Source organism: Mercenaria mercenaria, chromosome 15, assembly GCF_021730395.1.
Source record: "Mercenaria mercenaria strain notata chromosome 15, MADL_Memer_1, whole genome shotgun sequence".
In the NCBI taxonomy this organism is placed as follows: Eukaryota; Metazoa; Mollusca; class Bivalvia; order Venerida; family Veneridae; genus Mercenaria; species Mercenaria mercenaria.
Window position 1 is genome coordinate 6,192,624 of NC_069375.1, and position 144,179 is coordinate 6,336,802.

The 144,179-nt window shown below is 33.4% G+C and overlaps 4 protein-coding genes across 6 annotated transcripts; all 4 read right to left on the minus strand.

Annotated features, from left to right (window-relative positions):
* Nucleotides 1-1,454: 1,454 nt before the first annotated feature.
* On the minus strand, nt 1,455-17,207 carry LOC123540031 (integumentary mucin A.1-like). Its single transcript, XM_053524444.1, has 16 exons — nt 17,117-17,207; nt 14,864-14,902; nt 14,081-14,166; nt 13,435-13,509; nt 11,910-12,051; nt 11,456-11,553; nt 8,881-8,955; nt 8,167-8,284; nt 7,559-7,588; nt 6,842-6,886; nt 5,330-5,383; nt 4,822-4,866; nt 3,639-3,686; nt 2,969-3,260; nt 2,599-2,734; nt 1,455-1,702 (listed from the first exon to the last, which is right to left on the minus strand). The coding sequence occupies exons 1-15, from the start codon at nt 17,136-17,138 to the stop codon at nt 2,695-2,697; spliced, it is 1,209 nt and encodes a 402-aa protein (XP_053380419.1). The 5' UTR covers nt 17,139-17,207; the 3' UTR covers nt 1,455-1,702; nt 2,599-2,694.
* Nucleotides 17,208-30,223: 13,016 nt separating this feature from the next.
* Nucleotides 30,224-38,898, minus strand: LOC123539783 (semaphorin-5B-like). The gene is made up of 7 exons (XM_045324587.2): nt 38,683-38,898; nt 37,794-38,066; nt 34,057-34,227; nt 33,734-33,775; nt 31,618-31,767; nt 30,974-31,144; nt 30,224-30,408 (listed from the first exon to the last, which is right to left on the minus strand). Exons 1-7 carry the CDS (start codon nt 38,828-38,830, stop codon nt 30,242-30,244), a joined length of 1,122 nt encoding a protein of 373 aa, XP_045180522.2. The 5' UTR covers nt 38,831-38,898; the 3' UTR covers nt 30,224-30,241.
* A 4,306-nt stretch (nt 38,899-43,204) lies between these two features.
* On the minus strand, nt 43,205-62,375 carry LOC123558989 (mucin-2-like). Of its 2 annotated transcripts, XM_053524445.1 has the most exons (14): nt 62,314-62,375; nt 59,535-59,573; nt 57,784-57,869; nt 56,878-56,952; nt 55,708-55,849; nt 55,242-55,339; nt 52,908-52,982; nt 52,081-52,198; nt 51,503-51,532; nt 50,931-50,975; nt 49,670-49,714; nt 49,134-49,178; nt 46,907-46,954; nt 43,205-46,613 (listed from the first exon to the last, which is right to left on the minus strand). In XM_053524445.1, the coding sequence occupies exons 1-14, from the start codon at nt 62,333-62,335 to the stop codon at nt 43,276-43,278; spliced, it is 4,206 nt and encodes a 1,401-aa protein (XP_053380420.1). In that variant the 5' UTR covers nt 62,336-62,375; the 3' UTR covers nt 43,205-43,275. The 2 variants fall into 2 exon arrangements, with proteins under 2 accessions (XP_053380420.1, XP_053380421.1); XM_053524446.1 differs by lacking the exon at nt 49,134-49,178.
* A 9,596-nt stretch (nt 62,376-71,971) lies between these two features.
* Nucleotides 71,972-104,156, minus strand: LOC123543847 (MAM and LDL-receptor class A domain-containing protein 1-like). Of its 2 annotated transcripts, XM_053524447.1 has the most exons (15): nt 104,019-104,156; nt 102,985-103,082; nt 98,610-98,684; nt 93,241-93,358; nt 92,976-93,005; nt 92,668-92,718; nt 92,411-92,470; nt 91,427-91,483; nt 90,205-90,273; nt 89,444-89,506; nt 75,845-75,991; nt 75,085-75,248; nt 74,566-74,764; nt 73,866-73,907; nt 71,972-72,056 (listed from the first exon to the last, which is right to left on the minus strand). In XM_053524447.1, the coding sequence occupies exons 1-15, from the start codon at nt 104,047-104,049 to the stop codon at nt 72,052-72,054; spliced, it is 1,209 nt and encodes a 402-aa protein (XP_053380422.1). In that variant the 5' UTR covers nt 104,050-104,156; the 3' UTR covers nt 71,972-72,051. The 2 variants fall into 2 exon arrangements, with proteins under 2 accessions (XP_053380422.1, XP_053380423.1); XM_053524448.1 differs by lacking the exons at nt 90,205-90,273; nt 91,427-91,483.
* Between the last annotated feature and the right edge of the window lie 40,023 nt (nt 104,157-144,179).

Sequence of the window (144,179 nt, forward strand, 5' to 3'; positions counted from 1 at the left end):
TTTCAACGACATAAAGTGATTAGCCGAACAAAATATTCCAGTAGTTTACAAATCATAATATTATAGCTATCAAAATTTTACGCCAACATTGCACACAAACATAAAAAAAATACAAAAAGACAAGAAAATAAACTATACATTGTTTGAACAGAATCGAGATTATCGGTGTATATATCGTTTAAATAATCATTGAATAAAGTATTTACTTGTTATCAGATCTTTTCCGACCTAAGATGTTATTGAAAATAACACTTCACAGCAGTTACTACTTAATACTTGAATTATGATTTACTGAATATTAGAAATATTCCATTATGCAACGCTTTTCAATTGTGGGGAGGTTTTTATATTAGCATATGGCCAGCAGAATGACGTATCAAGCTAGAATGTAGTGATGTAAAGTGAAAAGAATTTGTTTGGTTAGAATCGAAGTAATAAATATGTTTCAATAATAAAATATGGGCAGTCGTTGGGATGCAAATATTAACACATGACGTCAAAACTAACGCAATTAGTCAAAGCACTGAATATTTTTACGTATGCTAAAGGAGTTAAATACAGGCTTTTGTATACTTTAGTGCAAAAAAAAACAAGGAAGAATATCCAACAGGGAAAGCCACGTTCAAAAAATGCAGCCTCCCCAAAGACAAACACGAACAACCCTCGCACACAACACAAAAAATGAAACACAAAAGGACAAAACAAACAAATATAGGGACACATGCCGTGTTTCGGAAAATTCGAAGGAATATAATTTAAAAAAAAAAAGGTTTTTAAAGGTTTTGTTACAATAGCAATTTAAAATCACTTCTGCGGGAAGGTATATCAAAACTCGCTTTTTATGGGGATGTGGTTTACAAACTTTGTAAGATTTTGGGTCATGGCAATTTTCCAATTGTATTTAGTAAAGTAATTAAACGTTTTATGAAAAAAAGGTTATGACCCAACTGTTTTGAGACACACCGCATGCTTGGTGTTCAACCCTTTTACAGTTGGACGCTACGCATTCCTCTTTGATTGTGTCTGACGGATCAGGTAGAGGACTTTATGATGATTAGTTCTTAAATCCCACCAAGACTGAGCTATTTTGATTTCCGTCTTCTGGCCTGTTCCGTGGGGCCCTTAATGGTGTTCCTCTTGTTGCTCTGTCTTCTACAAAGGCATTGAGTACATGCGTTTTAGGTTCTTAAGGATTGCATTTTTATATTATATCTACAAGGGCATCTTTGTGTTTTACATTACATACCTTCTGTTGCCTTTACGTATGTTAGGGTTTCACTTGGTGGGGATTACTTTTATTTACACCGTCTTGTGACTTTGGAACATGGTGGGGGTAAGAGTGAGGTAAGGTGCACCATAAACCGGTTTAAACTCCCCAGTGGTGGTTTTGCCACTGACCGTTCCAAGGACTTATCCAATATCGGTATATGGCTATAATCAGGTACAAGTAACAATTATAAAAGACACTGAGTCTTTAATACAATAGGATCATTGTTTATAAGTATGTAACAAACGTAATTACACAGGTTTGTACAAGGTGTCATCTGATGGATGCAGTGGGTTGTTACAGTTGTCTTTAATACAGCAAAATGTGCACTGGAAGTCGAGTCGCTGTTCGTCATTATCGCTCAGTTTTCGACATTTGTCGTTGTCCGAGGATCCTAGGAACCATTCACGGTAACAAGTGTCAAAATTACCACATCTGTGAAAGGAAGTGATAGTATTAGACTGCTAATAAGCCATAAGACGAGTTTATCACTATACACAACAGAACTACTATTTTCCTCATTAAATTCTTCATTGTCAAAAATTTAATCAACAGTCCTCTGTTTGAAACCTATCAGCTTCTCCTTTATCAGAAATCTCCTTAGACAAAAAAAAAAAAAAAAAAAAAAAACGCTACATTTTTTCTAAATTTTGTAAAGTTGTTATATGTTACAGTATTGTAATATAATATTGCCAATACAGTACTATATGGTAGGACCAACTTTTTAGAATCATGCGCATTTTCGTTTATGTGCTGTACGACTACAACATATGTCATTTTTGTTTCAACTTTTCATACAGTTTTATAGTGACGTCAACGGTACGTCATTAATTTTAACATGTGTTTGATTTTTTACCGATAAGCAAATGCATGTTATGACGATGACTGGAATATTGAATATCAATATTAAGGGTCCTAGCAGAATAGAAAGAATACAACAGTGTTAACAAATATATAAGAAGTAATGTAAGGAAACTAGTTTTTTGAATTATGATCAGGTACATAGAACCCAAGCTCTATGGCATTTTTCATTGCTGGCTTAAAGCGAAGCATAGCTCTGTGAACGTTACAAGAAAAACTATATGGATAAAGACAAATATAACATGTAGAGGCTGCTTGAAATACTTACAGAAAGTCGAAAATAGCAATGGAGCATGACTTTAATGTTAAATAGAATGACACACGGGATAATATAATAAATGATTATTATTATATTGAGGACTCCGAGGTTGTTCGATACGAAAGAATATGCTTACGTTTTTATTTTTCAGGTTTTAAACATTTAAAACTAAGATTGTAAAAATAAATCTAAACAAAGCAAAGAGACTTACGCTCTGTCGACTGATTTTGTCCCATCTTTGTGGTTTGTTATAGTATTAATGCAGTAGTTGTTTGGTGGAGGACATGGGGTAGGGGCATACAGCTTTTCACAGAGGAACTTTGGACCGGCACACACTGCACATGTAGCTGAAATAAACACATACGTTGTTGTTACATTCCCCACCGATATAGTTTTTCTAACACAACATTTAAATTGCTGTCGAAATTTGATCAGCCCAATTAATATATTGATATTATAGAAGATTCTTTAGGTGCATAAACTGCAATCAAGAAAAATAACAGACATGTTTTAAGTCATGCTAGTATACTTATCAAATTCTTCACACGTATAGTATTAGGACATTGACTGCTAAATCTCACTTGTGATTGGCGGTAATGTTTTCGGTGGAGGACTTGTTGAAGCTGCCAGTGTTGAAGTGGGTGTTGTTATTATTTTCGTTGTCGGTTGTGTTGTTGTTATTTTTGTTGTCGGTTGTGTTGCTGTTGTTTTCGTTGTCGGTTTGTGTTGTTATTCTCGTTGTCGGGTTTGTTGTTGTTATTTTCGTTGTAGGTTTTGTTGTTGTTGTTGTTGCATTTGTTGTAGGTTGTGTTGTTGGTGGACTAGGAGTAAATGTTGGCTGCTTTGTTGGTGGTTTCGTCGGAAGGCCAATGGCTTGAAAAAAGTTTTCATTTAATTTGTATCTTCATAGAAGAAGGAAAGTAAAAGATAATTTGTACACCATGACTGAGCAATTTATATCCCTTTTCAGCACAACATACTCCAAATTGATAGTTCAAAATGTAGCACGAAGTCTTAAATAAACTAAAGGATACAATCATCTTGATCACTACGATTTATAAGTATCTCCTTATCATGGTAATTGTTAAGATCAATGACAACCTAAAGATCTAGATAGAGAACATATGTTTGTATAATATCTTCAGATAGTTCTTACGCAATTCTAACGTTACTTTATGTTTTACGCGTATCACATATACTAAAACATACAGACGGCTTATAAGGAAGAAAATGTATAAAATGCCAGCTCACTTGTTTGAGAAGTGTTTACCGATGGTTTAGTTGGCGACAGAGTTGGTGCTGTAAAACATGAAAGATAGTTAGTCTATAGTAATTATAATTATAATATATTTGCATCCCTTGAACCATATTGCATTTTTCATTTTTGCAATAATACACCAAAAGTGAAAAGAAGTATATCATTAAGTCTTGGTCTAACGATAATTAAGTGAATCGTTTATTACTCAAGTCTAGCAATTTATGTTAAAATGAAAATTTTGGATGAAAATACAAACCGAGCTTTTTAAACAAATGTTATAATTAAGTTATAATACAGAAGGCAATGTACACTGGACGAGACATCGCGGTCGGTTATATCAGTTGGTTGTCTCGTTCAGTATATTTAAGTCACGGTACACGTTTAAGCAAAAATATCAATTCAGGCGGATAACACTGAATTCAACACACTCTTTTTATTGTTTTACTTGATAAAGGTTTCTCTTGCTGGATTGATTTTGCCTTTGTGACCAGTGTAAACTATGATCAGCCTGAACTTCAATGCTGTCTAGCATCCCTCGTTGCAGTTAATGGTACTGTCCAAATTGAAAGATGGACGAGTTCATTATAGAAATTTAGCAAGGTAAGTTTTAACGTTGCATTTCAACTGTGTTAATGCTATGTGACAACTGTCAAATGTTCCCGAATTTCGAACAAGTGCAAATTCTTCCCCATTTTCCCTCAAGTGTAAGAGGAGGATGACGTATGAATTCAGGCATTGTGTTTTTAAAACAGATTGAACTCTCCAGTATCTGAGGAGCTTATAAAAAGTACATATATAGAAGAAGTGAACTATTTAGTCTACAAAAGTTCAGGCACCCAAGGCAAATGATAGGCACGAGCAGAAGTTTTGTCTTAGAATCATAGCTCCAACGTTGATGCTAGATATACAAAGAAGGTGTATATTGTATCTGCTCAGATACTATTTACTACAATCGACGCTTATTTCAGAACTTGTGAAGTAAATACTTGTACCGTAAATGGGTCCGTTAATGCTTTTCAAACGTATAACCTACTTTGTGATAAGGCATTTACGAAACTATAATATAAATGGAAACTATAACAAATGTTTAATTATTATATTCAAATATCTTATAATTAAACGGAAAGTGTTAAGTCTGTTCAAAATATGAATAATAATGTATCGATCACTCCTTACGTGAGGTCGTTGGTGTAGGCATCGGTGGTCTCGTTGTTGGTCGTTCTAAAATAGAAAAGGGATAGAAAAAATCATGACTTATCTATACTAATTTTATCAAGTTTTGTTTAGCGTATGTATTCATATATTAGTACCATAGACACATTCAATTTTTGTAAACGTGATGAACATCTTATGATAAGACTGGTTATGGACGTACCCTTCAGTTTTAATATTCTTTACTATTTAAAATGATTATTACCTATGTTTATTACGTGAAGGTTGATCTTATTGTAAGGTTGACATGCCATACACGGGTTAAAACCTTGATTACCCTATGTTGATGGCTGCAATTAAAACTTCTAGTTAGATTTATATCTTTTTATATATATTTTTTTGATAACGTCTTTAAAAGAATACAGGTAGCCTAATTTCAACCAAGTGATATTTCTGATGCTACATTTATTGTGCTAATTGATGTTATACTTTTTTCTTCATAAATTAAAAATAGCCAAGTTTTCCACCTAACCTGTTGTTGTAATTGTAGTTGCTGTAGTTGTATCTACGGTCGTTGTTGTTTGTGCTGAAATAAGATGATAATTTAATCCAAACACTCCCGACAGGGTATTATGGTTAGCTTATATTGCAGACAGTTAAAGAATCATCGGATACAAATTACATATACAAGTTATTAGATTATTGAGAAAAGATTCAGGAGTTCTGTAGCGGAAATACTGCGTGACCCTTTTCGGCGTGCCGTATTAAGCACGATTTTATGACCTCGTATGACCTTATGCCGCCTGAATAATGTACCAATCGGATAGCTTTGTAAGGTATTCTCGGTATTTTCAGCCATAACGAGAGATTTTGTAAGAGTGGCGCTGATTGGAGGAAAGGCTGAAAAATGCTTCACTCTGAGTCATGTGTGACACCGAGTGAAATGACAACGCGTTCGTCATCTATCACCTCTATAAGTACATCACCATTGGGTTGTATGCGTACCACTTGAACAGGTGTGCATAACCAAATATTTATCTGCTCATCCGGACATATTTCTGTTTTGTTAAGTTTCTTTCCTTAAGTTTTGTTTTTACAAAAAGGTTATTTGTTTTATACAGTCATTAACTCTTACCCTGCATTACAGCAACAATTTCTTACCAGTGCAAATCATTACTAACTTGCAACAACATGTCCGATACTGTTAAATTTTATACTCTAAATTTTAAATCAATCTTTCCGGTGAAAACAGTACTGTACATATTCTGAATGATAGACAAATTTGATAATAAGCTGAAGTACGGTAAGGGTTCATGTTGCTTCCAACAATTCCAGAAATAAAGTATAGAACGTATTTCAATATTGTTTGCTTACTGTTAGACTCTACCATCTTTTAAGCACCAAAGGCTCAAAGTGTGCTTTTGTGATTGTTTGGTGTCCGTCGTGTGTCCGTCTCTCCAAAATTTCTAAACACAGTCTTCTTCAGAACTACTGTCCTCATTAATATAAAACTTCACAAAGGCCCCTTTCAACATTGCCAACTTATTTAAAGTACAGGTTTCTGCCCATATATAACTTGCGCTTTGAATAGTTACATCACGCCGACCATCTTTTTTCTAGATATTTCTTGTTTAGGCTCGCAATATTTTTTCGCGAAAGAACGGAAGCATATTTTTCGATGTAAATCTAATAATCTTTTTTATTACATACACTTAAACACTGATAACTACGACATAAATTTGTTATTAAAGATAATAGGTAAAGGTGGATTTCTCGGAAGCACAGAGCACCACAAATTATAATAATTAAGCTCGAGTTAAATTAAAAATAGCGTCATTACAGAACACTTTTAAATTCGACGATATACATGAAACTGACGTCACAAATGACGCCTTACACCCGACAGGTAATTTGAACGTCAGCATGTAAATACATTGCTAAATTCCAGTTGTTTCTTTATCATTTACTAAAGAAAAATCTTAAAATATATTGCCTTTAATGTCTAATAATAATAATAATAATAATACTGCAGCAAAGTTCGAACCTTTTGTTGTGTTGGTTGTTGGTGCAGATGTTGTTGTAGGACGCGCTGAAATACATATATACATGTATTAATAAATTAAGCGAATGTATTATGACTTGTCAAATGGATGTTTACACTTAAATATCCCGTTGAATGAAAACAACTATTTAAGCAAACTAATTTTCGTTCCAACAAGTAACTACATGATGAGGAGCGTTTTTCATAAGAACAAAAAGAATAAAAATGAGAACTGCATTTCATGAAAAGTTAAGCAACCAGATACACCATTTTTATTATTATCATTCGATTTATTATTTATTCAGAAAAGATATTATATTCAATTATTAAAATTATAATGTCAAGAAGTTGCAAAATGATGTCAGTCTTTGCGGTTTCCTGAATAAAATACATTGATCTTACACAATAATTAACAGTTTAAGGTAAAAATTTCTAACGGAAAGCTTTATGCTCTCTTTCTTGTATTGATTATATGTCATCTACAATTGCACTTTAATGCTCACATTTATTATGTTGGCATTGAATTTGTATTGATTTTATGATATATAGTCTATTTTACTACAATACATTCTATCTATTTAAATTTGACTGTGTTTTAAATTTGTTGGCAATTTGACTGATGTTAATACATCATTCTTTCAGGCCATCGGGAGTTTGTTACTTCCTGTAGAGGCTAATCAAGTATACTCGTAAATACTGCTCAGAGTGAAATATATTTACCAATTCCAGTTGGACATTCAAAGTCCATTGCTGAAAAAGAGAGTAGTTTAGTTACATTAACTTGAGAAAAAGGACCTTTACTTAAGAAGGGCGAACTTTGGTGTACAATGTTTATGACACTCTTACAGTAACAACAATAATATACTACTTAAGGACAATAACTTAAAGAGCTTTAATAAGATACATTCGAGTACACATGCACTTGAATAATTCATATTTGGGTTTTATCAATGGTGCTGTGTAAGCGACAGCACATAACCCTTATGTTATATTACCATGGAACTAGTTAGAAAAGTATGTTGTATTTTTATGTAACTATCTTTCAACTTCTGTTTAGCTTATTATTATTTTCAAAGTAATGTCAACACTTTTTTCTTCATTTCCTGTGTCACTACTTGTTTAATTTCGTAAAATATTCTCGAACCCATATGGATAGGTCGAAAAAAGAAATTTGAAAATTAACAGATAAGCATGGTTGGAAACATTACATGGTTTATTTAAAACATGTTAATTCAGAAAAGAGACTTTTACAGAAAACATTGTGTTATTTTACTTTTTTTATAAAAAGAACAAACTTCGTGAAATGCCCTTTTGTAATATAGTTTTACCAATGGCGGTTTTGTTGACTTTTCTGTTGTATGGACTGGTGTTACAAAGAGTTGTGTCACAACATTTCACGTTTACATCCTTCTGGTTTTCATTCAGATTGAGAAATGTGTCGCATTGCTGGGGGAAAATAATTAGAATTATTATTATTATTACTATATTTTTTCATTATTATTTTTTTTCACCATCATAATTATCATTATTATTACTTGTTATTATTACTGCTATTATTATTATTAATATAATTATTATTATCATTATTATTATTATTAGTAGTAGTAGTAGTAGTATTAAGACCATTCTTGACGGGGAACCTTGACATTTAGTAGAAAAGTGAAGACATTTAAGCCGTCAGCTATGGTAAGAACTATGGTGCCCGGGATCTTGTTCTACAAAATGATATATGGGTTCAATTTGAAATAACGTATGCAGAAGTAATATACCTTCCTCATTGAGCATCTGAAATCTCTGAAGCAGTGTTGAAGTTCTCAGCATGTAATGGTCGTGCAATGTCAGTAGGTCAAAAACTGTTTTACTTATTGCTTTTATTAAGGCATGTGACTGGTGAGCTACTAGCCTACTATATAGGTGGGAATGATATATATTAGCGTTACAGCCTATCCTTCCACGGCCATTTCCAGCAGAATTCAAGAATATTACCATCATAGTGGACATAACTAATTATAGCATTACGTAAAAGGAAATGAAAAAATTACCGCTCTTTTATATTTACAGCCAAGTGCATATGCATCTGGGTGATTCGATCTAGGATTACGGGTTACTGAACATGCCTGCACAAAAGTGAATATTATTAAAACATTTAAATTGGTAAACATTTGCTATAGCTAAAAGTCATTTGGTTACCTCGTCTAATATGATTTATTATGGAATTTCCGTACCTAAAAATGGCATTTGCCCTTCCAAGTATATATACTAATTTCTGCACAAGTGTGATTCTAACAAGACAAGCAAATAATCTACATACATGTAGAGCAAATCTATCTCGGGTTATTCTTCAATAAACCACTCGCGTGCAATGACGTCATCCGATCAAAGTGAGTAGCGCGGTCATCAAAAGTAGTTACCGTTTTTTTTTCTAACACTGTTGATACTACTATGTCGTATCAGAATCAAAATAATAAGTTCCCAAGTGTGATTTATCGTAGAATAACCCGAGCTTTTCGTTCTTATACGAAACAATAGATCCATCAGGCCTACGGCCTACGTGATATATTCTTACGCATATTCTACGATAAACCACATTTCGGAACTTATTATTTCTTAAGTAGCATCATTCAAAGCACTTTATGCAACTAAGCAAAATAATAGCAGACTAAGTTTGATTGAACCTGTCCAAGTAGGGGATTTCAATGTACAAAGCCCCTAACACTCTTTTGACCATTTATAATGTATTTTTATTAGAATGAATTAAAATGAACTTCATGGTTCCGAAGAACATGAAATAATTACAACACTGAATCCAGGTATGGGGCTACTCTAAACAAGTTTGGTACACTTCAATCTGTAATACAAATAATTCTCCCGTCCGGGAACAGAAATCCTATTTTATTTCTTTTTTCATTACTATATCGTCACGTCAACGCAACAAAGTCATAACTTATATTAAATTTATAATAAGATACGACTTTGTTGCGTTGAGGTGACGATAGTGTTACAATATGTGTGTGTTTCTATTAAAGCCGATGCTAGCGGGCCCGAGGGGTGTTATTTATTTCATAGCCTCCCATTACAGACCCAATTAAACTAAGTTTGCTATTATTTAATGAAGAGGTTCTGTTCTAAGTTTTCAAATGAACTTCTTTTTTATATAAACTACTTCTCAGTGTAGATTTAGGCGTTTGAATGTTTACAAAACATGTACATAGATATTTTTACAAATTTAAGATGAAAGCAGAAGTGTCAATATGATTAAAATAAAGCAAACATTTCTTGATAAGCATGTTTGTCATGAAATTATAACCAACTTTACATCTTCAAACAAATTAAACAAAGAAGGTTTTGAACGTGAGGGAAGACTAGCGTGGGTTTTAGTTACCAGGCACCTTCCTAGAACCTCAAATTGAAAATATTTGTGTTATGGTAACAGTGGACTTAATCCACGATTGAAACTAATTTGCACCGCAAGTGTGATTAAAGTTTTGTATTTCTTTAAATAAGGCAACAAATTACTCGTTGCTGTTCCACTTTTTAAAACTGTACTTAAATTCTTTTTTTTTTTCGATACGATTCGACGAAATAAACACAAGTTGGTTAATCTAGAAGTAACTTGCTCACAAACTTATATATGTCACTGTTCATACGTAATTATGTTTACATATGCTTCGTCTTTAATGATCAAATGTTTTTGAAGCTTTCGTGAATGAATTAGAAACCAGAGAAAAACTTACACAAAGTATGTAAATTAAATGCAAAATGAAAAAGATATTGGACGGATTCATGGTTCGAACTACCAAAACTAACCCTGCTGCACCATCAAGCCAACTATTGAACTTGCTTCCTATATCTTTTGTTTTAAAAGAGAGTGCCAAGTACTGATTGTTTATTTACATCTTGCTAAAAATAAAAACGCAACAATACTGTGCAGTACTTATAACTATATGTATCGCACAGTAATAAGACGCTTTAGAATGTAAACAAACAAACAATAGCATAAATTTAAGTCAATACACTACGTTACGACGCAAAACAGTGATTCATCGTTGGTCGAGGGGTAACGTTATTCGTGTTATACTCTTTCGTTGAGAGTTCGAATCCCAGATCCGTAAAATATTTTTAAAACTGTATTTTTTTTTTCAGTACGATTCAACACGATCTGGTTAATCTAGCACTAACTTGTTCACTAACTTATATATGTTTTACTATTTACACGTATTTAGGTTAAATACACTTGGTCTTTAATATGATGTTATGTTTTTGAAGCTTTCGTGAATGAATTAGAAACCAGAGAAAAACAACCTTACACAAAGTATGTAAATCAAATGCAAAATAAAAAATATTGCACAGATGCAAGGTTCGAACCATCTAAACCATCACTACAAAATGATTACACATCCATCCACTCAACCTACTGCACCATCAAAACAACTTTTGAAATTATCTGCTATATATTTTGTTTTAAAGGAGAGTGTTACTGACTTTTTATTTAATGTTGCTAAATATAAAAACGCCATAACACTGTGCGATATTTTTTATAGTTGACAGAAATGACGCCATTTTGTGTGTACTTTATATTTTACCTCTGTTTTGTGTAATACATGAAACAGAACTTACATATAACTTCAGGTCGCAATCAATTGTGTTAATACAAGGTGGTCCGCCTTCGTATACTTCGTCACAACTAAAGCATTGTGTGTTGTTATTTTGAGGATCTGGAAAATTACAGTTATTTTAGACTTTGTTATGAAAGAAAAGTAGAACAACATCATTTACCTGAATATTACTACTCAAGTTCGTTTCTTTTCAATACGAGAATGTGCGAAACCATTGTTTCAGTAATAAACATTTTAACCTTTTGATAAGGTTTAAAATTCTACAGCTTGACTAACATTATACAGGTAGTTGTAAAGCGAACATATTTAAACACTTAACAGCTGAATTTGTCTTCATTAAACCTATTTCACAAATTTAGCAAATTAGAAAGAAGTAATTTTCATAAGAGAAGAAAATAGTTTGCAAAAGACAGTGCAGAAAATATATTTCACTTCATCAAAATATAGCAAAATACGTTTATATCCACATCCTTCTGCATTGCAACTATCTTCGTAACAACACTGGGAGCACAATGTAAGATCTTCTCCGGTCACCCTCTTTCTTCGAGAATTACCATCGCCATATGCTTTCTTGTTGCAGAATTCCAATTGGCAATACTAAAATCGAGTAGGTACTAAATAAATTGATTTTGTTGACAACAGATAGCCTGGTTTTTAACAAAGTCAAAGTACTAAACATGTATTAGGTTTCATTGTGAGAAAGTGTATATGTAGGGACAGGGGTGGGGGAGCCTGCGTTCTCTATGAACGTGACTGTACATATGGTATCTTTGTCCTAGTAGTAAAGCATGTATCAAACTAAACCTGAGAGCATATTCATCATACCTATTTCTTATAATGATCTCGTAGATCAACGTTCATTGTAAGGTACACAATTATGTTGAACAATTGAGGTTCCATTAAATGATATAAAATTCTGTTTCGCTGTTACCAACATCAATATGTATGCGCCATACAAGGATAAAATATTGAAACTGCAATACTGTATTCATGCAAACAGACAATAAGTTAGGGTTTTCTATGAATTATCAACGACTCAGTAATAGTAAGTAATGGAATGGTAAATGTTTATATATTCGTAAGTCTTAAAATCACTGTTCAGTCAACGTTTATAAATAATTAATATATATATTACAAATTTAATCAATCCAATCTTCATTAAAACATCTAATGTCACACTTTTAATTCACAAGTCATAGCAAAAATAAGGGATATTATGAACACTGTCTTTTTAAAGCAACTATTCTATCTTTTTCTATTTTGTTTTCTCCGCACAATCACATTCATGGTGATATATATTATATGTACAATTATATATATAATTTTACATTGTTACATAAAAATAGATGATATTAACATGTTTAACATCATATTATTTGTTACAATGTTCATTGTGTTCATTATACAATAGTCCACATGTAAGAGAAAATAGGGACAGCAGGAACAGCGTCTGCCACCCTAAAACGAAACTATTGTAGTGTAGGTGTAGCAGTGAAATAAGTTATTGTCTGCGCGGAGTTACAAGGATAAAACAAACTAATAAACACAGTCTGTAACAAAACGACGGGGAGAGTTAACCTGCTCAAACATTCATGCATAATCTCCATCCGTTTATGGAAGATAAAAAATCCTTTTCCAAATTTGTGTAGTGATGAAAAACAAGAATCGTATTAGAAATATTCATACGAAATGCTGAAATTATGTGTTGATGTTAGTTGGCCGTGGACAACGGACGACGTTCAAAGTACTAGTGACGCACTTGTAAACATGTGCAACATTAAACGCATATTCCATTTAACACTACGTTAAAATTAACTCACTTTTCTTCCATTTCGCTCTACAGTTTCCACCCAGACATAAAATGGAATTAAATCATAAATAAAATATAAAAGGGTCTTGTGCCATGCCATTTCATATAGTATACATAATGAAAGTCTATGTAAAGAAAATATAACCATTTAAACACATAATTCCGGTTACCTTCATTTTTTTACATCCGGTATTGTAAAGCGGTTCATAAGTTGTAGTGGACAAAACTTTGTCAATGTAGCAAACCTGAAAATATATAGAGCATACACGATGTTATGTTCTATACCAATTAGTTATTTGCACAAGCAAAATCAATTTTACGAGAGTCTGTTACAAGATCTGACTAACCGCACCGATATTTGTATATATTTACATTGCTACTGCAGTCGCAACGATAACGAATCCCCAAAATGAATTTACATTACTATGACGTCACGCGAAACGGATCATTCAGGTATCCCGCCGTTCGATTGGCTACAAGTATCTGTACACGTCACGTTGTCATACGAGATACGTGCATTTTAACGGAAGTTGCATAAATTTAAAGAAAAACGAAATTGTTGATGTAAGATATCAATTGCGGTTAAACAATTTCTGAATGTACTACATTCTACTTGGGCCTCACACAGAAAGTATACGTTGAGGCCGAAGGCTTCATACACTTTAAACGCGCTAATATAGTAGACACACTGTATATCCGGGGGAGAGGTGGGCAGGAGAAAGGAAATGTACATTAGATAAAAATTTCCACATGATAATGTATCCAATGGCGCTTTAAGATAAGATATAAATGTAATATGTACAATATGATATTTACCTCGTCTTCCTTGCATATAAGGACATCCTTACAGTTACCTAGGTCCGCAATGTTTTGGCAATTAAGACACGTGATGCATTCGGCAACTGAAACAACAAAAACAAACATGCTTTGATATGTTACTTAGATATAATTTCTGTATGTCATACATTGTGAGTTTGGGTAAATATAGTGTAAAATAAATCGGTTTTGTTTAATAATTCTAACGGTGTATATCTTCTAGCGACTATATATATATATATAACCATTTTGGCCTAGTCTGAGGACATACCTAAAGTGGGAATGTCAGTGACCCAATACCTTTTATAGGTTTTTATCTCCATCTGTCTTAAGTTAAAAGATCTAAAGATTTATCTATATACAAACGTTCCTTTTTGGTTGAACAGTTTTATAGTCATCGATCTCACATCAAAGTGTAGCAAGTTGATATGTCCAAAAATAATCCGAATTGTTAAACGGACTAAACACCTACATTACTGATAGAAAGTTGAAAAAAATGAGTCAAGCAGCTTCTACTATTAAAATGAATAAAGCCCACAATATACCACAAAGTGGAATATCTCTTCCCAGTGATAGCAAGTTTCATTCAGTTGTAAGCGTTAATTATAGGATGATACGGTGAGAAACTATATGAAAATTATATGAATAATTCCTAACCAAACATATATGCTGTGGTATATATGAAAATAAATATTGAAAGAATAACATTGAACAATTCTCAAATTGATATAATATCTTTTTCTTACATTATAGTTTAGTAACTATTGAAAAACTTTATACTACCTTTTGCGGAGAACAAAATAAATCCAAGTATGAAATATCCTGAAACAGAAAGATGAAATTTGTAAAAATAAGAAATTGACCTGGAAATTATTATATTGTTTATTCGAGAGGTATTCTGTTTTTCAATAAGAAATATTTTGTAGAATGTTTGTTTAAGGTGGATGATGAATATCAAACATTACACAAGGTATTAGTCTAGATTTTGGTTTATATATGGTAACTTTTCAAAATGATTAACTCTAGTATGTTTTTGTTGACGACTCAGTTTGAAGCTATGAAAGAAATACTATTGACAATTGTATATATCTATCATGGAGTTTTCCAACAAGACCCTTTATAGTCAATATAATATTTTGAATTTTTTGAAAACGAATCATATGCTTTAAATAAATACTGACATAATATTGGAAAATCACTGCTCTTAAAATAAGAAGTCGTGAAAATGACACTGGGAACACTTGTTTGCCGCTTAAACATCCGCTTTGTACTATGCGTATCATAAGGCATACAAACACTAAATACCACTGCCTCGGTAGCCTAGTGGTACAGCGTCCGCTTTGAGTGCGGGAGGTCGTGGGTTCGATCCCCGGCCGCGTCACAAAGACGTGAAAAATGGTACTAGTAGCTTCCTCGCTTGGCGCTCAGCATTAAGAGGATTGTACTAGGACTGGTCAGCCTCGTGTCAGTATAATGTGACTGGGTGGGGTATCATGCCACGTGTCTACGGCGTGATATTCCAGTGAGACAGCAATATAAAGTTGGGCATTGTGCTCACTGCTACAAGTAGACACCGTCGTTTATATGACTGAAAAAATGATGAAAAAGACGTTAAACCCGAACAAACTCACTCACAAACACTAAATAGAAACATGACGCGAAACAAATGGTAGTCGCATAATGGCGGATACAAATAGTCCTCAGATTGTTTGCTATGTAGAGCTATTTTCCTTCTTTTCTTTGCATTTTTTTGCTCATTTGTTTTAGCTAAAATCACATGACAGATCTATGCTTGACATGTAGGTAGCATTTTCATAATGAAATAACAACATGACAGAATTTTTCATGGAAACTTATATCATACACCACCACTATAATTTGGGGTCTACTTTTTAGCTGATTTTGCAGTTTGTGTGTTTGACTGAAATTATTTTTCTTGCTTCAAACATGACCCCCACTTTTCCTTTGATTTTTATTTAGCACTGACAATATTCCTCAAGAACATATAAGTTACAGACATTTAAAATGGGTCCTGATGTGTGCTGCGGCCATTGGAAATAGGTCCATTTTATATAGAATAAAGAACAACAACTATTTAGTGTGTTATAACCATAAACAGGGTACGGCTTTATTATACCGGATCATTACTTCCCATAAAAATCCAAATTTGGTACCCCCGTACGATATACACAGTGCAAAACAGGGATCAATTCGCAGGGAAGTGCGCCATACAAGTAAGATTGATCGATTAATGATAATTATTGAGTTCTCGCTGGAACCCGAACGTCAGTTGTCAGGACTGGTGTCATTTGACAGAATGGTTACAGAATCGTCTTGATACCAGGGATTCATATGTAGGTGCTAATTTAAAAACTAAATTGACTATTATTGTCCATTGTTAATTTCATAGATTCACATCTTGTTTTAAGAGCATTGATGGTAAAAAGCATTTTTGAAGCATGCTAAAATTATTACAAAATGCGCTTTATGATCGTCACTTATGCTCAATAAATGTTAAAAATCTAAAAATATTAGCTTAATTTAACCAGGGGTGGAGAAGGGTGGGTAGGTAGGTAGGGGTCCCTGACCCCAAGTGTTTTTGATACGTTCAGGTCGAGTAAAGCAATACATTTTAAGTAACATTTATTTAGTCCGATCACAGTTTTTGCTAAATACATTGTTTATATGCAAAACTGTACTATTTGCCAGCCTCACTTTGACCGGAGAGGATATTGCCGAGCCCCCGTACAAAGTATGCTCGTACTGTGAAAAAAAGGTGTCAGCCACGCGCCAGTGTTAGTAATAATTAGAGCTAGTTAACTATATTTGTCCCGGGCCTAACTGATAAAGAAATGTCAAAACATGACCTACATATATACAAAAGTGTATACTGAAATTGCTTGTTTGCCTTTGAATGATTTTGTCTTACCGATAATAGAATTTGTTCATAAGTATATGTCAGAAAAACTGAAAAATTAAGCGAAATAATAAACAGATAAAATTTAGCTGTGAATATAATTAAACAATTATATTTACCTAAATATAATGCCGGTTTCATCTCGATTTCGGTATAGCAGTGTGTGGCGATAAGGAAGTGTACTCATTGCTCTGTAGAGATAAGATTGTCATAATATTTCACACATAAAATTACACGAATTCTTATTGGCTGCTCAATTTTTATTGCATTTTCAACAATGTAGCGGTACTGATGAATAGTGTGCAGGTATTTGACCTGACATCTAAAGCCTGAGCTAAACACAATTTGATATCCTGCCTTGTTAGCTAGCACCTGTTCTAGAAAAGCCAATGTTGTCTTACTGTCGATACACTACTTACCTTTTTTTCTGATATAAAATGCTAAAACAAATATGTGAAAATAAATAACAATTATACCAATATTTTATAATGCGTGAAAGTTTCATTTTATTCAATTTAATAATCGCCGATTAACAACATCTTGAAAAACAACACTTATTTCAGCCATAAACATAAAAAGCTTAAAACCGCATTAACTACCAGATAATGACCTTAGAGCGCGTGGCGTCACGTTCCAGATTGTATAGTATAACTGTGTGCGGCGGGCATCAATCTTGTTTTTCAGTTAGAATTAAGTGTGCTCTATTCTGGAAGAAAACAACCTTACCATAGAAGTATAGAACGCAACCAAGCAAAATAACTGTGGACTCGGCTGTCCGTTCATGAAAAGAAATGAAATGTGCAACACCTCTCACGCCCTGTAGCTCAGGCTTAAGCGGAATTTTATTACAATAATAACTGAATGGAATCCATCATCACAAATTACCAGCCAAACATCGGAGACACGTTTTTACAATTCTATTTTGCGCACATAATGGTTCATCAAAATGTTTCTTTTACTTCAAGTGGTTTTGCACAATAAATTATCATGAGCCAGTGTCATGCCATTATTAGCATAAACATAAAGAGCAATGAAGGCAATGTACTATTATCTTGAGGCTATAAATGCGGACAGCGAGCTTCCGCGATATTCATGTACTTGGACGTAATGCAGTTCAGACTATCTTATAAGGACGGATTACACCAAACCGGAAGTGACTACTCAGTGTTACATGTTAAGTAGTCCAAAATGTAGTTCCATGCTATGGATGAAATCTGGTATAATGAGTGACATGAGGAGGTGACAGTTAAATTTTTGACTTATGTTTATTGCTTATAGTATTGAGAATAGATCTAGACCATTTTCATTGTAAATTTCTTGGAATAAGTTTTATTCTTTGCGAAAAATGTCTACCTACGCATAACTGCTAAACGGCTGTTTTCATGGGGGCATTTTTAGAGGGTGATGTTTCTCAGAACAGATTATTTTTCTTATATTCAACATAACATGTCAATATTTTTCTATTTTTGATAAGAAGACATGTTATACTAAATGACCATATATGGTTTTCATATCATTGAAATGCTCTAAAGTGCTGAAAATGAGGTCTGAATGTTTTGTTATTAATATGAAATAAATAAGGAATTGAATTGGTAGAATGTAACCTATAAGTTTTGCAGGGGAAAAAATTTAAACTTGTTTAGATGTGGCTGTAAACAGGCTAGTTTGGCCAGATTATGATAGAAGATGACAATTTCAGTGCAATTTAGCAGAGAAAAAGAAGAAAAACTAAAAATATTTCAAAATCACTGTCTTGGGTTTATTTTTTTCAAAAAATGCATATTTATTGACTAAATATTGGTATGTTTTAGGTGTCAGGGGTGAGTTTGGGTATATTTTACAGTAACAGTGTGTGATTTGAATGCAGTGTATGGTAAAACTTGATAAAATATGGCAAAAATAAGCTCAAGCAAGGAAAAGTGGTCAAAAATGATTACTGAAAAAGCCATAAAACCTTAAAAATTGATTGTATCAAACTGAAACTGGTATTTTTTTCATGCATTTAGGTTACTGGTACAATTTAAGTGAAAATAACACATTTTGAGTATGAAAAATGTTTCTTTAAGGACGGATTACACCAAACCGGAAGTGACTACTCAGTGTTACATGTGAAGTAGTCCAAAATGTAGTTCCATGCTATGGATGAAATCTGGTATAATGAGTGACATGAGGAGGTGACAGTTAAATTTTCGGCTTATGTTTATTGCTTATAGTATTGAGAATAGATCTAGACCATTTTCGTTGTAAATTTCTTGCAATAAGTTTTATTCTTTGCGGAAAATGTCTACCTACGCATAACTGCTAAACGGCTGTTTTCATGGGGGAATTTTTAGAGGGTGATGTTTTTCAGAACAGATTATTTTTCTTATATTCAACATAACATGTCAATATTTTTCTATTTTTGATAAGAAGACATGTTATACTAAATGACCATATATGGTTTTCATATCATTGAAATGCTCTAAAGTGCTGAAAATGAGGTCTGAATGTTTTGTTATTAATATGAAATAAATAATTAATTGAATTGGTAGAATGTAACCATAATCGTGTTTTTGTTCTGCCTGGAGAACATAATATGTGCATGCTTGTTTCACTGTCACCAGAGTTTATCATTAGATGCAGAATTAACGCATTGTTTCATACTCATAGATAGTAAATCGATTGGAATGGGTCATTGTCATAGTAAATAAAACGTTTATGCACTTTTTGCATTCAATTGACATAATTTGAAACTTAGAAAGAAATGCCAGAAACCCTCCGCATAAATTAATACATGTATGATTGGACGTGAGACTGAATCATCCGGTTAGCTATGACGTTATATTACCGTGCATTTTATTCGTCTTGAGTTTGTTTCAGATGAGTACCTGCACCATGGAAATATAGTAGATCTAATTTGTAAACTGTCGGCTCGCACATTTCCTATTTAACAGGAATGCATGATGGACACCAACAGTACAGATAGGTAAATGTCAATATTCTATATAGTGTCTACAATATTCATGTATGCAAAAGAAACGATGTCTGTAAGTAAGCAAAAGAAAGGATACCTCTGCATAGCTGAAAAGGTCAAGGGTCTGAATGAATCATGGTCATGACTGAAATATTAACAAATTTTTAAAAGTTGAATGACAATAACATATATTACTTCAGATTAATAAGTAGTATAGGCCTAATAATTATTTTTCATGGAATGTATGAATTGTTCAACTACATTTGTAGTTCAATTGTGCTGTAGGCCTTATTAAAGAAGTGAAGCTACATGAGTAGTTTCAAAATACATAAATTCACACTTGTCAAGATTCCATATAATGTTAATTTCCTTATACTGATAGTTTTGTTATACTGTACTTATTTCAGATGAAGATAATTGATCCAAAGAAACAATGGGACAGTGAATGCTATAATTACCAAGAAGAAGACTGCATTTTTATACAGGTAGGTGTCAGTGTTTTGAAAATAAATGTGACATTTAGCATGTACTAAACAAACTATAAGAATTGATTTTAGATTTATGTATTTCTCAAAATTGTTTTAATATAAAGTGTCAGCAATTGATGTTTAAAGAGAAAGCACAGTTAATTGTGAAAGTAAAACTTATGTATACATTGTATATATTGGTCTTTTATTGCAGTTACAGTATGATATGGTGAATAAAAACCCTCAGTGCATTTAGCTAGACCATGAACAGTAGACATTAAAAAGGTACAGGATAGTTGCTGCTTTTATTAAACTCTTTCATGTATATACTAATTATCAGTTCATATGAAACTTGGTTCACAACATCAGCATGAAGTGGACAGGGCTATCAAATTTGATTATTTGTTCTTTCAGTTAATATGCCATTTGATTATTTTTGAATTATTATATCACAGCAACATTGGTACTTTGTGTATTCAAACTCCTTCTGTAAATTCAATCAGATTCAAATGGATCCTGGTATACTTCATGGCCAGGCAGCAGACATACACATACTATAGTGAATTTTACATTTGGTGACCCATTTCTAAACTTATGGCTCTTTTTTTGTACTTTGAATTAAATATTACAGTTTCAAACAATTCAAAAGAAATAGTATACATTATCAGCAAGAAGTGATCATGTGCATAGTGTTAGTTGAAAATGAAGGTGTATGAAGACATATAGACAAATATATATCATCTGTTAAAATTCATAGGTTTTAGTCTTCATTATTTGTGTAGGGTATTGTTTTACCACTTCTTAATAAAATCATGACATTTTCTTAATAATATCTGTCAGACTGATATTGTTATAATTCTAAGATATAACATTTTAGATTTTGTATTCTAAAATTTGTAGTTTTTATGAAAAAATGAAACATGTAGGATTTATACTAAGTGTAAAAATGACTAAATTGTCTCATTTCAGATGCTCATCTAAAGGGCCACAAGTGTTTGAAGCATTGGTCAACAAAAAAACTATTTGATGGATCATACAGAATGTACAATCATATTTCCAGAATCAGTGAAATAAAAATATCAAGTATTAGGGAGATAGGAAAATATGCATCATTCATGAAGAACCTGCTTTAGATTAATTTGCAATTTATTTATTTTATTTATTTATTTGGGTTTAACGGCGCACCAACACAGTATAGGTTATATGGCGCCAAACAGGACTACAAATTTTGGTTCCACATCTCATTTACATCGAAATAAAAACACGAGGTATGGAATCAAAATTTGCATACCTGCTGGAACCACAGAGTTACTGCAAAACCAAGTGTTAAGACCCTATTAGTCGCCTCTTACGATCATGCAAGGGAAAGGCAGTGGTTCCAATTCTTTTCATACACAGACCGTCCCAGAACCACATTAATTTGCAAATATTTATACATTGAAATCTCACAATTGCTAATGGAAGTTAAGAAAGGTGTACTCTTCTGGAAACTATGTGTCCAGACAATACTGCAACAACATTGTTTCTTTTTTTCAACTTTCTGAGCATAATTCTGCATAATTCTACATAATTGTCTTAAAAATGTAACATGGTTACATGAATAATACAAAATGTGTAATCATATTTCCAGACACAAATTGGGAGAATCAGAGAAGAAATATCAAGAAAAAGAAATATCTGTCATGCATAAAGAACCCGCTTTATATCAATTTACAAAATACTCATAATTGTTCATGACATTATATATATGGAACATTAGAAACGCGCATTTTGGTTAATCATCTACTGGCACAATACGTTTTTTCAATTCACTTATCATAGTTCTACATAAACAATGTAACTTAATAATCTAGTCTTTGAAAAAGTATAAGTCTTACGTACTTGTTTCATAGAAAACGTTTCATGATGTTTCAATGTAAATGTGCTAAGTAATAGTTATAGTATGTGTGAGAGTGTGTTACCAGGATATATCAGAGCTAGGGGTACATCGAGGGTATTTTTCTCTGCACATATCGTCGAGGCCGGTAGGCACGATATGTGCAGAGAAAAATACCTAGATGTACCCCTAGCTCTGATATATCCTCGTAACACACGAGCATTACATATTGTAACTGTTTTATCGCATAGTTTTATCATTAAAATTTGTATTTTATTTTCATTTAAATTTGTTTATTATTATTTACACTTTTGATTCCCTTTCTGCGCCTCGCTGACTAAAAACACTAAAACTTCTGTTTTAGAAAATGTGTTCCCCAGATAAAAGTATCCAACAGATTTCTGCATTGGTTTTAAATCTTTGCATTTCATTGGCCAAACACATTGTGAAACTTGTTGTTTTGTTTGTAAAAAAAAAAAAAAGAAAACAAAAACAAAAATCCAAAGAAAAAGAAACATTTGAGAAATCTCAGAATTTCATGTATTTCTGAATTTGGCGATAACTATCGAGTCTTTGAAATATTCTAGTTTATTTATTATTTTACTTTATAAATGTAGGTGTTTGTGATAATTCTTTCTCTGTGAACTGTAAATTGGAGCTAAAATCATCTTTTGTTTGAAAGGAAAAAATTATACTCCCTCGATAGGGCCTCAGCTAGCTGGCCAGGTAAGAGAAAAAGTGTTGCGATATATATCGGAACAGTTTTACTGTGCTGATATATAGCACAACAGTTTCTTTCTAATGGAACTCTATAGAGATTTCTGTATTGATATATATCGTAACAGTTTTGTAAAATATCAGCACATATTTTGTAGTATTAATGTGTGTTACCATGTTTAACATACTGCAAGGATCAAAGGAAAATTGCCGCACTATGCGATAATGCTTTTTTTGTGGTGTAGAAAGTGAGATTCAAATAATGCTCATTGTCAGTAACTTTTCCATGATTGAGTGATTTTCAAATTACTTGGCACGTTATGAAATCTTATATTTCGAATATATATTTAAATGATAGTGAAGGTAACAATTAAGTAGTCAGAAACTAAACTTTTTCTGTCTGTAACTTTTTAGCTCACCTGAGAACGAAGTGCTCAAATGTGATCTTTTGTGATCCCCGTGTGTCCGTCGTCCGTCCGTTGTCAACAATTTGACTGTTAACACTGTAGAGGTCACAATTTTAGTCCAGTCTTAATGAAACTTAGTCAAAATGTTAATCTCAATAAAATCTTTGACGAGTTTGATATTGGGTCATCTGAGGTCAAAAACTAGGTCACCAGCTTGTTAACAATCTAGAGGCCACATTTATGACTATATCGTCATGCAACATTTCAGAATAATAATCCTGATGATCTTTAGGTCAGTTTTGAATCTGGGTTAGGTGAGGTCAAAAACTAGGTCATCAGGTCAAATCAAAGGAAAATCTTTTTAACACTCTAGAGGCCACATTTATGACTATATCTTCATGAAACTTGGTCAGAATATAAATCATGACGGTCTTTAGGTCAATGTCAAATCTGGGTCAGATAAAATCAAACACTAGGTCACCAGGTCAAATCAAAGGAAAAGCTAATTAACACTCTGGAGGCCACATTTATGACCTTGTCATAATGAACCTTTGTCAGAATATTAATCTTGATGATCTTTAGGTCAAGTAGTTCAAATCTGGGTCAGATGGGGTCAAAAACTAGGTCACCAGGTCAAATCAAAGGCAAAGCTTGATAACACCCTAGAGGCCACATTTTTACTGTATCTTCATGAAACTTGGTCAAAATGTTAATCTTGATGATCTTTAGGTCAAGTTTGAATCTTGGCCATGTGGAATATGACCTACTGAGTCAGACCTACTTGCCTTGAAATTTGGATGACATGTACAGTTTTGCACACCGATCTTAAAACTTACTTCAGTGACCATGAATGTGACCTACTGTACTACTTTCTTTAGGTGAGGTGAGCGATATAGGGCCTTCAAGGCCCTCTTGTTATGAATGTATTGCAGTTCACATAACGTGGCACAAATATTTATCATAACAAGATGACACGTATGTAAAATTCATGACTCGGACTTCTGGCTCTAGGTCAGTGTTATTTATAGAAACTCCCTTTAAACTAGATAAAAAAGAAACTAGCTTACTACGTTATGAAAATTTCAAAGCATACTTATTCCAAGATATATAATAAACTCCATTTATTTCTCCGGTGTCAAAGAACTGAACCCATACAGTTGCCATCAAATTCACATAAAACTCTGTTTACATCACCAACATGAAGGGGACATAAGCATTGCATCGGGACTTTTATACCTAATTATTGTTTTCTTGAGTTGTTGCCCATTTAGACCTGGAAATAATTCATCGCACTGTAAACTTAAGTCCTACAGTTTCCATCCAACTGAATTGTATACATCAACGGCATGAAGTGGATATGTACATGTTGCCTTGTACATTTTAGTTTCCTACAATTCTGTTCATTTCAATTAAAACTTGTTAAGCATCATGGACATTATGTAGACATGTGCATTTGTTTTGTGTTCAGTTGTTTTGGTTATGTCATTTTTACTAAATAACATTATTGAGCCGTCGGTATACTACATTATTGAATGAAACATTTTCTGTCGATACCATTCCACTTCCCTTTGCAACCTCCGTGAAGGAATATTGTCAAACTGTATCGACAGGGGGAAGTAACACTGTGTTGGAGTTTGGTTGCATTTGTAGCACAACTTTCTATGCATAATTGTATATTGATAATATATACTTTTATTTGTGTGGACATGCATGAATTTGTTATGCTGCAAAATAAAACAGCGTCATGAATTACTTAACTTGTTGTCTCTTTCATTCTTGTTATCATTAATAGCACTGTCATTCACAGAAGATGCTGTATACTAAACCTTTTGTTTGTAAATATGTTCTACCTAATTGTTCAAGTTGGCAGTGACTTGCGGAGAATAGGTTTGTACTGGTACAGTATCCAGGAACACTGGTTAGGTTAACTGCCCGCCGTTACATGACTGAAATACTGTTGAAAAACGCCATTAAACCCTAAACAAACAAACAGAAATGCCTAGTATTACAAGTTCACAAAGGGGAACACAGCTAGGCAGTAAGGCAAAAAGTACTTTCAGTTTCAGTTGTCGGTAGTTCTTATAACTGTTGCGATTTCGTGACTTCTCGACAGTACTTGTTTATGTAGAGGAACATCTAAACAATTAATGATATTGGTTCTACAGACTTATCCTGTCAGTGATATTGTTTTCAAAAATTTCTAAGATAAACCCGAAGGTCTTGGAATTTCGTCCAAATTAATGCATATGTTTTAGCAGCGGAGTGTCCTATATTCATCAAAGTTGCACCCAACTACTTTGGCATAATATTTTCTCAAAATTTGGAACGGAGGCCACCATTACGTAACTATATTTCAAATTTTTGCCGGGGGAGAACACCCTGACACCTACTCCCGATCGGAGCTATGCGTCTCGCTGGTGACACATTCGTTCTAAACTGGAGCCTCACCCCATCAAATAAAGATATTTCTGGATCCGGACCTGCCCTTAGGCATGACTAAGGCCTTTTAGGTCGTTGTCTAGTGTCCGAATTGCTTCACCTAACCTCAAGTATCGGAAACGCTATTTGCAATATATAGAATATATTTCATGTGAAGAAGCTATCCAACAGACCCGTAAGGTGAACTAAACTGTACGCAAAATGTTCAGATAGGCACTCCTTCATATAACTCGGACGAGGGGTCTAGCAAAGTTATACAACATTTTAGCTTATCAACGACGTTAGCGGAGATCTTAAAATCGATCTGTTGCCAGGCTTATGCAGTCGTGCTAAACCCCCTAAATGAAGGCCGTTATTGGCATAATAACATTTATCCTACCTTCATGCAAAATAAAGGCAAAAATCAAGGGGTCAGATAAATTTTGCTTTATCTGGTCAGTGACTAAATAAAGCTTGGCGGACTACTTTTTGGATTTTTTTTAAAACGACGCCATCTTGTTTTTGAGAATAACTGCTAAAAGACATATTTATGCAATTATTTTCATAAACGCGCTTTTATTAGGTATGTGAGACCATCACAAATGTATAGTGTATGCATACCGTACTTGCAATTACTACAAAAAGTTTTTATAACGGAAACGCTCGGAGAAACGGAAAGTGACTCATGTATAGCGTTTGTTCAGAATTTTAGCTTTCTACTCGTCAATCTAGGAATATATTGCATCTGTAATGGAGTGTTATTGAATAAAATCATCGAGGAAACGGTTTGCCTATTCGTTTTGTCAAGCGGCGATATGGCGTGTATATAAGTCTCGTCAATCGTTTGCTTGGTGAGGATGGGCAATCCGACATTCAACTGAACTTCGGACAAAACTTCACTTGGCAGCAAATTAAAATTATTCTTTAATGTTCAGCAGAACAGAGAAGTCAGACACAAAGCAGAACAAGGTTAGCCTTTGTTTTTCGGCTCTAATTTTATAATATTTTTATTTTAAAGACCTGTTTGTGTAATGGTAGGGCGTATTAATTTCTGTGCAAGACAGACTCAGATCTAGTTGGTGGTAAATTTTGAATTTTAATTAAAGAATGATTTTAGATCAGAAGGTAGGATAAATAGAACATTAGGTTACTGTCTTATAAATTTAAATTTATTAAGTTCGTCTACGAAAAAATAAAAGTCTCGGCAGAGCCTCGACTTTTATATTTTCTCCGACTCACTTAATAAATTTAAATTTATAAGACAGTAACCTAATATTCTCTATTTATTTGATATAGTAGAGCTCCATCAGGTTTGAATAGTATAAATGGCCGCGATATGTATTTTGTACAGTAAATTTCTGCGTACAGACTGGAGCTTTAAATGACTAGCTTTATATATATAGTCTGGTAGTCAAATTATTCAAAAGACGTAAAGGTCTTGAAAATAAGAATTTTTTACAAAGTTTGGAACGATAACTCTTTTATTAAATGTAACATACCGTTTGAAAAAAGTAAGATCGTTCAATGAAGCAGATGATTTAGATTTCATTCGAGGGTGTGGAATATTTTGATCAAACAAACAAACAAACAAACAAACAAGCTTTTAATTATTCTTGAAATTGTTTTTGACTGTACTATTGGAATAGTGATTTTGGATCTTTAACATCTGCCGAGAATGAACTCTTAAGGTAAATGTCGTGAAGAACTATCCTTTATTATATTTTGCGGGAATCGAACACGATTTCTCCGTGCAATTTACATATTTATAGGAACTAAAAAGTAGTCCGACATGTCAACAAAGGACGATGAAAACAATTGTTTAAAGCATTCTAAAGTATATTTTCAAACGTAAATCCTCAGCCTTTTAAAAACAATTAGAATAATTTAAAGGGTGGCAGGAACTAGATACATGTCTTGTCTGTCTATAAATACATTTTAAAAGGACTCCGTACGTATTTTGAAGCAGTCCTTGATTTTGAAAAAACGTGACCAATTTTGTTATTAAATTCGTTACCGTACGACTTATGAAAGAGTCGTAGTCGTAGTTTCACTATCTGATCGTATACTTCGTTCCAAGTCGAATCCATTGGTATATACTTTTTATAACTTTTGTTCAGTAACAAACCCGCAAATCTAAATTATTTAGACCCAATCTTTTTCCGATAGAATGAACCTTTAACCACAAAAATTGTTAGTAGAAATAGAGAAACGGGGTCATATAAAAGGGAAAGGAAGAATCATAGTGAAGACAGTCAAAGATAAGACAGGTTATTGAAATGCATATTCACAGTTTGCACTGCTCAGGGGTTTAGAGGAATGTAATATCAACTGGAAGAGTGATCGACTGGACTATACATCTAGGAAAAACTAGTTAATATAATATATTGTTGCTTTCTATATAAATCTGGTATTATAAAATAATATCTAGTGAGGGCTCATGCTACCCGTCATTAAGTGTTTTCGTTCGGTGCATTTTACTGAAGTTACAATTTAAAACTGTGCATTACGTAGGTAGGTTTGAGAGGAAATGGAATGGTTGTTTCTTGTGACGAGGGTGGCTTGACAAATGGATTGAATTCCATGTCCAGGTTCAACTATCACTTGACATTGTTTCTATTGTTTGACAACAGAAAGTGACATATTTACTGTTGTGTCATTTGTAGATAGACAACTCGAGACTGAATGTTTTGTTGGATGCAGTTCATATATATGCAAGATAGAGCAGAGACGCAAGCACGCACCCCTGCAGAATTCCAGAAGAGGCGGATAAGGGTTTTGACCTCATGCAAAGTTTGAAACTTTGTCATCTAACGTTAAAAGATAGGACGTAGAAAAACATGTTTTACACTTCTACATGAAACTGAGGCAGAACATTTCTTTTCCTGAATGTAAGCACAGTTTTATGTAGGAGATAATAACTTAACACTCTTCAAACCTATTATCTATGTGGCCCGTCATTTTGTTAAGACAAAGATTCTGACCAAGTCGCAATACAATTTGGCCGTTATTGGTATCTGTGGAGTGTTCAAAGCGGAACTGTTGAAGTCGGACGGGGAAGACGGACTGTGGACTGGGCGAACACACTATCTTATCTTGACTACTTTATTTCAGATGCATGACTTGTAATGTCGAAGAATATTTCAACAATGGGTAATGATGTTAGACCACAAATGTTTGGTAATATGTAGTAAAAAAATGTTCTCTGATTGACAGACGGACGGACAGACAAAACAATAATCTATAATCTCCAAATCTATGATTTTCCCCTCTGCAAACTGATGGCATATCAACAAAATTCAGTGAATTTATATCCCTCTCTAAATAAGTTGTTTTGTGAATGAGGGGAGTATATTTTGAAGTATATTTATTTCGAGATATACACAAGTTATGTACAAAAGGACCGTCCAACGGTTTGTTGTTTCCTATTATTTTCACAAAATAAAGGAGGAAAAATCTGCTCTGTAGTGATCTATCAATTGCATGAAGATAACATGTATTGTTTTGTGCGAATTAATGAATTTTTAAAACAAAAACTGGAAATATTTTGGCAGTTACTGAAGAGGTTCTGATGAAAGTGTGCTTGCATCATCGCCCTATAGTGTTCTATATTTATGTTAAATTTCATGAAGTCGCTTCGTTGGACTTCATGGAATGTAAAATAATGATAGGGCAATGACTCTGGGTAATGAAGAAATCCTGACAAAATTACGTGTGTACCACTTCCTTATTGTGATCTGTATAAAATTTTGTGTAAAGTTTCATGAAGATCCATAAATAGGTTATTCAGATATTGTCAAAAGTCCATAATGTTTTACCAAAACATAATCAAGGTAAAAACTCTGCTTTTACTACTTAAAGGGGGATTCGTGTGAGCAAATATCATGTGCTAAGTAATACTCATTCGAGGTTTGGTGATTGTAGCTTAAGTACTTTTTTGAATTTTAACCAGTTTAACTTTTTTACCAAATCAACGGGAAAGCTCTGTTTTTACTGATTAAAAAGGGATAATTCTACATGTGATCAAAAGGTCATTTGCTAATCAATAAGGATTTTTATTTTTTTATTGCCTTGCACTGAAGAGCTTAAACACATAACCTAACTCTTATCCCCCGTCATGTTCCATTGTCACATGACAGTGTAAATATATGCAATCCCCTCCAAGCGAATCCCTAACGCACACAATCTTTTGAGCAATCTACATTGATATCAAATTAAGACCTGTTGATGAGCTATTTGCTCTTTTATATTCATTACAATGTGATGAAACAAGTTGCTGGTATGTCAGTAACGGATGAAATAAATTATTCGTAAGAGGCATTTTTCTGGAAAGCTTACATGTTACTCGTTTGTTTAAAGATGTCTGGCGGTTTTTAAATCATGAAAATAAACATATGTAGTTTTCTTTATCATATTGTTAATAATAAAGAACAGTTTATAAGAGTACAGGACTTTTCACTATATTCACTGCCAGGACAGTCATGAGGATTTCCAGAGCTGCAGTTTCTTTTCAATTGAATGAAACCTACTCCACATGTTACACTGCACGGAGAAGCTTCGTAAAAAGGAAACCAGTCTGAAATAGATATAAGATATTCTAAAATAGTTAGATCACTGTGCTAGGCGTAATTTCCTTGCGACGATTTGTAAGAACATATTGTATCTGAAATCATTTGTCTTCTACTTCGGACACGTGTAGAGAAGTAAAGAAAGTTTACAACATTGTTTTCCCGATCATGGAAACCGAAGTCCACACGTCATCTTTCATGGAATCGCGTTCTGTGTATCGTTGAAGGTTCCATGTACACTGCCATATGAAGACATCAGTCGATGTTTTTTAATTCATTTGTTACTTGTAAGATGTAAGAATGTTGGGTTCTGCTCAACCCGGGCTAAAGGGTGTTCAAGGTAACTTGCATTTCCACTAGCATCCATAAAAAGGCTCAGTCAAACCGAATATGTAACATTTTTATTTATGTCGTGTTTGGCGGCCAGTAGTTTTTCAATCTCGAAAGGTAGCTACAGATAATACCCTGTATTACTCTGACTCTTGTAGAGTTAAAGCTGTTGCTGATCAAAGTTATTTCAGGTTGCTGACTCATCAAAAAAATATCTATAATTGATAATTAAAGATTATTTACGTGGACAATCTGTTAGACTGCATGTTGAACTGTCGATCCTTGTCCCATTGCAGTTCGCTCCACCATGTCGAGGTACTGGATTGTCACAGTCTCTTGTGCGAATCTGTCTACCACCACCACAAGTGGAAGAGCAGGTGCTCCACTGCTGCCACAAGCCCCAAGAGCCATCGACTGAATAAAATCTCATAATTTACTGTTTTTGACGCAAACGTTGCATTAAAAACATGCATCTGTAAACCGTGTTGTTCCTTTATTTAGATGTTTCCCCCTACATTGCTTTCTAAGACGTCAGACACCATGCAGAGACCGTGCAAAAAGAAAGTAAAGGTTTAAAAGGAATTATTTTATTATGTACAATGTACGTATACACACGGAATTTTATCATTTTTTCACTAATTGCTTGAGGAATCTCATTTCAGAATATTTCAAGTTATTTACTTAAGTTAACCTTATATGTTTAAAACATACTTGTCAAGAAAATTCTGAATATTAAACTTGTATATTTACTCAAATTGATGTTATGTAACAGCATTTTTACACAGTCTTATTTTAAATCTGCGTATGTACACGTACACGTTTTCATTACTAAAAATAACTAAATAAACAATATTTTGTCTAATGGTATATACATGTGTAGTACTTACTGGGACAAGGACCTGCGTCACACGTTACAGTTTCAAAAGCTTTTCCAGCACAGTCACCTTCGTGTCCAGTACTACAGCGCCTAAGTCGAGTGGTGGTACCAGCTCCACAAGTAACAGAACACGCCCCGGAAAACCAACTCGACCAACTTGCTATTTAATAAACACTACAGTTATTTAACATAATCATATACAGAATACACCGTATGCATAAAGAAAATTGATGATTTAGTCACCACTATATTTGCCAAATTACAAATATTCTTACTGGTTATCACATCTTATGTGAACGGTTAACCAGATGACAATAATGACTAAACTGTTTGTTTGTTTGTTTTTTTTTTTGTTTTTGTTTTTTTGTCAGAAGAATTTGTATGTTTGGTATATTGATAACGTAACACATTAAGCACAGATAGTGCTTGACTCCCTTTCCATGCTATCACTGCTATTAATATTGTTGAAACGTGTTAATAATAGAATTTGGGTCATTTGTGGCTGATTTGGGTTCATTATGTGGATGACTGGGTCCCAGCTTCGCGCATTATGTCATATACAAAAGTTAAAGTGGACCAGATTATTTGATAGAGCAAGTACTCGTTGCAAAAACGTTATGTTTAAATTTGGACCAATCAGAAACAATTTCAATAGCACGTCTGCTTGGGTATAAATAGGTAGATGGATGACACAGAGCTCAATCGGAAGAAGACACATCGAGGAATCAACTAATTATTTATCCCAGAACCTTGATAAAGAGACTATTGCAGTTACCCTGTCAGGGCGGATAAATTATTAAAAAGAAGACTTTGAAAGTTCGTAAGCTAAAGAAGAGTTGCAGAATTTCAACCAGGTTTCGAGCTATAGGGCCAGCGCATAGAAGTTTTACTTTAATGGTAGTTGAATGCTATATACGATAGCATATATAGGCTGAGCATTGGGAAGCTGAGACAGAGACCCAGAGTTTGGTAATCTACTGAGATATTATGAGAGTTCCAGCTTATAGACGGTCCAACATTACTGTCGAAGTACAGCCAAGGCATTGGGGATATATCTATATGGTAGTAGAAAGTTACATATGATAGCATATAGGCGAGGAGCATCCAGGAGTCAGGGCAATCATATAGAGTTGAGAGGACAGAGGCCGTGCATCTATGCGATAGGACTCGTATGTTGTTGATTCAAATACATTGTCTGACGGGAACTTCAACAAAAAGACCAGTCAAGTATACAATCTCCAGCCTATAGAAGTTTGAGCTAATCATTTTTAATTGGAGATTGTTAGTTTGAAACATTTAGTGATTTGCCTGATCCCTGATATTGTCTAGCTCATAATAGGAAATCATTTACGAATCACTGGTACACGAATCATTTAGGCAAGGTAGCCAGAGGAATTTTCTAAATATGAGATATTTAGTCTCACCAGCTCTACGTTTTAACAAAGGACATTCTACATCGATTGTCAACAAGTCTAAGACATAGTCACCTTAGCGATTGGACCCAAACCATTGTTCAAGATACTAAAGGCGTAGGCACTTCCCTGGGTAATATAACCAGTATCCTGATAATGTTCATATCCTTTCTGGCACTTTTGTGTTTAGCGATTGTCACAGTCTCTCACGCATAGATAAGTTACATCATCAAAAATGATTATATATATCTATCTTGCCTAATCAAATTGTACCCCTACTAATTATAAATGCTTTTATCGCGATAATAGTAAAACAATGATTAAAGTGGGACACCTGGGTAGAACAAAATCCAGATGTGAATAACGAGCTTAATGGCACACGAGATAAGGAGAATAGGATTCGAATTCAGTTACCTCAAATGTACGACCGTGGAGGTCCTATTCTCTAAAGTAAAGAAATAATGTACAGGAAGTCATAGTTTGAACTCTTAGCAAACAATTATTGAGATTATATAAAACCCATGAGTAGAACATGTAACAACATAGCTATTGACATTCGTGTTTAGATGCTAGCAGGTATGATAGCTACGTTTAATATTACATTACCATGTGTATATATTTTTAAAACATATACGCTTTATGGTAAATCAGTAATATCTACGTAAAGAATTTTCTACTGGATTTGTTTTAAAGATGTAAAGCTGTTGAATTTACCAGGTACTGTGGATGTCGAATTTGAGACTTTTGTCCATTTATCTGAAATGTAAAGGTAATAGATTAAAATCATTGCCAGAAAATGGTATATAAACATTCATTCAGCGAAACTGCTTAAATTATTAAAATGCCACAAAGAAGGGCATCCAGCTATTTCCGGTGAACAATTGAACTGCATTGATGTCGAAATTTCTATTCCATTTTTGTTGTGGTTTTAGATACCCCAAAACTATGACAGTTTGTCATGGTATCGGATGCATTAAAACGCATAGTTTATTACTAAACATATATACGGTAAATTCCACATATTAAAAAAATCTTACTATATTGACAAATCCATGGATAAGACAAATATCTCCCATGTACAAGAGCATTGCAATCAACATCATCCCATTGACCATATCGAAACATAACCATGATAGCGCAATCCTCTTGATCGTGGTATGGATCAACATATCGTCCAGGAGCCCAGTGAGTATAGTTCATGATGTCACCTTCAAAACAAATCATACGGTTCATGCAGAATTTGTAGTGAATATCGATGCCTAATTCACATGGAATTAATCTACAGAATGAAAGTATGTACGTCGTTATCGTAAACTAGTAGATTTCCCATTACATTTTCATTATTCTCGTATTCTCGTATTATATGTACCATTCTAATACGACCCGACAATAACCTACATGCATGCAGATCAAAATCTATCTCGGGTTATAATGCAATAACCCACGCGCGTGCATTGACGTATCTGATCTAGGTACGTTGCACGGTCGTATAAAATAGTTACAATTTTCTTCTAACACTGCTGATACTAGCATGTCGTGTTAGAATCGAAATAAAACGTTCCTAAGTGTGATTCATTGTAGAATAACCAGAGTTCGTTCTTATGCAAAACAATATATCACTCAGGCCTACGGTCTTCATGGTATATTTTATCGCATAAGAACTCCAAACACGGGTATTCTACGGTAAGCCACGATTGGGAACCTATTATATCTTAATTTTAATACGACTGTCTCTGAAAGGGCATATTATGTGAACACCCGTGGCGTGTGGGCAGTGGGCGTCCAAAAGTATGTCCGCTCTGTAAATCGAACAGTTTTTATCTGATCTTTACCAAATTTGGTGACAATTATTGTGGATAATATCTCGGCCAATTCTGATAACCAGCCAAAAACTCCAGGCGCTTTTGGATTTTGGCCCTTGAATAACTCCAAATCTGCGAATTCAGCATTGTCCACTCTCTAAGTTGAACGGTTTTCATTTGATCTTCCCCAAACTTGCAGATAACGTTTGTGGGTATAATATCTCGACCAAGCTTGATAACCAGCTAAATTTCCTTGGATTATGGCCTTTGAATTAGGCCAAGTTGGTTGACGAGCTTACTTTGAGACAGTCTGGCACTTTGTTACACTATGAATTGAATGTGATAGCCAAAGCAAAGAAAATTCTTACAAGAGAGTCAGAAGGCCTTATGTCGCTCAACTGACTTATACTTTATGCCTTTGTGACGGATTGTTAACTGATGAGATTTAATTTTTAATTTTATTTTCTATTTTAAGTTTTGGCGACCTGTAAATGCTCCAAAGCAGAAAGTTTACATGGGTAATAAATAGATCATTTAGTAGCATTGAAAGTGCCTGAACAAAACATTTGCAGACTCAATAAACAATAAAATCTGTAAAAAGATTCTTTTGAAGCAAAGAATGCACCCAAGAAGAATAGCAGACTCGGTTTGATTGAGTCTGTTCATGAGAGGTAATGAAAAGTGAAACACCACTCACACCCCCAACACCGGCTTAAGAAGAACACTATTACACACATGTTGAAGTCTGTAAAGAAATGTTAAACAACCTTCATCCACCTAAGACTGGGCTATATGGAATTCTGTTACATACCAGCATTGGGTACTTGACCCCGAAGCCAGGTACGGAAGACCACATACGGCACGCGGCAATTGTCTGGTTACTAAAATTTGTAAGAAGATGTTTTCGAAGTATAGAAATTAGCCATGACATGTAATAGTAGGTTTGAACAAGTCAGTTCACGTGAGGTAAGGGAAAGTAAGGGAAAGTGGAACCTATTAAGTGAAGATCCATCAAACAGCTAATCTGAATTATGAAATTATATTTTCAGCCCTGTCTGCCTTAAGCGCAGCCACGCGGAACCATGTAAACAAACATCCTACAAAACATGTTTGGTGTACATGCATCAAGCGGATCACAAAAATTCGTTTCTCTATCATGGCCTCTAAAAGGAATCAGAGTCAGGCAGAATTAACTGAACGAACTTGAGAAATTAATTTATTCATTTTGTTTGGTTTAATGTGACACCGACACACATTTACGTCATTTGGCGACTTTTCAGCTTTGGTGGTGGAGGAAAACTCCAGATGTCCCTCCATGCATTATTTCATCACCAGCGGGCAAATTTTAGAAGAAATCTAGAAATTCTAGTTTTAATTCTCGCAGGCCTTAAAAGTAGGGTTCAGCCAAACCATTTAATAAACAAAGAAATATTAATCGAAGAATGCTCAGACTAAGTTCGGTGATGATCCTTTAGTAGTTTACGATAAAAAGTCGTTTAAATGATTTTCTATTATACGTGTAAGCTCATGCCGCAACCCCTAAAATTAAATAAAAGCATTTAAACAAACTTGACGTTAGCATGCATTTCCACTTCCGTCCATGAACAGGCTCAATCAAACCGAGCCTGCAACATTTTCGTATTTGTCGTTTTGAGCGATCTGTGTTTCCACTTTTTCTATTTGAAAAGAGAGGTCTATACTTTAATATTACTTGGAGCTTAATGCAGTTAATTCAAGTAGTTGATGACATGATGTTTTCTTCTTTAGCTGTAGCAGTCGCTTACAAATGAACAATTTGAACACATTTAATTGAAGCTACAATTATGTACCGTCCAGATACCTGAATCAGTGGGGCACTAGAATCAGCAAATTTCATTTAAAACATGTATTTGGTGTAATTAGTAATATCTTTAAAAATCCATGTTGAATATTTAGTCTTTTTTTATCTAAATATACTTGTTCCAAAATTTTATCTTGTTTCTTTATTTTTGGACCAAATGAAATGAAGTGTATAGATATAGCATCAATATCTGCTAAATATATCAGTAAACAGACCGACAAATAGACTTAGGGGAAAATAATGAGGCAAATGACTGCTGCAAGCGCTTCGGTTGTCTCACTAGTCACTAAGGCCGTGGCACAGGATCCACAAATGTATTTTGTTTTTGTTACAAAATTATGTCCCTTCTTTGACTTTCATATTCATTCATTTAAAAAGGCTATTGAATGGTCGTATAATATGCATTGTCAGCGTACAAGGTATTCCAAAAGTGTCACAGTCTTACATATTTTCTTTGTAAAGTACTGTTTTACCTTCAGCTGCTTCTCATTTGTGGATATCCTGTGTGGATATAACTGAATTCTATTTAAACAAACGATTCTAGATGAGTAAATGCACCCTTACTGTAGCACAGTAACTATAAAGGATATCACCATTGTTCGCACCTTAAATTGCTGCGTGTTCAGTGTAGTAAAACCCCATAGTGAGTTTAACTGCCTGTGCTATAATTAACTTTACTTGGCAAAATAATATCACAACTACCCGCAAATAAATGCACTTTCGCAATTAGAAAAAAAATGTTTACAGTATAGAAAAAGTGAAACCCAACACAACATAGCCTCAGTTTTGAGCGATACTTCTACATTTAACTATCTGCTAAGTTTATTGACTAAATCTGATGACAGTAATTTTGGTGGTGGCAATTAGATATACAGCTTAAAAGGTTCGTGATATTCAAAAGTCTCCGAGTTTAAAATAAAAGCTTATTTTATACAAAAATTGATATCCCAAGGACAGACAAGTAACAAGACTATCAAAAGAAGTTCATTTTGATATATTTTAGTAGTTACGTTTATATAGATGTACGAGAAATGAATTCATATACGACTGATATTGATATCTCAAAGCTGAGACATTGATACAGGTCGACGACGACGGACAATGAATTCTGTTAAATACCAACGATACTTACCAGAGTCCCATTTCCATTGTCCTTCATTTACACGGTCATCTAGTCCAAGCCAAATTTTTTTAGCCAAATATGTTTTAGTCAGTACATTGTAAATAAAAGTTTGTTCTTCAGCACTTCCTATTGAAAGCATATGGCCTTCCTTACTACGACAGTCGTCCCTAGCGTGCATCCAGCTGTCAGCCGAAGGCACATACTCGTAGCATTTATCTCCATACTGAAAAAGATACTGCGGTTGCACGCGTTTTTTAACTTGCGGCTGACACATGTGTTGACCTGGAAGAAATTGTTTACCTTAATTAAACATTCTATGTAATATGGCTTTGATAAGAGAGATTGTGAAAAATTAAAATAAAATTTCCTTAAACTCTAGGTAAGTGTTTTCATTTTGTTTATATAACTAAGTTCTCTGTTACAGGGAGGCAATATATTCGCTATGTCTAAATATATGTGCATATGATATATCCTCATATGAACATCAATGCACATCTTTTTTGTTTAAGGCATATTTATGTAGTGTATTTTCTACATTTTTACCTACAATATCGTTTGTGGTACGTACGAGATTTTCATAGATTTTAAAAATACTATTTATCATTCTTATCTTATTTAAACACAATTATATCTTTATCTTTAGATTCACCTTTCTTTATAACGGCGAGCCCACTTTTAGGCATTTTTAATTTCGGCTTTATCAATATACGCACATGGTACATTCAATTTGACAAAACAATTTTCACATTGACAATGTTTTTTCTTCTAATTCATTTAAAAGCTACTCGATTTTTAATTGGCATTGGAAAAAAGAAATAATTAAAGTTGCCAATATGTTTAAAATGTATATACTAGTATATGCGGAATCGAAATACAAGTAAACACTCGTATTGTATACCTTGTATATGGCAGGACGAAAATATCAGTCCAACAATAAAATAAAACCAAGGACTGACAGAGATATGTAATAAAGCAGTCATCTCCTTAAGATTGTTTACGAACCAGTTTATTTTACATTCCATATCCATGTAACGGTCATCATACATAACAAAGTTTTAGTACGAAAACCTTATCTTTGTCCATGTTTCTCGTTCACTTGCAAAACTTTATCTTACTAGTGTATTGAAATGCTGTAATTTCACTTGTGCTCGTATGCTCTTATCGGCACCAGACAGTTTCGTCCTCCAAAGCCTGGGTCAATGTAATATACTAGTAGTGTAAAAGGACGTGCATTATATAACAGTAAAGCGTAAAAGTCCAAAAGTCTTTTGTTTGTCTATTATCTAATAAATCGATCAGGGCACGGTGAAATATACACTGTACTTGATACTTTACATGGGTAATGAGTGATTGAGTTTTGTTAATACCTCTCCTATGCCACACCTACCTTTTCCTATTTATTTGCTCAAGGCGTTGTGGCATCAGTGTATACCTGGATTCTAACTGGTATCCACAAGCAATAACAGCGTAACAAAACTTATACCTGAGTAAAATAATCTGGCTGATTACATCAATGGTACACGAATTCAAACTCCAAATCACATAATTAAAAGTAAATTCGATGAATTGGTATCCTTCGCCGAATGGGTTTGTGGTGAGGAATTACAAAGAAATGTATCAGGCAAAAAGTTAAGAATGTTACTAAGAAGCAAATAATTTCATTACTCTGGACCATTTTAACAGCTCGGGATGGAGATGACCGGGTGAGGGTACAAAATTTCACATATGGATGATAAATGTTGATGGAAAATAAAACATGAAGAAAAAATGCTGCATGATCGGTGTAGGTGGGGCGACTGGGTGGAGGGGTAAGGTGGGGGAAGGGTACAGCTTTGCAAGTTGATAAATATTCATGGACCATTTGAAAAATTTTAAAATAAAGAATAAAAATGTTTTAGTTTTTTTTTTGTTTGGGAGTGGGGGAGGGGATGACCAAGGCGGTGGTCGTGACCAGGAGTGGATACACAACTACACATGTTTACAAGAAATGTTCAACTGAAATACTGTTGAAAAACGGCGCTAAACGCAAAAACAAACAAACTAATGAAGTGCCTATATAAGTAACACTAGAAACTTCTAAGGGCCATAACTCTGGTGTTACTTGGGAAATTTGACTGAAACTTGACGGGCCTCATAACCCCATATTTCTGATCATGTATATGAAGTTTTATTTACATATTCCTAGCAATTTCCTAGACATGGCTCCGGACGGACGAAAAGACGAACGGAAGAATGGACGGACGGACAGCGCCAAAACTATATCCCTTCGCCTTCCGTTGGGAATAATAAGCTAAAGGGCGATGTCTATTATGTGGAAGAGCATCTGTGCAAGGTGTGTGTTATATATCAACTCTAAAGTTCAGGTTACTAAGTCGAAATTTTAAGTTAATATGTCCAACGTTTGAGTTACTAAGTCGAAACTTCGAGTTATGTATCTCTAAATTTCGAGTTACTAACCCTGCAAACGAGCAGCGTTTGCTCATAAAAGATACCACTATTTAAACAATTTTAAGTCTGAAAGGCTTAGACCTAGTTTAATCCCATATGGCTAGGAAATATAGACATTCCCTACATGAATGTGTAGTTATAAGTCTGACCGATTGGGTATCTGGGTGGGTCTAGATTATGATAGATAGATGGAATGTGACCGACCAGGAAGTGTTCAAATTTAAAATATTTACTATTTTGACCTTATTTGGAAGGTTTTAAAACTAGTTTGGGTCCCTACCACTTGAACATTCGATATATCCTTGATACAGTTCGAAATCTGGAATAGCTCTGGAAGCTCTGGGGTATGTCATACATTGATGCATGGTAGTATATGTTCAGTCGCTACATATTATGTACAATATATGGATGTGAAGATAAGATGATTCCACTACGAAGAGTCAGAAGTCGTCCATTACAAATGTCATAGATATAAAACAGATCTGATCACAAAGAAAAACATGAAAGAAAAACTAATCTTCAAAACATATTCATTCAGACATTATGACAGAAAAAACAGTACAAATCAGAGCAAGCTGTACTTTAGAATTTATCCTGTAAAAGAGAAAGTATGACCAGTGTGAAAAAAAATTTATTCCGCCATATTTTGATTTAAAACTTGTTTCTGTAACTGCACAACTATATATGACCGTATGGGTCTACATATAAACAGATTTATGAGCAGATGGGTCTATATATTAACAATCTTAAAAGACCTCCACCGAATGGAATATCGGTGGGGATTTTAGGAATGACCTCCGTCCGACTGTCTGTCGAAGCTTACATTAGCATACTTTGGAACACTTTTTCTTTAATTTCATTCATTTTGTAAGCTTTTGTTTGCATATTTCTTCTTTTACAAAGAGAACAAAAGAGTAACCACATAAATACCTATATGTAGGAAGATTCGTCCGTCCGTACACAAATCTAGGTCGTGCAATAATTCTTACAAATATAATGTAGAAGGCAATATGTAGATAATGCAGGTAAATAATTAATGCTTTGTAGGTAACAAAGGTCATATGATGAGACAATATGTCAACACGTGATCTATCTTAGCAAATGTGCTACTCTGAGGCTGTGTTTTAGTGCTCTGTGCTTCCGGGAAATCTACCCTTACCAATTATCTTTTGTCATTTGAATACACCATTTAGAGACTTTCATTTTTAGGGCATTTTGATGCAAAAGTTAGCCTTCTTTATTTCTTTACCATATCCTATCCTTGAGACAAACCGAATTTTCTATTTAATATTTGATCATATATCCATAAAAATCTGATATCTATACCTCTGTTAGATGGTTTGATTCTTGTTTCTTTCTGTTGCGTACGATGTATGGCACAGTGGTTGTGTTTCGGGGTACTCTGTGCTTCAGTGAAATCTGCCATTACCCTTTTTAGTCGATGTATTGTTCCATTAATTTGAAACTGAGCAGTAAAGATGTTGCCAAATAAGCCTAACCACCCATGACTTTATCATGCAACAGGTGAAGGTATTTTACGTTTCAGTAAAAGAACTACTTCATTTTTTTTTATCGCATTATGAAGAGCATTTGTTTTATACATGAAAATCTGATATCTATACCTCTGATAGCAAAATAGCTGTGTTCGGAGAACTATGTGCTTTCGTGAAATCTGCCATAGCTATTTCAATGTATTGTCCATTCTATATAATTCAAAAATGAGCAGTAAAGATGCCGCCAAATAGGCCATATCATTTCAGATCTTATCATGCAAAAGTGGCCGATTGGGGTATTTTAAGCTTCAAGAAAAGAACTACTACCCTTTTCTTACTAAAATAGGAAGAGATTTGATTCATACATGTTAAGGCGGTTTCACTAATAAGAAGATCATCTATTGCAATATCACATTGAAATTTTGGCCCAACATCACCCGTATGACAAGTTTATAATCATAAACCCTAAACGAAGCAGATATTTCAACAACAGCAGAGCACCAACACCGACCTTGATCCCCGAAAATTCTCGGATTTTGTTTTCTGACCCTTGAAGAGGAGATGATACGTGTAAATTAATAAATTTTGAACAAATTTTATGCGGAAACAGGGACATGCAAGTCTTTCTTCTGGAAGGCAGGGAACGTGACTCTCATCAAAATCACCTTGATCGCTTGGTGTAAATGATTCTATAAACAGGTTCTTCCCTTGAGCTTTGAAGAACATAAATACAAGACCAGACATTCGTTATTGTTTACTATTTGTTTACTATTTGTTGAATACGGCGGTGCAATTATGGTGGTTGCTTTCTGCCATTTCGTTTGTTTGGTGATAGGGTGATGTTTACTTCCACTCTCTTTGTTGAGATGCATCTGCTTTTTATATATTAGGGAACATTTCGTAACAAATCGGAAAAAAAATGAATACGTTACCAAGTGCAAATGGTTTGGAGAGAATGACAAAAAAATAATGACATACAGAAATATCAGGCAGCAAGAATTAGCCTTATCGTCCATTTTTGCCTTGGCATAGATAATCATAACCTTCAAATGATAGAGTTCCTAGTTTTGAACTGGGTTATACCGTCTTAAGAGGAAGGCTTGACACGGTGTCTGCTTTTAATTTTGTCTTTTGGCATTTTGTGGGATAAGCGAGCTCCGTAATCTCAGATCCCTTTACTTAAAATTTGTTTAGTTCTGCCCATAAAGGGACCATATGCAAGTGTATCATTGGAAGTTCCATGTGCACTACCACATGGACATGTGTCTAAATTGTTTTTGATTCTAGTAACATGTTTAAACATTTGGTTTACTTTAAGCCGGGACGGTGGCATTCATTTCTACCACGTCCATGAAAGGCTTAATCAGACCGGGCCTGTTTTTATTTTTGTCGTGTTAATTAAGCGACAGTCAGCAGTAATTATACCGCATTGAATGTATGTACGAGTATAAATTGCAACCAGGAAAAACAACAGACATGTTTTGATTCATGCTAGTATATACTTATCAAATTCTTCAAACGTAAAGTTTTAGAATATTCAATGCTTATTCTCAAATGATCGGCGGTAATGATTTCGGTGGAGGGTCTGGTGAAGCTGCAAGTGTTGTAGTGGGTGTTGTTATTGTCGTTGTCGGTCGTGTTGTTGTTATTTTGGTTGTAAGCAGAACTGTTGTTAATTTCGTTGTAGGTTGTGTTGTAGTTGTTTTCACCATAGATTGCATAGTTGCTATTCTTGTAGTCTGTCGTGTTGTTGTTATTTTCGTTGTAGGCTGTGTTGTTGATGTTGTTGTCACTGTAGGTTTAGTTGTTGTTGTTGTTTTCCCTGTAGGTTGTGTTGTTGCATTCGATGTAGGTTGTGTTGCTGTTATTTTTGTTGTAGGTTGCGATGTTGTAATTTTCGTTGTTGGTTCTGTTGTTGTTTTCTCTGTAGGTTCTGTTGTTGATATTTTCACTGTAGGCTCTGTTGTTGTTAATTTCACAGTCGGTTGTGTTGTTTTCGCATTTAATGTTGGTTGTCTTGTTGTTGTTTTCGTTGTAGGCTGCGTTGTTGTAACTTTCGTTGTAGGAGTTGTTGTTGTTTTCACTGTATGTTCTGCTAATGTTGTTTTCACTATAGGCTTTGTTGTTGTTGTTATTTTCGTTGTTGATTGTATTGTTTTCGTTGTAGACTGCGTGGTTGTAGTATTCGTTTGAGGTGTTGTTATCACTGTAGGTTTTGTTGTTGATGTATCCACTGTAGGTAGTGTCGTTGTTAGTTTCGCAGAAGGTTGTGTTTTCGTTGTAGGCTGCGTTGTTGTTGTTTTCAGTGTATGTTTTGTTGTTGTGGTTTTCTCTGTAGGCTTTGTTGTTGTTATGTTTGCTATAGACTGTGTTGTTGCTGCATCTGTTGTTGGTTGTGTTGTTGTTTTCAATGCAGGTTTTGTTGCTGATGTGTTCACTGCAGATTGTGTTGTTGATTTTATCGCAGTAGGTTGTGTTGTTGTTGCATTTGCTGTCGGTTGTGTTGTTGATTTTTTCGTTGTAGGTTGTGTTGTTGTTATTTTCGTTCTAGGTTGTGTTGTTGTTTTCACATCGGAATTTGTTGTTGATATTTTTAATGGTGATTGTGTTGCTATTATCGCTGTAGGTTGTGTTGTAGCTGAATTCATTTTTGGTTGTGTTGCTGTTGCATTTGTTGAAGGTTGTGTGGTTATTACAGTCACTGTCGGTTCTATTGCTGTTATTTTCGTTGTAGGCTGCGTTGTTGTTATTTTCGTTGTAGGCTGCGTTGTTGTTATTTTTGTTGTAGGCTGTGTTGTTGTTTTCACATTGGATTTTGTTGTTGATATTTTCAATGGAGATTGTGTTGTTATTTTCGCTGTAGGTTGTGTTGCAGCTGAATTCATTTTTGGTTGTGTTGTTGCTGCATTTGTTGAAGGTTGTGTTGTTATTACAGTCACTCTCTGTTCTGTTGCTGTTATTTTCGTTGTAGGCTGCGTTGTTGTTATTTTCGTTGTCGGTTGTGTTGTTGTTGTTTCCATTGTAGATTTTGTTGTAATGGCTTTCACTGTAGGTTTCGTTGTAGTTGTTTTCACTGTAAATTGTGAAGTAGTTATTCTCGTTGTCTGTTTTGTTGCTGTTACTTTCGTTGTACGCTGCGTTGTTATTATTTCCGTTTTAGGTTCTGTTGTTGTTTTCACTATAGGTTTTGTCGTTGTTATTTCCATTATAGGTTGTGTTGTTGATATTTCCACTGTAGGTTTTGTTGACCTTGTTTTCATTGTAGGTTGTGTTGTTATTTCCGTTTGAGGTTCTGTTGTTGATGTTTTCACTGTAGGCTTTGTTGTTGCTGTTTTCACTGTAGGTTGTGTTGTTGTTATTTCCATTATAGGTTGTGTTGTTGATGTTTTCACTGTAGGTTTAGTTGTCGTTGTTTCCATTATAGGTTGTGTTGTTGATGTTTTCACTATAGGTTTTGTTGTCGTTGTTTTCACTGTAGGCTTTGTTGTTGCTGTTTTCACTATAGGCTGTGTTGTTGTTATTTCCATTATAGGTTGTGTTGTTGATGTTTCCACTGTAGGTTTTGTTGACTTTGTTTTCACTGTAATTTGTGTTGCTATTTCCGTTTGAGGTTCTGTTGTTGTTGTTTTCATTGTAGGCTTTGTTGTTGCTGTTTCCACTGTAGGTTGTGTTGTTGTTATTTCCATTATAGGTTGTGTTGTTGATGTTTTCACTGTAGGTTTTGTTGTCGTTGTTTTCACTGTAGGTTGTGTTGTTGTTATTTCCGTTGTAGGTTCTGATGTTGTTGTTTTCACTGTAGGCTTTGTTGTTGCTGTTTTCACTGTAGTTTGTGTTGTTGTTATTTCCATTATAGGTTGTGTTGTTGATGTTTTCACTGTAGGTTTAGTTGTCGTTGTTTCCATTATAGGTTGTGTTGTAGATGTTTTCACTATAGGTTTTGTTGTCGTTGTTTTCACTGTAGGCTTTGTTGTTGCTGTTTTCACTGTGGGCTGTGTTGTTGTTGTTTCCGTTGTATGTTCTGTTGATGTTGTTTCCACTGTAAGCTTTGTTGTTGCTGTTTTAACTGTAGCTTGTGTTGTTGTTATTTCCGTTGTAGGTTTTGTTGTCGTTGTTTTCACTCTAGGTTGTGTTGTTGTTATTTCCATTACAGGTTGTGTTGTTGATGTTTTCACTGTAGGTGTTGTTGTCGTTGTTTTCTCTGTAGGTTGTGTTGTTGTTATTTTCGCTGTAGGTTGTGTTGTTGATGCATTCGTTGTAGTTTGTGCTGTTGTTGCTGTTTTCACTGTAGATTGTGTTGTTTTTAAATCCGTTGTAGGTTGTGTTATTGTTGTTTTCACTGTAGGTTGTGTTGTTGTTATTTCCATTATCGGTTGTGTTGTTGTTATTTTCGCTGTAGGTTGTGTTGTTGATGCATTCATTGTAGTTTGTGTTATTGTTGTTGCATCTGTTGTTTGTTGTGTTGTTATTACATTTGTTGCCGGTTGTGTTAATGTTATTTTCGTTGTAGGCTTCGTTGTTGTAATTTTCGTTGTAGATTGTGTTGTTGTTTTCACTGTAGGTTTTGTTGTTGTTGTTTTCACTATAGGCTTTGTTGTTGGTGTTTTCTCTGTAGTTTGTGTTGTTGCTGCATTCATTGTTAGTTTTGCTGTTGTTATATTCGTTGTCGGTTTTGTTGTCGTTGTTTTCGTTGCAGGCAGCGTTGTTGTTATTTTCGTTGCAGGCTGCGTTGTTGTTGTTTTCACTGTAGGTTGTGTAGTTATTTTTGCTGCAGGTTGTGTTGTTGATGCATTCGTTGTAGTTTGTGTTGTTGTTGCATTTGTTGTCGGTTGTGTTGTTATTACTTTCGTTGTTGGTTGCTTTGTTTGTGGTTTCGTTGGAAGGCCAACGGCTAAAAAAGCATGACTTTACAATATATACATGTAGATCACTTTTCAGTACTATATATTCATTCTTGAAAATTCAAAATTTGGTACGAAGTCTTAAGTAAACTAAAAGATAAAATCATCTTGATCACTACGATTTATTAGTGTTATCCTTATTGTAAATATTTATGTTTAATCACCTTATAATCTAGACAGAAAACATTATTATTTGTCTTTTGCAATGTTAACTTTACGCCCATCATTCATACTAATATACAGAAGGCTGATACGAAAGTAAATACAGAAAAAGCAAGCTCACTTGTTTTAGCAGTGTTTACCGATGGTTTAGTGGGTGGCAGAGGTGGTGCTGTAAAACATGATAGAGCTAGATTATCTATAGTAAGTAGATATTTTTGCATCTTATGAACAATATTGCATTTTTCATTTTTGCAACAATACACCAATTGTTAAGAGGAATTTAGCATTTTATCTTGGTCTAAAGATAGCATATAAGTCTCGATTAATGATAACTTGATATGTTTCATTGTTTTACATCCATCAGAGAATATAATCTACAATAGCCATACTCAACGTCTATAAATAGAATTCGATTTAAGTGAATCTTTTTACTTAAGTCTAGTTATTTTACGTTAAAATGAACATTTTGAATGAAAATACAAACCGAGTTTTTTTTAAACAAAGATTATATGTAAGTTAAACAGACGGCAATGTACTGCGAAATTTCCTGTATATTCCACTGGCACCAGATCAGAAAGAAAATGCCTCCGTACGTGTTATACCCTACCCCTGGGTATTCTATAAGAACCATGGTCATGAACGGGAAAATATACTAACCCATTTCAATCGCGTATTTCATACCTAAAACACGCAGTTCAGTAAATGTGTACTATTGATATTAAACAAGCGATAATTTATCTTCCATCGTGCACCAGTCACATTGTCTCAATATTCCATATTGCAGAGATGCTCCATATACTTTATGCTTTAGTCAACGTTACAGAAAAAACTTGCGTGAACTCCCCTAATGAACATCCGGTCTAGAGGTCACGGCAGTGTGCACATGTTAAGCGAAATGTAAACAAACAAAAACAGAATGCAATATATTTACAGTTTTACGATAAGACTCGAAATGATGAATGAAATTCATCTTGTATATGATTTTGAATTTGAAATCATACATTGGTATATATCTATTCTGTTTATTTAATTCATTTTGCACATTTATGCTGCATATAAACATTTTAGCGTTCACGTGTAGTAAAATGACGACTGACATACATTTTCACATCAGCCAATCAGAGTATGTCTGTAATCTAGACCGGAACTTCACCAGGGAAGTTCAAGCAAGTTTTTTGTGTACCTTTGAAAAACTGTAAACTACACGTTGTTTTTCTATGATAAGAAGTATTGAAGAAATATAACCGGTACACAACGGAAGATAAATTACCGCTTGTTTAATATCAATAGTACACATTTACTGAACTGCGTGTTTTAGGTACGAAATACGCGATTGAAATGGGTTAGTATATTTTCCCGTTCACGACCATGGTTCTTATAGAATACCTAGGGGTAGGGTATAACACGTACGGAGGCATTTTCTTTCTGATCTGGTGCCAGTGGTATATTCTGCCTTTGGATGGTTATATCAGTTTGTTGTCTCATCCAGTACATATAAGTTACATTACATGTTTGAGAAAAAATATCAATTCAGGTGGGTAACATTGGTTTCAACACACTCGATTTTTTATTACTTTATTTAGGTTTAGCTCTTATTTTGACAGATGATAGATTCTGCATTTGCGACCAGTGTAGAACATGATCAGCATGCACATCCATGTTGTCTGATCATGATCTGCACTGTTCGCCATTCAGTCAGTATTTTTGTTAGCACCCCTTTTTGCAGTTTGTTGTACTTCCAAAATTGAAAGATGGACGAGTTTATTATTACAGAAATTTGGCAAAGATAAATTTTATCGTTGCATTTCAGCTCTGTTAATAGTATGTGACAACGGTCAGATGTTTTCGAATTTCGAGCGAGTGCAAAATCTTCCCCACTTTTTCTCAAGTGTAAGAGGAGGATGACCAATGAATGTTTAAAAGGAACTGAACTCACCAACTTACTAAGAGCTAATAAAAAGTACATGTATAGGGTGATGAAGTGGGCTATTTAGTTTACAAGTATAGGCAACTAAGGCAAATGATAGGCACCAACAGAATTTTTGTCTTAGAATTAGAGCTCTAATATTGAAGCTATATATACCAAAAAAGGTATATATAGTTGCAGTTTAGATACTTTTTATTACAATCGACGCTTATTTCAGAATTTCTGAGGCAAATACTTGTAACGAAACTGGGTCCATAGATACTTTTTAAATGTATAATATACTTTGTGATAAGGCTTAACGTATATGAAACTATGATAATGGAAACTATAACGAATGTTCAATTATTATATTGAGCTTAAAGATTCTAATAGAGTTAGGTCTGTTCAAAATATCAATAATAGTGTATCGATCACTCCTTACGTGAGGTCGTTGGTGTAGACATCGGTGGCCTGGTTGTTGGTCGTTCTAAAATAGGAAAGGGAAAGAAAAATTCATGACTCATCTATATTAGTTTTATCAAACATTGTTCAGCGTATGTATTCACAGACATTAGTACCATAGACAAATTCAATGTTTGTACATGTGATGAGCATATTATGACAAGACTTGTCTCAGTATTCTAAAACAAATTATGGAGGTACCCACCTGTTTAAACTTGCTCTTCTATTTAGAGTGGTTATTGCATATCTTTATTACGTGTGGTAGATCTTATGTGAGGTTGGCATACCATACACCGTTTTTAACCTGATTTTACCCTGCTCTTAAATCTTGTTTGCTAAATATTTCTTTGATATCTTTTTCTATTCTTTTCTCAAGAACATTTTATAAAAGAGTATACCGGGTAGCCTAATTTCAACCAAGTACGATTCCTGGTGCTATGTTAATTGTGTGCTACCTGATGTTATACTTTTACGTTTTTCTTTATTAATTGAAAATAACAAAGTTTTTCTCCTAACCTGTTGTTGTCACTGTAGTTGTGACTAAGGTTGTTGTTGTTTGTGCTGAAATAAAATAATAATTTAAATGAGGTAATAAATATACGTCGCTTATATTACAGAGAGTTAAAGAACTTACGATGCAAATTATATATATATATATTATTTCGAGATATGTATTGAGTAAGATTCAGGAGTTCTGTAGTGGAAATACCACGCGACGTTTTAAGGCGCGCAATATTATTCTGCGAAAGATCGAGTGCATATTACATACACATATACACTGATAACTACTATATAAATGAAATGAATTTGTTTTTAAGCCTCAGTTAAGGTAGTTCTGCACTTTCAAATCGAATTTTTTCTACAATTAAGAATTTGATTAAACGCTTAATTTTCAACACTTCAGAATATACGTAGAAAAATTCAGCAAATAAACATGATAGGGTCGTGTGCTTTACATTTTGCCTGACTGATTTGAATAAATGAGGACCTCATGCAAGTTTTCATAACAGGAATCTATGGGAAAATCATCGTAGAATTTTTGCTACATTTAATGAAACTTCTTACAGCTATTAATAAACATAACAATTATGACTTATGATATTGTATAACAAAATGTATAGGTCTGTGTGCTTATTTTTGAGATACTTGACAATGATTTAAATGAACCACACTTTTCACGCTTATTTTGAGACATTATTTTGTATTATTTAACATGTCCGATGTTTTGACATCATATTTTAACTTGAGAAAGACAGTAATAGTGCCATTGTAATAAATCGACACATAGGTTGCTATCAATTCCGTACACCGAATCAAGGCTTTATTCTACGTTTTACGGATAAATGACGTTACAACATCACTTCCGATATATCAAACATGCAGAACTACCTTAAATTGAAAATAGCGTCATTAAAGAACTTTACAACTCGACGACATACAAAAAACTGACGTCACAAATAACGTCTCACACCGGGTATGTAATTTGAACGTCAGCATTGAAATGTATTGACGTATCAGATTCCGTTGAAACTTTACGATGTTTGTTAGTGCGTATGTTACAATAACCAACAAGGGCGATTCAATATCGTCCAAAGATAATGACAACTATATAACTATTATCAAGTGTTCTAAATTTAAAATTTGCAATGTAGCTTTGAAATACACGAGACATATATTGCTAAATTCCAGTTGTTTCTTTATCATTTACCAAAGAAAAATCTTAAAATATATTGTCTTTGATCTCAGTTAAAAGTAATATCACCAGCATCGTTCGAACCTTTTGTTGGGGTGGTCGTAGATGCAGTTGTTGTTGTAGGGCGTGCTGAAATTCACATATAGTTACATGTATTAATAAATTAAGCGAACGCACTTTGACTCGTCAACTGGTTGTTTGTTATAGAATATCCCGTTGAGTTAAAAATAACTATTTATGCAAACTAATTTTCGTTCAAACAAAATGTTAATAAATGATGAGGAGCATTTTCATAAGAAAATGAACAATTAAATTCCATTTGAAAAAGACTAAAAATACGAACTGCATTTCATGAAAAGTTGAAAGCTCCCAGATTCACCATTTTTTATCATCACTCGATTTATCATTTATTCAGTAAAGACCTTACATTTCATTTTCAAAATTATGTTTAGATGTTGCAAAATGATGTCACAAAACAGAATCTGCCTTGCAGATATCTTGAATATATATAAATATATATATACATTGATTTAATAAAATATTTAATAGTTTAATTGGCGGATATATCATTTTTTCATGATATCGGGAGTATGAATTTTCCAGCATTAGCTTATCAAACATACTCACAAATATTGCTCAGAATGAAATATATTTACCAATTCCAGTTGGACATTCAAAGTCTATATCTGAAATAAAATAGTTTGCTTACAATAATTTGAGTAAAAATATGACCTTTACATAAGAAGGGCATAACTAGGTGTTTTTGTCACTCCTATGATATAATGCCCAAGAACAACTCAAAGAGCTTTTATAAGATACATACGAGTACACATAAACTTGAATCATTCATATTTAGGTTTGATCAGTGGTGTTGTCTAAGTGACAGCAGACGCTCCTTACGTTATATTACCATTGAACTAGTTAGAAAAATAAGCTGTATTTTTCATTGGACAATTTTTTAACTTCTGTTATGGCTTGCTGTTACCTTCAAGCACCTTTTTCTTCGTCCTCTGTGTCATTACTTTTATCATTTCGTTAGATATTCTCGAACCCTTTTGGAAGGGTCTAAGAAATGATTTTTGAAATTGACAGATTGGCATAGTTGAAAACTGTATATGATTTATCAAAATAATATCAATTTTCAGAAGAGACTTTTACAGAAAATAATGTGTTATTGTAAATTTAAATGAAAAGAACAAACTTCGTGAAATGCCCTTTTGTAATATAATTTTACCTATGACGGTTTTGTTGACTTTTCTGTTGTATGGACTGGTGTTACAAAGAGTTGTGTCACAACATTTCACGTTTTCATCTTTCTGGTCAGCTGTCAGACTGAGGAACATGTCGCATTGCTGGAGGGAATAATTAGAATTAGCAATATTTATTCTGATTACTAGTTTATTCATTATTATCATTATCATTATTATTATTATTATTAGTAGTAGTAGTAGTAGTAGTAGTAGTAGTAGTGGTAGTAGTAGTAGTTATAGTGTTGGTAGTGGTAGTGGAAGTGGTAGTCGTCTTCGTCGTAGTCACCATCGTTGTGGTCGTCGTCGTCGTAGTTGCAGTTGTAGTAGCAGCATTATTATCAGCAACAGCAGACAATTGGGAATATGGAACAATGTATCGTCATTTGAAATTAACCGAGGACGCCGTTATCAAATTTGCATTGTGTAATTGTTCTGTCAAATGTTCTAGACTATCATTGGCAGATAAAATTTACCTTTCAAGTGCTCTCGTTTTGCCACATGAACAGTGTAAAATTGAGTTCAACTGGCGGATTTGGGTAACTTAAGTAACTACTATTGTACATTCCTCACTGAAGAGCTGAAATCTCTGAAGTTGGAATGTAATGGTCGTGCAATATCAATAGGTCAAAAACTGCTTACCTATTGCTATTATCAAGAGTGTGACTGGTTAGTAACTATATAGGTGAGAATGATCTATATTAATGTGACACTCTATCCTTTCACTGTCCTTCCCAGCAAAACAAAAGAATATTACCATCATAACAAACCTGACTTATTATAGCATTACGTAATACGATATGAAAATACTTACCGCTCTTTTAAATTTACAGCCAAGTTCATATGCACCTGGGTGGTTCGATCTAAGATGTCGGGTTACTGAACATGCCTGCGCAAAAGTGAATATTATTTAAACATTTACATTGGTAAACAATTGTTTTAAGGTCATTTTGGTTACCTCATCTGATATAACTTTCATTATAAAATATCTATACCTCAAAGACGTTTTCCCTTCCAAGTATATATACAAAATTCTGCACAATTATAATTATTAGTAACATAATTCAAAGCATATGATGCAACCAATCAAAATAATAGCAGACTAAGTTTGACTGAACCTGTCTAAGTAGGGTATTGAAATGTACAACGCCACTCACACAATTTGGACCAGTTATAATGTAATTCTATTTGAATACAAGGCAACGTGGACTGCATGGTTCCGAGGGACAAAAAATAATTACAACACTGAGTCCAGGTATGGGGCTACTTTCAACAATTTTGTAATACTTCAATCTGTAATACAAATTTTTCTTCAGTCCGGGAACAGAAAATCCTTAACTCAGTCAAGCAAAGTTTGCTATTTTTTCAATAGGTTCTAAATCTAAGCTTCCAAATAAAATTTTTATATAGAGGATAATTGTTGGTTTCGGTGTAATATCACGTTATAATTTCATCAAGTGGGCACCAAAAGTGGTATTTTCACGAGTGGCGCAGCCACGAGTGAAAATAACAACTTTTGGTGTTCACGAGTGAAATTACCGTGATATTACATCGATACCAACAATTTTTCTGTTTATTTTATGTCTAAAACTCTACTTTTGTTGTGTTTATTTCAATAAAGTGTCGAAATTTGCGGGAAATTTTATCAGGAAGCATCGCAAAGATGACGTCATTTTAACGACGTCATCGTCATATTGTTTTCGGCTTTCAGTACGCTCGGTAAACTATTTGACGTTAATCCGGGTATCAGATTTGATAATTTTCACTGAGTGGCCAGTGAGTTTATCAGGATATAATTCACCGTTATATTTAGATAAACCACTGAAAAACATAAAATAAATAACTACTTCTCAATGCAGTCAGGTGTTTAAATGTGTACATCACTTTGTTTACAAATTTAAGATCACAGCAGAAGTGCCAATATGATTAAAATAAAGCAAATTAAATCATTGATACTAGTAAGCATGTTAGTCATAAAATTTAAACCAACAATACGTCTTCAAATAAATTAACCTCCATAGAAAGTTTTGAACAGGGATACTACTGCGATAACTTCCTTTTTTCTAAACGAAACATATAATTTTGAGATGCATTTTCTTAGTTAGATCATTTCCAAACTTAATGTGGTAGTTTCGATTCAATATCTGATGAAAAATTATTTTTGAAATATTTGCACGTAGCATAAAAAAGAAAATTCGACCGAGTCCGCGTTATGCAAGAGCAGCAGAAAAAGGGTAATTTAATCCTAAAGTATAATTATATAAGCGCCTCGTCTGAAAATTTATCGATTCACTATTAATCAATGCGAACGTATCAATCTCTCAACTGGTGATATGAAAAAAATAATATCACATGCGCAGAAAAACAAAATAATGCTGTTAGGCATGTGATTTGAAATTATCGGGTTTCAACATTGCGTCAATCAGTAGCATTCGAAAAACGGCGAGAATTTTCTTCTTTTTTTCTACATGAAACATATAAGTGTGAGCACTCATTTTGTTAGTTAGATCATTTCATAACTTATTGTTTCGATTCAATATTTAATAAAAAATTGTTTTCGAAATATTTTGCACGTAGCATAAAAATTATCAATGCGAAAGTATCGATCTCTCAACGGGTGACATGAAAAGATAATATCACATGCACAAAACAAAATAATAAAATAAATAAAAAAAATAACGCTGTTGCGCATTTGATATGAAATTATAGATCATATTACCTGCGCAGAAATTGAAAATAACGATTCTGCGCATGTGATATAAAATCACTGGGGGATATGATAAATTATTCAAGTTAAACTAATGGGAAATTTGCATTGGACATTTATGTGAGGTATGATAATTTAAATTTTCACCTATATATATATTTTTGTATTCAAAGAGAATGTGTCTGATTCGTTTTACACTCCTTTACAACACTTTTTTATAGTTGACTGAAATTTGGAAGGGCTGTTTACCGATGTTATAGGAGCTTGTGGCCAAACCCATTCACTTATTTTCCTGGCTGCACTTACTGGTATATGTAATTGTAAATGTTATTAATAATAAGCAATAAAATATTATTAAACTTAGTTGACAGATGTGACGTCATGTTGCATGCACCTCGGTTGTTTGCCTCTGTTTTGTGTAATACATTAAACAGAACTTACATATAAGTTCAGATCGCAATCAACTGTGTTAATACAAGGTGGTCCGCCTTCGTATACTTCATCACAACTAAAGCATTTAGTGTTGTTATTTTGAGGATCTGGAAAATTACAGTAATTCTTGATTTTGTCATGCAAGGAAACTGGAACGGTACTACCATTACCTGATCATTACTACTCAAGTAATTTTCTTTTCAAAACAAGAATGTTTCATGGTTTCCGTAATAATCATTTTAACTTCATCATAGGTTTCAAAATTCTGCAGCTTGAATAACATTATACAATTAGTTGTAAAGACAAACGAACATATTTTCACACTTAATAGCTCAGTTTGTCTTTATCACACTTATTTATTTCACAACTTAAGCAAATTAGAAAGAAGTAACTGCATAAAACAAGAGAATAGATCAAAAAGATATTGTAAAAAAGAAAACATAATTCATTTCATTAAATATGTATGACTAAATACGCTTATATCCACATCCTTCTGTATTGCAGCTATCTTCATAACAACACTCTGAGCATAATGTTAGATCTTCTTCAGTCGCCCTCTTTCGACTAGAATTACCACCGCCATTCGCTAGCTTGTTGCAGAATTCCAATTTGCAATACTGAAATCAAGTAGGTACTTAATACATTGAACTTATTGACAATAGATATCATGGTTGTCAGCAAAATGAAAGTACTAAACATAGGAATGTTGAACATATCCTTGCTATTGGGTTTCTTTGTGAGAAAGAGTATATGTTGGGACAGGGGTGGAGGGAGGCTGCGTTCTCTATGAACGTAACCGTTCATATGGTATCTTTGTCCTAGTAGAAAAGTCTGTATCAAACTAAACCAGAGAGCATGCTCATCATCAAACATATTTCATAAAATTATTTCGTAGATCAGCGTCCTTTTAACAAGTGAGGTTCGCGTAACCGATATAAAATTATGTAGAGCATCACCATGAATGCATCACACAAGGATCAAATATTGTAACTGCAATATTGTATTCATGCAAACAGACAAAAGGTTAGGTTTTTCTATGAATTATCTACGATTTATATAAAATTATATGTACAATTTTAGCTTGTTACATAAAAATAAATGATAATAACATGTTTGACATCAGATTATTTTTTAGAAAGTACATTAGAATAGTACACATGTAACAGAAAATAGGAACAACATCTGCCTCCCTAAAATGAAACTCTATTGTAGTGTATTTGTAGCAGTGAAATCCGTTATTGCCTGCATGGAGCTACATAGAAAGAGGTAACAATGATACAACATAAAAATGAACAGTCAGTAGCCATCCAAATATGAAAGATTCAAGATCCTTTTGAAATGTGTGTAGTGATGAAAAATGAGAATTATATTTGTAATATTCATACGCTCGTACATGTGTCGAAACTATGTTGTGAGTTGGATGTGGACAATGGACGACATGAGTTCAAGTACTGGTGACAGATTTAAACATGTACACCATTAAACGCATATTCCATTTCACACTGCGTTAAAATTGGTATGATTTTTTTTTCATTTCGCTCAACAGTTTCTACCTAGACATCGTATGGTGTAAGTGAAATGCCCTTTAATCATAATAACTTTATAAAGTAAATATTTGAAAGGCTATGTAAACTAAACACATTACCTCCATCTTTTTACACCCAGTATTGTAAAGCGGTTGATTAGTTGAAAATGACAAAACTTTGTTAATGTAGCATACCTGTAAATATATAGAGCATACAAGAAGATATGTTCTATGCCAATCAGTTATTTGAACAAACTACATCTATTTTACGAGAGTATGTTACAAGATCTGACCAACCGCACAACTATTTGTATATATCTAATTTGCTTCTGCAGTCGCAGTGACAAAGAATCCCCAAATCAATCTCACATGCCTGATGTCGCGAGAATACGGATCATTCAGGCATCACGCCGTTCGATCGGCTACAGCTGTATGTACACGTCACGTTGTCATACGAGACACGTGCATTTTAACGGAAGTTGGATAATCTTAAAGAAAAACGAATTTGTTAATATAAGATACTATTTTCTGAATGTACTACACGTTTGTGTTGAAATTACGCATTGAGGCAGAAGGCTTCACACACTTCAAACGCGACAATATAGTAGACACACTGTATATCCGGGGAGAGGTTGGGAGGGGAAGGGAATATGATAACAAATTCTACATGTTAAAGTATCCATTGGTGCTTTAAGATAAGATATAGATGTAATATGTATACACTAGAGGTGTACTGGTCAGGAACCCAGGCAATCCTTGCGTGTATCAGTGCTATACACTGGGCACGTTAAAGAACCAGGCTGTCTATTCGCAACGAGCTAGGCTAAGTAAGCCGGACAAGCCTGTATCTGATTTCTGATCTCTCTGTCGTGGGGGCTTTGTCTCGCTCTGTGTCTGTACTAGTAGAGGATGAATTATGTAAAGCGCCTTTGAACGTGAAATTGATCATGAAAAGGGCGCTATATAAATCTGGTAAAATAATAATAATAATAATAATAATAATAATATGTATAATATGATATTTACCTCGTCTTCCTTGCATATAAGGACATCCTCACAGGTACTTAGGTCCGCAATGTTTTGGCAATTAAGACAAGTGATGCATTCGGCAACTAAAACAACAAAAATGCTTTGATGTATGCTGTACGTTTTCCAAACATTGTGTAAAATAAATCGGGTTTGTTTAATAATTCTAACGATGCATATCATCTAGCGACCTTTTTTTATATATATAGCGGGAGGAAAAAAAGATGCTTTTTTTTTTGGTAATACATAGTTTAATTCAGGAAAATTTTAAGTAATCTCAACCGGTTTGACCATCAATATGGATCTTCAGGAGGATGTTTTTTCCAGCTATATTATCCGTATTGTTCAACAACAATATCATTTGGATATGAATCAATTTGGCTAAGACTTTCACTAAAATGCTAAAGTGGGAACACCAATAACCTAATAATTTTACAGATCTATATCTCATATATCTCTAGTTAAAGGATCTAATTTAAAACTAAAGATTTATCGGAATATAAACGTTCATTTTTGGTTGAACATTTTCATAGTAAAGTTTCTTGGGATCTTTAATATCCTAAAAACTGATTGCTTCGGCTTTTGGACCTTTTACCACATTAAAGTGTAGAAATGCGTTATGTCCTAAAATAACCAGAGTTTCGAACTCTGTTAATCGGATCATTAAACACCTATTTTAACAAGCAAATTCGATTAATTGGAATCCCCCGCCGAAAGGGTCAGAGTTGAGGAAATGCAAAAAATTATATCCAGCAAAAAGATAAGAATGTTACCAAGAAGCAAATAATTTCATTAGTCAAAATCAAATTGAAAGAAAATGAATGGTTTGTTTGGGTGGGGGTGGGGTGGGGATACAACAGTTTACATGTTGATTATAAATATTGATAGAAAATGAAAAATGAAAAAAAAAAAAAAATAAAAAAAAATGGTGGGGGGGGGGGAGACCAAGGTAAGGTGGTGACCAGGTGTAGGTACACAACATCACATGTTTATAATAAATGTTCATAGAAAAGAATGAAAGAAGTTTAATAAAATTCTTCCAATTGGTTGGTTTGTTATGTACAGATCTGTGGATTTTTAAACAATTAAAGGGCAATAACTATATGGAAAATTGACCAATCAAAAAAAAACTTGACGGGCATCAGCACAGTATCTTGGTTCATGTCTATTTCAAATTTGATGAAATTCTACCTGTTCGTTACTGAGAAATGGCTGCAGACGGACATATTTTACTAAATCAAGGGCAATAACTCTGAAGAAAATTGACCAATCAAAAAAAAAAAAACTTGACGGGCATCATCGCAGTATGTTGGTTCATGTTTATTTCAAGTTTCATGAAATTCTACCAAGTAGTTACTGAGAAATGGCTGCGGACGGACGGACTGACGGACGGACAACGCCATTTCAATACCCCTCTCCCGATTTCATCGGCGGGGGATAATAACTTATGATAGAATGTTCAAAAAAGAGTCAAACAGATTCTTATATAAACAAAATCCCCACAATATGGCATATCCCTTCCCAATGATAGCAAATTCTCATTCTGTTATAAGAGTTGATAAAATTATGAACCGATGAGAAACAATGTGAGAATTATAATGAGCGCTTTAGAACCAAACATCATATTGTATACATATGAAAGTAGTTTTGAAAAATAACAGTGCACATTTCTCAAACTGATATTATATACTTTTCTTAGATTATAATTCAATGTTCAGTTACTACTTTAAAAAACACACACTTTATACTACCTTTCGTGGAGAATAAAATAAATCCAAGTATGACATATCCTGAAATAGAAAAATGAAATTTGTAACAGTTACAAATTGACCGTTCTCAACCTGCCATATTATGACTGCATTTTCTTTTGTTCGCATTTCAGACAATTAGCCCGAAAATCTAACTAGAACTTCAGTATGACAATAAAGTTTAGTGCGTTAAGTTAGTGCTCTTCCATGTTTACCAATCAAATAAATGGAAGTGTTCAGATCTTCCAGGCTCGTAGCTGCCTTTATGTAGGTATGCATTGCGAAGTGAAAATAGTGCAAGCGGAAAAAATTACATAGGCTTATCTAAATAATTGTTTCTATTTGGTTACAACAACGAGTCTGTCTAATGCAACTAAGATTGCTTCGAACGCTGTCTTTGTTTACTTCATATTTTTTATTGAAGTATTCACACATTTTAAGTAAAAAAATTCTAAATTATTTAAGAAGACAATAGTTATGAAAGTGATCGTAACTATATAATATCCATAATTCTAATAATTTGTTAAGGCATTTTATACCAATAAACTGGTTGTCCAGAGAAATAAAATACTAAAATGTCTAATATCAACACTGACCTGGAAATTGTTATATTGTTTATTCAAACAGTATTCTGTTTTTCAATAGGAAAAATTTTGTAGTATGTTTCTTTACGGCACTAACTTTATTGGTGTCTGATAGAAAAGTCTATGAGTGTATTAATAACAAGAAATATCTTTAGAAATGATGGTCGGCGATCTTTCATCTAACATTTTTCAAATTGCAAAACTAAACACCGCACTTTAACAATTTAAATGGTTCTCTTTTAATTTTTCGCAAAGGTTTCGTAGGGTTGCATTTTTGTTTCGTTTATCCTTAGACGAATAATTACAGCAGTAGTTTGATGAAGATTCATGAAGCGGTTCATGAGAAGAGGTCATTAAACGTGTTTATATTTTTAGCTAAATTCGTCCCTATCCCCATTTGTAACAAAATAGCAGGAGACCTTACGATATTGTTACACATCGAGTTTGATAAAAATCCATTACATTTTAGTGGTTAATGCGAACAAAGGCATATCTACTTTTAGCTATAGTGGTCCCTAATAGGGCCCAAGTTCCTATATAAATAAATTTGGAAGAGGACCTTATAATGATGCTCCAGACCAAGTATGACAAAGATCCACCAAGCTGTTCATGAGACGCTGTATAAAGGCATTTCTAGTTTTAACTCTAGCAGCCCCTAAAAGGGGTCAAATGTCCCAGCTGAACAAAGTTGGCTGCGGGCCTAATAAAGATGCTACAAATCAAGTTTGATTAGAATACATGAGAAAAATTCAATTAAAGGATATTTTTATTTATTATTTTTATTTATTTCTAAAATAGGCCAACTGATCCCGCTTTAACAAATAGCATATTCGCTATTCATGAATCTTTGGACAATGACGTCACACCTATAAAAAAGTGAAGGTCAAGCAAAACATACAATTGTAATTATTTCAATATTTCTGTTTCATAAGCAAAGTTTGACCGTAGTCATATCACATAAAAACTGTATGCAGCGTACCTTCATTTCAGTGTAATGAGATTCAGTCATTATATAGCATATATATAATAAAACAGATTTCAACTGAGTTCAATATTTGCATACCATACTAAAGAAAAATATTCATATATAATAAATCAGTTAAATAATTTATAACAAATATATCAAAGCAAACAAGTACTCATTTTAATATGCAATCTGAATAAGTCACAAAAGCAAGAAACATTTTCATATACAGACGACAACTGTAACAAGGAAATCTTTTAAAAAGCACTTCTCAACATAAAAGACTCTTATCACACCCTTATTCATGTGATACGCAGACCGTAGTCAGCTCTTTCTTTAATTTGATATATGTTGGTATTTGAACAGGTTTTTATCATCTTTATTAAACTTACTTATCATTTTGAGACATATCAATATTCTTGCTAAATATACTGAGCCAAAGTTAGCTTTAAAACTGCGAACAGCGTCGTTTAGGATAAACGCTTTGTCTACATTTCACTCAGCGTAGCACAATCAACAGAGTGAAAGAAACTGACACTCTCGTACAATCAGGCAGAGTGTTGCATAAATCTTCCATTTTGATAAATTATCTATAATGCGTTATCAAGTAGTTTGATTTGCAAACTGAAGTCACGTGGCATAGGTAACGAAAACGAATTTAGACGGCGTCGCCGAAAAAGAGATCGATCAAGAGACTGATAATATTCTGTAGCTTAATATGTAAGCCACAATTAAAAGAAAATGAACAACTATTTAATTGCATTTAAGGCCTGTACGCAGGTCTGTTATATATCTCATATACGTTAAGGTCGAGTAAAACAATATGTATTTAAGTTACATTTATTCGGTCCGATCACAGGTTTTGCAAAAGATGTATGCAAAGCTGTAATATTTGCCGTACTCACTTTGACGGGAGAGGATATTACCGAGCCCCCTTACACGTGTACTATTACGAAAAGAAGAAAAAAAAACTCAGCCACGCGCCTGTCGTCTAGTGGTCTATATTTGTCCTTGATCTTATTGATAAAGTTATACCAAAACATGACCTATATAATATTACATGTATATACAAAAATGTAAACTGAAAATGTTTGGTTTCTTTTGAGTGATTTTGTCTTACCTATAAGAGAATTCATTCGTAAATACATGTAAGCAAAAATGCAAAAATTACGCTAGATAATAAACAGATAAAAATTTAACAGTATAGTGGAAACAATTAAACAATTATATCTACCTAAATATAAACTCGGTTTCATCCCGATTTCGGTCTAGAAGCGTGTTGCTCTGTAGAGATAAGACTGTCCTAATATTTCACACATGAAATTACACGAATTCTTATTGGCTGCTCAATTTCATTGCTTTTTCAGCAATGTAGCAGTATCAATGAATTGTGTGCAAGTATATGACCTGGGACCGTATTCATAAAGCATCTTAAGTATACGTTTTGACTTAAGTTTAAGATATTACTTAAGTTTGTGGTGATTTCAACTTAAGTCAAAGTAAAAACTTAAGTTCTAGTAAAAAAAAAACAGCTAAAACTTAAGATACGTAAGAAATGACGTAAGTCAGAAAATAAAATAGCGTGGTGAGTACGATTAAAGTGTTGTTTTCAGATAAAAGCACTTTAAACATAATTGTGCATGTTGTATCTGTCTGAAATTAATGTTTTTTTAATGTTTTCGTCCACAATAAAAAACAAGAATTACTTATTAAGTTGTTTTATGAATAACAAATATACTTAAGTAAAATAAATTTCTAACCTAAGTAATACTTAAGTAAATAATCAATTTCTTATACTTATACTTAAGATGCTTTATGAATACGGCCCCTGATATTTAAGCTTGAGCTAAACACAATTTGATATACTGCTTTGTTAGCTTGCACATGTTCGGGAAAAGCTACACTACTTATTTAGATTTTTATATAAATTGTTAGAACAAATATTTGAAATAATTAACAATTATACCAATATTTTATTTTGTAATGCGTGAAAGTTTCATTTTATTTAATTTAAAGATCAGCGAATAAAACCCGTTTGAACAACAGAGCTTATTTTAGCCATAAACATAAAAAGTTTGAAAAGCATTAACTTCCAGGTAATGACCTTCCATGGAGCAACGTACCTTGAAGCTCGTGGTACCCATAATTAAGCGTTTTTGGTGATGAGGTTACAATTCAAAATGTACATTACGTAGATAGTTTTGAGAGGGAATGAAATAGTTGTGTTTGTGACGTGGGTGGCTTGAAATAGGGATTAAATGAATTCACTGTTCCAGTTCAACTACCGCTTGGCATTCTTTTATTGTTTGATGATAGAAAGTGACATATATCCTGTTGTGTAATCTGTAAATAGACAAATCGATACAGAATGCTTTGTTTAATGCCGTTAATATATTCAAAAAGAGCAGGAACACAAGCACGGACCCCTGCGGAATTCCAGGAGAGACTGATATGGGTTTTGTCCTCATACTGTTTAGATTTATGAGAACCTGCGAATACGGAGGAATGTAACCGACTGATACACGCCTGTTTGTTTTCCTTCTAAAAGTGTGCAGTAAAATGCTTTTTCTAATTCATGCATTAGATCAAACTGATAATCTTTCAAAAAAAGCCCGAAAATGGCCACCGAATCATTTAAACATGATTTCCCGGACTTTTTAGCGGGTTCTCTGCAAATGTAAGGTGGGCAATAGTAGTATGAACGTAATTTTTTTTACTCTTAGGTGCAGTGGTATTGCAATAGATTGTTAGTTTTAAAAACAAAAATAAAGAAAAAAATGAAGCTTCTGATTCTAGTTTTTTTACCTTGATGTCTGTGCAAATTGCAGTAAACACAAAGAGACTCTTGTTATTTTTTGTGGTAAATGGTAGACCAGTATACGTACATCACAAATCAAGTTACATTGAACATAAGCATAACAAAAGCTGCCCGTAAGACAGCGCGCTCCGCTATTTTGACAGTAAAATGAATTTATGTCTCGTACTAATATAAGATTCTTTCACTGGTTGTAGGTGCGGATGGGAATATCCGGCCTCGAGGGTAACTGTTTAGGCGGTAACGAGGCTCTTTGCCGAGTTATCGCCTAAACAGTTACCCGAGAGCCGGATATTTCCATCTGCACCTATAACCAGTGACAGAATCTTTTACTTGCATACCGATTTCAAGAAAAAATAATAAAAATAAAATCAATTGAATGGCTTTCTTTTTAGAACTATTTCATATGGCAGTGCATTTAAACAAAGCGCGGGAAACCAACGTCCGTAAACAGGAAAGACGTCATGACGTTTCAAAACAAATAACAATGTTTAGTTCCGGTTTTGTTTAACAGTTGCAGCGTAACGTTATGAATTTTTGATAAAATAATGTGATTTGAATCGAGAAATATATTATCAGGAACCAATAGGAACTGCCAAGGTATTGAATTTTTATTCCGTTTTTTAAATAAAATATATATTACTGCATAAATCTTCCACATATATGTAGTTCGCAATACGTCATTTACAGCACGAGAGTCATCTTACACCCCGGGGTGTAAGATGGATTTTTCCAGCACCGGTAAAGATACCAGAAATCCCCGTCTGGTATGCAAGAAACTTATATCCAGAAAGTGAAGATTGCCAAAAACCTTTAAGTATGAAAGGGGCGTAGTTCTGTCACAAATACTATAAGAGTTATGGGGATTGTAACCATACATACAGATGATGACTATAATGAAATATGTTTAATTTTTAGTTATTATCTTTCCAAATACTAAAGGTATGTCTATAAACGAAGCTTTCGGAAAATTTAACATGAACATAATTCCAAGTATAACACCGTGGTGACCTTAACCTTGGGTGAAATAAGCCCAGCAAATACTTTGTTTGTATACTGGACAATGTTTATGTGAAGTTCAAGTTACAGTAAGTTATAAGCAATAGTAACAAAGATATGACAGAAAAACAAAGGTTGCCGAAAAATTTTAACCTTAAAAATAACCTAGGTATAACACATTGGTGACCTTGACATTATGTATAATGGGTCTAGCCCCCGCACATACTTTGTTTTTATGCTAGACAATAATCATGTGAAGTTACAGTAAGATATACGCAATTGTAACAAAAATATGGCAGAAAAAACAAAGGTTGTCGGAAAACTTTTACCTTAAAATAACCTAAATATAACACCTTGGTGACTTTGACCTTGGCTAAAGATATGACAGGAAAACAAAAATTGCTGAAAAACTGTTATCTTAAAAATAACTTAAGTATAACACGTTGGTGACTTTGACCTTGGGTATAATGTGCCCCGCCCCTGCACATACCCTGTTTGCATGCTGAACAATATTAATGTGATGTTACAGTAAGACATAAGCCAAAGTCACAAATTAAAATAAAGGTTGTCGAAAAATTTAAACCAAGAAAGCTCACGCCGACGTTGACGCTAACGCCGACGCTGTGGCGAGTAGAACAGCATCCCTATAGCTGATGAACGGGCCGCTAACCTGCTATTACACAATTATTATCTATATTAGATCATGATATATCATAGTATTTAGTGAAGCAGTTTGCCAAACGCACAGTGTGATTTCAATGAAGGATCTTGGTGAACATTTTCTAATATTTATTCATAGATCAGCCCATATGACTCGTACCTGATTGCCACAAATAATATTTAAACATCGCTACGCTTGACTAGCTTCATAGGACGGCAAAGCGCGATGGTCCGGTTGCGATAAAACGACAGTATGATGGCGAAACACGACAGTACAATGTTGACCGTCCGCTTCAATAAAACCCGTGCCGAAAAGCGTTCAAATTTTTTATCATTGGACAGAGTAGACAATACAATATCATAAAATTGTAAAGTCGTTTATATCTAAACAGAGTAAAGATGGCGAAGCGCAACAGTACGATGGCAAAGCGCGACAGCACGATGGTTACATTACGGTGGTGAAGCGCGAAAGCATGATGGCGAAACGCGACAGTACGATGGTGAAGAGCAAAAACAAGATGGTGAAGCGTGACAATACGATGGACTGTCGTCGACGTACTGTCGCGCTTCGCCATCGTACTATCGTGTCATCGCCATCGTACCTTCACGCTTTTCCATCGTACTGCCGTACCTTCGCGCTTCGTGTGCGTAGGAAGCAGGCGCTGGCCCTAACGGAACACCGTATAAATTGGAATCATTATGAATTTATCTGTACTTTCTGCACACAAACAGTTTGTAATAATTTTTAGATGTTGGTTGATTTGAACCCCCCCCCCCCCCCCCCGCCGCTCACACACACACACACACACACAACGTATAGATAATTGAATGTAACAAACTTCTCAGAATCAGTCCTAAATGTAGGATGACTTGCTAAGTTCTCCATTTAGCTCTTTGACAATATTTCTCTAAAGAATCTTACATCAGCTAAAGCACACCAAATCGACTGAAGTCCCAACCTTCTGAAACTTTCAAAGATGCAAAATAATTTTTTGTTTCAGATAATGAAATTTTTTGGAAAAACAATATAAATGTAAAAAAAACACTCACACAAAATAAAATACTTAAAAAAATTGAGTGTTGTAAAGGTACTTGTTTGTTTGTTTTGGAATTAACGCCGTTTTTAATAGTAAATATTTTTTTTATATAGAATTATTGTAATACGCTGGCTTGTAACTGTCACTGTATATTATGATGTTTATTCTGTATGTATATTTTTTTGTATGGGCCGGAGGCCTGATTTGAGACACGTCTTTTATCAAATCGTCACGGTGAACATACGCCTCGTCCAGGGGTCGAACTCGCGATCCCGCGATCAGTAGATCTGCGCTCTTACTACTGAGCTGAGCGGGAAGTCTATGTAAAGGTATAACAGACTGAAACACAAAGAAAGAAATCATAAGAAAGTTTCCAAACCAAGTCCTAAATCGAACAGAAAACATATCTCAATAAAATTTCCCTCATTTTATAACCCAAACCATATCATTTTAAGCATATAACTTCTTTTTTTTTTAACAATTTTGATGTAAATTCTGACGAATAAAGAAGCTGTTTTGCAATAAACATGGTTCTTATTTACTAAAGTATTGTATTGTGTGTTACTCGTGTTTACAAAGTGTGCACAATGTAACTTTGAATCATATGGACATTGGACTTGTCTAAATTATTTTTGTAAACAAACTGTTGTGAGCCTTATGTTTCGTTTGTGTATGTGAGGGATTTATCTGACGGGGATAAGTTTATTTACACTGTTTTGTGACTTTGGAATATTGCTGGGGGAATGACGGGGTTTGGGGAGCGGGGTGGGTACACCATAAACCGGTTTAAACTCCCCAATGGTGTTTTTGCCATTGACCGTTTCTAGTCCGTTTCCCCAGTTTTGTTCCTTTATTTGTTTCTTTGTCACGTGTTTGCTTTTTAAATGTACAATTTGAATGTACGTGCCACCAAACTTTTGAAAAAAAAGAATTATCTCAACTCGTTTGAATTACATTCAACCTTTATCTATGTGTTGTTTTTCAAGGTTAGTCAGTGTTTGACATCTTTCCATTTGATTATGAAAAGAATGGGTGCACCTGGAACGAAAACGTGTCCTTTTCTTAGCACAAGTTTCCATTTTCCGCTTATTCTAACAATTAGAAGATTTTGGTCATTTTGAAAATATTGCATAATGTACAGTGCTTATTGAATATAAGTAATAATTGAAGCACTTATATTTGAAAATCTACATCTTTAGAAAAAGCAAGCATATCATAGAATTTTGGTTTGTTTCTAAAAAACGCAGGAAAATCTAGTACACTGCTGCTTTGAATGAGTTGCTAAGCAACACAATATACTTTTCTGTTTCCTATTTGCCGAGCCTTATGTGTATATGACCAGTTTTGTCCCTTCATGAACAAGGATTGCTGATGTTAAGTAATACTCTTTACATTTTAACTATTTGTCGGATCATGATCGAATGATTATGTTAGTAAAGTGATGATTCACTCGTAAAGCATTGCCACAACCTTGGCATATGCCGCCGTGTCACGACTCTTTAAGCGATTTACACAGATTTATTGCTGACGAACCCTTTGCCACAAACGGCGCATTCAGTGACCAGTCCTCACTGTGTGTATCCATGTGTCTATTTAATGATTTTAAGGCTTAGTCCGGTGTATAGCAATGGTATACACGAAATCGTCTTTCCTCGGAAGAGCCAGTACTGGCCTCTTAGTTAGGTGGGAAACACTCAAGAACATCTTACACATTTACTGTGTCTTGACCTGGATCCTTATCCCGGACCTCTAGATTGACAGCCAAGCATGTTACCACTAGACCATCGGACCAATTATGATATATTAAAATGACATCCTCAAGGTAATTTTATTGCCAACAATTTGCACTATCGGCTGCAACAGTCTTATAAATTTCATCACCATATTGAAAACAAGGTGGCTTGTAGCTGGTGTCCAAGTTAGCTACATACTTAGTTTGGAGTATGTATTGACTAATGTGAATATATATGTGATGCCACAATCAATTGTCTTCTGGAATGAGACAATAAATAGTAGTAACTGTTATGATATAAAATCCATAATTTCCAGCAAAAATTGAGTTTTCTTTGCAGAGCAAAAGCGCACTTTGTTTGATTAATGAAAACAACAAGAAACAAACAAACATATAATGTCTATATATGAAACAACGATGAAGCTCTATATTCTAAATTTCTACTTAAAATGTTTTTTATCTGATTTCCGTTGATGGTGACGAAAGCTTTTTTCAACAAAAATTGTTCATGGTGGCAAACATTCATCTCTAAGCGAGCCTAATTAGCAAACCCATTATTTTATCTGGGGACCAAACGCCGCTCTTCATGGAATTACACGCCTCAACACGTGTATCATTGAAGGTGCCATGTTCACCGCCGTTTGAATACATCTGCGGATGTCTCTAAATTGCTTTTTGTACTTTTAGCATGTGTAAATGTTGAGTTCTGCTCAACCCGGAGCTAGAGGGCGTGGACGGTAGCATGCATTTCCACTACCGTCCATGAACAGGCTCAATCAAACCGAGCCTGCAACATTTTCGTTTTTGTGTTGAGCGACCTGTGAAGTTTCCACTTTTCTCTATTTTATTAATCTGACTAATGATGTTGAAGCCTGTACAATTACGTCAGACGTCATGATTTTTGCAGTTGCGTAAGAAACAGACCAATCGTATAAATAAAACATCTTCCAACAGAGATATTGAGATATTGTGCGTTTGTACAATTATAATTATTCATAAGAATCAGGTCAACTTAAGTTTCATGTAATGGATCTACATAATAACTAAGCAGACGTTACTGCAACGTCACAACCTATGATGCAATAAAGTAATGTCGAATCGTGTATAAGATGTCGGCATTATATGATATTGTCGTAAAGATTATGCTTGTTTCTATTTCTAATCGTTCAAATCGTTTATCCAACTCCAACGCAGTGATCTCCCTTGCCGCTTCGCTCATTGATCACTGCCAACACAATGTAATGTTTTTAGCTAAAATTCAGCTAAGTGGACATATTTTAGTTATATGGTTATTATATGGTTATTTAGTTACTTTTTCCCAATGTTTTCGAAGATTACACTTCTTTTAGCACAGGCGAATGTTCCACAATGAAAAAATAATGATTCTGAATGAAAACAGGTATTTATTTACACGACCGGTAGTATCCTGAAACGAAACTGAAAGTAAACAAACAAGTATGTTGACGTTAATCTTTGACGCCGATCACTATTATAATGCTGTCATTTGATCCCAGCCGAAACAGATGGAGACTTTTGAATACTTTCCTGCTGGCCAAGATATGTTCTTGTCAAAAGTTTCGTATATCATAATGACATAATAATATGTAAGTTAATTTTTTAACCGATCTGACATCACGTGAAGAACCATGGTCACGTGAATATTGTGGTAGCAGTGATCAAATGAACGAAGCGGTAAGGGAGATCACTGCGTTGGAGTTTGATCGTTTATAATCTAATTTAGCATCTTCACTGAATTTGAGCTGTGAAAGATCCAAATAAGGTGTATTTTGGGGAGTGTTCTGACCTTAGATAACATTTTGTAAAGACTGCCTATAACTGGTTTCAATATTAGCCGTTTTTGTATTGTTAAACAGTACATTTTTTGAAATATCAACCCCACAACATGTAGTAAGATTCAGTCGTCATCTTAACATCAATATTTTAGTATCAACTCAAGATGTGTTTGCAAAGGATATTTGTGTCCCAATTCCCGTCACCATACATGGTGTCGTACCTATAGGTGAAATTTGTTTTAGATATATGTAACACAAACTTTTCAGCTCTTCATATGTATTTTCCATCTATCAGAAACCATAACTCTGGTCTGGCCGAGTGAAATCTAAAACAGACCACCACGTGCATACCTACACATAAGAAAAGCAAGGATGAACATTAAACAGGCTTTCACTGTTGAATATTCAACCTTGCTGTTCTTCAACTTTCCCCAACACTCTTATCTAACCCTTACCCATTTTTGTATTTTGCATATAATTAAAATGCAATCGTAGGATTTTTGAAGCAACCTATTTGCTATATTTTCTTTTTGTTTCTAGCCTACTTTGCTATGCATGACTCTATGACTGTGACTGGTGTGCTCTTTGTTTCCGGGAATTCTACGCTTACATTTTATTTTTAAGCATTGCGTTTGTGGCTATCGAAAACTGTTATATGGAAACCTTTTCTTTGTTCATGTTTCTCGTTCACTGGCAAAACTTTATGTTAAAAATACATGACACAGTTGCCTATAAGTATATAGGCAAAAATGCCACAGTTGTCTATATAATTATATATAGGGCAAAACGTTTCCTACGGACAGAATTTCTTTAAACTTTGTGTACTGACTGAAAATCAACTTTAAAACGGAAATATGTATTAGTTTTAGTGTAAAATTGTGATCCAGGTCAAGACACAGTAAATTCTGTTTTTGTTTGTTTACATTTCGCCAAACATGTGCACACTGCCGTGACCTCTAGACCGGATGTTCATTAGGGAAGGTCAAGCAAGTTTTTTTCTGTAACGTTGACGAAAGCATAAAATATGTCGATAATCTCAGCAATATGGAATACTGAGACAATGTGACTGGTGCACGATGGAAGATGAATTATCGCTTGTTCAATATTCTAGGTACCCATTCACCGAACTGCGCGTTTAAGTTGAGAAATGTACGATTGAAACGGGCAAGTGCACTTTCCCGTTCATGACCATGGTTCTTATAGAATGCCTAGGGATAGGGTATAACACATACGGAGTCATTTTCTTTCTGATCTGGTGCCAGTGGTAAACCACAATAGCGCAGACAGTCATGTACCAAAGATAAACATACAACCACGACTAACTGAATAAAATAGAAACAAAACGAACAAGCAACACATAAGAAAACAGTAGAGCACCGTTATAGACTCACATGCATATAAACGCACCCACACAAGTAGGAAAAACAATCGTGTACCATTTCAGGATTCCGGCTGTCAAAACAAAGGGGGCCCACGAAAACTTACTCAAAGTATAGGGTTAGGGAATGCAAAAAGTAGCGTAAATGCAAGGAAAATGAGGGGGCAATAGGAGGAGTGAGGAGGAGGAAAAAACAAGGCAAGATACGAAGTCGAAGTTTCATGTTATTAACAAAATTGACTTCGAAAGTTTATGTTAAGCACTCGAAATTTTGAGTTACTAGCTCGAAATGTCGTCTTAGTATCTCGACATTTCTAATAAAGTAACTCGTACATTTGAAATATCAAGATAATAATAAAACGCATCTGGCATTAATGCTCTTCAGTACTAATAGCATAAAAACAATCTAAATTATTTGTTATCATCATGTCGAATAAATAAAACCGATCTGATCTCAAAGAAAACAATGCAAGATAAATTAGTCTTCATAACATATTTATTAAGATGTTAAGACAGAAAAAAAAACATTACAAATCAGAGCGAGCTGCACTCCAGAGTTTATCCTGTAAAAGAGAAAGTATGACTTGTGTGAAACAATCTATTAAGCCATATGTTGATTCAAAGCCCTTTTCTGTAACTGCTCAACTATATATGAGCATATGGGTCTATATATAAACAATCTTAACAGACCTCTACCGATGGAACATCGGAGGGGACTTTAGGAATGCCCTCCGTCCGTCTGTCTGGCCGAGCTTACATTTGAATTTGGCTATAGGAACAATAGGTAACTGTACGTTTTATTTGATGTTATTCGTTCTGTAAGCTTTTATTTGGCTACCTTTCTATTACGTTGTTAAAAGAACAATAGAGAGAACAAAAGAGTAGCCACATAAATACCCATGTGTAGGAAGGTCCGTCCGTCCACAAATCTGGGTCATGCAATAACTCGTACAAGTATAGAGAGCAATATGTAATTAATGCAGGTACATAATTTACGCTTTGTAGGTAACAAAGGTCTAGGCCACTATTGAAGGTTAAGTAAAATTGTTTCCCTTCCATAACTTTGATATGCATTTTTATGCAATAATAGTGGTATACACAAACGTTCACATGATAAGACAATGTGTCAACACGTGTTCTATGCTTGTCGGTTAAAGATCAAGATCACTGTTTAATGTCAAGTGAAAAATGTTTCTGCCCTAAAACTTTTAATTACATTAAAGGATTATTTTCATAACTACACAGACATGTTTCTCATGATTGCACACATGGCCAATGATTGACAGTCAATGGTCAATGTCATCACTGAAGGTCAAGTAGAGATTTGTTTCCACTCCATAACTAATATCTGCATCTAAGGATTATCTTAATACTGTGCGCAAAAGTTATCCTTGCTGAGACAATATGTCGTGCTTATGATCAATGCTTGCAGGTCAAGGTCACATGAAATTTAGATAAAAATAGTTTTTATTTCTTGGCCCTTAAATGCATTGAAGCAGTTTTAGTTTTAACACAGTGGCCAACATCAACAAGGGAATGAACACTAACAAAGTTTTTACACAGGTAGGGTACTTCTGTATTGCAACTGCAATACTCGATCCATTTCTTCAAAACAACTTAAACTGTTTCTATGGCTTGTTGCAAGTTTTGTTTAGAAGTTAGTTATTTTCACATTTATAAGTAAGCGTAAAAGTTTGAATGAAAATGCAACTGTGTGGTTCAGTCATTATCAAAATGTTTATATCTTTTTACTTTCACTCACAAAAATGTATCGAAAGCTTTTTTTTATAATTTATTTTTAATATAATCATCACATTATACATATTAATACATATCTAGCTAAATGCTACAGAAGAATAATAATAAATTACAGTTGGCTAATTAAGTCCCTAGTAGATGAATGAAAGCTAAAAAGATGAGCTTTCAATACATTTTTGTGTGTGGAAGTAAAAAGATATTGATGTCTGGGTAGTTAATTGTTTTACTAAGAACAAGGAACAGGTAAGAAAAATACAAATATGATATCCAATTAATTTGTTGCCCCAAAAGAGGAGGAAATTCTAACCGTAAGCTCAATTCCCGAAAAATGAAAGTAGAAAATAAATCGAATACTTTCTCCGTATTTTAGAAATATGTCAAGTTTATTTCTTACATTTGCAATTTAAAAATTATTCATTATCTTTTAATGCATACGATTATTTTCATACATTTAGAATACTATGTAAATTTTATAATACCACAAGTGTAAAAATAACAGAACTAAACATATGCAAATGAACTTTAAGAATGATTTGTGGATTAGCAAATTGAAATCCCTAAGCATAAATTGAGTAAGTATGGCCTCAAATATAATATTATCTAGCTGTACATACCTACAATTGATGCAGAAACGCTTGGTTTGTTACATTTAGTAACTGAAAATACATAAAAAAATATTTCAGATGCAAACATGCACAAATATCCTCACCATTTGAATTATTAACAGCGGATTATTGATATCTACTAAAAGTGCATTTATAAAATTTCTTATAATTAGAGATAATTTATAATAGCATATCATATTTTAAACAACCTCAGACTCATACTGCTATGATAGCATCTTACTTATCTAACGACCTGAACCAAATTTTATAAAGTCACAAAAATACAAATTTAAAGTCTGGAATATAAAACGAGCGAACTCCGTCATAAGGAAGGAAAATGTTTTTTTTTTTGTCATGTCCTATCGTTGAAACAAACTGAAATTTCTGTTTGATATTTGACAATATATCCGTGACAATTTGATATCTACACCTCTGTTAGAAGTTTCGATTTTTGTTTCTTCTGTTGCGGGCTAACTTTGCGATTCATGGCACAATAGCTGTGTTTGGAGAACTCTTTGCTTCCGGTAAATCTGCCATGGTTTGTCGATGTATTGTTCATGGCATTTAATTTGAAAATGAGCAGCAAAGATATTGCCAAATAATCACAGCTCTTACAATGCAAAAGTGGCAGATGGGGGTAGTTTACGTTTCTAGAAAAGAACTAGTACTCCTTTTTTACTGAATTAGGAAGAGCTTTGTTTTATAATACCTGTACAGGCGGTTTCACTAATAAGAAGATCATCTATTGCAATATCACCATGATATGTTGACCCTACATCACCCTGTATGACAAGTGTGTAATCATAAACCATAGATAAAGCAGGTATTTCAACAACAGCTGGACACCAACGCTGACCTTGATTCCCGGAGATGTTGAAGAGAACATTCTCGGACTTTGTGTTCTGACCCTTGAAGATGACATAATACGTGCTATTTATTGAATTGTGAATAAATGCTAGAAATTTGATTTCATGTAGAAACGAGAAACTATAAAGCCAGAGTCTCACAATACTCATTATTTTTGGCCATTACAGAATTTACATATCAATATAAAACCGGGAGAGATCATGCCATGATTTTGTTAATTATTGACATTATTTTGTTTTAGTTGAATCTTATTTTTGTGTTTCGCAATCTTCACAAATGCAAGAAATGTAAGTTTATTTTCAAGTTAACAGATACCTTGATATTGAAACGTACAATGTTTTTAACTATGCATGTTACTTACCTTTTGTATCAGAATTGTTAAGTTGCCAATACCATCTCCATACATGTAGTACCATAGCGACATGCAAGTCTTTCTTCTAGAAGACAGGGTAGGTGACTCTAATCTAGCAAACTCACCTTGCTTACGAGGTGAAGATGATTCTATATACAGGTACTTCCCTTGATCTTTGAAGAACATAAACAAAAAGAAAACATATTCGTTATTGTACACTGTTTTGTAAAATATGGGGATGAAATGTATCATACTGTTGATATATAACTAACACTACCAACACTGGAGTATCTGTTGTTCTCATTCTGCCAACAGTCGAAGGAGAAAGATTCAAGAATGTGGTTTCCTTTAAATTTTAGTCCTATATGCATGTTAAAATGGAGGGAACACTTATAATTATTTACGGAATATTCGTAATTACAAATGTGGGTAATGTTGAAATGAACTTCGGAAATAGTTAGTTAGAGGAAAGAGAAACAGGAAATAATAATAATGTATGATCTCGGGGTTTGATTGGATTTTGCTTTGTGCATCTGATGAGAATACTGTACATTAGATTTTCGTATTTTACAATAACAGATGTAACTTTAATCCAAGGTTATAAAGCTGAATATAAGAACTAGTCTCAGAATGAAGCGTTGCTTCAAAATTGTGCTTAGAAATTCGTATCAAAACTAGGTTTTAACATTAGACGCAATTAAGCAACTGAATATTTCTTGATGTGTGCCATCTGTTTTACTTGTCTCGTTCTATCTAAGACTATATGTACCATTTCCAATCGAGTGGTCCACTGAAGGTCCCGTGTCAGCTGAATCTGTCGGTCCGTCTTGAAGTGTCCAGTTGAAATTATCATCAGATGATTGTGTCCAAGAACATAGGTTATTCTCGTCAAAAGAACACTGATTCGGATACCGAACTAAATGATAAACAAGTAAAGTAAACAATTGTTTTAGTATAATTATAATAATAAGTATGCCAGCTATAAGCTGGTCAATCACATATGAGGAACATTTTATGACATTTTTTAATTCATATATATTTTGTTAGAGATTCATTCTTTCGAGCGGATACTTTGAATGCTATATGTTCGACTTATCTGTTTAATTCTTATTCTGTACAGAATGTTTTATATTTAGGTATTTATAGTATTGCTCATCAAAATACATCACAGCTGATGGGATATCTATGTAAACATGGAATACGTATAGGTATACTAACTGTCAGATTTAAATATTTATTTTGTATGATGAATTCATCATACGCTTTTATTAGTAGAGATTTTGTTCTTTGACAGCGGCTGTAATATGATTACTTGTGGACTAATGTAAGTCGATATATTAAAATTGTAACATAGCTTGTAAAATCATATTCATATTGTATAATATTACAGTATTTAATAAAGAGAAAATTTGACATGATTTTTTTAGAAATAAATTTGAAACACGATATATATCGAACTCGCTTATGTCAGAACTCCGGCTGTCTCGAAGGCATTTTCAAGAAGTGAAGTCACTAAAATACGTGCACAAAATATCATTTTATGTCGAATTTCGCTTATGTCATATCAAAACACTTTACTTCTTTAGAATTAGATATATCTTTCCATTCTAACATTACTGAGACATCTGACAAGATCATTTTGTAATGAAAATGTTCGAGAAAACCTTCCTCTTATATAAAATAAGTTTAAAGTATGCATCCATCAACGTACATCAAAACCTGTGTGTGAAACTGTTTCATGTTAAACATCAGCTCTATGCTAAAAGTTTTATAATTCAATAACTATGAAGAATAGTTAGTTTGTAATTAATAGTACTATCACTGTTGGAATTTTCAATGAATGAGTAAGCATTAGCGCATTTGTCATCTAAGAAATACTGCAATGCACATTTGTAACAGGAGTACTTCAGAGCTAAATGTGAAATATATATGTAGTTTGATGGGTAATGTATACTTCCACTCTCTCTACGAAGATGCATCTGCTCGTTACATATTAGGGCAATAGACAATATTTTGTGAGCAATATCCGTCAAATTTGTAGGTGACGTTACCAGCTGCAAAATTTTAGGAGGGAATTACAAAATGTACGAACAAACAAAGGATATACAGAAGGATCTGGCAGCAACAATATGCCTTATCTTCCGCCTTTGCATATATATATGTATCATTACCTTCAAAATGATAGAGTTCCTAGTCCCGCTTTTGATCTTAGGACGAAGGCTTGGATACGGTGTCTGCTTTTTAATTTGTCTTTAAGCAGTTTGTGGGATATGCAGTTTCCGTAGCCTCAGACCCCCTTCCTAAATTCCAGTTTGTTCAGTTCTGCCCATTGCTTTCTCGTTTAGGGTAGGCCCCTTTTTTAACTAGGGAACATACGTCCCTATATACACTAGTGTATCATTGAAGGTTTCATGTGCACCAAAGTATGAACACATCTGCGGATGTCTGTAAATTGTTTCTGGTACTTGTTACATGCATAAATGTTGAGTTCTGCTCAACCTGTTATAAGAGGGCATAGAAGGTAGCATGCATTAGCCTGCAGCATTTTCATTTTTTGACGAATTGAGCGATGGTCATCATTAAGTATACGCACGCCTTGAAGGTACGTACGTTAAACCTAACCCTAATCTGTGTATCTTTTTAATGTGAAAACGAAAGATATCTTCACGGACAAGGGAGAAAAGTCAATATTGTTATTTTTATTGTGAAGATTGTCAAATTTTCTATTTATTACATAGGTAAATTTATGTTCTCTTTAGAAATAAATACTTTTAATTTGGTGGGTATTGTCTTGCTTAACATAACGCCTCACTGCTTATCCACACCTGTAATTGTATTTATAGTCGTATCACTTCAAATACTTGTCTGACAAGTTTTAATCCCACGGGTTTTTCAAAATTAGTGCAGTGACAAGTACATTCTTTATCTGAAATCCGTAGAGGACAGATCGTTTACAAAAAATCCCTCCCACCCTTCCCGTTACCGTAACTTTTTTGTTTTAACATATTTATTCCGTCAAGTTTAATTTATTTCAGGGTCACAATGGTGTACCATACTGCTGAACCCTGCTACAAATGTACTGCTGCACCAAACATGTCACGCCGCTTCGGTAATCTACGTTATATTGGAGAACAAACTCATTACATTGTATGTGTATAAACTCCATTTTGCTAGTATGCTTCAGCTGGTACATTTAATCATCATGGAACAATACGGTTGAATGGAACAGACTTATTTTTAAACTGCATACATTCATTTATAAACATTTCGAATGTTACTATCTTTTTAGCTCACCTGTCACGAAGTGACAAGGTGAGCTATTGTGACCGCTTGATGTCCGTCGTCAGTCGTCCGTCAACAATTTCTAAAAAAAAAATAATTTATTGAGTGTTCATGAGTAGTGATCGAATGTGCAACACTTCTTTCGCCTCATAGCTCTGGCTTTTTAAGTTGTATTCAATTTTCAACAATCTTTGAAATTCATAGTCTTGAAGGACCAGACAGTATAAGAGCACAGAGAATGAAGTATGGGGTGACATTTTACAACCACCACACAAACACTTTACATTTGCTGTTGTGAGTTACAAGATCTCAAGTGTAAAGGAAACACACTTGATATATCACAATTTATAATCTGTAATGAATTTGTCTTTGGGTATATACATATACAATTTAACATCATATGGCGTGTTTAGGATTATCACAGGCGTCAGCCCATCATGTACCAGGTTTGGTATGAAGTGCCATGGCAGACAGTAGTAATAGCTTTTCAAACATTTGCAGATGTTTCCATATTTTTAAAATGGAGAATTGGTTGATGTTTGTTTTATAAACTGATTAATTACTTTTTTTAAAAATATGAAACTGTACTATAACAATGTATCTGCTATGTTCTGGAAGGGTCTCTGACTTTGAAAATACCGCCTTGCTGATCAAGGTGTTCTGATTTGTATATTATATAACTACTTTATAATGCAGATAAGTAACATATGGTAATCTTTGTTTAGAAATGTAATTAAAAAGACAGAACAGTATATTAGTAACATTCACTACTGCATAATGGCATACTCTATATATCTGAAATTCAACTTGAAACTGTTCTTCATTATAGTTTTTTGAGATTTTAAATTTCTTATTTGTCACAATGTCAGTAATAATATCAGTAATGGTAATAATAAATTTAATTTAATAAAAGAATGTCCATAATAGTTCACCTTTTATGATTTTTGTCATGTTCTATATTTTCTAGGTATAAAATTATCTACATCTCAGATTTTCTGTGAATCAGCATTGACTACTTTATTGAAAAGTGAACAGATACTGTGTTTTCTATTAAACTGATTGTTATATTGTATGTGTGTTATCAAGACAGTGACTTGAAGATTATTCAGTGTCAAGTAGAGAAAGTATACTGGAGATAGTGACTCTGTGATTGAGTGGAGATAGTGACTCTGGGACTGAGAAGAGATAGTGACTCTGTGATTGACTGGAGATAGTGACTCTGTGATTGAGTAGAGATAGTGACTCTGTGATTGAGTGGAGATAGTGACTCTGACAGCGACTGTGATTTAGTTCACTGAGAGTGACATTGTAGTAGAAGTCTACCTTGGACATTGGTGTGTTGCATCCCTGTAAGTTGAATAATCAGACGTACAATTATTAATCTTAATTTAACCTTCAGAATATTAGATATTAAATCCAAGTTGTCTTAGCAATTCCTTGAGGTAAATGCTCACTTTGGGTGTATGCAGTCCCGGGTTTGAACTATGGCTGTGTCCCATCCGAGACATTATGTTCAAAGGAATACATTGATAAACAAAAATGCTACTAACTCTTTCCATATTTATAAATGTCAAAATACTGTAGGTGTACATATTTCTTTCTTGCATTTGTGTAACACAATCATACTTGACAGCAATATGGGATTATTATGCTCCCAGAAATACGGACCTTTGTTACAAAGCTGCCATTCGGGGAGCATCCATCGTTAACGATATCTCTTGGCTTTTATTACAGGCGACCATGCCTCGTAGAAAAGGATGGAAGAAGGCAGACGCAAGAAGGGCAGTGATTGTCAGTGTGAGCCAAAGTCCTGTTCACGTACAGGCACAAAGTCCTGTTCACATACAGGCACAAACACAAAGTCCTGTTCACGTACAGGCACAAACACAAAGTCCTGTTCACGTACAGGCACAAAGTCCTGTTCACGTACAGGCACAAACACAAAGTCCTGTTCATGTACAGGCACAAACACAACGTCCTGTTCACGTACAGGCACAAAGTCCTGTTCACGTACAGGCAGTATCTGAAACATTGCAAAGTGAAATGCTAGAAACAATACAAAGTGATATGCTCAGATCAATGCAAAAACAAAATGAAAGTGAAACTTCTTTTAAAAGATTGCAAAATAAATATGCAAAATTGGAAAGTGAGGAACCCTGGACTGAACTTGATCAAGATAAAGATATTCAGAATGAGCAGGCAGGTATTTTGAACTGGAAATTGAATGAAAAGCAGCCTTCACAAAATGAAAGTATGTAGACTGCTTATCCGTTATTTGAGCAAACGGAAATGGTATTTTGGGAAGTTCCTGTCAATAAATTCAATGCTGTAAAGCTTGTTTTTGGTTCTTTTCGATGACAGCATCATTCAATTGTTTGGAGGATTTTGTCACTTTTCTTTATGCTTTATATGACAGTATGGGTATTTCACTTTAATCACAATTTGAAATTCTACCAGTGCATTTTACAGTGGAAGAAGTTCCAAAAAAAACATTCAGATGTAATGTTACAGAGGGTACCACTGAAACTGAATGGAAAACTAAAACAAATAAAAAGTAAAGGAACACGAAAAGATCTAAATCTAGTCAGAATACTACTAAAGCACATCAGAATAAAAGTAATCCTCTCAGTTGGGATGATCATACAACTTTAATTGGTAAATATATGAAAAAATCAGTTACAAAGGCAGGAAGCAAAGAAACTATCTTCTAAAGTAGTAACTGATAGAAAACTTGCATAACCTCAGATCCCCTTCCCAAATTCCAGTTTGTTTAGTTCTGCCCATTGTTTTCTCGTTTGGGGCAAACCCTTTACTTTATCTGGGGACCAAACGCCGCTCTTCATGGAATTACACGCCTCAACACGTGTATCATTGAAGGTGCCATGTTTACCGCCGTTTGAATACATCTGCGGATGTCTCTAAATTGCTTTTTGTACTTTTAGCATGTGTAAATGTTGAGTTCTGCTCAACCCGGGGCTAGAGGGCATGGACGGTAGCATGCATTTCCACTACCGTCCATGAACAGGCTCAATCAAACCGAACCTGCAACATTTTCGTTTTTGCCGTGCTGAGCGACCTGTGAAGTTTCTACTTTTCTCTGTTTTATCAGAAACTGTACAAACAGAAGTAAAGGCACGAAAAACAGTTCAGAGAAAAAGAAAGGGATGCTTCATTGAAATCAAAGAGAAAAGCTAAAGAATCTGTAGAATACCTAGAAAAAAAACAGGCGAAAAGTATTGCGAGACAGTCTGAAGAGGTGAGAAACAGAGAGCAGGAAAGTTCATTGAAATCAATGAGAAAAGCTAGATAATCTTTAGAATACTTAGAAAAAGAAAAAAAGGCGGAAAGTATTGCGAGACAATCTGAAGAGGTGAGAAACAGAGATCAGGAAAGTTCATTGAAATCCAAGAGAAAAGCTAGAAATGACCCTTACAATTTGGAAAAGGAAAGAGTTGCTAAGCACCAGTGGCGGCTAAATAACAGAAATAAAGCTTCTGAAAAGTTGTGTGATCGCAATCGAAAAGCCAATAAACGTAAAATCCATCTTTTATTAATTCAGAAGTTTCAGCAGCATAATCAGAAAGTATGGGTGTGATATTGATGCTTGTATTGAACTTTTTCATGAGAACATATCAGTTGGACCGGTTTACATATGCAGTTGTTGTCATCAAACATGGTTTAAGCAGAACGTATCTGAAGTTAAATTTTCATTTTGGGAGAAATATAAAAAATACCTTATCAATATTAGATCTGTGAATGACAAAGAGTGGATATGTATTACATGTAAAAGTAACCTTATCAGCGGTAAAGTTCCTAAATTGTCTGTTTATAATGGCATGAAATGGCCAGAAAAAGCAAAAGAGTTAGAATTATTTCCCCTGGAAGAGCGTTTAATTGCTTTACGTATACCATTTATGCAAATGAGAGAACTCCCAAGGGGTCGTCAGTTATAAGTTAAAGGAAATGTTGTTAATGTTCCTGTTGATATCCAGCCAGTTGTAAATACACTGCCAAGACCTTTTGATGAAAACGTGACAGTACCTGTGAAATTAAAAAAAAAAGATGTCCTTTCAGTCATGTGTATTTTCTGAAAATATACGTCCACTTCGAGTACTTGTCGTTTTACATTGGTTGATGAATAACTGTTCTTTATAAAAATGCGAATGTGGACATTGACCCTCAGTGGATAAAAGATGTCACAGAAAACAGCAATGAAGTTATACAATAATTCTTCGAGTCAAGAAGAAATGATAGTTCAGATGTAAAACCCGCATATACTAATGACATAGTAAATCTAAATGCCAGCTGAGAATGCTTTAGAAAACCCATATCGTACACAAGAAGTCAGAAACACTGGTGTAATAGCTTGTGATGCTAATATTTCACAAAAGTTAAAAATCTTTTTTAAGGAAAATGTTGAGGCGTGTAAGAAACTAAACATTGTTGATTTTGATGACATGGTTGATGACATTACTGACAACACTGCACAAATGCAAAAAGCAAATGAATTTTCAAATATGAAAACATCTGTAGAAGAGCTTTATGATTCAGATGCTGAGGAAGTAGTTAATGAAAATGTTGGGAACATTGATACGTTGTTGGATGATGCTGACCTTGAAAATAGAAATTCTACATTTACATTTGCACCTGGAGAAGGTCAAAGACCACTTAGTATTTTAGTATTTTTCAGGACAAAGATTCAGTGTATTTGTGTTTTCCTTGCATATATTGTGGCCAAAGAAGACTAGATAATGAAAATAGAATAGTGCCTGTTAATTATAGTAACATTGCTAAATGGGAACTTCGAAATGTAGATAGACGTGCTGCAAATAGTGTACCTAATATATTTTTTAAACTAAAAAAAAATCAGATGAAGCAATTAAATGACAAGGCAAATCTTGCTGTCAGAAGATGTCAGACTGGTACTAACAACATCAAGAAAAGAAATGCAGAATGCATGGATACCATTGTAAAAAATGTTACTATTTGTTTAAACAGCTTAGAAATAGCCCAGCCTACCTAGAATCCAGAAAGAAAGACGTTTATGCAATGATTAGACAGTTGGGTATATCAACTTGGTTTATGTCATTGTCTTCAGCTGATACCAGATGGACTGATCTTTTAAACATTCTTGCTAATCTAAATGAAAAACATGATTACAGTGATGACAAAATAGAAAATTTATCTTTGGAACAAAAGATTAAACTGATACAGTCTGACCCAGTTTCATGTTCAAGGTATTTTGAGCACAGAGTTCAGAAGTTTATCAATACAGTTCTTAAAAGTGAACATGAACCGTTAGGTAAAATCACTGACTACTTTTATAGAGTTGAATTCCAACAACGTGGTTCTCCACATATTCATATGATTGTGTGGGTAAATAATGCCCCAAAATTAAATGTAGATTCAAATGAAGACATTACTGCTTATGTAGATAAGTACTTAAAATGTTCAATTAACAATGAAAGTTTGGGGTCTTTAGTAGACATTCAAATCCACAACCATTCTAGAACGTGTAGAAAAAGGCAAGTTAGGATATGCGGCTTTGGTTATCCATTACCGCCTCTGCCAAAAACTACTGTGTTAGATCCACTGGAAAACGATAGGGACAAATACCTTAAACTGTACCAAAAACTGCAGAAAAAAATGAATGAAGAGAGACATGGATACAACTTGTCTTACCAAGAATTCTTGACAAATGTTGCTCAGATGAATAAGGAAGATTATATCAAATGTATTAGAAGTTCATTAAACTCCCCCAAGGTATTTTTGAGAAGAAATCCAAATGAGATACGTGTAAATTTATACAATGATGTAGTATTGAAAGGATGGAGAGCAAACACTGGCATACAGTTTGTCTTAGATCCATATGCTTGTGCAATGTATATAGTTTCATTCATAAGTAAACCACAACGTGGCATGAGTAATCTCTTGCATGCTGCTGCAAAAGAAGCTAGAAATGGAAATCTAGATATCAAAAGGCAATTAAGACACATAGGGAATGTGTTTTCAAATAGTGTCGAAGTAAATGCACAAGAGGCAGTCTATTGGTGTTGCAAATGCCATTAACCAAAAGTACTAGGAATGTTGTGTTTATAAACACTTCTGTACCAAACCAGAGAGTGCAATTGTTAAAACCTAAGTCAGCTCTTGATGAATTACCTGCAGACTCAACTGATGTTATGTCATATAACAAAATTAAAAGATATTCGAAACGCCCCCAAAGTGTTGGATAAGTACTGTTTAGCAGATTATGTGTCATAGTTAGAAGTAGTATACCCAGGTGAGAGCAAAGGTAGAGACAATGCAGAAGAAAATGATGATGAAAGAACTGCAGGAGTGTCAGAAGATGAAAATTTTGATGACAACCAAGACATTCGTATATTGAAAAGTGGTATAAAAATTAGGAGACGTCGTAATTCAAAAGTTATTAGGTATGTAAGATTCAATCGTAAAACAGATGAAGAAAATGTTTATAGAGAAATAATTCTTCTCTTTTATCCGTGGAGAAATGAAGAGAGAGATTTACTTGGACATTTTGTAACATTCAAAGAGTATTATGAGTCCATCAAAAATACTGTAAATGAAAAGTGTACGAGTTATGAACACAATGTTGAGGAGTTAGAATTAGCCAGAAATTCGGCAGAGGCAGAGTATAATGCATATGATGAAATTGCTCCTGGAACTCAGCAAGAAGAAGCAGAAACTGCTGAAGAAGAACCGGTTGAATCAGAAACATTCATATATTATATTCTAAATAGAGTTATTGAACACAGAGAATATGATATTGGTATTGAAATTGGATGCTCTGTTTCATCTGCACAAGTTAGCTCTAATGAAAATATTTTACAAGATGAAGACTACAGAGCTCTTCTGCGTTCATTGAACTCAAAACAAAAACAGTTTTACAATCATGTTGTCCACTGGATAAAAACCAAAGATGAACCTCTGTATACATTTCTCTCTGGTGGTGCAGGTGTTGGTAAAAGTGTTGTCATAAGAGCATTGTATCAAACACTATACAGAATATTAAATCTGAAGGAAGGAGAAAATGCTGATGATATAAGGGTCCTTTTGTGTGCATATACCGGAAAAGCAGCTTTCAATATAAATGGTTCTACAATTTCATCAGCATTTAAGCAGAAATACAAACAGTCAGATCAAACATTAACATGTGACAGTTTAAATACTTTCAGATAAAAAAATCAAGATTTATCTGTTGTGATAATTGATTAAATTTCAATGGTTAGTAATACTATGATGAACTTCATAAATCAAAGGCTTCAAGAATTAAAAGGAACACGCAGACCATTTGGAGGTGTAAGCATTATTGCAGCGGGAGAGTTATTTCAGTTAAAACCTGTAAATGGCGATTGGATATTTAATGATTTAACTCGTGATGCTGCATCGTTATCCATGAACTTATGGCAAGAACTATTTGTAATTTATGAGTTTAAAGAAGTAATGAGACAAAAGGATGATTTACCATTTGCAGACTTATTAAATAGACTCAGAACTAACTCATTGACAGCTGAAGATAAAGTTGTTCTTAAAGGATGTGAAATTGAATCCACTGCTAACAATTACCAAGGGAACTCCCCACATCTGTTTACCGAGAACTATTACATGCATACTTTCAATGAAACTCTTATAAAAGGTTCAAACAAAGAAAAGGTATTGATAATCTGTCATGATTCTGTTGTTTCACCCAAGTTGTCAAAAGAAAAACAAGATGATGCTATCAAAAAGTTGCCTACAGATCCAAACAGAACTGCAAATCTTCATTGCTCATTGGATATTGTTCAGGGGATGTTGTATGACCTTACTGTAAACATAAATACTGAAGATGGCCTTGCAAATGGTGCAACATGTGTAGTAAAATTTATAGAGTACAAAGGGAAACACAACGACCAAGTATCATATGTGTACAGTTTGATGATTGTAAAGCAGGCCGAGAAACTAGATTGAAATATAAGAATCGAGGCATATATCATGATCAGATAAATAATGACTGGACACCTGTATTTGATATCGCAAGGACCTTTACATACAACAAGAAGACTTTTGAACGAATCCAGTTTCCTTTACAACCTTCTGCTGGATGATCAGTTCATAAGCCGCAAGGAACTACCCTTGAAAGTGTTGTTGTTGACTTATCACAAAGAAGAACACGAAAAGTTCCACACCTTCACTATGTTGCATTAAGCAGAGTGAGATCCTTAGAAAAAACTTCAGATTCTCAATTTCAATGAGCAGGCTTTAACAGTTGATGAACAAGTTAAAACAGAAATGGAGAGATTGCATAAAGATGCTTCCTTAGAATTGTGTTACATTCCGCTAGAATATATTCCTTCAAATATGTATTTCAAAATGGCATTCAACAATTGTAAGTCATTGAATAAGCATTTCACTGATGTGAAACATGATCAGGGGTTGTTGTCTTGTGATATAATTGGATTTGCAGAAACTCGATTACATGAGAATGATAATGATACTTCTTATCAGATACAGGGATACCATTTAATACGCAATGACCAGTGTACCACATCAGCATCTGAAAGACCTCCACATGGATTAGTTATTTATGTCAAGGATGATATAGTAATAACATCTACACGCAGCTTTAGCTCCCAAAATTTTGAGCTTATTCTGACAGTTGCAAGAGAATTAAATGAAATGCAAATTGTTGTATTATATAAATCACCAAAAATGTCTGATGGTGCTCTTCGCTCTGTACTGACAGAGAAACTTTTTCCGCATTTGATACATCATAAGCCTTTAGTTATTCTGGGTGATTTTAATATAGATGTTTACAATGTCGTGGAGGTGTTTTGCAGTATCTGTATGACAAATTTGACTGTAGATTCCTTCTTAACGAACCTACAACTGATTATCTGTCTGCATTAGACTTAATAATAACAAATTTTGATGCCACAGTGGGTACAGTAAAAACTTACTGGTCAGATCACAAGATTGTCTACTGTTGTTCTGAAAGAATCTCTTAAAACAGAATTCACAGAGCCTACACAGAAAATACAAGCACTTTTCTTATCATTTCTACTGAATAAATTCACTCACCAAGATTTAACTTTGTTAGAATGTCTATCTTGATGACCCCTAGGTCAAGTTTTGAACTGGGTCATATGGGTTACTAATGACGACATGTTCAGACTACTACTCAGGTGAGCGATTAAGTGCCATCATGGCCCTCTTGTTTCTTTTTGGTAATTCATGGTTATTTCTTGTTGTTTTTTTTTGTTAAATTTGGTTTAAATTTAAGCCTGAGGTTTTCATGAATTAGCGCAGGCTATAGTTCATTCGAGGTTTACTACACAAAGCGATAACACGCAGGTTCGCCAAATCCTGGCATAGTACTTGCAGAAATATGAGGAGATGGTCTTAATGTCATTTATTCTGTAAAAAACTTAACTGAAATATTTCTGTGTGAAATTCATCGATTTATAATTGGATGACAGTTCACAGACATTACCCAGTATTTTCATATTGTTTTTGTTCTGTTTGGCACATTTATTTTATCAACTAGAAACATTGATGTTAGTAAATACTCGAAAAGCAGGGGGTGGAGAGAGCCTTTTCGCTGGTCAGAGCGTCGGATTCTCCCTACCTCCTCCCTCATATATAAAAATATTAGAAAAATTAGAAAAGAGTTAGGGTTGGGGCAACATACGATTAACCTGTCTTTCTGTGTAGTTTTTAGATGGAATTAAAAAAAGTCTTTGCACAGTAGATGTATGTGTATATAAACTTGATTTTATTAATGAACATACATTACTTTTTATTAGTAAATATACATTACTTACATTGATTTGATTTCATCATTTTAGAATTATTTTATTGTCGTGACTTACAAATTGGTAATCTTCATTCGGGGTACAGTAAAGAAAATTTTCTTTATCGAAAGGTTTGGCTCAAGTCAATTCTAATTTCATTTTTTTTTTGTCCGTGTTGTTAGCAATATTTCATGATCCACAAAATAGTTTATTTTTGTTGTATACTACGGCAGTATCAAAAATAAAAGCTCACTTGTCTTTGTTGACCTTCTCGTATCTGCAACCTCGCGCTCGATAGGTCATCTCTTATTTTTGGTGTTACTGGGCGGGCGCCCTTTAATCGTTAGAGGGGGGCCTTGACCATGTGGTCGGCCATTTACCTGGTCTATGGATTGACCGTGTCTTATATAAACAGGGTTATTCAACTTATCGGCCATATGATTATTAGTGATCATTCGAAAGTTGCATTTATTATATGTACGTGTAGGTCCGTACATATTATATAATTTGTGGATCACTTTGCTACAAACCTCTAACACATGGGTTGAAACAGACATGTAAATCCCCCCACCCCCCTGTTTTCTTACGTTTCCAGTCTGTCGGTTAGCTCAGTCAATCGCTTGGAAGGATTATATTATTAATTGTAGCATAGTTTGCTATAACCATTCCCTCGCACCGGGTCCGTTTGTTCATATATTACATTAAAACAAATTTTTCAATATTTCGTTTTGTTTGTTCGTTTGTTTGCTGAAGACTTTCTTAACTTACATCGGATTTTATTTTGATCTTAGTGTTATGTTTCATTTCGTATTTACTCAACTTAGGAAGAATATTTTTTGTTGATATATCACCTCATGTCATAGAGATCTCTGAGAGCATCTTTACTCCGTTTCTCATTAGTGCGATTTACTAGAACCTACAATTTCCTATTGGGTCTGGTATATTCTGCGCTTATTTTCATAGTTTTCTGCACCTTCACGCTGCTATGTTGTTTCCATGCATTTTAGCTGGAGCTTTGTCCTTCATATTTCCTCATCGTTTTCCTATATACCATGCTATATATTTACAACATGCCATAGTTTTCATTTAAACATTTATAATAAAGTAAAAAGTATCTGTTAAGTTGCTCAAGTGTATATTACATAAAATTTGAAAAATATGGTTAAGTGTTCCATTACAAAATCGGTTCAGTGTATAAACAATGTATCTTGGAAACATTTCAGCCCATTTAAATGAGATTTCATTAGTCATAAATTAAATGGTATAATATGATTTGAAGAAGTCAAACTACCAACCTGTTGTTGTTGCTATTGTTGTTGTTTTTGTTGTTGTTGTATCAGTCGTGTTTGTTGGTCGTGCTAAAACACATAAAATGAATCAAAGTAAGCACAATAAATCGAAACCGAAAACCTTGAAAATCAAAGTTTTGTCTTAGAATTACAACATCAACGTTGATGCTAGATATACCAAGAAGCTATATATATAGTTTCTGTTTAGACACGACGTAAATTTTGGAACGTGTGATGTAAGTACTTGTAACGTACCCGGATCCGCATTATGCTTTTGAAACCTAAAAGGAACATTGTGATAAGGCCAAACGTTTACTATAATAATAGAATCCATAACAAATGTTCAATTATGATATTGGACTTTCCCTAATATTTCCAAATTAAAGAACATATTTCAAGGGAGATATTTTTTGAGCGACACAGAGAGTTAAAATAATAATAATGTTCGGTATTTTACCAGTTATTATTATGATAATACCAGTTAGCATGAAATAAAAATTATTTATCAATTCGTATTTTGCGATATTTTTAAGATTCGTTTGAGTGTTATAATAATGCGTTTACGTAATTCATCTGTAATTTTGATCTGGTAAACGGTACACTTTTCTTCTAAATGTCTGTTAAGGTGCACAAGTGTATATTACATAATGTTTTTAAAAGTATGGTTTAGGCAATGCACCTTGGAAATATTTCAGCCCATTTAAATGAGGTTTCATAAATCAAAAATCGAAAAGTTTGATATGATCTGAAGAAGTCAAATTACCAACCTGTTGTTGTTGCTGCTGTTGTTGTTGTTGTTGTTGTTGTTGTTGTATCGGTCGTGGTTGAAGGTCGTGCTAAATCACATAAAATGAACCATGGTATTTTGTGAAAAAATTATTTACAAGTCCTTATATGAAAAGTTAAATGATGTCACGTGATATTAAACAATTGTTGTTGTCCCGATTTGTAGTTATACACGCTCTATTGTAATGAGCTTATAAAGAGTAAATGTATAGGGTAAACTATTTAGTCTACAATAAATATATACCGCCTCGGTAGCCTAGTGGTAGAGCATCCGCTTCGAGTGCGGGAGGTCATGGGTTCGATCCCCGGTCGCGTCATACCAAAGACGTAAAAATGGTACTTTTAGCTTCCTCACTTGGGCTCAGCATTAAGAGGATAGTGCTAGGACTGGTCAGCCCGGTGTAAGTATAGTGTGACTGGGTGGGGTATCATGTCACGTGTCTACGGCGTGATATTCCAGTGAGCCAGCACTATAAATTTGGGCATTGTGCTCACTGCTACAAGTAGACACCGTCGTTTACATGACTGAAAAATTGCTGAAAAGGACGTTAAACCCGAACACACACGTACGCACGCACGCACGCACGCACACACACACACACACACACACACAAAATAAGTATAGCCGCCAAAACTAAACAGTAGGCACAATAAATCGAAACCGAAATCCTTGAAAAGCAAAAGCTTTGTCTTAGAATTATAGCTTCAACGTTGATGCTAGATATACCGAGGATCTACATATATAGTTTCTGTTCAGATAGGACGTTAATTTTGGAACGTGTGAAGTAAGTACTTGTAACGTACCAGGATCCGCTTTATGCGTTTGAAACCTAAAAAAACTTTGTGATAAGGCCAAACGTTTGCGAAACTATAATGATGGAATCTATAACGAATGTTCAGTTATTATATTGTACTTTTCCTAATATTTCCAAAGGCAATAATGAGAGGTAATTAAAGAACATATTTCAAGGGAGATATTTTTCTGAGCGGCACAGAAAGAGAGTAATAATAATGATAATGTTCAGTATTTCACCAGTTAGCATGAAATAAAAATTATTCATAATTCGTATTTTGTGACTTTTTAAGATTGGATAGAGTTTTATAATAATGCGTTTACGTAATTCATCTGTAATTTTGTTAGGAGGTTTCATTAGTTTAACAATCAATAGGTTTTATATCATCTAAAGAAGTCAAATTACCAACCTGTTGTAGTTGCTTTTGTTGTTGTTGTTGTTGTATCAGTCGTGGTTGAAGGTCGTGCTTAAACATATAAAATTGATCATGGTATTTTGTAAAAAAAATATTTACAGATCCTTATATGAAAAGTTAAACGATGTCACGTGATATGATCTGAAACAATTGTTGTTGTCCTGATAGGTAGTTGTACGCGTTCTTTTGAAATGAGCTTATAAAGAGTAAATGTATAGGGTAAACTATTTAGTCTACAATAAGTATAGCCGCCAAAACTAAATAGTAGCCACAATAAATCGAAAACGAAAACCTTGAAAAGCAGACGTTTTGTCTTAGAATTATAACCTCAACGTTGATGCTAGATATACCGAGAAGCTATATATATAGTTTCTGTTCAGATACGATGTTAATTTTGGAACGTCTGAAGTAAGTACTTGTAATGTAAATAGGTCCGCATTATGCTGTTGAAACCTAAAAAGAACTTTGAGATAAGGTCAAACGTTTACGAAACTATAATAATAAAAACTATAACGAATGTTCAATTATGGTATTGGAGTTTCCCTAATATTTCTAAAAGCAATAATGGGGAGTAATTATAGAACATATTTCAAGGGAGATATTTTTCTATGCGGCACAGAGAGTTAAAATAATAATTATGTTCAGTATTTTACCAGTTTGCACGAAATAAAAAGTATTTATCAATTCGTATTTTGCGATATTTTTAAGATTGGCTTGAGTGTTATAATAATGCGTTTACGTAATTCATCTTTAATTTTGATCTGGTAAACGGTACACTTTTCTTCTAAATGCCTGTTAAGTTGCACAAGTGTATATTACATAAATTTATAAAAAAAAAAGTATGGTTAAATGTTGCGATACAAAATCGGTTCAGTGTATAGGCAATGCACCTTGCAATCATTTCAGCCCATTTAAATGAGATTCCATTTGTCAAAAATCAAAAGGTTTGATTTTATTTGAAGAAGTCTAATTACCAACCTGTTGTCGCTATTGTTGTTGTTGTTGCTGTTGTTGTATCAGTCGTTATTGAAGGTCTTGCTAAAACACATAAGATAAATTATGGTATTTTGTAAAAACATTAATTTACAAGTCCGATGACAGAAACAAACCTGTCCTGACTGGGAAACTACTTCGACGAAAATGCTGGCATATAATGTAAGGTTGAGTTAAATGGTTCTTATAGGAAATCCTATACGATGCTTCTTGATATGATTTGAAGCAGTTACAATACCAACCTGTTGTTGTCATTGTTGTTGTTGTTGTAGTGGGCGTGGTTGAAGGTCGTACTGAAACACAAATAATAAAACATTTTATCTTGTAAAACGATTTATTTACAGTTCCCAGCAAGAAAAGTTAAAACATGCGACTTGATATGATAATTTATCATTTTGTTTAGAAACTGGGTGTCTGAAAATGTTGACAATAGCTAACGCTCTTCTTTATAATATGAATAACATGTTGGAAATAAACCATTCTAATTCGAAACACAATTATGACAGTTAAATTACGAACAATGTCCATTGTGAAATGTTTAAAATTATACCTATTCCAGTTGGACATGTAAAATTCATCGCTGGAAAAGAATAGTGTGTTTATTGTATTTATGTGAGTAAAGTGACGAGAATTACATTATCAACACAGCAGTAATAAATATGTTTTGAAAAGGATACAAAAATATCACCATGTTTATTCATTTGAAATCAGAAATCATTTTAGCAGAAAAAGGTCTCAGCATTGATTTTATTATGGCTTATTTTCTAAAAAAAAATGCCATACCTGATTGTTTGTATTTAATGCAAATAACTTACCAATGGCAGTTTGGTTGACTTTTCTGTTGTATGGACTGGCGTTGCAAAGAGTTGTATCACAACATTTAACATTCTTATCCATCAGATCAGCATTCAAAGAGAGGAACAAGTCACATTGCTGAGGAATAAACAATCAGAGCTGGCGGCATTGGATATTGTTCAATCACCCCTTGGATATGGTGCCTACTTTTTAATTTTGTCGTTTGGAAGTTTCTGTGATATGCAGGCTCTATATCCTCAGACCCATTTTCTAAATTCCAGTTTGTTAAGAAATCCTCATTGTTTTCACGTTTTTCGCAAACCCATTATTTTCACTGGGGACCGTACCGCTTACATTACACACTTCATTCAAGGTTCCATGTGCGCCACCGTATGGAGACATATGCGGATATCTTTAAGTTGTTTTTATACTTGTATCATATGTAGATATTGAGTTCTGTTGAACCCGGGGCTGGAGGTGGTGGATGGTAACATGCATTTCCACTACCGTTCATGAACAAGCTCGTAACACAGGTATTAGAGATGAAATGTCTTTATTTGACATGTAGGAAAGGTAGGGATCCATTTTCAGTAAATAAGAGGGCCCTTTGAAAGCATGTAACTCAAAAAAGCAAATTATTAGCATAATCGGTTTGAATGATTCATTTTATGGCATGTTTTAATATATGAAACGCCAAGTGCAACTCCTCTTTATAGGTAAATTGACTTGACTAAGTAAGGTGCCAAAGAACATGAAACATTATTTTATTTTTTTGATGGCAAAATTGACGGTCTTAATTTAGCAATATGTCAAGCTATCTTCAATAAGAAACAGTGACATACAAAGACCGCAGTCCCCTAAAATATACAAAATCAATGCATATATTGATGTGCATGCAAAATACAGACACAGTTTACAAGAAGATAAACAACAACAAACATAAAGATAAATAGTGTACTCACTATGAACCAATCAGTGCCTAAAACATCATTTGAGAATTTAGTCCGGTACATTATGCACTCATTATCAAACCCATTTCCTTTCCTACTATAGTGCTACATTTTTGAAACACGACTGTTCTTATTGGCTCTGTGTTTTAAAAATCATTCAACCTGCTGTGCTATGTTTTTGTTCTTTTTATGATTCTGCTGGTGTCTCTTATAATCTTATTACAATTATACAATCTACATAGTTAAAGGAGTCGCCAAATTTGAACAAAGTTGTGGGATACTGTACTGTACTGTACTGTACTGTACTATACTATACCGGTATATATTATATTATATTATATTATATTATATTATATTATATCATATTATATTATATTATATTTTAACACGATCCGATTCATTTTCCTATTAAACAAAGAAGGCTGAAAACAGTGAATTATTATACAACAAATCACTGTTCCGACGTCACAATCATTACGTCATGGCATCAAACGGCATAGCGGCGCACTGGAAAAGAAACCGATTGAAAACGGGCAAATAAATAATAAATGTCGTCAAGGATGTACCTTAAAGTCGCTGGTAACGTGTTAGAATCGAAATAATATATCTCATTTAGTGATTTGGTCTTGAATAAAATCATTGTTTGTCGTTCAGATGCGTATTATTATACGCCCTCGTGATATAATTCCTTCGCATCTGAACTCCAAACAATGATTTATTCAGCGACAAATCACTAAATGAGATATATTATATTATATTATATCATATTATATTATATTATATTATATTATATTATATGCAGGCGTGTCCGGTTAACATAGCCTAGCTCTTTGCGAATAGACAGTCTGGTTCTTTAACGTGCCCGATGTATAGCACCGATACACAGTACATTAGTACATTGTGTATGTCTTTCCTGATCAAATTACCCGCATGTATACAACAAAATGTTCATTATTTTAATTCAAGGTTATATATGGTTATATATTAAAATTTTCAATCACGGACAGTTTTATTACGCTTTTTTATTTCATTTTTTGATCGTTCCTCATTTGCTCCTGTTTTTATGAAAACAAAAATACCAATACAAAGCAAACATTTTCTCGCCGTCTTATTTTTGTTGAAAGAATCCGATTAACAACACTGTTCAGATTGGCATTGCTTTGTGTTTTCTGAAAAGGTGACTCAGGAATGATCATTATCAAGACGTGATTCAACAACATATTACAATAGTAAAAGCGCGAGGAAACTTAGCATTTCACAAGCAGTTTGGTAGCACATTCACACAATTCAGTTTGATGTTTAGTCCCTTGTCCATATTCGAGTCTTATTGAGACATGGTAGGTATATAGAGAGAGTATCAGAGCGCACAATTAATTATTTAAGGTATTAGATCACCAATAGCGAACCTCCTTTTTGAAGAGTATTCAATTCCTACCATAAATCTACTTTGACAACAATTGTTAGGGGTGCGTAGGTTCAAGCCCTACTGGGACCAAATTTTTGTTCCCTTATTTTCCTTTTTTTCTAGTAAGTTTTTACTTCTTTCAAGACTTATTATTGATTTCTTGTACAAAAATGGAAAAAGATGAATCTTATAAGCGATTTCTTGGTGTGCAAAGTGAATTTACTACTTAAACAGAAGGGGTAGAGCTACACATCTTCAAAAATATCGAGTTACACGCGGTGAAAGTTCTCTTTTTTGCTTTCACTCTTAGATTATATATTGTGGAAGAAATTTGGGTAGGTTTTACGTTTGTCCTACGGTTATTTTTTAATGGAGTAAGCAAAATTCAAAACAGAAACACAGCATTCGACCTTATTTTTTCAATGTTGAAGTATGAATTCTGTCTCATTAAATCCGTTTACTTGAGGCACCATAGAAAAAATGATATTGACATTTTTATTTTGTGTTTTATAATTATTTACCAATAGTTTGATGTTTCTTTTATTAAAATTAATGGTAAAATGAGTTCTCTGCAATTTTTTTGGATAGTGGCTATCACTTTGAAATTTGTCTGTACTTGAGCTTGAGGAGATACCATAAGTTATACACAATTTATAAAAAACGGCACGGTGAAAGTTGTTTAAAAATTGCAAAATAGTGCAAAACATGGTTACCTTTCAGAATATACCAAGCAAAGGCCATTTTGTAAACATTACTATTAGTGCTCTAATACCTTAAATCATGCCAGTCATTTACACATCCACACAACTGTAGGATTTCTTTTTCATGTCACGTGGTTATTGAATTGCTGTTATTGTTGTTTTTTCTATTGAATCGTACCTACAGTATATAATACGTTTGAATTGGTCGCAGCAGACGTTGGAATACGTTACACTGAGAGGTACGGGATAGAGTTGTGCATTGTTTCTATTAGAACACGATAGTATACACTGCGTATAATACTGGTTTAAGATGATAAACAAGATTATCTTGATGAACGGGTGCGGGGTGTTCGAGGATGACTAATAATACCAAGCTTGACAGGGACGAAGAAACTTGGGACGTCAGCTTTAGTGAGAAAGACGATGTCTGAGATGTTGTTTACAAGATGAACTATGGGATTCTTTTGAGATAAGTCATGCAAAAATTCGATTTCCTTCATGCTTGCCGTATATGGTCAGTGTTTCTGGTAGTACTTGTTAATTTTCACTTTAAAACCCTCATTTATTGTATGACTAATCTAAAAGAATGACAATTGGGTATAAGCAGTAAGGTGTTGTCCTTTACAATTTGGTTGAGGATGCTGTGATCAGATCTGCAGCATGTAATTATTCTGTCGAATGCTCTTAAGACTATAATTGTCTGATCAAATAAGCCTTCTCGTTTTGTCTTATCAGCATCTCTCTGACTAGGATAACTCTAATAACTACATATAATACCATTCTTATTGAATAGCTGAAATCTTTGAAGCAGTTTGACTAATTTTCTGCAAGTAATAGTCGTGCCGAATGAAAAGCGAAAACTCATATTGTCAAGGACAAGAATGAATGGTCAACTATGTTATAGGTTAGAGTAATATATAATAGCGTGACAGGCCGTCCTTTCCACACAGGTCTTGGGAGGCTGCGTGTTTGGAACGTGGCTTTCCCTGTTGGATAGTCTTCCTTGTTTTTATATATCTTTAATATTGTCGATTCCCGTATTAAATTTTATAGAACAAATGAGCACCTAATTCCACTTAAGCCCAAGTTCACTTTAAGACATCTAAACAAAGAAATCCAAGAATTTCATATTAAATATGTTTAAGTTCCAGCAGACAAGGCGGCTAACAATATTACCATCATTTGACGCCTGCATTATAAAAATGTTTTACGAAACAACCTAAATAGTACTATGCACTTAGTAATTCTGTTGAACAACAATTGATCACTGATCACATCACTGAAGTTTCCAATTTGAAAGTTCGTATAGACGACCAGCAAATTAAACTTCCTACAATGTACTGGATTCCAAAATTACATAAACAACCGATTAAAACTCGTTTTATCGCTAATTCAAGCTCCTGTACCACCACAAATATTTCCAAGTTATTAACATCATGCCTTACTGCTGTTAAAGCCCACGTGAAAAGATATTATGACAAAGTATACGAAAACTCTCATAAAAACTCATTTTGGTCGGCAAAAAATTCTGACGAAATCCTGGATAAATTTAGAATTAACAATAACAAGGTGTCTTCAGTCAGTACATACGATTTTTCTACTTTGTATACGACTTTACCCCATAACTTAATAAATGAACAACTAACTACCCTAATTCAAAAGAGTTTTGCCAGGGAATATGCGTCCGCTTCGAGTGCGGGAGGTCATGGGTTCGATCCCTGGCCGCGTCATACCAAAGACGTAAAAAATGGAACTAGTAGCTTCCTCGCTTGGCGCTCAGCATTAAGAGGATAGTACTAGGACTGGTCAGCCCGGTCTGATTATAATGTGACTGGGTGGGGTATCATGTCATGTGTCTACGGAGTGATATTCCAATGAGGCAGCACTATAAAGTTGGGCATTGAGCTCACTGCCACAAGTAGACACCGTCGTTCATATGACTGAAAAATATGTTGAGAAAGACGTTAAACCCGAACATACACAAACACAAACGCGTGCGCGCACGGTACTTTCCTCGCTTGCAATTTCGATAAAGCATTTCTACTAGTTGCATTGTAAAGAATTTTCCTATGTGGACCTGTGACGAAGTTTGCAAAGCCCTTTCCTTTTTATTTACTTCAGGTTTGGGAATGCAGTTTTCAGACAAGTAATTGATATTCCCATGGGAATTATTTTTGCACCCCATGTCGCTGATTTGTTTTTATATTGTTATGAAAGAGATTTTATGTTGAGCCTTTTTCAAATTACACAGGCAGACCTTATTACTGCATTTATTACTACATCACGCTATCTGGATGATATACTTAGAATTATGTAAAAAAATGACAACTTACCATTCTTTTAAATTTACAGCCAAGTTCATATGCATGTGGATAGATGGATCGACGGGAAAGGCTTACTGAACATGCCTGCGCAAAACAGAATATTATCAAATCATTAAAACTGGGACGTTGAAATATCACTAAGGATCTTGTCATAGACGTATTTATACCCAATTTTTCACAAACATAATTATTAAGAAGATCATTCAAAAAAACGTTATTCAACAAAGCAAAAAATAGCATACTAGTTTTGTCTTAGCATGTCCATAAAATGTATTGAATGTGCAACGTCCCTAAAACCCCTGGAGCCAGATATAACGTTGTGAAATTAAATGGACGTTATAGTACAGAAGGATCAGAAAATAATAACTTGAAATATTTCAGTCTTTATATCAAACATCTCGTCTGTCCGACAAAAAGAATGCTGTTCCAATATTGTTCATAATGTTGTCTTGCCACTTAAGCCGGTTCTAACTTGCCTTAGGTTGTTGTATAATTCATTATCTTTCATTAACATACCCAATTCACTAGGTTGTCTTCTAAGTTTCTTAATGATCTTAGAATTTTAGCGCAGCTGTCACGTAGTGATAGGGTGAGCTTTTGTGTTCACCCTTTGTCCGTCGTCCGTCTGTCGTCCCTTGTCTGTACACACTTTCTTGTAAACATGATAGAGATCACATTTTGCAATTGATTTTAATAAAACTTAAAAACAACTTGTATTGGCGTTATATCTCGATTTTTTTTATGAAAACTGACCAGATCCAACCATAGGTTCTGGAATTACGGCCCCTAATTGACCCCTGAAAGAGCCAAAAGTTGTTAATTTTTATCGTATGAACACGATAGAAGTGACATTTTACATGTGATTTTAACAACAGTTATATACAACTTAAGTCACAATAAGATCTCGGTTCCTTTCGAAAACCGGCTAGATTGCATTATGAGATCTAGAGTGACTGCCCCTAAAAGGGGCAAAAATTTCTATGTTCGCCCTTTCAGCTATATGGATGTTTCATTTATGCTTTGATTTGTTACAAACTTGCTCAGAAAATTTTGTTTATCTTGATGATTTCTAGGCCAAGTTTGCAACTTGGTCATATGGGTTCAAAAACTAGGTCACCAAGTCAAATCAAAGGAAAAGTTTGTTAACACAATCTTCATGAAACTTAGTCAGAATATTTATCTTGATGTTTTCTAGATCAAGTTTGAAGCAAGTTCATATGGGGTCTAAAACTAGTTCACCTACTCAAATCAAAGGAAAAGCCTGTTTACACCCTAGAGGCCACATCTTCATGAGACTTGTTAAGAATTTTTATCTTGATGATTCATAGGCCAAGTTCGAATCTGGGAAATGTGTGGTTAAAAAATAGGTCACCTCTCAAATTAAATTACTAAGTCTGATACTAGGTAATGTGGGGCCAAACTAGATTTTCATTCTCATTAAGCAGTATGATTATTTTGGTGTCGAAGAGTGAAAATATGAATGGAATTTTATCACTGATCAATTTTTAAGGGAAGGGCAATATATTTTAGGAAAGTAGATCAGAGTTTGAAAAAGAAGAATTTTGAATTTAGCGGTTTAATACACTGACTTGGAATATGTTTAACATTATTCATTTGAATTCCTTCTCAAGAGATGCAATAGAAACTGATCGAATCTGCGTGATTCTTTTATTTATTTTTTAAGGTTGAGCAAAACCAACATATGAAATTATGGATTTTCTCACAACATAATGCAGCAATTAGACTGACCACTAGACTGGCGATAAAGAATCTGTCACAGAATTTCATACTTTATGTAGAACTGACATATACCAGTCTATTTTAGAGATGTTCTTAGAGAACTAAGATAGAACAGAGAATATAGACTGGCTATATTCTCAACTTGAAGATAAAAGATATATTATGATATGTTATAGTGTAGGAGCTAATCTATGTAGCAACTGACTGATAGTGTTTTCATAAATATGATAAATGTTTTCATACAAAAAGTGACAAACAAGGTTTTTTAAGAACACTGACATTAATCTGTACATTTTCCTTTGTTGGAGAAACTGTTGTCTCATTTGTACAAAGATTGGTCTTTTCCCTTAATAATAACAAACACGAGCTGAGTTAACATTTTACCATGCTTTTCTTAAGCATTTTATAGAATACTACAAAATTAGAATTTTATTTCTAGAAGTACAACCTTAAGCCATTTGATATACACCATTTTAATATGATATACAAGGTTTTATAATATGTCAATATCCACTGGGAATCACATGACAAAAATAATCTCTAAACCCAAATAAATTTACGAATAATATGGAATAATATTGAAACAACCTATCAAATGGCAACATAGATGTAACCTAAAACTACATAGATTCAAATTACAATCACTTTCTGATTATCTGGAACACTTCAAGATACTGAGACTTCTTATTTTCCTTAGTGTTTGTAATAACAGGATATCTATCATTATTGTCAACTCCATAACAATTCCACAGTTTTCATCAGTCATATGTTTAAATTTCTTAAATTTCATGTTTTATCATGGTAGGAAATTTATTCATATTCTTCAAAATATAATATTTGCTTAGAAATTATTTAAATCAGGTGATTCCCCACAGTGAATATCAATTGAGATACTTTATTTCTTACATTTTATTACCCACCCATTTTTAATTTTACCATATTTCTTTTAATAAGCACTATGATATCATAATATAGTTTGCTATATTAGCATGAATTGTTTTAACTAAAATATGTCAACATCAACTTAGATGCACGGTGACAAAACTAGTTCAGCTGTCGGTAAAGTAAATAGCGTTAATTGCATTACAAAAGATCACCCTAGAGAAATTGAAGAATGTTTTTTCTTTAAGCACTCGAAAGTAGTAATATTGGCACAGTTTCGGAATTTGCCTGGGAGGCTTGAAGGCCGCGCCATTTTTTTTTTGGAGGGGGGGGGGGGATATCGTATGACTGCACAGGAACAATGGGGTGGTTATTGTATGATAGAACAGGAACAATGGGGTTGGTATCATATGACTGCACAGGAACAATAGGGTGGGTTTCATATGACTGCACAGAAACAATAAGGTGGGTTTCATATGACTGCACAGGAACAATGGGGTGGGTATTGTGTAACTTCAAAACAATGAGGTGGGTATCGTATGACAGCACATGAACAATGGGGTGGGTGTCGTATGACGACACAGGAACAATGGGACGGGTGTCATATGACAGCACAGGAATAATGGAGTGGGTATCGTATGGCTGCACAGGAACAATGGAGTTGGTATCAGATGACTGCACATGAACAATGGAGTGGGTATCCTATGACTGCACAGGAACACTGGGATATGTTTAATATGACTGCACAGGAAAAATGGGATGGGTATTGTGTGACAGCAAAAGAACAATGGTATCGTATGACTGCACAAGAACAATAGGGTTGTTATTAATTGACTGCACAGGAACAATGGGGCGGGTGTCATATGACAGCACATGAACAAAGGGGTCGGTACTGTATGGCTGCAAATGAACAATGGGGTGGGTATCAGATGACTTCACAGGAACAATGGGGTGAGTATCATATGACTGCACAGGAACCAACAATGGGGTGGGTATCATATGATTGCACAGGAACAATTGGGTCGGTGTCATATGACTACACAGGAACAATGGGGTGAGAATCGTATTTGCACAGGAACAATGGGGTGCGTATAGTATGAATGCACAGGATTAATGGGGTGGGTATAGTATACCAGCACAGAAACAATGGGGTGGGTATCATATAACTGCACAGGAACAATAGGCTGGGTGTGAAATGACTGCACAGGAACAATAGGGTGGGTATCATATGACTGCACAGTAACAATAGGATGGGTGTCATATAACTGCACAGGAACAATGGGGATGGTGTCATATGACTGCATAGTAACGTTAGGGTGGATGTCATATGACTGCAAAGGAACAGTAGGTTGGGTGTCATATGACTGTACAGGACCATCAGGATGGATGTCATAATACTGCACAGGAACAATGGGGTGGGTATCGTATGACTGCACAGGAACACTTGGGTGGGTACAGTATGGCTGCCAAGGAACAATAGAGTGGGTATTGTAATGTTTAACCCAACAAAATATACGAGTATAAATGAATTAAATTCAAAAGGTTAATGTAACGAAAACTGTTTGTTGAATCCATGATTGAAAAAAATATTGTATCGGACATGGCTCTTACCACTGATATAGTCTAATAAAATTAAGTAATAAAATCTGTAAAAAGATCCTTTGTTTGTTGCATGTTCCACCAGTAAACATAGATTAACCATCTATGTGTTATAAGATACGTAACTATTAGTTTTGTTTGTATTAAATCAAAGAAAACTTACATATACTTTCAGATCACAATCCACAGTATTAATACAAGGTGGTCCACCGTCGTATACCTCATTACAACTAAAACATTTCGTCGTGTTACTTGGAGGATCTGAAAAGTTAACAGCGCCCGTAAAAAATAATAGAGATTCACCCTTCAGCATATTTTGCAAGGTAATTATAATACTAAGCCGCACGTTTCTACAACTGATGAAGTCCTTGGAGCTATGCTGATTTTGACATAAAACTTAACTGTAATATATACTGAACTGCCTCAATGCTTTACATGTTTGTAAATAAAGCAAAAGTCAGTGCTCTAAGATCAAAGGCTAGATTCGAAACAATACGTGTATCTACCTTAAGTAAAAGATTATATCATGAAAACTGTGAAAACATCTTGCTCGTGGTTTTGGCAAATGGCATTTACAACGGTTTTACAACGTCTCAACTTCAGTCTTTTGTTACATCACACCATGTTCCTCATTAGGTAAACAAAACGTACATTTCTTCACAAAATCGCCATAAATATATATAAGTAAGCAGGAAACAAAAAAAAATGTTTTATTTCAGACAAATAAAACCATTATTGAACAGAGACGGCGCAATTACTTAAAAAGTCACAAAAACACATTAGTTTAAAGACGACAACAAAATAACGTCATTAACGTTCGTAAATATTTTACACGACGTCATATTAATAGAGTGACGTCCCCTGTTTCTAATGACGACGTCACATTGTTTTAAATCGACCTGATGATATTTTTGAAACCGGTAGTCGATAAAATATTATATACATTTGATAGTTTGTTATTTCCTACATTTTCGAGTTATTTTCCCCCGTACCGTGGATTTATTTATGTTTTTATTATTATTATTATTATTATTATTATTCTATATAAAACAGATTTCATCGTTGCAGCATGAATTGTTAAAGCAGTACATGGTTTCATTCTTACACAAAAATAAATATTAAACAACTCATATGTTCGACATATATTTTTCTATACATCCCGCTGAATCATGCATACAATCTAGAACCAATGCTTACGTTTATAGCCGCATCCTCTTACATTGCACATATCGTCGTAACAACATTGCGAGCACAGTGTAAGGTCATCTCCAATTCCTCTCTTTTTTCTAGAATTACCATCGCCATATGCTTTTTTGTTGCAAATTTCCAAATTACAGTACTGGAATTAAATTGATATTTACCGGATTTAGTATAACACTACGACACGCCGGACATTTATAACATGTATGTACTTAACAATTTTCTTATTGATGTGACTGTTTGTTTTAATGCGAGATTTTATGTTGCATTCCGATCTCATTTGGGCGAGCAAGAAATTTTAGAAATGGATATAATTACTGTAGAGATTTGCCCTTTTTGTATGAGCAAATCAATTGCTTACAGCGGTTGCATGGAATCGAAGTATGATTTTATTTGCCGATACTTGCAAGCAAACCCGTATCATACCTACTAAGCTCACTTTTGAGTTAGGTAACACATCAGCAACACGTCCTAAGATTACTCTTAGAGGCCAAGCCGTCAAAAGGACAGTCCGTTCAGTTGTCAGCTGAAAATCTAGTTTGTATTTTTTGCTTTTTTTTTGGGGGGGGGGGGGGGTGTTATTTCAGTTATGTAACGGCGGGGAGTTAACCTAACCAGTGAGTCTGGATTCTGTACAAGTATAACTTGTTCTCCGCAAGTAACTGCCAATTTTCCCACATGAATCAGAGGTGGAGGAAGAATGATTTCAGACACAATAATGTCTTTTATCAAATCGTCACGGAATACATTCGCCCTCCCGTAAATCAAAATCATGACCTCGCTATCAGTAGATCTACGCTCTCCCTATTGAGCTAAGCGAGCGGGTTTGAAAATCTTTCTCGAAGCGGGAGACTTGCTGCTATAGATAGACAGATAGTGGTGTCTTTTAAAACGTAGAAGCATGTGATTATCTGCAATTTAAAATGATAAGGGATAAAAACAACAGAGAAACCACGTTCCAAAGACAAAGCCTCCTAAGTGCACGTACATACACACACATACACGCATACAGGCATCCAAGCACTCGCCAACAAAATACACACACAGATAAACCCTGCCAGGTGAATCCCTTTCACCTCCATGGAAAAAGAAAGCATAATATGTGATGTAACCGCTTAATTTAACTTTAGAATTTCACTGGTGCCCGGTCGTAAAATCGGGCATTATATAGAAATGCATCAACTTAATAAACTCCCAGACGTTTCTATCAAACAGTTCGAAGGTAGTATGGACTTTGATCAGGTCCACCCTCCAATGTCAGCTGTGTGGTCAAAAAGGACACCCGACAAACTGTCGTAAGTAGTAAAGTAATTGTTTGTGCGAAGTCAATCTAACCTCATTTGACCTTTTGACCCTCGGTCCGAACTGACCAATGCCGGACAATTTAAAATCCACAGGTTTTAAACCCAATAAAAACCTCTGATTTAACTAAAGATGATTTAATTAAAGATGATTTAAAATGAAGAAAACATATGTCTTTATTTAAAAATAGTTTCCACTTAAAAACTTTAAACACTACACCGAGAGACAAAATGTAGAATAAGTTTGGCCTAATATAACATACAGGAAGTAAAATATAATGTGGTTGAATTTAGACCACATTTATTTTCTGTTTAAATAACTCTTTTACTTCCTTGTTTTGTAATCCTTCTACATAGATAAAACAACTGTTAAAGACATTAGAAATGACATCCATTGGACTTCATTTTTACTACAAAGTCATCAGCTCTGTCTCATATGTCCACTTTTTTCCAAGGGGATTCTATATTGTCTACAAATTCTTCAGCTCTGTCTCACATGTCCACTTATTTCCCAGGCGATTCTTATATTGTCTACCAATCCCTCAGTTCTGCCTCATATGTCCACTTCAATCCCAGGGGAGTAGTGTATAAAATAAGGCTTTTGGCGTTTTTGACCCCACTTGACCCCTTGCCCAATTCTATAAGTGCACTTTAACCTTACCCTAAACTTTAGTAGAAACTAAGTTTCTGTCTTATAATACTAACTCGTGAAGCTGGAACCTTCGGTTGCACTCGGTACACTTATACCCTGAAAATCTTTGGTTAAACCAAATGAAAACCTTCAGTTTAACCAAATGAAAAAACATATATTTAAAAATGAAAAAACAGAAGAAAAATTTACATGTCCTTATTAATTAAAATAATTTATAATTGTTTGTTCATTTACTCTTTGATTGTTAACTTTTAGTATTTTATACAGTAAATCATACAACGGTACTTTGTCTTGTAACATTTTAATGAAAAATAAACAATAATACCCACAGAGTGTACTTGTTTTGTCTTGATATTGAACATTGTTGTAGTTTACATTTGGGATGTAATTAATTACTTCTTTCGGCGGAGGAAGTCCAAATGGATCGAAGTACAAAGTATTCAAGTAACAAACCCAATGTGTTCCAGGTCCAACAGAATCATCTAAATTTATAATTCCACATTCAACCTTTTCTTTCGTTTTTGGTAAACCTGTGGTCTCCGAGAGTTTCACTCTTGGTAAATTATTTCTACTGAAAACACCCCTAAAGTTTTTAATTTTCAATTGTTTTACCCATCGTTCAATTTCAAAGTTAGAAATTGGTTTGTTTATAAATTTTATTTTTTTACTATAGGAATTCGTCTGTTAGGTCTCCTCTGAGAATCAATCTGTAGTCCTTTTCCACTTAACAAAGATGTGATCAAAGGTATCCCTAGACTAGCAGCCAGCATACCTAAGAAGCCACCGTTTTGTTTCTGTTTTTGTGTTAATTTAATCATCCCAGACCCTACTAGTTGCTTTCTTTGATTAGGTGTAAGATATGGCGATATAATATTTTTCTTATCATTAGCTACCGAAATCATACCATTTCCAAGTATTTTACTAACACCAGTACTGGCAAGCCCAGACAAAGCGCCGATGCCTAGAGGGGCTAATATTTTTGGAGCTATTTTCGCTGCCATTGGAAGAATTGTTTTTCCTAACAAACCAGCCAAAGCTCCTAAAAATCCACCATTTTGACCTTGACTGGACATTTGTTTTTTTTGAAATTGTAATTTCTAATCCCTTGTTATTTCTAATAGACTTTTCAATTTGATTAATTTGTGTTTTTGTTAAAAGTAAAGGGAAGTTTCCACGCAATTGTTCATGTTTTAATCTAAACGTATGTGGAATTTTATTATTATAAGCTTGTGCTAAATTATTCTTTTGTCCATCTGTAAGATTAACTTTATATTCAATATAATTTGATGTCATTATATATAATTTATATTTAATTTATTTTTAAACAATAACAAGTTCATTTCCAATAGTATTTATTTCAACTGTTTCTTCATACAATACAATTGCGTAAACACGAATATTAGCTGCTGGTGGAATATTTAATTTAACTGTTGATGTAATATGCTTAGGATCTTCCGTTATTACTTCCTTTTTATATTCTAAGTTAAAATGAACAAATCCGAATAAATTAGAAAAAATTAATCTATTTAGCAGACTTAGAGTAGTCTTATTATTTTGTTTATAATAATAATTAATTACATCATTATATATTCTTGATATACTTGTGTATTCTGTTTCTGGATAAAAAACACCATTACCAACTTCAAGACGACAGGAGCTCAAAGTGCAATTATTATTTGCTGCATTAATTTTAAATGTATCTAATAAATGTGGATTATTTTCTTGTGAATTACTTTTATCAGGTCGTTGTAAATAAACAAATACATGTTGTGGTTTTGTTACACCAGCTGTTATTCTAAAGGTTATATTATTTTGTTGTGTATCAGTTGATTGTGTCACCATTTCCCGAAGGTATGACCATCTTGCTTTTGTAAATCTTTCATCAATTAGATTAAGTCCAAATTCATTGAAAATTAAACGTGGAACCCATAGAATTAATTTTGTTACAATTACTCTACCAGCATCAGCAGCATTAGCCCTAAAAATTAACTCATCATCATCTGTCAGCTGCAGTGTTATTTGAATTTGACTTGGAGGTATAATATTAGTATCTAAACCTTGAAAAAATAAATAATTATTTGATGGAATTTTAGCATTTACCTCACTACCACCCTGGATTAATCCTTTTCTATAAGCAAAACCTTTATTATATCCAGCTTGATCATCCCTGCTTTCAGCACTAGCGGTTTTATCTAAATAAATAAATTCATTTGTTCCAGTTGATTCTGCATAATCACGAGATAGTTCAACTAAATTTTTTACATTTATTACTTTGTATAAATTATTACAATCATAAACAATTTTTCCATTTTGTTTAACCACTAACTGATCAATTAATGAAGCTGCATTATTAATTAAAGCAATTTGATCTCCATCAGCATAATTATTACCATTAGCAAGTTTATTAACTATAAAACTTACTTCAAAATAACCATTAAACCAATCAAAATATGAGCTTCTATCATTAAATGTAAAGTGATATCCGTTTTTTTATTTCCCAAGACAGAAATTAAAGCTGTATCTAACTGAATAGGAGTTAGTTCGTATCTTTCACAATGTTGTTTTCTTCTAAACATGTATATTATATATTATTTTATTTTTTTATTAATTAATCTGTTAATACGTTTACGCCGAGCTGAAGCTGCCGCAGGCGACAGGGAACCAAAGTTCGCTCCAGAACCTGACAATAATTTATTTAATCTTATATTAATATCCTCCTCCTCATTATTTTTACTGTTATTCTTTTTTTTGTAATTCCTTAACAATTAAATTACCAACTGCCGGAGCAGATTTCTTTTTAAATTTTTCAACAATTTTATTAGCAGCTAAATTTCCAACTTCCGTTCCAACCTTTTTTGTTCCACTTTCTAGCGCGGCTTTTCCTGCTGTTTCCAGAGCCTTTTTTCCAGCTGTGCTAACTGAAGATGCAACTCCACTTGAAAACAATTTCGTTAAAGTGTCAAAAATACCTGTACCGTGTATATTTTCTTCTCCCGTGTGAGCATCAACATAAATAAATATTCCTTTATTTTTGTCATAAACTTTTTTGTACATTATATAAAACTAAAGTTTATAATTTCATATTTCTTTTAATATTAGAGTAAATAAAATCTGAAAAGTAGATCCCTCGGAAGCACCGAAAACAAGGCAAACAGTGAAAATTGCAGACTCGGTTTGATTGAGTCTGTTCATGAGCAGTAATGGAAAATGCAACACTGCCCACTCCCCCTAGCACCGGCTTAAGCAGTATTCAATCTTCAAATCTAAATGAGTTGAAATCAATGATCCCGAAGGACCAGAAAATATAACAACACTGACATGAAACTTGTTTCAACCCCATTAAAATTAATTATTCTACCAAATATGTCTGTAATATATATTCTTATTGAATTTATAACATTTTTATCAATTCCAGAATATCCAACTCTTTGTGGTTCTTTTGTAAATGGATAAGCTCTTGTTAAATCTGCAGTACTTAAAGCATAGATAATATCACTAAAATTACCATCAACAAGTGAATTATCAATAAGATCACAATGAATATAAATTGTATCCACAGAGTTAGTTATATTTGGTGTTGTAGTTTCTCAAATCCAAGCAGTGTATGAAAATTTGACATTCTTAAATCCAACATAAAATTATCATGAATTGAAATCAAAATCTTAAAACTAGTTAAATCAAATTCTAAACTTATTGGAGCAATGTCTGATTTATCAAATTTAAAATCATCATTGGTTATTAATGTTTCCCTTATATAATTATTAATGTCTGTGTAAATGTAAAAACCATTTTAAAATATAATATCTTTCCATTCTTTACCATTATTATAACGAATTCTTTTATTGTCATATTCATCACTAATATTATGCCAAGAATAGGTCATAGTGTTAATACTATCCAAACCAACAGCATACGTTTTATTTTTATCTAAAATTAAAGAACGACTAAATCTAATTGTAAAATCACTTGGAGTATTTTTGTTATCATCTTTAACTGTTTCAGAACTTAATACTATTTTTTGTTCCATTTATATATTCAAGAAAAATAATTTTTATATAACATTTCATGTTGTTCTGGTAACAATTCATTCATTTTTAATAATTCATCAATTATACTAATACATTCATTTTTTAGTTCTTCATTATTATTTCCAGCATCAACTGAACCACAAATTAACTCCAAGTCATTAACCAATTCTTCTGGATTACATGGACAAACGTCATAACCTTGTCCCCTAATTACTTTTTTAAATTTCATAGATCTTTTATTGATAGGTAATCCTGATTTTTCTGTTAATTATTTAAATATTTTTCTAGAATGAATTGAATGTTTTTTATTATTGTTATATCTTTTATTAATCAAATCAATCAAATCATTATCTACTTTAGTGTTTATTAATTCTTTTCCAGTTATTCTATCTTTAGCAATTAATTTGTTTTGACCATAAAGTTTATTAAGATCAATAATTAAATTTCCATATTGACCATTTGGTGAAACTTTATATGGGTTATGATATCTTATTCCTTTTCCCATATATTTTCCAGATTTTAGAGTATTTCTAATAGTTTCTCTATATTTTCTTAAATTATCGGACTTAGCTATAATTGCTTCCTTTTGCTTTAGATCAAGATCTGTTTTGTTTTTCTTTTTAGTTATTGCACCAGATTCATGACCCAATTGTTTAATATCCTTTGATGTCTTTTCTATGATATTTTCTACTTCTTCTCTAGTCATTTTTTCATCTGGATCTTTAGATTTGCTGTGAAAAAATTCAAACACTTCTTGTGGTGTATTATATTTTTCATCTAAAAGTTCTAAATCAATGTCTTTAGTAAAATCAACTGTAAATTCGTTTGGTCTTGCTCCCAGTTCTTCTGATTTTTCAGTTGTATCATCAGATGTTTCAGTTATTCCCATCTTTTCTCTTCCATAATCTTCTAATTCTTTTAATTTATCTCCAGGTATCCATCTAACAGGTTCATCTCCCCAATCTATTGGTATATATTCTTGTTGTCTTTTAGATTTTTCAACTTTTCCAGGAGACCCTGTAATTGCTTGCGGTTCTTGGAATAGCTGTGGTAAACCCTGATATGTTTGTATGTTTTTCATTTCATCACCTAATAACGCTAATTGCTCCTTAATTCCAGGTAATGCTTTTAACTGACTTGATAATTGTTCTTTTTGACTTTCTATTCCTTCAGTAATTAGTTCATAAATTTCATTATACAGATCCCGATTTGTAGCTTTTTTAATTTTTTCTCTCATTATTTCTTCTTTCTTAGCCCTCATCTTTTGCCCGACTAAGTTTTTTTCTTATTCTTATTTCATTAAGTTTTGAATGCATTTATATAATAATGTAAGATAATGTAAGATAACGTAATATTATTATATAATGGAAATTCCAAATTATGATACAAAAAGTAATAAATCCAATAACTTTAAACAACATTATCCTTTTATGCCGGATTCATGTTTTAGAATGTTAATATGTGGATCTTCTGGATCTGGAAAAACAAATACATTAATGCATATGATACGAGAACCTCTTACATATTATGATAAATTATAGCTATATGCTAAAAACCTAGAACAATCTAAATATCAGGATTTAATAAATTACTTAAATGGAATTGCAAGAAAAATTAAATTAGATCCAAATGAAATACTCGAATATTCGGCTGAGCCCAACCAAATTGAACCTTGTGAGAATCTTGAATCAGAAAAACAAAAAGTTGTAATATTTGATGATTTTATATGTGAAGATAAAAAGGTTCAGAATGAAATAACAAAATACTTTATTCAAGGACGTCACAAAAACTGTTGTGTTATTTATTTAAGTCAGTCTTACTATAAAGTACCAAAAGATATTCGGATTAACTGTTCACATTATATTTTATTTGAAAGTCCAAGTAAACGAGAAAATGATATGATTTGTAAGGAACAAAATATAAACCCTAACTCTTTTGCTAATGCAACAAAACAAAAATATGATTTCTTATATATTGACAAACCAAGGAAGTTTTTTAGAAAAAACTTTACAGGAATTATATAATAATTATATAATGGGAGTTTTTAATAATATAGAACAAATAAGTGAACCTGGCAGTATCAGTAAAGTTAAATTTGATATTGATTTAAGTGATTATGCTACTAAAAAAACAATTCAAAAAGCTTAAAAAAGAATCGGAATCATATCTTCACAGAAATAAGGAACTTGATAACACAATGAACAGAGCATTAGATATGGGAGGTAATAACCTTATAAACTTAGGAGATCCAGATAAACCCAACGATGCAGTTTCAAGGCGGTTTGTGTTTAAAAAAGTTCAAAGTGTAATAGATTACTATAATCTTGAAGACATCAAATCTATAAAACAGACAGTAGAAGAACAAGTAAAGAATATTGAAGAATTAAAAAAAGATTTTAAAAAGAATTCATTATTAATAATTCAATTACAAGGTAAAATTGGAGAAGAAATGAAAGCTATGACTGATTCTATTAAAGAACTTGAAGAAAAATCTGATTTGACAGATGAAAACATAAAAGAAGTATTTAGAACCAATGTTGAAAAATTATACAATCAAGTTCAAGAATTAAAAGATAGTATGATAATACATGAAGAACTAAAAGACAAGATTATTGAAGCTGAGAAAAAGTTACAAAATATGTATCAGTTAGAAATCAGAACAGAAATAAATAAACTAAACACTGAAACTGAAAAAAGCATAAAGATTTATTAGAACTTATTTCAAAAAAAACTTGCAGAATATAAATCTGAACTTGAAAAGGCAGCTTCACAAAGAGGTGATGACCATGACACAGCATTAGAGGACTTTAAAAAACATATTCGAAATTGGGTAAGTACTATCGATGTACGTCACAATTTACAGTACGCAAACTTATGTAATCTTACAGAATTATTACAAGAAGATGTTAACAAAGCCAATACTAAAATTAAAAATAATAAAAATGAACTGGACTTTTTAGTTAAAAAATCAGTTAAACAAGGAGAATCAATTACTGCTAATATGAAGCAATTAACACAGTTAATGATCAGCTAGAAAATTTTAAGAAACAACTTGTAGACATGGTTAGTAATGTTGTACGTCACAATATAAAGTATGCAGACTTAAGTAAACTTACAAATCTGTTACAAAACGATATTAATGAATTTAATGATAAAATTAAAAAAAATAATAAATGATCTGGACTCTGTAGTTGAAATATCAGCTAAACAAGGAGAGTTAATTACTGCTAATACCCAAGTAATTACCACCAATGCTGAAGAAATTACAAAAGTAAAATATGTTTTCTTAAAACAAGAAACACAATTAGCTAGAACAAAGAATACTCTTGACAATTTATCTGCTTCTGAAGTTGCTACAACAAAACGACTTGATGATTTAGCTGGAGTAATTCTCGAACATGAAAATAAATTTGTAGAATATAAATCTGAACTGGAAAAAGTAAGACGCGAAGTGTTTCTTTTTGAATACAAAAGTAAAGATGATTATAAAATATCACGCGACGGTCTTAAAAGATATACTCACATATTAATATCAATGGGAAAGTATTATGATAGCCACGGCGTCTGGATATTATCATTATATGATTTGATTCATTTGGATTCCTTGGGGCCTGTTGGTGATGGACCTGGGGAGAGTCTGTTTAATGTGGGTTATTTAGATTTATTTAATTTGGAATCTGGAAATATCGTAGATTATAAAGATTTTATAAACATAAACCAAGAACATAAACTAGCTGTACCGGATGTACCTTTAAAAGGTGTGCTTTCAGTCAAAAAAGCCGGAATTTATATAATAGATACTAGGTTTTATTTAAAGTCAGTTAAAAGGGGGGAAGCATGCCCAATATCACGTTTAGTTTTTAGGTGGTGGCGAGAGGGTTTTATTGGTGAATTTCCCTCCAGGAGTGTAAATATAACACCCGTGGTAAGTGACATCAGTAACATCAGTAACGGTTATGAGTTAGATATGTTCAATGACAATCTGTCAGTATCTGTGTATGAGAAAAAAATCAAAATTTATCTAACAGAAAAGACTATGTTTGACATTAATCCCTATAACGACGATTCAACATCCTTCGATGCATCATTTCATCTTTTGCCAGGTAGTTATGTCAAATTTTACATATTGGAGGAATATGTAAATTATAAAGAAAGTAAACTTTTGAATTAAAACCTTAACTAAAGTTTTAATTAATTACTGTGATTTTATTTAACTGGAATAATTAATATAATGGGAATATTCAATAATATAAATGAAAAAGTAAGTAAAATAGAAAGACAAATAATAAGAAAACCTCCATTGTTTTTAACATGTTATACCCAAGACGTTGCTGGATTATTTCAATGGAAAGTTGATAATGCTAGTCCTGGTTAAATACAAAATGGTAATAATGTAACAATTAATTTTAATTGTATTTTAATTATTCTTGTTGATGCAATAAAATTAGATAAAGGAGAAGCGAAATTAGAATTAAAAAATAAAGAAAATGTAATTCTTCAAAGATATCATGTAAAAAATAACAGAAAAAAAAATGAATCTATTTCTATTAATTATGCAAATGAATTTAAAATGAATGATGTAATTTATATTGATTCTTTAAACGTTATGAATATTCAGTTAACAATTTATGGTTATTTAATTTAAGAGTAAGCTAATGTATCAATAGCATTATCAAGAATATATCTTTTATCGTCATAACATGATAAAGATGTTTTATTTATAACATAACTGGAAAGATTGTGTTTATCAGAACGAATAACTGTAAAGGTGTGATTACTTTGGGTTGAATTAAACAAAGTATCTTTGTAATTTTTATGAACTATTGTTTTCTTAACAACATGATTTTTAATTCCTTTACATTTTTTAACATTAACTTCGTTTTCTAATAAATATGAATACATTTTACTATGTAATCCAACAAATTCAACGATTGGAATACCGGCAGCTTCATCTTTGAATTTTCCAATTACTTTTTTATTATTGTTGAAATAAAATTTTGAGTTGTTATCGTAATCACTATTATCAATTAAATCTTTGTCCTTATAAAAATCCTCATATGCATCTTTGGTTTTAAATTCATAACATAATGAATCAGTGTCAGTGAATAAAAGCTTTGCTGAGTTTTCATACTTTTCCTTAATGTAATTATAATGAAAATCATACATTAAATATTTTGATAAATCTAGAATGCACATTCCAACATAACAAGGTCTGTTTAATAACAAGCTTTCTTTTATTCTATGAATACCAAACAAATTCTTGTTAAACATTGTTGAACTAACAAATGAAGGTTTGGCAATATATCTTAATATAAGGTTTTCATCATGAGTTAATTTAATATTAACCCTCTTGCGTAAATTCTCCATCGTCTTACCGAATACAGAGTTGTTCATTAATTAAAAAAAAGTCCTTTTCAAATGAATTTTTTGCTTTAGATCTTTTTTGAGTATTAAAATCAATATGTCTTTTTAACCAAGGACTTTCGTCAAAAGTTAATATTTTGTGTATTTTTGTTACTTTTAACCCTAATTGTGTATATAGTTCAAGATTTTTATAATGAACTACATAATTTTGTTTTTTCATTAAAGTTGGAACTAATTTTTTTACATTACTTTTTCTTATTTCAAATTCTGTTTTAATATTTTTACTATAATCAGAAAGCCATTCGTCTGGTATTTTGATTTTTTCAGGAGCTAAAGGATAATCATTATGTACAGTATGTAATTCTTTTGGATATTCAAGATCACATTCAACTATAAAGTTAGTTTTACCTTTTGCAATAAATTTCTTGAATTGTTTTTCGGATATAAATTTGAAGTTTCCAGAGGGAAAAGGTCGAAACATGGCCCAACCATAAAGATTATTGGCGTCGAGGTACATAATGTATTTAGATTCTAATTCAGGATCATAATCTTTCATATATTTATTGTTTGCTTTACTGTATCTGTTTGAAATATAACTTATTCCTCCTCTCAGTCCCTTTTCAATAAAAAGATACATATCAATATCAGTTATTAAATCTAACTGAATTCCAGTCATTTTTAACATTGCATCCCAAGCTAAACCAGGACTACTAAAATAATGGCAAGGATCTAATTTGTAGTACTCTAAACATAGTTTTCTAAAATTTTCGAATACATCAGCTAAAAGTAATACGTCAGTTTTTAAATATAGATCATGATATTCTCCCATTGTTTTAATTTTAAATTTATTCCAAACATTTTTAGCATGTTCATATTCATTATCAGATATGTGTGTTTCATTTAAAATTGAATAAAACTCTTCTTTAGGAGGTAATTTTGTTTCTTTGAATTTTTTAAATGAATCCATGTAATCATATGGATAAACGCCTTTTGTTTTTAATAAATTAAGTTTACTTTCACAATTAAATTCAGTTGAAGTGTATTTAAATTCTGGAATATTTTTTACTAAGTTATCCAATGATTGAGACATAAATTGGAATGAATCAATAAAGACCAAGTCGGAAATCATAAATGCCATATATATTTCCACATTGTTAGGAATAACATTAATTTCTTTTTTGAATTTCCCTATTTGTTGCATAATAAAATGACCGTCATAACCTCTTAAATTATGAAAAATAACAGGAATTTGTGTGTTAGTCTAAAATTAATATTACATTCTGAGTGAGCACTTCCTCTGAATTTTCCTGTTATATGACAATGATCTCGGACAGGATTTTTATTTTCCTTATATTCTTTTTCACAAATGTGACAAGATTTCTGCTTTTTAAATTCACTTTCATCTTTTTTAGACATTCTTAATTCTTTGTTAAAGTTAACACTAAATATTTCTTTACAATATTCCTCTTCCTCAAGCATTTTTTCAATAAATTTATAAACTGCATAAGGGCCTCTATAAATCTGGGTTGGTTTAGTATATTTATCGTTATAACAACAAACAACTTTATAGCCGTAACCACAATCTATATGATTTTGATATGGTTCAGTAAATGAAGATTCGGGTGATGGTAAAGCAGTTAAAACTTTCTTAGTTATTGATTCAAAATCAGCATAAATTACAAAAGGTACTGCTAAACCTTTATGATAATTTTTAAATTGTACTTTACTTCCCTCTTTTGGCATTTTTACGCCTTGGGTACCATTACTAGCTAAACAATTTGGTATGTGTTCATTTAATATTCTTTCTTGTGAAAATTTTTGTAAGCATGATTTGCAAAAATGTTTTTTATTTTTACATTTTGTTTTTTTTTAAACATTAATCTATTAAAGTCTTTTATCCAAACATGATGTTGGACTACAGTGGCTTTAGCCCTCTTACAGTCATCATCAGTTATTTCGTTATTATTAATTAGCAACAAGTCAGTGTTCTTCGTATTGATATTTTGATATGTACAATGGATAAATTCCCGTAGGTTCTTCATAACCAAATATATTAAATGATATTTCATTTAAAACTTCTATTTTAGGTATTTGATTTAATGTAACAGGAAATTTAATTCCAGTATAGTCAAGTTTATATGCTTTTTATATTTTGAAATTTTTTGAGGATCATTTTCAACAGGAAATTTGTAAGCTAAATGACACCATCTAAAACATTCGTTATCATCATTGTTTATATTTATCAATCCTTTCATTGGATGTTGTAACGGTTTTGGTAATTCTAAATAACTTGAAGCAGCCAGTGGTGTATATTTATAATTATATCTATTTATATAATGAGCATCAACTGATTCTATTCTCCAGCCGCTTCCTTCTGTAATCCAGTTGCAAATTCTATTTATTATTTCATCAAAGGCTTGACGTAAAGTGTTTTTTATTTCGTTTGTGTTAATAATTTCTAAAGCTTTTGATTGAAAATAAGCTGATTTATATATTGTATCTGTTACGCTCATTTTTACAAAAGTAATTTTTAAAACAACGTTTATTTTCATACCTTTTAAAGTTTTAAGTTCAGATTTAAGTATTTCATAAGAGTCGTTTATAGTTAAATATAATTGATTTTTTGGATCTTGTCTCTATGTAATTTTAATTTCAAATTTCTTATAATATTGATTTTTTGATCTCTCAATTTCCATCTATATATTATATTTAGAAAAAAAATCACTAAGGAAAAAAAGGATTAAAAAAAATAATAAAATAAATAAAGTTTAAGAAGAAATAAAATATTTAAATTTATATCTTTTTCCGCTGGTTTTTGATATTCCACTTTTAACTTGGTTTTTTCCTTTGCAGCACATTGTTATTAACCCAGAATTAATATCGAGGTCTTTGGATGCTGCATAAGTGCTTCTATATATTTTTTCTTCATTAGTGTCACAATCGGTTGCAATAACATTTTTAGGATTGTTTCTAATATTATTTGGTCTGGGACAGTCACATAACCTTTCGGCATTTTCTTCTTCAGTTAATAGACAACCACAGTCCCATTCAAATAAATTCCTTTCTAATAGATAAGGATCTATAACATTTTGTAATTTATCAATAACATGATTTTTATATTCATCGCTAACTATTTGATTAAGTTTTGATTTAATAACGTTTCTTCTTTTAAGAACTTTTTTTATATGAATTATAGTCTGGATTCATTATTTCTCCTAAACTACTAGATAATTTTGGCATAATCATTCTATCTACCTTTCTATTAACCATCTATATATAATATACTTATAGAAAAAAATCTCTAAAAAACGCACGTAAAATTTAATACAGCTCTTCGTCTTTTTTACTTTTATATCCGTTAAGTTTAAATTCCTTCATATACATTTCAAGAGGCATTGAATAGTTTATTTCTTTCTGCATTTCTAACAGTATTGTAAAAATATCCTGAATAACTTTATTTGGATCTTCTTTATTTACTTTTCCGATCCGTGCTTTTGTTATTAGTTGTTTTATTTTCTGATGATGCAATTTTAAAATAGCTTTTTTGTCTTCAACTTTTAGTCTATTAATAAAAATAGTAATTATTGATGGAACAGCGCCAGCAACTGCAACAAATATAGGAATAACTGGAACAAGTGCTAATGCAGCCGAGCAACCAAAAATACCTGCTGTAATCTGTAATCCTGTATTTACTCTTCCACAAAATTTATAACTTTTTCTGTAAGCAGCAGCTAGTTTAGTTAAGTGGATAATTAATTGATCTATTGTTTCTATTCCATTATTAGAGATTAGATTTTTATCACTCATTTATATAATATATTTTCAATTTAAATTTCTTTCAATTCACTAAATGGTAGCCAGCTATTAAATGTTTCATTGTAACCTTTCCATTTTACTAAAGCTTGTTTTTTCTTATAGTCTCGTCTAATAACTGTTTCTATTCTAAAAACCTTGCTCATAAAATGAACCTTGAATGATTTCATCATTTAAATCTTTAATAGTGTATGTCCTGGGATTTGTATTATTACTTTTATAAATTATAAATATTTCCTCTGTCCAGTTTGGTGTATATCCTTTTTCAAAATGTCTTTCAGTTTGCTTAAGCGAACTCGATCACCAATTTTAAATTTTGCTTTACTCTTTGGTATCTTTAAATTACCGTATAAATTAAAGTAAACAGTACCTTTATTTAAGTTTTTACTGGCTTCGGTTGGTGTCATTTTAATACTAGAATGTTTTGTTTTGTTATATTTATCAACCATTTCTTGCAAATTATCTAAATAAGTATAAGTATTATTTGCTGTAAAATATTTCCACATTATTCTTTTTAAACTTCTATTAAATCTTTCTATTACTACAGCCTTTCCTTCATTAAATGTATGGTACATGTTAATCTTATATTTATTTAAAAATGATTCAAACTTTTTATTATAAAATTCTTTTCCTTCATCTACCCATAAATTTGTTGGTGTTCTGTCTTTTGGCTGAGCATGAAGCTCATCAGGAGCTAAAGCTCCAGAAACTATTTTTTCAAATGCTTCAGTAACAGATTCTCCAGTTTTATTCTTTAATGGAATAACCCAAGCATATTTACTAAATATATCAATAACGGTTAACAAGTACTTTACTCCTTTATTATATTTTGAAAAAGCTTGCATGTCAACTAAATCAGCAGACCAAGTATCATCAATATCATTAACAATCACCCGTCGTTTCCTAAATTTTCTTTTAATTGGTTTGTGTAATTCTTCTGCTAAATTATCACTCCAGCGGTAGCTTGGTGCAGTGATTTCGGGGGTATGCTCTACCCCCTTTTCCCGTTTTTTGACTTTCGTTTTTGTCCCAACCCAAGTTTGTATTTCGTTTTAATTATAGGTTTCACAACAAAATGTTTTGCCATCTTTTCCCCAAATGTTTTTGATTTAGTGTTATTTAAGTCGGAAAGCATTTGCTTATCGCATTTGTTTTTACTTATTCCTGAACTATAACAATAATCATGGTCCCTACATACTGTATCCAATTCATTTATGGGTTGTCCATTATCTAGGGGATTTCCCGGCCCACAATAGCGAGAACCGCCTGGCAAAAGCAAACCTTTTTTAGGTAATAAAGGTAACATTGCTTTGTGAATATCAATTGCACCTCCGGCCAAGTCTCCGGCTAGCTTCGCTGCACCTCCTGTACTTTTCACAAACTTTGATTTCATTCTTCCACAAGATGAACAGGTAGCCATTATCATTTTTCTCCCGTTTTTTGCTGTAGCATAATGAGGGTTTATATTATCAGTAAATCTTCTTTCTTTCAAACAATATATTTTATTCTGTAAACTCATTATATTATACGTATTTAAAATTATTAAAAAAACCCCCACTTTTACTAAAAAAAACAAAAGAAAAAAACCCCTCCTGATCCTGGAATCGAACCCCTGACCATGGCGGTAATAAAAACTATTTCCTTCTGTCTAACCGATTGAGCTATGAACGCCTGTATATAAACGTGTGTAAATATCGATATTTATAATTAAACGGTTTACCTCTGGCGAAGCGTTTCAAGCGTTTCTTTGATTCTGATGTATTTACATTTTTCTATGTTGACAGTGTTTTTTATTTTATAATACATTTTCAGTGCTTTTAATTAATTTATTAAATAATTTCAAAGGTTAAACATTAAAAAAAATAACATATAATTAATCAGATACTTGGAATATTAAAGATAAATTAATCTTATGAAGTTATGAAAGCTGTCCGACTGAAATACGGATCTGTGTGACTGGTAACCTTGATCATGTTATTAATCATACATTTCACTACTTCAGGTGAACCTTCCGTGCATTTCGAGACTATGGAAGGTCCGCCAAATGGGGTAGTTGAAATGTGTCTATGTTGAACCGGTATCAGGCACTTGAATAAGTGTGCCAGCTGGTTAGAAGGGCCGCCGGGAAGTGAGAGAGTAAGGTGAAAGGTTAAGTTTGCATGCATATGTGTTGTATTCTTATAATGCCTACCATTTCCTCAGCTGTATCTGATATATATCGCGTTCACATAATTCCCAATAGATTCTTGTTAAATATATCATTGTTCAACAGTGTCTCATATATATATCGTGTCCACTTATTTCCTTGGAGAGTCTAATTATGTGTTCTAATTCCTCAGGTGTGCCTCGTATATATTATGTCCACTTATTTCCCAGTATATTGTTGTCATGTCTACCAATTCCGCAGATGTGTCTCTTATATATCGTGTCCACTTACCTCATAGGAGATTCTTATAATGTCTACCAGTTACTCAGCTGTGTTACATATATGTCGTGTCCACTTATTTTCCAGAAGAGTCTTACTATGTCTATCATTTCGTCAACTGTGTCTAATATATGTCGTGTCCACTTATCTCACAGAAGATTCTTATTATGTCTACAAGTTACTCAGCTGTGTTTTAATGTCGTGTCCGCTTCTTTCCCATGAGATTCTTACTCTGTCTACCATTTTATGAGCTGTGTCTCATATATGTTGTGTCCACATATTTCCCAGGAATTTATATATCTACCAATTTCTCATCTCTGTCTCATACGTCCACTTATATCTACTTATATCTCAGTGGGTTGTTAGTATGTCTATTAATTCATAAGCTGTGTTTCTCATGCATGTACAAGTTTGTTATTTGTACATTTATATTCTAGTTGTGTGCCATTCTCACATTACTCTGTTCATCTAAATGTCATACCATTAAAACTTTTCAAACAGTAAAGAGAAATGGCATTTAAATATAAATATCCGCAGGGCAAAATTACTGTTGCTTAATCTACTCTTTACATAATTGGGTTATTATAAGACCATGAAACAATTACAAAGTAAAAGACAAAACAGGCAAAAATAATATTGCTTTAAACCGAATATATGCTGTAAATCTACTCTTAACATAATTGGGTTATTATAAGACCATGACACAATTACAAAGTAAAAGACAAAATGAAAAAAAAATAGTACCTGACTGGACTCGAACCAACAACTATCACTATTCGCTGGAGATTTCATGCTGCGCATTAAATATAGGTAAAATATAACGGTAAAACACAGGAACTAGTTTTAGACCTTATGATGATACCGATGTCCGTCGTATTTAGATAAGTCAGCTATAGTATAATAGCCCAATTTATACACGGAAACTTAAATGTCTTGAATCCAGAGGATATTTATTTGTTACTGGCCGTTTTTATCAATCGGCAAACCAGTCATATTAGGTTTTGAGATGTACCCTGAGATTATATTTAGCGCGCTCCGCCTATTAACTATATATAGATTAGCGCATGCGCACATGACCACTTTTTTCCATGTCCACCCATTTCACCCTACATTGACTGGGATTTCAAGTGAGTTCACCAGTGCTACAAAAGTCCATCTTACACATCCAGAGTGATGATGGCTCTCGTCCTGTAAATAACGAACTACATACATGTGGAAGATTTATGCATTAATTCATATTTTATTTCATAAAACAGAATGAAATCTAATTTAGCTTTACCTGATTATTTCAGTAAGACACTTGGATGAAACAATCTTAAATCTGCTCTCCTTCTCTTCCGTGCAAAATTCGTAGAAATATTTCATTGTTTTCGTTGCACCACCACTACATTTGTTTCCTATCGGCACAGGTTTCGAATTTTTGCGGAGATAACTGGAACCCTTATTTCAGTCATATAACAGAGGGTAGTTAAACTAAGCAGTGTACTTGGATTCTGCAGCAATACAAACCTGTTCTCTGCAAGTTGCTGCCAACTTCCCCACATGAATTAAAGGTGGAAGATGAATGATTTTAGACACAATGTCCTTTATCAAACATCGTTACAGAAAACACACGCCTCGCTTGAGGATCGAACTCCTGATCCCCAAATCTGTAGATCCGCACTCTCCCTATTGAGCTAAGGGACTATAGGTAGGTTTTAAAAAATGATTGGATTGCTACACAAAGATCTAATTTAATACGGCCTTATATACACTAGTAATACATGCAGCTGTATTAGATATGGTATACATGTTTCAAGATTACTTAAACAAAACATTTACTGAAGGGTTTGATAAAACAAAATGGATCGATAAGTGTTTCAACAGACTAAGTTATATTTCAATTTATCGACAAAATTGAAGTTACTGAGCAGACACGATGAAATCAATGCTAATGTATTCAAAATGCAATTACTGTGAAATCATTAATATTCGTGGGGGACTAATTTTCGTGGCTGAGTCAATCCACGAAATTCAATCCAAACGAACAATTAAAATTCCCATTCATCTTATGTTCAAAAGTTGCAATCCATGAATTTATATCCCCAAGAAATTGCCATTTTGACAAAACCATGAAATTTCATGTCCTCAAAATTAAACGATTTTACAGTATCTGATTTGTCTCTAATTTGTTTGTATTTCATTTAACATTTATCAAATATATGATATCCAGCAAAATATTTTAAAACCAAACTAAGCACATTGAGTATATAAGAATCTACAAAGTTATGACAAGGTAGCAGGGTAAACTTGGATTTCAACATTTTGGGCACGGCCAGGCTTACATGTAGCGAGTCGTTGCACTTGCGCAGAATCAGAGTGGCCACTTTATAGATTGTGTGCATGTTTTGCGCTTTTTATTAATCACTAAATCAGGACTCTCATACAAGAATACAGAAAAATAACACGCCAAAATCATCAATTTTGAACTTTTTGGACAGCCTGCAATGATCCTGTTGCAGGAACAATGTCCATTTTTTTGCATTTCTCAATTTAATAGGACATACTGAACTATAGGATATTAATAGAATGTCGGCCTAGTCATCTCGTTTTTTTTCATAAAATAGCAAAAAATATACCCGTGTGTCAATCAACAAACATGGAACTCTTCAATGATTTGAATTTCCCGCGCCGAAGATGACTCATCGATTCATACAAAGCTGGCAGCAGTTAGTTTTACAAATGACATCAGATTTTTACATGTATAGTGGACGCAACTTGAACCCGGTGGTTGACCTTTGCATTATAATACATAATGAGGCACAACCTATTATTGAAAAGGAGCGTAAGTAAAACGCGAGCTGCGCGAGTAAAAGGAAATATAAATTTATGTAAATATAAATTAGTGTATTGGAAAGTTTTAACTGATCAAATCTAAGTATATAAACTTTGATACTGCAATGTATACAAACTAATGCAATATAAATATACATGGCTACCCTAATGACCCTTGATTACTATAATGAAATAATCGATATGAATAATCAGCCTAAGGTCAACCATTGCGGTCAAGTTGCGACTACTATTTCAGCTATTTAAATTTTCACAAGAATTCACTCACTGTAATTTACAGACATCCAAAATCACGAAGTTCTAATCATTACAAATATTGACGGGGCCAAATTCGAAATATACCCTGCTACCTTAAGATTTTTCAATTTGTAAACAAAAGCGGGTGTTACTGGTTCTAAACTTTTATCTGGTCACACATTGCCATTTACTGCAAGACTAATCGAAATCCACAAATACAGGAACATTTTTTGTTTAATCCATTTTTTTCTTTTGTCTGAAAATCTATGGAAATATTTTGACCCCATTCTTCAATCAATTCTTCGAATAGTCGAGCGCGCTGTCATCCGACAGCTCTTGTATATATTCTATGCAATTGCCATTTTTGAATAAGTATATGTTTTGCCTATTCATTCATTTACTCATTGTTCAAAACAATTTTTATGCAATGTACTTTTTTCAACATTGTCACCACATTTATTTCCTAGTAGCGCTGTATCCGAGGTAAATGTGTCTCAAATATTGATATTCGTTCATTTATTCATTTTTCAAAACAATTTTTACACAATGTACGTTTCTTTTTCTACATTGTCATTACACTTACTAGTAGCGTTTTATACGAGACAAATGTGTCTCAAATATTGATACTTCTAATAATGTTTTATTAACGGCTATTAGAATAATGTCACATTTTTCACACTTGTACTTGTTAAGGTGTACAATATTTCTCTGGGAAAAATTCTCACGCTCCATACTCTGTACTGGAATTGATTATCGACTATGAATTGAGTGACAATTTTATGTCGAATAAACTATATGTTATATGTTATATACTTTCGCAAATAAAACCAGATGAAAATGGTTTGAATAGCATGAAAAGAAGTCTGTATGTATGCGTCTAAACTTGCCCACGCCTCACGCAAACAATAGGCAAAATTTAGAATTTGTCGCTACAAGACAAAGAATGTAAAATACATCCGTTTTTTTTTCATGATCTGGCATGATTTAACGCATTCCGTCATTAAGAATGATATAAGGGCAATTTTTTATAATATATTTTTATTTCCAATACATACAGCACATTTAAACAAATACATTAGTGACAGTTTATTTCTTTTCAATATTGATATAAACAAAATACTTTCTTAATTAAACTTCAATATTCATTTTATTTTTATTATATATGTCTATATTATTGGAAAAATGTGATAAAAAAAGGAGGAGAGTAAAAACAAACAACAATAATTAAAGGAGAGAAAGGAATAGAATGAAAAAAAAATAAAGAAAATGAAGATTTGGATGTTCTCGATAGAATTTGTATACTGTTATTGATAGAAAAAATGCATTTTTAGCTCATACAAAATGTTATTAAAATACAGCTCATATTATTTCTCCAATACTGTCAAAAACTGACCATTTTTGCCTGTGTTGTTCTATTTTGTTATGTATTGTGGCTATTTCCTGTTCTATTTTAATTCGTAGTTTCAAATATAAAATAAAATTGTCAAAGACAGGTAAAAGTTTTCTATTTTTCACCTGAAAAATATAGGATTTCATTAAAAAAATCAGAAAGTTTATAACATTTCTGTTTTGTCCGCTTACTAAATGACCAAAACTGATTATTTCTAGATTAAAGTATGCTGAGATGTTTAAGGCTCTTAGGTAATCAGTTAATCTATTCCACATATGTTGAGCATATTGGCATTCCCAAAATAAATGCTCTTGACTTTCTACATGCCTGTTACAAAAATCGCATAGACTTGAATTGCTTAGTTTTACCTTTAATAGATACTTATTAGTGGAAATAAGACGGTGAATATATTTGTATTGAAAACTTCTGAGTTTTGAGTCTATAGTTGATTTGAATACTTGTCGGTATATATTTTTCCATTTTATTTCTTCTTTATCTAAAACATCTTCCCATTTGGCTTCATTTTTTAATTTTTGTTTTCCTTTTTTCTTCATTTGCATTTCATTATAAAAACTTATTTGGTGCTTTTGTTTTAGACAGTGCTGTAAGTAAAGATTCATTTCTATCATATACTATGTTACTCTCTTTCATCTTTACCTTTATATTTTGTGGTATGCATTTAACTAGCTGATGATACTTTAAATAATCTATATTTTCTAAATCATAAATATACTGAAAATTTTGGAAGGAATAAAAACTCTTTGACCTATAGTCAAAGAAGTGTTGTATATACTTAAATGCCTTTTTCATACCACTCTTTATAGAAAAATGTTTTTTTTTTATTTTATTTTTATATCTGAGTTGTTCCATATGATTTGATGACTTACTTCTGTTAAATTTTCATTATCTTTTATGGATTTCCATGCTAATAATATGTCTTTTAAGAAAGTATTTTCTTTGCATATCATTCCAATGTCATTTTTGTTAAGATTACTTTCAAATATTAAAGATGCTCCTATTTTACATATTATGTTTTCATAAAACAATTTCCATGCTCCTTTGTTGTTTTCATCGTTTATACGTTTAACCCAACATGCTTTTAATGCATTCAGAAAATACTTGAAATCCGTCATTTTTAAACCTCCTTCATCATAATTGAGTGTTAATGTATCTCTCTTGACTTTTTCTGGTTTATCATTCCATATAAATTGAAACATTGCTTTTATTATTTCATTAATTTTACTATCTGAGGGTGTTGGTAGCACTGTAAGCGGGTATATTAATTTCGGTAGAGCAAAAGTCTTTATAACTGTTACTTTGCCGATAAGTGTCAATTTTCTATGTTACCATTGTTTGAGACAGTTTTTAAAACTATTTATCTTAGGTTCTAGATTATTACCAAGGTTTTGTTCATAGTCATTCGAAAAGATCATTCCTAGCGGGGGGGAGGGGGTGGGGGGGGGGGGGGGGGGGCGCAAAATTTGTAAAGTGTACCCTGCTACCTAAAAGTGTAAAAAAAAAAAAAAAACATTATTTTTTAGTTTCCCTAGAACTTCAAGATAACTGCGTCAGTAGTTCGCTAAAGCTGCTGAACTTTACATGGAGTCTTTGTTAAAACAATTACAGCTGGATTTTGGTTAGGAAATGTCTTTTTTTTTATATTTTTAACACTCATTATAATCTCACTATGCCTAAATTTTGAGCCTAGTTTAAGAATGCTCTAATATTTGATTCAATTTTCTAGGCAACAACTTATCTTATCATTCATAACAATATCATAAAAGTACTAACGATCGTGTATTTCTGGAATTCTTCGTATGTAGCCTTGTCTCTTCTTAAAAACAAATAAAAGGCAAATTTTCAAAAAAAAAAAACAAAAAAATAACAGTCAACATTTCAATGTGATTTCTTTTCAAAGAAATTGACCAAATTGAATTTACTTTAAAATCTGCTTTTCCTTTCTTAATGAGTTATCTCCCTTCAACCACAAAAATATCAAATTTTCATTTTTAATTAAGGTAAAGTCTTTGAAATAAAGTCTGTAGTTTAAGAAGTATTACCTAAATATGGCAGTATTTTGTATTTAAATATTTTCCATGATCTTCCTTAAATTCAAAACTGCTGTATTCATACCCTCTTACAATGTATTATCCTTGCCCTTTTGCATGACAATCCCTTCCATGCCCTACACAAGGTAAAACTAGAATACACAACAATCTTTTTGGACACATTAGTAGAGATGGTTAATACGCTTTCCTATTGACCTGAAGGCTCCGGGTTCAATTTCTGGCTACTCGCCTTGCAGTGTCTTCTTAGGCAAGACACTTTATCTAGAGACTTACCCTGAGCCCTCTTTACACAAAGGAAACAATCTGTTTATAAACTGAAATTGTTGAGTGAATTCTAATCCTGTCTATATTATATAATATCGTAACAATGGAAAAGTAAACTGTCTATGTTTATTGCTATGTAGGATAACACAGTCATGCATCTAATTGCCCTGAAATTGTTTTCTTTGATTTTCTCATATTTCGAGATATTTTTCCTATACTTTGACGCATATTCATTGGTAGCAGTGATTGTTCTCTTTCCAGCAGTAGCTTTTTCAACATATTTTACCTTGTGAAATTCAGTGGGTTTTTACTTTTTCAAAAAAAAAACCGTCTGTTTGTTGACCAATTTCACTTAAACAAGTCCGCTTTCCCCAGAGCATGAACTGTTTTGATATTTACATATTCTTCTTTCAGATTGCTAATCCTTGCAGTAATTAAGCATGCTTTTTCATTCATGGCTAGATGTAAAATGCGCACGGTTTGCATTAGGTACTAGGGTCATAATAGTCACATAAGCCTGCAATAAAGCCTTAGCAAAGTTGTTACCATTTGTTTCCAAATAATTTACCAAGGATATTTTTCAGCTCAAATAACTCTTTTTTTTTCTTCAGAAAATGATATTTAAAATATTTTTTTCAGAATGTGTACTTTGATATGAAGTTAGCTACACATTAGTATTAAATAGGTTGTGTCTACTGGAATTTTGTATTTTTAATTCCACTGCCTACTTTATAATGATTGCCTTGAAGTCAACCCAGCTGTAAATGGATACCAGCAAACTGCTAGGGACAAGGTATAATTGGTTTTAACTGTTAGCGTAAACGGACCAGCAAGCCAACTTGAAGATGTGGTTGTGACAGGTGTGGCTTAGGCAGTTGTGGAATGCGTGACAGTTGTTGCGGTAGGTGTTGTGACAGGTGTGGCTGAAGCAGTTGTGGAATGCCTTGCAAGTTCGTCAGCTGTGGTAGACATCTGGTATGGTATGCGAGACTGGCCAGAACGCAATGGCTGATAGTATCAGCCACCATTCAGCATATACAGGTTAACATAAGAAATCAATGATAATACATTTAACTAATAGGAACAAACACATATTTAGACATATGTAGACGGACAGGTTACTAACGAACACACAGACAAGAGTCAAGCGACATGTAACATATGTTATTTATGATCAGATATCAATAATTTACATAAAAGAGTCATTGCCGTAGGAATTACTCCCCTTGTATAACAAACTATAACTTGAGATAATACATGCAATATTCAGAAATATAGATATGTGTGTAGACGGACAGACTGACAGACATTTATGTCAACAGACATTCTGGCAAGATTCAGGTTAACAAAGTAGGGTAATGCAGCTGAATTCATATACAACCAAGCAGAAAAAATAATAATGTTTATACAGAAATATGGTTAGAGTTCAATAACTCTTACATAAAAGAAACACTACTGACAGATGAATTGCTTACCTTGTACAACAAGATCTGATGTGACTTACATGCTGTGAAAATTTATGCAAACAATTAGCTTGACTCCATTCATATGTAAAGAAGACTGAAATAAGTAAGAATGTACAAAATGAAAACATTAATGTTCTTGTTCATGAAAGGGGATATCCCTATAACAAATTAATTAAAGCTTATTGATTTCAATTTTCTCTGCTATGCTATATACAGTATACATTATACAAAATGTACAGATTCTGAAATTTTCAACAGAATTATAAAGCGAGATAAATGTGGCTATCTTTAGTTTGATTTTCACGTTTGAGAGTATTTTACTTTATAAGCGCTTCTGCCAATTCGGGAAATCAGAATATTTTGTGTTTCCAAACCCCTATTATCTAAATTTTAACTACCTAGAACGGTGAAGTGGTAGCTTAGTGGCTTGTCATATAGTCGACTCGGACTTAATACTCTGACGAATCTTTATTTTCAGTAAACATTTTGAGGTGTAATTATATTCAATTTCATTCTTTTATTGTTATTTTGTGATAATTATTGTCATGTACTAAAGTAAATTTCATTTCAGTACCATTCATAAAGGTTTGTTAGCGGTAACTCTTGCTAGCCGTGGCAGTGATTTCCTGGAGTACACATTTTTCTAGCCAACAATAAGATACCATTATGACTTATTTCATTTGCACATGTACGGGTATATTGAACAATGACTGTGTATTCTATGAAATATTTTACACTTATTTGGAAAAAAGTATTGCTATACAAAAAACACTTCCGAATAGTTTTTTTATGTACTAGTTTATTATACACCTATATAAATTCTGTCAAAACAACAGCTTGCATTTAACAAGGAAATACGAACAGGTTGAATAAAATCCCGTATTGTACCTTCCAAAATCCCGTATTGTACCTTCCGTATTGTATGTTGCCGGCCTACTTTCATTATTATGCACAAACTGACACAGTTATATAAATAGCGCATATAAACACATCGCTCATTTCATTTTAACATAAACAAACATTTATGATTTCGTTCGATTACAAATAAACAAAGAAAACGATGGAGGTATATAATAAAAGGGTCATTACAACAGTAGCTAGATCTGGGATTATGTATTCGGCTCTCGTGGATTTAGCAAGGACGGACCACTTTCGGCGCATGCGCGCCTCGTGAGATCCGATCTGGCAAAAACCACTCGAGCCGAATACATCATCCCAGATAGAGCTACTGTTTTAATAACCCTATTATATTCTGTATCTGGATTCTCTGTAAGAGGAAATATTGTATATACTATACCTGGATTCTGTGTAAGAGAAAAATTGCATATTCTATATCTGGATTCTGTGTAAGAGAAAAATTGCATACTCTATATCTGGACTCTCTGTAAGAGGAAGCATTGTATACACTGTATCTGGATTCTCTGTAAGAAGAACATTACGTATAATGTATCTGGATTGTCTGTAAGTGATACGTTGCATATTTTATATCTTGACTCTCTGTAAGAGGAAGCATTACATACACTGTACCTGGATTCTATGTTAGAAAAACATTACATATACTGTATCTGGATTCTCTGTAAGGGAAACATCGCATATTCTATATCTGGACTCTCTGTAAGAGGAAAAATTGTATATTCTGTATCTGGATTATCTGTAAGAGGAAAACTGCATATCCTATATCTGGTTTCTTTGTAAGAAGAACATTACATATACTGTATCAGGATTCTCTGTAAGGGATGCATTGCATATTCTATATCTGGATTCTCTGTAAGAGGAAACATTGTATATTCTATATCTGGATTCTCTGTAAGAGGAAACATTGCATATTCTATATCTGGATTCTCTGTGAGAAAAAAATGCATATTCTATATCTGGATTCTCTGTAAGAGGAAACATTGCATATTCTATATCTGGATTCTCTGCAAGAGAAAAAAATGCATATTCTATATCTGGATTCTCCGTAAGAGAGAAAAAATGCATATTCTATATCTGGATTCTCTGTAAGAGGAAATAGTGCATATTCTATATCAGGATTCTCTTTAAGAGAAAATGCATATTCTATTTCTGGATTCTCTGCAAGAGGAAATATTTCATATTCTATATCAGGATTCTCTTTAAGAGAGAAATGCATATTCTATTTCTGGATTTTCTGTAAGAGAAAAAATACATATTCTATATCAGGATTATCTTTAACAGGAAACATTGCATATTCTATATCTGGATTCACTGTAAGAGGAAACATTGCATATTCTATATCTGGATTCTCTATGAGAGAGAAAATGTATATTTTGTTTCTGGATTCTCTGTAAGAGGAAATAATGCATATTCTATATCTGGATTCTCTGTAAGAGGAAACATTGCATATTCTATATCTGGATTCTCTGTGAGAGAGAAAATGCATATTCTGTATCTGGATTCTCTGTAAGAGGAAATAATTCATATTCTATATCAGGATTCTATGTAAGAGGAAACATTGCATATTCTATATCAGGATTCTCTTGAAGAGAAAAATGCATATTCTATATCATGATTCTCTGTAAGAGGAAATATTGCATATTCTGTATATGGGTTCTCTGAAAAAAGGAAATATTGTATGATATAATGTATCTTGATTCTCCGATAGAATACTGAAAGTACCTAGATAGAGATTCTTTGAAAGAAGATACATAATTTACGTAAAATCTTTATTCCCTGAATGAAGGAACATTGCATATACAAAATCTGGATTATCTGATGGATGTATGAGGGGCAATTATGAGCAATGTATACTATATTTATTCTGTCCATGCACTCATCCTGCTTTAATGTGTACTCGTCTTGCAATGCACTAAGAAAAAATTACACAGACAACATCTGTTTTAAAGTCTGTTAAAAACGGTACATACCGGAATCTTGCGTCTAGCTAGTGTAAACATAATACAGTATCGTAATTCAGTGGGGTGGGTGTTCGAGTTTCGAACCAAATCAGCTTCTGTTATAGATATTGTAGCTGTCCCGCTTCAACAGAGCTCCGTTTTAAACGGACTTATAATAATTTTGGTGAGACATTGCACTCTTCCTTCATAACAAATTCTATGTACGGCAAGTTCCACTCGCCTGCAACCGATTCTTGCTCTTGTTTACGAGTGGATTTGCCGAACTCAGAACATGAAGCTGGTCTATGGCAAACATATTATTCAACATCAAGCAAACATTGTTGTACTGTATACATTCATGATACCGGGTAACCACTGGTTGTACTGGGCAATAACACGTGCTGCTGCAGTCCATAACTCAAAGCTCAAAGCTAATAACTAACTGATGCTCTTTGATTTATTCACATGAAATAGCTCAAAAATGTTCAGTAAACAGTTAATAAGATAATGTAAACATACCTATCCATACATGATTATCAACACTTAATCCTTGGGTTGAAAAGTTGTGAATGAATTGAAATATGACCGGTACCGACTACTCAATTGTGTTTGTTTTGCAAACTTACCGTTACTATAGTATTGTCGCGTAATCCGTCAATGACATTCCACAACATCACGCTTTATCCGTGCATCACACATAAATATCCAATTCTGCCAACTATAAATAGATAGATCAGCTGATTTATATATGACGGTCACTAAGATATATTTTATCAAAATTGCGAAATTGCGTGTACCACCATTGGTTGGATTTTTTGGAAAAGTCATACTACTGTATAACATGTCATCCAACAGCTGACGGGACAAAAACATCCATATGTTATTATGTTACATCCAACCTGTCCCCAACGTTTTGTCTAATAATACGCTTGAAATAGAAATTGTTATTTCAGTGTAATCGTTTTCTTTTGCTACATTGCATTATAAATAATAAAATTTAGCTCTTATGATATAACTCGGTATACCAATAGCCGGCATTTTGCATGTGCCACTCGGCCAGTACTATGTCAAAATCTAAAATATAATACGAGGATTAACTTGTGATTTCATGTATTAAGTATCTGTTCCGGGATTTGTCGGATAATAGTCAAAGCATTTGGTCTCTAGGGGGATAGTCTTATCTGTTGACCGGTATGCCTTTCAGTAATTGTATGTTATTACACAATCTTCGGTTTCAATTAATGAGTATTTCTATACATTTGTATGACCGGTATGCCACTTAGTATTCGTATAATATTCTTTTGCTATATAGCATCATAAATAACAAATTTAGCTCATATAAAATAACTCGGTATACCAATAGCCGGCATTTTGCATGTGACACTTGACCAGCACTATGACAATATCTAAAATATAATACGAGGATTAATTTGTGTTCTTACCTATTAAGTATTTGTTCCAGGATTTGTCGGTTAACAGTCGACGCATTTGGCCTCTAGGTCGACATTCAGTAATCGTATGTTATTACACGATCTTCGGTTTCAACAAATGAGTATTTCAATCTATACATTTGTATGACCTGTATGCCATACATTTGTACGACAGGCATGTCATTTATATATATTATTTCACAATCGGCGGTTTCAGTTAATGAGCATTTTCTACACATTTGCTTAATAATCACAGAAATATGTACGTGTCGCATTACGGAATACAAGTTTTCTGTGATTTATATTTACGACTTTGAGTTTGAGTTGATCACTGTGGTTATTACATTCCTTGCTGTCAATTTCCGAATAGTAAATAATTGTACATAGTTCAAGCGTAATTATCGATGATTTTTTTTTACCAAGTAAAGTACAGTATAATGTCTTAGCGTACACATGTATATCCTAGCAAAAAATATGTACACATACCAGGCTTTATTTGTCATAAAATTCAGTGATAAAATTCCATGTCACGTAGTAACTATTGTTTTGTGTATCTTGTATTTTTGTTGATTATTCGTTTGTGTCTGATTTACCTCCCTTTCCAAACAAAGTAACACAACTTTTAGATCTGCTCTAGATATGTATAGCATTTTCTCTGTTTGTTTATGTAACTATTTACGAGTCCTTAGAATTCTTCTAGTAACAATTTTTTGTGTAAATTCGATGAACTTATTACCAATTAAAGTACAGTATACTGTCTTAGCGTACACATGTATATGCTAGCAAAATATGTATACATACCAGGCTTTATTTGTCATTTCAGTGATAAAATACCATGTCACGTAGCAGCTATTGTTTTGTGTATCTTGTATTTTTGTTGATTAATCGTTTGTGTCTGATTTACCTCCCTTCTTAAACAAAGTAGTACAACTTTTAGATCTGTTCCAGGAATGTATAACATTTTCTCTGTTTGTTTATGTAACAATTTACGAGTCCTTAGAATTCTTCTCGGAAGGCATTACTATATCCGCCTTTGATTTTTTTTTCTGTCTTCTCGCTCTAGACCTTTTTCTCATCAGTTGCAATTATCTCAGCATAACATTGTGCACTAACATCAAATGATATGTTATTTCTATTTACGTTTGCAGCCTTCATAGTTGTATATTACTTGAATCATTATCACATTTTTGAACTACTGTGTAACATCACGTATTTTACCAGTACCAGATGTAAGGAATATTCATCACTTCATAACTTAACATGAACAGTAAATCATTACGATAACGCTACATCTGTCCGTATTCATTTATTTAAAACATTGTCAAATGAACTTTTTAATAGTCTGCCAATATCTGAGGAAAATGTGACTTATGATGGCATTTTTTGTTAATGCTCGGATATTATTATAAAAGTGTTCCTTAGGATCAAACATTAAATTTAAAAGGGGCTGTCGCCTTATGGGGTTCCTCATTACAGTATAATGGGGTCAAAGGTCAAATGAGTGCATTTACAGATAAACTATACCGCTGTTCACTCATTTTATTTTCATAAAACATCTAAATTGGTTTAAATATTGTTTTTCAACGCTCTTTAGAATTTTGTAAATAAAACTGATGATAATATTAAAAATATATATATACATAATATATATATATTATATAGAATAATATATATCTAGGAAAAGTGGCATACGATGGCAAAGTGTGTTATACTTGACATGTTTGCCAATCTATATATGTAGATCAACTGCAAAAATATTTTTGGTACTGTCGTATCCAAGGGTTATTTTAATGTAATTTCAAGGTCACAGACATGTCAAGGTCAAAAATGAACTTTTGAAAATGACTTCTAAGGTACTAAAGGAAGCAAAATAGTGCATTTAATAATAATCAACTCAAGAACTTTTCTAACTCCACACCTGTTTTTTTTTTCTTTTGTCGCCAAATTTTGACAGATTTGAATGATGTTCTACACAATGTTTAATGATTATTTTATTATAATAAAACATAAAAACGATCATAGCCTGAATTATATTCATTTAACCGTAAGGGTAACAATAAGGTAACCCTTAAATTAAAGTCACATAATTAGTAAATTCGTCACAGCAGAAATTCAAAGTATCATATTCTGAATGTTCAACAATGTTTAGTTGAAATAGAACATCCGTCAATATTTTCAATATGAACATGTTAATTTTATATCAGGTTTATGATGTCATTAATGACACCAGTTAATGACAAAATTGTTTAATACTGCAGATGGCAGTAATTTCCGCATAGAGACCAGCACCAAGTTGCATCCATTCTGTGACGTTTTATTTTTAGGTTACCTTATTTGAACTGTCATATGGCTCAATGAATGTACGCACAGTTGATATCGCTGTTATGTTTATTTAATTGAACTGGTCATTAAACAATGTGTCCAATTTTCATTCAAATCTGTCAAAATTTGGCAAAGATAAAAACAAAAGTCAGGTAGCAATAAAATTTGAATTTAGGCTTTGAACTGACTATCAAAAGATTATTTACATACTGTACACCTTTTGATAAATGTGTGCGAAAGGAAAAATGTGGTTGGTTTTGAGGAGGAAGACTACAACGAAAATGAATTACATATAAATATATATAAAAATTATCACATAAACAGTTAAAATCACTTTACTGTCATGAATACAACCAAGTATTTTAGGTCAATAAGGAGAGCGCAGATCTTAGGATCGCGGGGTCGTAAGTTTGATCCCAAGGAGAGGTGTATGTTCTCCATGATAATTTGATAATAGACATTGTAAGGAGTAATTTCGTCCCCCACTTTTGAATCATATGGAAAAGTTGGCAGTTACTTGCGGGGAAAAGGCTAATACTTGTAGAGACTCCAGAAACACTGATTAGGTTAATTGACCGCCGTTACATGATTGAGATACTGTTGAAAGTAACATTTACATATATGGAATGCTTCTCCAACTTCTAAAGTAATCATTTCAATACTGGTGATGATTCATTTTATGATATATATTTATGTTAATTTGTCCACGCGGTGATTGTTAAATAGGACCATTTTAGAGGAATAACTGAAATATAGGTCACAATACACAGAACATGTACGGTAATAAACAAAACAGAACAGATCTGTAGGAATTCAACTAGTTACTCTATACACCATGTCTTTGATTTGCTGTAATTTGTTTCCTTTTTTACTAACAGTCAGACATTTATCATCATATTTTATGTATTTGTAATTTAATAAAGTAGAACATTTCAAGAACTATCAACGAAGCTCTTAATGCGATATCTGCATTATTTTATTCTAAAAATTCAGCACGCTATTTCTTTTTCGAATCTTGTAATTTTTGGCTTTGCTTCCACACTCTCACTTCCTGTTCAAAACAACAGTTGAAAACGAATCAGATCATAACAATTTACACTTCTGACACTTGGTTTCAGACAGGATGTCTTTAATTACATTATGAAAAGAAAGCTAGTATCTTGACACTGAAACATTAGTCATTCATATATTTTACAAATTAAAATGTAAAAATAAAGATATAAAAACATCAGAAAGGTTGCTTTAGATTTATTATAATAGTAACATTAAGGCAGATTCAGTGAAATATTGAAAATATACCTTTCGATATCTTCATGATTACTGACAGATGATGGTTCAGCTAATCAAAATGATGAATTATGGCCGTTCGATAGTAACTTAGAGATATACAATGTGTAAAAATAACTTTCTTCATGATTAGAAGACTGAGCATGAAAAAGAGATTTTAAATTCAAAACGATGGATTTATAATAAACAAATACTGTCGATTGAATATGTCAGGCTAAGACGTCTATAGCTTGTGCTCACATTTGTTTCATTTTATAACATCAGATTCCTTTGTGATACATTGGTAAGTTTGCTCTACCCGGTTCTATCACCAACCAAATACTTGGAAATCTAAAGGCGTTGTAACAGGCAAACAAACATGCTTACCCCTATATTCACAGTCATAAAGATAATACTAATAATATTCGATATACTTTCAAATTCACTGACAATTATTAAGCCTTTTTGAGTGTGACATTGATAGAACCAACATAAACAAACACTGGTAGTTACAAAATTGTAGATATTGAAAACACTTGAAGAGCGGTTACCAGTCCTTATAATAGACTAATGTTAATGTGCAAAGAAATATTTTTTAGCTGAATCAAAAATATGATGAGTACCATTTTCATGCTAATGAAATGAAAATAAAAACAACATAACATTTGCGGTTACCTAATATCTATATTCAACCTTTGATATCGCTTACTTTTTGTACATAGATGGTATTTCTAAACGCCCACGCATTCCTGAAATTACTACAGCACATGCGTAAACTACCGGAATAAATTTTTAATTGACAGGATAGACCATTTTAGGTAATGCTTGAGAGAATTTGCACACTTCATACTATCTCACAAACAGACTTAATATCAAACTGAGTTTGCTATCTTACGTCCTTGAGTTCTATGCTTCCGAAAGAATCTTTAGATCTGTCAATAGTTATTACAGTCAAACTATGTTCGCTAGTGCTCGAAGGGACAAGCAAAATGTGTTTGAGATATCAGTAGTACAAGCCAACGCGAAGTACACATAATATAGACCTGACAATGAGTTGGAGCCAAGAGTAGTACGCGAATAATCCTAATTCGAGCAAACGAAGTTTAACTGTACCAGTCTAATAATACGCGCCATAGAATTTTTCTACCTGTACTGTTCATACAGACAATCATATAGGCAATCAAATAGCCTTTTTAAAAAGTGTTAACCTGAAAATGGAAGTTTTAGAATATCAAACATGAAAAAGATAGCTTTTATAAATGAACAAAATATCAGAGCGTACGAAAAATTAAGCTCATTCTATAGAAATAACTCTATTGAATTTTGCCAGTCTCAAATGCAATAAATCTACACGAAGTAATTTATTTACTTCTAAAATTCATAATTATCACCGAAAAATTACAAGTTTATATTAAAAGGTAGCAAAAATGGCGAAAATCTGACGTTTATAACAAATATGCACTTATTGACCTTTGACCTTGTGCTGTGACCTTACTATGGCCCTTAGAAGGCGACAGCCCCCCTGAAACTTTTCCAATTTTTATAAAGTTAACAATGAACATGGCTGTCGGGCATTAACAAAAAATGCCATCAAAGGCAATTTCTAGGCCACTTTTCTGGATATATAGGCAGACTATAATGTAATTTTGTTGAATCTGTCCCTCGTAAAATCCCTTCATCTATTTGATACCAATGCTTTTCTATTTTTCTTTCTCACTATATTTTCTCTATTCCATCACGTTCACACCTGTCTCGTTTTCTCAGCCCAAAACTTGCTGGCAATTCCTTCTCACGCATCATAGTATTCCTGGTTTAGTTGTAATGCTTGTGGCGGCTTCTCAAGTCTTCCTACTGTTTGGACTGTTAATTACTTAGTTACATGAATAACAAAATCTCAAAAGAAGCCGTCATGCATTCATATAGATTCCAAGGGCGCTTCCCAATGTTTATGCATATCTTGTTTTTGATGCATTTTTCTAGTTTACCTGAAAATTCGTTCTCACTTTACACGTATATAATATATTTTCAAAAGCAGAAACACAACAAGCATCACCTACGAAAAGTCTCTGTGTACACTAAGAATTTTTATATTAACCTTCGTTTTACACAATTCATTCTCAAGGTTTTGTTTGTAGTAAACTTTTACACATGGTTATCTCTACTTCTGCTAACTGCTGGAGATGTTCACTCAAATCCAGGTCCAAGTTCCTCTTACTCATCGGTGTCTTCCACATCAACAGAAATGATAAACATTCCAAATCATCTCTCTTTTATCCACTTCAATGTTCAAAGTATAGAGCACAAACTTGATATCCTTTACACAGAACTATGTGACTTTGACATTCTCGCCTTTTCAGAAACTTGGCTTAACAATTCTGTCCCTACAGAAGATCTGCTATTATCATCTTTTCATACGCCTGAACGCAGAGATCGGGTGGGTGATACCCACGGCGGAGTTATCTTGTATATTAAAGACAGTCTTCACTATCGGAGGAGGCTTGATTTAGAGTTGAATCGTTTGGAATGTATATGGGTGGAAATAACGTTATACAGTAACAGACATATTCTCTTCGGAGTGTTTTATCGTCCTCCAAATTCTGATACTATTTACAACAATCTTGCTGAGGATTCTATCGGTCTTGCAATTGATACAAATATATCTGATGTCATAATAACCGGTGACTTCAACTACAATGTATTCAGTCCGATAACAAATCGCAAAGTTACTTCAGTCACACAACGATTTAATCTTGAGCAACCAATTGATCAGCCAACTCATTTTACCGAACACTCCGAATCTTTGATTGATCTTATTTTTGTTTCCAACAAGAACAAAGTTCTCTATTCTGGTGTTGGTGAACACTTTCTTGACCAAGAACAAATATATCACACTCCTGTATTTGGACTTCTTAAATTTCAAAAACCAAAACGCCACTGCTTTGATAGACTTATTTGGGAATACGATCGCGGTGACTATGATAGTTTGAGAGATGCTGTCAAAAATCATCCATGGGATAACTACATTGATGTAGATATCAACACATATGCCAATAAAGTAATAACAACTATATCTGACCTTGCAAAACAAAACATTCCTAACAAGACTATTAAAGTAAGACCCCTTGATGTACCTTGGATGACAAATGACATTCGAAGAAATATACGTAAACGCAAACGTTTATACAGAAAGGCCAGAATAACATCAACACAACACTACTGGCAAAAGTTTAGAACAGTTCGAAATGAAACAATCCTAATGATACGCGAGGCCAAATCAAATTATTTTCTTAAACTTTCTGACAAACTCAAACGCGGTTCTCTATCGTCCAAGGATTGGTGGAAAACTCTTAAATCCTTTATTTCTAAACCAAATAAGATAAACATTCCCCCTCTTCAAGACCTTAACACCACCCAAACAACATACTCTGACCTTGATAAGGCTAATCTTCTTAACGACAACTTTGTTTAACAAAGAAATATTGACGGCGACAATAGAGAAGCACCTGACCTTGGCCCTCCCAACTCCTTGTCCTTTCTATCTGATCTAATTCTACGCCCAGTCGAAGTTGAAGATGTCCTCAAATCATTACAAGTTGACAAAGCAGCTGGACCAGATGGTATCAGTAACATACCCCTACGAGAAATTTCACATGAGCTCTCCTTCCCTCTTTGTAAATTATTCAATGCATCTTTACAATCTTGTACACTGCCGTCAGCTTGGAAAGAGGCCCATGTAACTGCTATTCACAAGAAAGGCGATGCATCACTTCCAAGCAATTATCGGCCAATTTCTCTTTTAAACACAACTGAAAAGGTGTTCGAACGTCTGGTTTTTAAGCACGTCTTTAATCATCTTCAAGATATCAACTTTCTAACTACAGCTCAGTCCGGTTTCATTCCTGGTGACTCTACTGTCAATCAACTGGTCCTCATTTACGAAACACTTTGCAAAATCTTGATGATGGGCTGGACGTTCGTGTCGTTTTCTTTGACATAAGTAAAGCCTTTGACAAAGTATGGCACAAAGGTCTTTTATCCAAGCTAGAATATGCAGGTATTACTGGACCCTTGCTCTCTTGGTTTCAAAGTTATCTATCAGATAGGCGTCAACGGGTTATACTTCCTGGCACTCAGTCATCATGGGCTCACATTAAAGCAGGAGTTCCCCAGGGGTCAATCTTGGGACCTCTGCTATTTCTTATCTTTATTAATGATATTGTACATAAATACGATCTTGTATAAATCTCTTTGCAGATGACACTAGCCTCTATGTAATAGTAGAACAGCCTGATTCAGCCGCAACTCTTCTACAGTCAGATATCCAGACAATCTCGTCCTGGGCCAACAAATGGTTAGTAACATTCAATCCATCTAAATCTGAATCTCTTCTTGTAACCAGAAAACTTAACCGTCCGCAACATCCGCCTCTACATATGTTCAACCAAGAAATACCTGGGGTCCTTGAGCATAAACACCTTGGTGATTTTCTTTCTAGTGATTGTACATGGCATAAACATATCGATTACATCACAGACAAAGCATGGAAACGTTGTCAGAACAATTCGTAGCTGCCTGTTGCAAAACGGCGTTAAACCAGAAGTTGTAAATGTATACTGTATGCTAGCTTAAACAGCAGCTTAAAATAAGTTTATCTATACGCTATATTGTACGGCTTGTTAAACCTAGTTGATAAAATAATCACTGCAGTATATAGAGAGAGAGAGTGGGCAAAATAATTAGGTGTTGACAGGTACATGGAATTTTACACAATTTTATGAGAGTTTATCAGTTTTGGTCGCGCTTTAGCGAGAGAAAGTCGCATGTTATACATGCAGTATTTCATTGTTGTTTAGAGTCAGTTGATGGCTCGAATTTTTGAAGGAAATATTTGTTTCTTGATTTATTTGTTGGAGATTGTGAGGTACATTTTATTGTATATAATTGTTGAGTTGCTCTGCGAATATTTTGGTTGTTTGGGTGTTTAATCGTGGTTTTGTTTTGAAGCTGATACTTGGTTGTTGAAGGTTGGAATTGTAGGTTCTTTTGTGAATTAAAGTTTATGATTTGGCTGGTTGTTTGAATGTGTGTGTTGATGGGTTCTTTTGTGTTTTAGAGGTGTATAAATTGATTTTCTGCAGTTTGGTGGTGTATCGTTCGAATATATATATTGCTCCGAGTTTTGCAGATTAATTGTTTGGTTTTGAATGGTTGTTGGTTGAAGCTTGTGCTGGCCGAGCATAAGTACAGAGATACTTGCGATTTTTTGTATATCATATATACCTGCGTACATGTGATAAAGTTTGACGAAAAGCGGTGCAAATTTAGTTATACATGTATACAGAATGTTTGTGGTGTGTGTTTGATCTAGGTGTAAATAATACGTCAGCATGCTTAAGTATATAATGTATATACAGTGAAAAATATAAAGAAAAACTACAAAATAATACACACAAGAAAATACATAAGGAAACAATTAAGTGCTAGTTTCCGAAGTAAAGATTAGCCATAGTCAGGCGGTGCATATTACCTCCCTAACCGTTGGTAACGCCTCGCACCGGCCACCATCAAATCCTGACAAACTGGGGGCTCGTCCGGGATCTTTACCAAATTGGTAAATAACTAGCAAAATATTGTTTGAATGCATGTTAAAATATTGTGTTATTTAACGGTGTTTTGAAATACTGAAAAAGTGTTCAAACGGCGTTCAACATATTTTTTTTCAATTGAATGGTATTAGTTGAATACTGAAATTTTAATGATGGATTATGATAAATGGGTTTCATTGGGCGAGAGATTAGGCTTAAAGGAAGATGCCTTACTAGAATACGTGCAGAAGAAAGAAGCTGAATGTCTTGAGAGGGACGAACGTAGGGAACGGCGCGACCAGGAACGTCGGCGCATAGATGCTGAAACAGAGGAAAAGAAACGTTTATTCGAGCTTGAAAAGATGAGGCCGAGAAGCAGAAGCATATAGAGCTCAAACTCAGAGAGCAAGAAATTGAACTTATGCGACTGAAAATTGAAGCAGGGGCGTCAGCCGATATCAAGCCTTCTGTTGAGGCACCGCATAACAGAGGTCTTAGGCCAAAGCTTCCAAAATTTGAAGAGAATAAAGACGACACGGATGCTTATCTTGAACGGTTTGAAAGATTTGCACGTAGCCAAGAATGGAAAGAAGATACTTGGGCCATAAGCTTGAGTTCCTTGTTAACCGGGAAGGGTCTTGAAGTATACACTAGTATGCCCCCGGAACAAGCTACAGATTACCAGTTATTGAAAACAGCCGTTCTTAAAAGATACCAGCTTACCGAAGAAGGTTTTCGGGCTAAATTTAGAGAAGGTAAACCACAGCAAGGGGAGACGGTATTTCAATTCATGGCTCGTCTTGACAGATACTTTAGCAGATGGACGGAAATGGCGGAGGCCACAGATACTTACGACAAG

Excerpts from the sequence above, each read along its gene's own strand:
- LOC123540031 (XM_053524444.1), bottom strand. The coding sequence starts at position 17,138 with ATGAAACCGGCATTATATTTAG. Across the intron at positions 6,887-7,558 it reads TGAATGTCCAACTGGAATTG|CGCGTCCTACAACAACATCT; the intron begins GTAAATATATTT and ends TATGTATTTCAG. Across the intron at positions 5,384-6,841 it reads AACAACCAACACAACAAAAG|CACAAACAACAACGACCGTA; the intron begins GTTCGAACTTTG and ends ATCTTATTTCAG.
- LOC123539783 (XM_045324587.2), bottom strand. The coding sequence starts at position 38,830 with ATGTATGATGACCGTTACATGGATATGGAATGTAAAATAAACTGGTTC. Across the intron at positions 38,067-38,682 it reads TTCGTCCTGCCATATACAAG|GTCAACACATGTGTCAGCCG; the intron begins GTATACAATACG and ends AATTTCTTCCAG. Across the intron at positions 31,145-31,617 it reads TGACGCAGGTCCTTGTCCCA|TCGATGGCTCTTGGGGCTTG; the intron begins GTAAGTACTACA and ends GATTTTATTCAG.
- LOC123558989 (XM_053524445.1), bottom strand. The coding sequence starts at position 62,335 with ATGAAACCGAGTTTATATTTAG. Across the intron at positions 55,850-56,877 it reads CTGGGTGTAAAAAGATGGAG|TATTGCAAATTGGAATTCTG; the intron begins GTAATGTGTTTA and ends ACTTGATTTCAG. Across the intron at positions 51,533-52,080 it reads AGTCAACAAAACCGTCATAG|ATATAGACTTTGAATGTCCA; the intron begins GTAAAATTATAT and ends ATTTTATTTCAG.
- LOC123543847 (XM_053524447.1), bottom strand. The coding sequence starts at position 104,049 with ATGTGCAATGTAAGAGGATGCGGCTATAAAC. Across the intron at positions 98,685-102,984 it reads ATTGTGATCTGAAAGTATAT|GCATGTTCAGTAAGCCTTTC; the intron begins GTAAGTTTTCTT and ends TGTTTTGCGCAG. Across the intron at positions 75,992-89,443 it reads AACAATAGCAACAACAACAG|TTCGGTATCCGAATCAGTGT; the intron begins GTTGGTAGTTTG and ends TTTATCATTTAG.